At 42.8% G+C, this 144,179-nt stretch overlaps 4 protein-coding genes and 1 long non-coding RNA gene across 5 annotated transcripts; 4 read left to right on the forward strand and 1 right to left on the reverse strand.

Moving 5' to 3' along the window:
- The first annotated feature begins 8,499 nt into the window (after positions 1-8,499).
- Positions 8,500-14,188, forward strand: LOC138795801 (transmembrane 4 L6 family member 1-like). Its single transcript, XM_069975382.1, has 5 exons — positions 8,500-8,845; positions 11,785-11,874; positions 11,962-12,104; positions 13,060-13,246; positions 14,035-14,188. The coding sequence occupies exons 1-5, from the start codon at positions 8,669-8,671 to the stop codon at positions 14,047-14,049; spliced, it is 612 nt and encodes a 203-aa protein (XP_069831483.1). The 5' UTR covers positions 8,500-8,668; the 3' UTR covers positions 14,050-14,188.
- Positions 14,189-16,835: 2,647 nt separating this feature from the next.
- LOC138794937 (uncharacterized) lies at positions 16,836-19,414 on the reverse strand. Its single transcript, XR_011363537.1, has 3 exons — positions 19,315-19,414; positions 19,062-19,214; positions 16,836-16,907 (listed from the first exon to the last, which is right to left on the reverse strand). It is a non-coding gene; the product is annotated as an uncharacterized lncRNA (long non-coding RNA).
- Positions 19,415-24,578: 5,164 nt separating this feature from the next.
- LOC138794938 (transmembrane 4 L6 family member 18-like) lies at positions 24,579-30,751 on the forward strand. Its single transcript, XM_069973875.1, has 5 exons — positions 24,579-24,755; positions 25,833-25,928; positions 26,460-26,602; positions 28,775-28,955; positions 30,668-30,751. Exons 1-5 carry the CDS (start codon positions 24,579-24,581, stop codon positions 30,680-30,682), a joined length of 612 nt encoding a protein of 203 aa, XP_069829976.1. The 3' UTR covers positions 30,683-30,751.
- Positions 30,752-36,609: 5,858 nt separating this feature from the next.
- Positions 36,610-94,003, forward strand: LOC138795802 (ceruloplasmin-like). Its single transcript, XM_069975384.1, has 19 exons — positions 36,610-36,829; positions 40,747-40,991; positions 44,225-44,437; positions 44,523-44,693; positions 46,639-46,893; positions 46,993-47,167; positions 48,604-48,743; positions 49,183-49,329; positions 50,774-50,970; positions 54,005-54,155; positions 63,444-63,656; positions 64,222-64,426; positions 67,060-67,199; positions 70,421-70,549; positions 82,387-82,493; positions 89,641-89,860; positions 90,473-90,612; positions 92,854-93,010; positions 93,831-94,003. The coding sequence occupies exons 1-19, from the start codon at positions 36,660-36,662 to the stop codon at positions 93,902-93,904; spliced, it is 3,249 nt and encodes a 1,082-aa protein (XP_069831485.1). The 5' UTR covers positions 36,610-36,659; the 3' UTR covers positions 93,905-94,003.
- A 6,320-nt stretch (positions 94,004-100,323) lies between these two features.
- LOC138794939 (ceruloplasmin-like) lies at positions 100,324-144,085 on the forward strand. The gene is made up of 19 exons (XM_069973876.1): positions 100,324-100,569; positions 101,870-102,114; positions 106,691-106,903; positions 109,420-109,593; positions 110,536-110,790; positions 112,181-112,346; positions 113,178-113,317; positions 114,163-114,267; positions 124,519-124,742; positions 124,999-125,146; positions 126,557-126,769; positions 129,634-129,838; positions 132,686-132,825; positions 134,956-135,084; positions 135,367-135,473; positions 135,558-135,777; positions 140,409-140,548; positions 141,807-141,963; positions 143,920-144,085. The coding sequence occupies exons 1-19, from the start codon at positions 100,565-100,567 to the stop codon at positions 143,970-143,972; spliced, it is 3,039 nt and encodes a 1,012-aa protein (XP_069829977.1). The 5' UTR covers positions 100,324-100,564; the 3' UTR covers positions 143,973-144,085.
- The last annotated feature ends 94 nt before the right edge of the window (positions 144,086-144,179 follow it).

Raw genomic sequence — 144,179 nt, forward strand, 5'->3', positions numbered from 1 at the left:
GGCAGGAGATGGGCCTCCTAGTCTGACTCTTCTTGACCTAACAGCATCTAATAGTGTCAGTTGTTTGGAACACGAATTACAGCTGACAGAAGTCTCATAACAAATGATAGGCAGGCAGTGGAGTGAGGGAAGATAATAAAAAAACTATACTCACCAGTCCCCGTGCCCCTGGATCGCTCTCTCCCTCAGCCGCTGGAAGTCATTTTCAGTCATTTTTGACTGGGTCCCGTGTCATGTCATGGCCCCAGCTCAATGTCACATAATCGGCTGATGGATTGCCTGCTCAGCCAGTCAATGACTGCAGCAGTGTCCATCCCCAGTCAGTGATTGGCTGAGCGGGCGATCCATCAGCCAAGTATGTGATGTTGCAGCTGAAGGAGCTGTAGGAGGCTGGTGACTACTGGATATCATTAAGGAAGAGCTTCGGGGGCAGAGGGATGGGTAAGTATATTTTCTTTACTATGTTCCTGCACCTCCCTGCCTACCTGAGATTTGTTAGTTTCATGGGACGACTTCTTTCAAGAAACTTAATTGCCATGTTATGCTGTTTACATAGCGTGACTGAAGAGTTACTAGTAGTGAGCCAGCATCGCTGGTCACATACACAGCTCTGTGCAAAGTTACTATAGTAATGTGAAAGGTTTGGTGCTTGTTATATCTGGTGTAAGCAGGGTGGGCCCCAAGAATCTAATTCCCAGGTGGGCTTAAGGTACCCCAGTCTGACACTGGCCAGCTGGTGCTCCCCCTAAAATCCATAGGATAGGGGATATCAAGCTAAAAAAAAATTCTTTTAAATCAACTGGTGTCAGAAAGTTATATAGATTTTTAATTGACTTCTACTAAAAACCCTCAAGCTTTCCGGTACTTATCAGCTGCTGTATGTCCTGCAGGAAGTGGTGTATTCTTTCCAGTCAGACAAGTAAGTTCCTAACATGGACAAAGGTGGCAGCAGATGTCACTGTGTCAGACTGGAAATAATTCACCACTTCCTGCTGAACATACAGCAGCTAATAAGTACTGGAAGACTGGAGATTTTTTTTTTTATAGAAGTAAATTACAAATTTCTGTCACCAGTTTATTTGAAATAAAAAAATTTTGCAGTACCCCTTTAATACTGTGGACTATTTTACTTTTAGGGTAGCTTCACACACCGCATCGCAGCGGATTTACTACTGCAGATCCGCAGCAGATTTGATCTAAATAATTGAACACAGCATCAAATCTGCACCATCAAATATGCTGCAGATCTGCTACAGATCCTGTACGTGTGAACGCACCCTTAAACAACTTGACAACCCCTTTTGTACAGTCAATGCAGTTTCTCCGTTGATTAACTGATCAGGTGATGACCGATTTCCTATAAAAGCCTGGATAATATAGTTTTACATGCCACCCATACTGTATTTACTCTAGAGGTCTTCCAGGTAGGGATCCCCTCCTTCTCTATTCATTTCAGCAGCTTTATGTATAATACTCTTTGGCTGCCCTTTCCACATACAATTAAATCAGATTGTCAGCAGTCTCCTTCATGTTAACAAATCCGCCGTATATAACCGTATACCAGTGGATTCTAAACTGACCAGAAATGCTGGGAACTGTAGTGTATAGAAATGTCTGTGAACCACAAGAGTCCCTCCAAAAAGTTGGGAGGTATGAAGGAAGGGCTGACTGCAAAGCATTATGGGGATGTCATGTGTTTTCAGTCATCATCATCATCACCATAAGCTTTACAGTAATGGAGCACCTTTATCAATCGCAACCAATCACAGATCACCTTTCATATCTTAACAAGGTCTTATAAAATAAAAGCTGAGCTCTGATTGGTTGCTATGTACAAGTTAGACTGTCTAAATCGCGCATGGCAACCAATCACAGTTCAGCTTTTATTTGAGTAATTTTATTGAGTAATTTGAGAAATGAAAGCTGAGCTGTGATTGGTTGCTATGGGCCACATGAAACTATATTATTTTGTGTTCTTAGTGTGGCCTAACCATAGGCTGTTTGCTTGGTCACAAGTGTGTTTAGTGACCTCTGCAGTAAAGCACATTGCCAGTCATTAATGGGTTAATGCTTCAGATGTGTTTACCTGCAGTAACCATGGCAACCATGCACTGTGATGACAAGCGCTTATGTCATAAAGAAGGTTCCATAAAGCAATGCGCCACACCCTGATCAGTGCTATCTTGGATGCGCCAGAGGACCTTGAGCTTGTATACTTTACTGCCCCCTACTCTTGATGTAATTTGGAGGTTCTAGCAGGGGAAAAGGGGTGGTCTGCTTTAGACTACCCCTTCATCAAGTCTCCACCTTCTTGAGAAGTGGACCTGGATCTGTGAAGGAGAAAGGATACAGCCGCCATCGATAAGGTGACAGATATTGCAGCCAGATCTCTCTCACATCCAGTTTATTTATATGGTATTACCCTCTAAGCCCAGGGGAGGGGCAGCTCTCCAGCCATGGCTCCCTCGAGGTTTCCCCCACAGGGGGTTTTCCTCGCCTGAGTGCTGGAGGGTGACTCTTCGTGAGTCGGGGGTCTGCCATTTTCAGAGTCATGTATTTTTAAATAAAATTGGGCCCCTTTGACATCTGATTACAATGTGTTGTGTCTTTATTTTGCGTTCTTTGGATTAATTTATTATGCTTGGCAGTTGGGGATCTATTACATATAGCAGAGTTATAAAGCTGCACAATGAGAGCAAGTAGAATGGAGCAGTAGATAGTAGAACTCCTCCATGTATGTGCATATCTCTAGATTAAAGGAACACTCAACTCTTTAAGAAAAAACATGCATCGCAAGGTACAGGAATGGGTAAGTATACTTTCGTTATTATGTTCCCACACCCCCCTGCCTGCCTGAGATTTATCAGTTTAACGGGACTTCTTTCAAGAAACTTATGTGGCACGTTATACTGTTTGCATAGAGTGACTGACAAGTTACTAGCAGTGGGCCAGCATTACTGGTCACATACACAGCGCTGTGCAAAGTCACTAGCAATGTGAAAGGTTTGGCGCTGGTTATATCTGGTATATGTAGGGTGGGCTCCTAGTATTAAATTCCCTGGTGGGCCCAAGGTACCCCAGTCCGACAATGCTGTGACTGGATAACACCGCCAGACCTGACCAATATCTACCGCCTACCCCCCTTGAAAAGACACCAGATTTACTGGCAAATCTGAATGGGAGGTGGGAGACTAAAAAAAAAAACAGACCACAGGTACCTAGTGGTAAATATGGCCCTGCAGCCACCTCAAGAGAGGTTTACTATGGGGATGTGCTACTGCTCTAAACAGTTCCTGTCACAGATAGAGGGGGCAGTAGAGAGTAAAAAGAGTACCACTTCCTGCAGGACATACAGCAGCTGATACGGACAGGAAGACAATATTTTCAAATAGAAATAATTTACAAATCTGTATAAGTTTCTGGTACCAGTTCATTAGAAAAAAAATATTTTTTTTCTCCGGAGTACCCCTTTAAAGTGCTACTAAAAATGACAGTTACTTTGTATATATCATCAGGCATGTCAAAATTACTGATCGCACCAGACCTCACACTTAAGAGTCATTGTAAATGTGACATACATGCACAGAGGGAGTTCAGGAAGAAGAGTAAGCTGTGTGACTACGTTCATGGTTAGCTGTAACGGAGGTAAGTGCAGCAAAGAAATAGACAAATATAAGCTAACAAAGTTTCAAAAGCTGTGTATTAGCTCACATCGAGCAGGGATTAGTACTGAAGCATCATCCAGTCATACATGGGGATACCACATCATACAAGGTATCACACCTGTGCTTTGTAATTTGATGAGTTGAATCCAGAGAGAACTTTCCCTTCTAAACACGAACACTCCTATCCATACTAGTAATTATACTTCTAAGACTCTTGCGCAAATGACTCAAGATGGAATAACAGTCCCTAAATCACATGCTTACACAATGTGATGTGAACTCATTGAAATGCATTCTGGTTTCATTAACGTCACGACATAAACTGCAGCCAATTAGTATGTCATGTGACAGTATAGATGAGCACGGCTATAATAACACACCGGCCACATGGAAATCTCTTTACTTTCTGCTGAAATAATTAATCAGCAGGTATAGAAACATTGTTTTCCTGGTTCTGCGTGATGACAAGATCAGATGGCCCCAATATTAGTGAGTTTATTTCAGATGTACTCTGTTAATATTATTCTGTTGTGGACCTAAAGCAGAGGAACGAATGTGGGGGAAACCATTTTCCCCTTGTCTTACCTGCAAATATCGTTCTGTTAAACTGATGATTTAAGACCACACCATAGTAAGGGGATAATCTAACATAAAATAACTTAACAGGAGCCGCCGAAGATGGCCAAGTGTTATGCTGGGTTTACAATAAACGATAATTGGCTCGATGGTATGATTAACGATGTCGGAGTAACGATTTTTTTTCATAACGATCCAGCGTTTAGACGGTAGGATATATCGTACGGAAAATCTTTTCCAGTACTTATCAGCTGCTGTATGTCCTGCAGGAAGTGGTGTATTCTTTCCAGTCTGACACAGTGCTCTCTGCCACCATCTCTTTCCATGTCAGGAACTGTCCAGAGCAGGAGAGGTTTTCTATGGATATTTGCTTCTGCTCTGGACAGTGTCCAACAGGCTCTGTTTAAAATATGCGCATGGATAGGTCCCGAACCATGCACTAATAGTGTGTCATTTTGACCTCCATTTAGATAGATACTGCTGACACAGTTTTAAACTTAGAATTCACAATGTTGGAGCCCAATTAACCATGAAGAACACTGTAATGTGAGAATCAGATTGTTAGTGGGTTTGTGTCATATTTAACCCTATGTGCTGAACACAGAAAATCACTTAAGCCATGTTGAAAATTTGTCTTGCGATTGCTATTCAATACAACAAGTCAAGTTTGACAGCAGACATGGAGGTGCAGCACTAAATGAATTAGTTTTCCTATGAACGCTTGTTGGCGATCATCACCCTATAAAATGATCAGCCAACAAATGAACTAAAGTCCCATTATTGTTCAAGCATTCGGCCTGATTGTCTGCTGGTCTTGGGTAATCTTATTTATTAAATGTTTTAACAAGACTAATAAATGTTCTATGCAAGCATAATGATCTGGGGAATGTTTATCAAGGGTTTACAATGGAGTTGTGCCTAAATTTATCTCAAATGTTTAAGTAATTACTTCATTGCTTTCATATGCAACTTGTTTCTTTACAGAACCCAACAAATGCTAAAGTGAGTGCCCTACATGTAAGTATTCCTTTGCCAGTATAATTTACATAATAAAACTCAGTCATTTCCATAAAAGAGCCTTTAGGGTGCGTACACACGTACAGGATCCGCAGCAGATTTGATGCTGTGTTCAGTTATTTAGATGAAATCCGCTGTGGATCCGGTACGTGTGAACGTAGCCTTAGTCTTTATTAGGAGTAGAGATACCTCGAGCATGCTCAAGTCCCTCCGAATCCGAACTTTCGGCATTTGATTAGCGGTGGCTGCTGAAGTTGGATAAAGCCCTAAGGCTATGTGGGAAACATGGATATAGTCATTGGCTGTATCCACGTTTTCCAGACAACCTTAGAGCTTTATCCAAGTTCAGCAGCCACAGCTTATCAAATGCTGATCGTTCGGGTTCGGATGGACTCGAACCCGAATCCGGTTTGCTCATTTCTAATTAGGAGTGAAAAGAAAGGGTTATGTATGCACACCACCACCACAATCATTCTTCACAGAGCTGCTGAAGATTGCTGAGTTTAATGCTGGGTTTACACGGAGCGATAATTCGCCCGATCGTACGATTAACGATTTTGAAGTAACGATTTTTTTTTATAACGATCAGCGTTTAGACTGTACGATATATCGTACAGAAAATTTGTTTTGCGATTGTTTTGCGATCGCTTAAGCCTATCTCACACATAGGGAAAATCAGTGAACGACTGTTTACACGGAACGATCGGCAAATTTTCTGCGAATGACGATTTAAGAACCTGTTAAAAGATCAAAATGAACGATTTTTCGATCAAAACAACAGTTGTTATTTTAAATTAAATCAGCGGTCGCAAGTTAACCCCTTCACGTCAGCAAGCAACATACCAAGTGCAGCAGGAACGTATATGCACGTTCCTGACTGAAGGGGCTGTAGATGTGTGTGGAACCGCTGCAGTGAGAGCGGTCCCGCATACATCAGTGTCTGGGGAGCTGAGGATAATGAAAGGCAGCTGGCTCTCATTAACCCCTTAAACGCTGCGATCTATAGTGATCCCGGCGTTTAAGGGACTTAGTGACAGGAGAAGCTCCTGTCACTGATTGATCAGGACTCCCGCAGCAGGGTCCCGATCGCATGTTCCGATGGGTGGGGGAAAGCCTCTTACCTCCGTCCTGTCGGTTCGGCGATCTGTGAAGTCTGCTCTCAGGCAGGCTCGGCATAGATTGCCGATAACACGGATCTATGCTATACTATGGCACAGCATGGATGAGTATATGCAATCTATTGATTGCATTTTTTAAAGTGAAAAAAAAGTGTACAAAAAATAGTAAAACATTTTTTATAGTGTTAAAAAACCCTTATACTCCCCCCCCCAATAAAAAATTTAAATACCTCCTTGCACATTATAAAAATAGTTAAAAAAAATAAATAAATATATTACATATTGTAGCGTGCAGAATTCTCAGATCTATTAAAATATAACATTACGAACGGCCCCAATGGGAAAAAAAAATGCCAAGATTGCAGATTTTTTAAAATTATATATCAGAAAATTAATAAAAAGCAATCAAAATCTTTCTGTTACACCAATATGATATTAATAAAAACTAGAGATCATGGCACAAAAAAATGACACCACAACCAGCCCTGTAGGTGGAAAAATAGCGCTATGGCTCTTAGAAGGCGGGGAGGGACATTGCATTAATTTGGCCCTGACATCCTGGCACGAATGACCTCTGTCTTGAAGGGATTAGTGAAAAAAGACAGTGTGTGAAAATGGCCTAAGCAAGCACACAAAATAGATATCTGGTTGTTGCAATCAATAGTAAGAATGCTCTACATTCATGATTTCATGATTATGCTTAATATTATAATGTCTCTTTCCACATAAAAAAGAGACCTTCAAATACAAAATAGAATAACTTTAAACTATATAGCGCTAACATATTACACAGTACTTTTTCGGAGTGGGGGGAGGGGGGCAGCTTGCACCATCAGATTTTTACATCCCCAGTATGTGCATGGCATGGCATAACAGGAATAACAGCACAGGAGTGGGGCTTGGTAGAGCTATAAGAGGGAGCATCGGTGGTATATTGGCTTTCATAATTTTACTGCACAGTCATATGCCTAACTTATGGATCTGCCCAGGAAAACCCCTTTAAATCAGTGTAACTGCACCTCAGCTCTCATTCAAGTGAGTAGGAGCTGAGCTGCAGTTACACAACACCACCGCTACACAATGAACAGAGACAAACTCTGTTCACTGTGTAGCTCCAAATGGCTGATTAGCGTAGGTGCCGTTTATTGGCATCCCACCGATCAGTGACTGATAAGCTACCTTGCTGAAAACCCCTAAACAATAAAGGTAGAATATATTTTAAGTAAACTTGAGCTTAAGTATCTGATAAGTACCTTATGGCCATGTTCACACAACGTATATTTCCATAAAAGTATGGCCGTTGTTGCCGATTGCACATAGTATACGCTCCGGCCGGGATCTCTAGCGGCGCGGCAAAAAACTGACATGTCAGTTTTCTGCGGCCGCTATTCATTGAATAGCGGCCGCAGAGAACCCTGTCAGTGCACACAGTGGAGCGAGCGGCTCCGGCCGCACACTCCATTGTGTGCAGTGGGGAGTTCTGATGCGGGCGCAAACTGGTGCGTCCACATCAGAACTCAGTGGCGCTAAAGATTATCCGGACGGTACTGCAGTACCGGCCGGGATGATCTTTAATGAGACCGGCCGTTCCATGACCTGGCCGGGTCATGGAACGACCAGTCTCATACAGCACGTGAATGTGACACTTTAGGAGAACAGCAAGTATTCCTTTTATAGCAGTCAAATTGCTGATCCTTCAAGGTCAATGCCACATACTCTCAGCTAATTTTATCAAAAAAATAAAAAATAATGATCAGCCCTTAAGTCATAGCTGCTTGTAGATCCCGATAAATGCAGAAAACACTTGTGAGCAGATGTATGGTAGGGAGGTCTCCAGAGATATGAAAGCTTGCTCAGCATTTATACAGTACATACACATATTCAATGTAGCAGACAACAGGTAATGGGAGCAAAAGCATAGAGCCTGTCATCTCTTGTAAATGGCAGAGAACATTAGTAAGTATGTAAGCACATTGCATGAGAATGAATAGAAATCTACCTAGGAGAAATGTGATGTCACAGTCTTGGCTTAGGTAGGCTGGACCAAGCTGTAATGCAAATAAGACTATCTTGCACCTCCTTTTCAGTATTTGTTAGTGGTAGGTTCTTAAAAAAAACCCTCCACATACTTAGCTTGTGTAGTAAGCAGTTTCTGCCGGTGTTAATAGGACTCACCCTGGTGACTAAGAGAGTTCTGGGTATTTAAGAGCAAGAACTAAAGGTTCACACTACATTTCTCTGCACCACCACCTGCAAAGGATATAGCAGATCCCCATCAAAGGAACAGCAAAGATGTGTTTTGGCAGATGTGCTAGATGCATTGGCTCTCTTCTTCTTGCTCTGGCAGTGCTCTCAATTGTTGCTAACATCTTGTTATTTTTCCCTAATGGAGAAACCAAATGGGCCAGTGAAAACCACCTGTCTAGATACGTATGGTTTTTTGAAGGTATCGCAGGAGCTGGACTTCTTGTGAGTACTTTTTTTCTTTACTACTGCAAAAGTTGGTTTTACATTCTCATTAGGGTATTAATGGTGCAGATGTATTCACATGGAGTTTTTCCATGGTGCAGCCCTGTAACCTTACAGGTTCCTATGAAAGTGTTAGTATTTTATTAGGTTATTCTTTCAATTATTAATAAAGGGCAAAAAGGAAAATGCATGTGCATGTGCAGTTGTGGGTGCAGAATCTTATTTGTAGTGTGTGAACTCTAATACAGATAGATATGTAATCTGCACTGCCACAACATAGAAATAGACTGTGTACGGATATATTATGTATAATAATATTTATGTAGTCATTTTACAGAAACTAGAATGATAATAAGATAACACATAACTCTATAGAGCACAAGAAAAAAGTTTTATAAAACAAAGAGACGTTTCAAAGCATCTCGCATGAGTTAGGGTGAAATGGTGGATTACCTGGATACAGCTTTGGTGTTTCCCCATAAGAAAAAAGTTATGAGTCAGATGCTTTTTGCAAGGTCACTAGCTAGTTATTTTCCCCTAGGGACCAAAAGGCCTAGAGATCAGCAATGTCACCACCACTGGTGGTAATGCTCTGTTTCCATGGAGTCCCTAACATAAAGGAAACAAGGAACATAGAACTGCTAGTAATGCATTTCCTACAGTCAAGCATAAGGGAAATTGAACACATTATATACTGATCTATAATATCTTGATTCTACTGCTCTATAAGCAGAAGCCCGGCTAAAAGTATCCTGTATTTTAATGACAGGTTTGCAGAGTGATTGCAAGAGATACAAGATTGAAGTTTAGTTCCATGTTAGCTGAAAGAAAAATGTTATTGCACAAAATAACAATCTTGCAGAAAAAATATATTTTAATGTCTAACAAATATGAAAAAAATGATGGTTTCAATTGGCGAACTGTCAATTCTTTTGAGACAACTTACGTTCTGTGCATGGTTTGCAATTACGGATGATGTGCTATGGAAGGGACTACAGTATTCCCAACATTATCATTCATGATGATGCCGGGAGCTCTGAACCAGTTTAAATCTTTGCGCAGCTGTGTCAGTACAGCAGTGTAAAGACTTAAACAGTTTCAAAGTCTGATGCCGGGAGTTCCGAATTCCGGTCTGTAGCACATTGTCCGAGCATGGACCGTAATTGTGTGAAGGACTCCTTAGGTCTATTCTTTAGGAACCATGGCTGCTGAAGAGATCTGAGTAGCCCTCAAAGCTTGCTATTTAACATCATTCCTTTTCTCTTTGTCAACCACTGACATATCTGCAAGGTTGCAGGAGGTAGTCATGTGTGGATATTACTTTATTATTCTTGCTTTGCTAGTATACAACGCATAGCCAGTCAGTTCTGGGGACTAAAGCTGACCATACACCTTCAATATCTGACAGCTGAACAATCGTCCGGCCATCAGTTATGTCTCCTGACCAGCCCCATCCTCCCCATAAACAGTAACATTTTCCACGGCCAAGCATTCCTTTGTTCTCTATGAGGAGGGGTAATCTGCAGCAAGAGAGCTCCGGCTGCAGCTTGTCTCTCCCAAAACAAAGGGGTCGGGTGGCAATTTTCCATCATGTCCGACCCCTTTGTCTACCAAATTATCTGTCAGTGGAGGGTCAGGAGATCCATACACTGTATACTGACATTTTAAGTGTATGGGGACCTTTACACAGGACTCACAATCAGTTTATAGATATGTGTCTTCTCCAGGAAGCTTTTTTCTTTGGTTCGTACAATGCAATGGTTTCATCTAAGAGAACAGTTTAAAGCAGGTACATGTGACTAATATTGTTCCAGTGACTCTGCCCTCCTCTGACATGCCTGTGCACGTTGGTCAGATTGCTAATACCTGTTCTCCAAATAGAACTTTTATTTATTCATCCACAACAAAAAGAAATAACCATCCGTAAGGGCGTAACAATAGAAACATGCAATTGACATGCAAACAAAAACTATAATTCAGTATTGTGCGTCCTTGCGTCACATGCAGTAGATTTCCACTGACATCATGTATATAGCTGTCTCTTCACAATGTGCCTATAGTATTAACCTGGTTCTCCTGTATCTTGGAGCAAAGAGTTCAAAGGTATTCTCTATAGAAACTATTTTACAAGATTTTCATGCAAACAAAAAGCATGCGAGGAGAATAGTGTTTATACGTGTAATACACATTCAATAGACTATTGTCTCCAGGGCCAGTATCAGTGCCTGCCAAAGATAAGTACTTGCCAGGGTACATTACCTTTGTCAAGTGCCTTTTCAATGCACTTGTTCAGTCCCGATAATATGCAGTACACATCATATGTGTACGTCTTGTGAAATAGAAGGCAACGATCAGCCGACATTGCTGCAATATGTTAAAAGACAAACGACTAATATAGCAACGATCTGCTGCCGGCGCTCTGTGGAATAGGAGCGGGGGCAGCAGACCGTTGCTATCTGCAATGGTTTCCCCGTGTAATAGGGGCATAACAGCCTTAAAGGGGTACTTTAATAGATTTGTCTAACCTGTTGATAGCCCCCTATAACACACAGGGCGCTGAGGAGGAAGATATGTGTTATACCTTCCTCCTCGGCACTCGTCCCGCGCTGTTAGTTGGCGTAATCTTTGGCAGGGAGCACTGTTAGGAGCACTGCCACCCCCACATTGTCATCTGGCCCACCCGCCCCATTGATTATCAATGGTGTAAAACTTAGAATTTGAGGCTAAGAGCAGCATAGACAAGTGGGAAAGGTGTCAAACAATCGGTGGGGGATCGGTGAGCCCACCTATATGCTTTTTGTGCATCTTATTATTTTATGAGATCCCAGGAGTCCCTGGGTAGCCCTGGATGTTATATTATTAAATCAAAAAATATAACAGCCATGCACATGAATATTTTACTGACACGTAGATCACATATTATATTATTTTTCTCCTAGATGCTGATTCCAGCGTTTGTGTTCCTTGGGCTGGAAGATGAGGATTGCTGTGGATGTTGTGGCAATAGGAACTGTGGGAGAAGCTGTGCAGTAAGTTATTCTACATTGATAGTGATTGCCAATATTTTATAACCAGGATAAGCTATACCAGAACCTAATAGTTCTTCTTCATTACAGATGCTGGGATCGGTTGTGGCGGCATTAATTGGAATCGTCGGTGCTGGATATTGTCTCATCATTTCAGCCCTGGGCTTAGCAGAAGGACCATATTGTCTTAATAACGGCCAGTGGACCTATCCATTTAGAAATACTAATGCACAGTATGTTTCTTATTCATCAAATTCATATTTATTAAAACATACCTGGTCCCTCTGTCCCCTGACAACTGCCATTGGGGACAGTGGGGAACCCTTTAGACATATGAGCTAGATTGGGAATGTGCTGAAATATTGTTTGTCCACCTTTGTGAACACAAGGTCCATGTTAAGGATAGAGCCAGTTGTAAAGCCGTGTGTGATCTAACTGTTCAATTAAACAAATAGGTTTATATATCGTAAAATACGGTAAAAGAAAAATATGGCCGTAAATTTGAGGCACAAACATGGCCATATTTTCAATATAATAATACTCTGCATTGAAGCCAGCCGGAAATTGTCTGGCAGGGCACACACCATATAGAATAAACGCCGTAATTGATTACAAACATACAAATAATGAGAATGCTCCTTATTTATGACCTGTTTTTGCAAAATACAGCCTTTTTTTCATCTGTACATACATACTAAATAGGTTTAAGAGAATCTGTCAGCTGCAATTCACGTTCCAAACTGCTGACACTGTTACATAATGTTTGGGCCTGAAGACACACAGTACCTTTTATATCTGCACTTCCATAATGTAGAAAAATGCTTTATTCTATAGTAAAAAAAAAATAATAATTAGAAGAGGTTTCCCCCCCCTTCCCATACCTGACCCTGCTTGTGACCTGCTTTCAGGTGTCAATCAAGCAGGAAGGAGGGAGAGAGGAGGCATCCAGCATTGCAGCTTTTGGGAACGCTTCTTTGACTTTTTGTGCCAGAGAATAAAAGCATTTTTCTTCATCCTAAAAGCCAAGCTAAATATATAAAAAGTGCTATGTGTCTCCCTGATCTAACAGCTATGTAACAGTGTCAGCAGTTTGGAATGTGAATTGTATCTGACAGATTCCCTTTAATATTGACTTCTGACTGTTTTTACATTCTTCGCCTAATATAACCTAAACTTTCTGTCTCGCAGGTATTTGGCTGAACATTCTACCTGGTCTCAGTGTACAGAACCAAAAAATGTTGTTGTATGGAATGTCACCCTCTTTTCCATCCTGTTGGGCTTGTCTGGACTCGAAATCATTTTATGTTTAATCCAAGTCATTAATGGATTAATTGGAGGCATATGTGGAGCGTGCTGCTGTCGACAAAAATCCCAGGTAACTAAATCTAAAGGTACATATCTAAAAGTTGTCCATACATATCACCACAGGCATTGTGATCGCGGACAAACATTCTTTTTTTTTTTTTGGTCTTCCTGTTGGAAAAGGGTAAAAGGGTTGAGAAATGTAGAAAAATCTAGTAGAGACTATAACTTTCCACTTTCTACAATGTCGCACAAATGCCCAATACAATATATTGTAACTTAATTAGCAGGAGATGTTCTGCTTAACTTGTAGATTTTAATCAGAAGGAGAACATTAAAAGGTGCCTAAACAGACACATTTAGTTATTCTTATATCTTTTCTACTAGAGATGAGCAAATTTACAATAATAACAAACCGAATCACTTATTAACTCGGCAGTCGGCTTATCAGCCTCCTGCCTTTTAACACACTGCCGCTCTCTGCTTATTGTCAGGAAAAGCTGGTTCTAGTCCTGGGAAACTAGGAGAAGTTACCCAGGACTGGATCCAGCTTTTCCTGGCACCTTTTTCCTGGGAGAAGCAGCAGTGAGTAAAAAGGCAGCAGGCTGATAAGCCGACTGCCGAGTTATTAAGTGATTCGGTTTGTTATTATTGTAAATTCGCTCATCTGTAGTAGAAAAGATATAAGAAAGCCTAAAATGTGTATGTTTAGGTACCTTTTAATGTCTCCTAACTGTAAATTTGTGCATCTCAATTTTCTGAAAACCAGATAAATGTCTTTTTTTTTTTTTTTTTTTAAACTTTGAGGAAGATGAATCATCACAATTACTTTAAATTGTATCTTTTTTTCTTTTTTTGTAGCAATACGCATGCTGATAAAGTTTCCTGGAACACGTGGATATGAAGGACTGCATTGTATTTTTCTATATAACTTGTATATGTGATTGTACAGAATTATGTATTTAATGTCTTTGCTTAATGAGTATGTAATAAATGTGATTTTTTTATACTACAATTGTTTAAAGTGAATGATAATAAACCGAGGATATAGACCTCGGCACTCCCACTTGTCTGAATTATACCATAGGATCGGTGTATCCTTTCCCGTCTTTTTCGACCAATTGCCACCGGAGGTGCTCTCCCAAAGAAAAACAGTCAATAGTGATGTAAATCTTACTCACAAGAAGTCAGCGGAGACACTCAGCGGTATTGGCAAAGTATAAATTTCTTTTATTTCTTCATATGGCAACAAGCATGAGTAGCGGATGGGTGATAGGCAACAGCTGTTTTGCACGTCACAGCGCGCTTCGTCACAGCCCTTACGTCATCACGTCTGACGCGAGACGTAAGGGCTGTGACGAAGCACGCTGTGACGCGCGAAACAGCTGTTGTCTATCACCCATCCGCTACTCATGCTTGTTGCCATATGAAGGAATAAAAGAAATTTATACTTTGCCAATACCGCTGAGTGTCTCTGCTGACTTCTTGTGAGTATGAATGATAATAAAGTTGAGGCACTTTAGACTTTGATCAGCCGAACCCACTGGTTTCAGTGGATTAGGCCATCAATATAAGGTGTATGGGGCTGTCTAGAATGACCACCGACAAATATTGTCGGTGGTGATAGGGGTCTGCCATAATGGAAAGCCACAAGCAACCCCTTTGTTCAGTCAGGGATAAGCCTCAGCAAGAGCACTCTTGCTGCGACTTACCCTACCCATAGAGAATATTACCCTTACCCTACCCATGCCGAACATTCCTGCATAAGGGAAGGACGAGTGGTAAGCAGGTGACAGAACTGACGCCTGATCGACCGTAAGTTATTGAAGGTGTATAGGGGCCCTTAGGGTCAGTTTTTAAATAAAAAAAAATACTGTATAACCCTATTGTAAAGCTGAAACTAAGCTGCTTCATCTTCTCCATTTTTGAGTATTCATGAAATAAAGGTTGTGATATACGCTTCTTTGTATGTGAGCATCGTTTGTCTTTTTCCATAATTCAAAAAAAGACACAAAAAGAAATATATATATTATATACACAATGCCACCAAACCGAACAGTATCGATATACAACATTACAACCTAACAGTATCGACATATCCATTATAATAACCATTCAATCCCCCACCTCCTTTCCTCTCACCCAAATCCCTGTCCACAAAGAAAGAGTAGGGAAAAAAAAGGAAGGAGAAAAAAAGTAAAAACAAACAAGAAATAACCTACCAGATAGGTCCTATTGTATATATTTCTCTTCACTATCACCCTGTGCATAACTCATCCACCTTATATATTATAAGGCGTTTCTAGTATACTTTCTTAAAGGGACTTACTACTTAAATTACAGGATTGTATACAAATAGAAAAACACAATGGGCTTAATTCAAAAAATATATAAAGAATTTTTTATTGTATATAATAGGTACCAATACATATAACAATTTTTATCAATGTAAAATGAAGTTTTAATTAAAAATATGACCCCAGTAAAAAATACATATAAAATCGGTGTCAGCAATGCGGTATTATACCCACAACAATTTTCTAATATGGGAATATAGCTATAAAGTGCATAAAATCATATACTGTTCTAGTATTGCCTCAATATCATTCCGCATGTAAACAAAGAAAGCCAAGTGGCCACTATAGCATTTAGAGCATATTGCACATACCCATATTGTCTGACGCCGCACAAGCCGTTCCTACGTACGTTTCGCTATTGCACGCTTCCTCGGGGAACTGCCCACTTCTAATCTTACCCCCCTTAAATATGCTTCAGTACTAATTGATAGCCCTGCTCCTTCCGGGACTGCGGCGCGCTGGACCGGAAGCGGAGGCCGCGTCACATCCGGTCCGGCAGCTCATCCCGAGTGCGCATGTCCGCAACGAAGAACGTCACGGACATGCGCACATCAGGTACTGAGGCCGACAGGATGCGACGACGGCGTCAGCAACCGCTCCAGTGCGCACGCCCGGGAATGTTAGATCACATGGCTCTATTTCACCAATCATGGATTCGCTTTTTATGATGCTGAGGAACATTATCAAAGAACACTCTCTACATATGCCAGCCCATCTCCTCGCTCTCAAAGTAAAATCCTGTATATATGATTATAACAATTGCCAAAATAGTCATTGCCTTTAGAAAAAATATAATATATATATAAAAATATGCAAAGACGTGAAAAATCGTGAGACATAATTATGTGTACATATAATAATAAAATTATTTGTCTATAATAAAATAATATAAAAATTAGATCATATATAGTGATATAATAGTGAAACATATCAAAAAATCATGATTAGGAGTAGTGAAACATGATTATATCAAAAAATCATGATTAGGAATGATTAATTACGTTCAAGTGCCACACAGAAAAACTAAATACAAAAATACCTAATGTGAAAAGTGATAAAGGATTATATCCCAAAAATTGTAAGAACAACCACGAATTGTGTAATAACTATATTATATATATAAATATGAAATAAAGTACACATATCTATACACCCATAAATCAAAAAATAAGGCAATAAATTATTCATTATATATAAAAGAAAGAAAAATAGCATTTCCCATGTAGAGAGGTGTCTCTCAAAGCATCATAAGCTTCATTCCCCCAACACGAAGGAAGTTCCAAAGATGTCCACCAGATGAAATTTTCTCCAAAGTCTCAGTAATATACCCAAAATAAAAAAACCTAAAATAGTAGGAAAACCTGCAAGAGTAAAATTCTGCAGAAAAAGAAGCACAGAAAGAAAAAGAAGACAGAAGAAAGGATAAAAAACAAAATATTAAAACATGGATTTACAAAAATGAAACAAAACTGCAATTCTCATTCATGCCCATAGGGGCCAGGGTACCTAAAATAGTGATCCAACGACATTCCTTTTGAGCTAAAATCTTCCGCACATTGCCCCCTCTGATTCCAACCTTGACTTTCTCGATCCCTCTCACCAGAAAACTTTTTGGGTCACTGTCATGATAAAGTTTAAAGTGTTTGGGTATTGTTTTTAAGGTTTCTATTTCATCGGTATTTTTTGCCGCCACAATTCCCCTTACATGCTCCCTCACTCTGATCTTTAATTCTCGAGAGGTGAGTCCCACATATATCTTGCCACACCCACACGTGGCGTAATACACCACGTGTGTGCTGCTGCAAGACACATAGTCCCTAATTTTGAATTCCCGTTCTCCATCTGCCGAGGAGAAGGAGTTTGTTCTCAGTATATTGGGGCAGGCTACACAGTTACCACACGGGTAACATCCAGTTCTCACATGTGTCCGTCCAAACGGATTATCTTGTTTTGCCATGTAGTGGCTTTTTACGAGAATATCTTTTAGGTTCTTCCCCCTTCTCGCCGTCATAGCTGGAACCATTGGCAACTTTGCTGCTAGCACTGGGTCTGTACATAAGACCGGCCAGTGCTTTTTAAAAATTCCCCTCATTGTTTCCCATTTACAATTAAATGTAGAGACAAATCTAATTGTACCGTCATTTTTCTTTTTTATCTTTCTACCAGTCTGTAGTAAGTCTTCTCGCTTAGTGTTTTTAGCTCGTCTAAAGCCCCTCTCTATCGTTCGGTTACTGTAGCCCCTTTCCCTGAACCGATCCTTAAGATCCTCTGCCTGGGCTTTAAACTTGTTTTCAGAGGAGCATATCCGTCTCATACGCAGAAACTGACCAGTAGGTACAGCTCTGATGGTGGCTGGAGTGTGTGCAGATGTAGCATGCAACAGAGAGTTTGTCGCCGTAGATTTCCGGAAGACATCGGTCTGCAGCATGCCATCCTCACCGCACTCAATTTGGATGTCCAAAAATTCTATCTTTTTCAGATCACTCTTGTATGTAAGTTTTATATTGACATCATTTGTGTTTAATTCTTCCATGAAGCCCTTTAGCTCGGACTCCGACCCCTGCCAAACAAAAAAGACGTCATCTATATAACGTAACCAACACTGGACATGGGGTGCAGCCTGGGCGCCCCCACACTGAAAAACCCCCCTCTCCCAGAATCCCAGGAAGAGGTTGGCGTATGAAGGCGCACAGGCCGCCCCCATGGCCGTGCCGCGCATTTGTAAATAAAAATTATCTTTAAACACAAAAAAATTATGTGTTAACACAAACCGTAATAATTCCAAAATTAAATGGCAGGTGTCGGAGTCCCAATGGCTCATATCCAGGAAGAATTTCACAGCCCGTAAACCATCATCATGCCGAATACACGTATATAGAGACTCAACATCTGCAGCAACTAAAAGCATATCGGGGTCCACAAAGATCCCGTCAATCCTCGCCAGGGCGTCCGAGGTGTCCTTGATATAAGAAGGTAAAGTACTTACTAATGGTTTTAGATAAAAATCTATAAATCTACAAACCGGATCACATAATCCATCTATGCCGGACACTATCGGACGGCCCGGCGGGTTAACGGGATCCTTGTGGACCTTTGGGAGAAGATAAAAAGTCGGTATCTGTGGGTATACTTGCATTAACCCATCATAGATCTTTTTAGGGATAATCCCTTCTTCTACTGCACGATCTAATATTTTTTGTAATTCTACGGAGAAGGGACCCACAGGGTTATATGATAATTTATTATAAGTATTTTTGTCTCTTAATTGCTTAAAAGCTTCTCGCTCATATTTAATTGTGGGCCACACCACAACGTTCCCCCCCTTGTCTGCCGCTTTAAACACTACATCATCCAATGTCCCCAGGTCTTTCAAAGCATCACGTTGAATTTTATTAAGATTATCCCCCATTATAGATGAGGAGACGTCTTTAAATTCTTTTTCAACTAACTTAGTGAATATTTCCACCTGTGGGCAAAGCGACAAAGGGGGGAACGTTCTGGAGCGAGGTATTATGTCTGGAGGAAACATACCTGATCCCTGTACGGATTGCTCTTGCAAGAGTTCCTCCAGGGTATGTATTGCCTCCATTTCCTCAGTGCTAAGGTTGTTCATGTCTCCCTCTTTTTTAGCATGCAACTTCATTAGCATTAGTTTTCTGGAAAATAACTGTAGGTCCTTTAGTGCTGTAAAGTAATCAAAATGGTTACTAGGTGAGACGGTAAGACCTTTAGATAAAACGTCAAGTTGGACATCAGTAAGGCAATGTGAGGAAAGATTAATTACCTCAAGACCTTGTCTCGATTTTTTCCCATAATGGGCTATATTGGGGGATTTCCTCTTCATACCCCCACCGCGTTCAATTCTAGTGTAGCTCAAATTACGAATATCGTTAGTTGGAGTGTTTTCTCTTGTTATATCCCTCATCCTGGGACGGGTGTCTATTGAGACTCTTGAGGAGACTGAACTTGACCGGGATCTTGATACCGATCTGGATCGTGCCCTTGCATCATTTTGTCGCCACCTATACACTTTATTATTCTGCAAGTCAGATAAGTCTCGCTGGAATTTTTTTGTTTTTATTCCACAAATATCTTTCTCCCATTTTATAAATTCACTGTTCAGTTCCTCATTCATTTTTTCTATGGTATCTTTTGGGAGGGTATTACTTATTTTATTCTGCGCTTCATCAGCCTCTTCCTCTAGCTGTGTCAGGGCCTTGGTATTCAGCTGTATTAACAGCTCCATAAAGCCCCGTGCACACTTGTTGGAGAGGTCCTCCCATTTATTCCTAAATTCTACATCCTCCACTGGGAATGAGGGGAAAACTTGTACCCTTAAGCCTCTAGGGATTAACCCTTTAGATATATATTTCTCAAGAAAAGCTTTATTCCACCAAAGTTTAGTTCTTTTATTTAAAATCTCTTTAAGTTCTCTTATAGATTCTTTCATTGTTTGATCGTCAGATCCTGAACCCATGTTAGGGCCATCTTTAAACACTTCGTCTAGTTGTAATAACCACGACTGATCACGTGACTTATAGTCCATATTAGACGGCAAACCACAAGCTGTGAAAACACAGAAAATAAACAATTACACACACTGGTTTGTGATAGATGTGAAAAAATGATCTTAAAATAAGGGATGTAGTACCTGCCTACACCACTAGATGTCACTCTATCAATTAGAAATTACCCACACATAAAATTGTATACAAATAGAAAAACACAATGGGCTTAATTCAAAAAATATATAAAGAATTTTTTATTGTATATAATAGGTACCAATACATATAACAATTTTTATCAATGTAAAATGAAGTTTTAATTAAAAATATGACCCCAGTAAAAAATACATATAAAATCGGTGTCAGCAATGCGGTATTATACCCACAACAATTTTCTAATATGGGAATATAGCTATAAAGTGCATAAAATCATATACTGTTCTAGTATTGCCTCAATATCATTCCGCATGTAAACAAAGAAAGCCAAGTGGCCACTATAGCATTTAGAGCATATTGCACATACCCATATTGTCTGACGCCGCACAAGCCGTTCCTACGTACGTTTCGCTATTGCACGCTTCCTCGGGGAACTGCCCACTTCTAATCTTACCCCCCTTAAATATGCTTCAGTACTAATTGATAGCCCTGCTCCTTCCGGGACTGCGGCGCAGTCCCGGAAGGAGCAGGGCTATCAATTAGTACTGAAGCATATTTAAGGGGGGTAAGATTAGAAGTGGGCAGTTCCCCGAGGAAGCGTGCAATAGCGAAACGTACGTAGGAACGGCTTGTGCGGCGTCAGACAATATGGGTATGTGCAATATGCTCTAAATGCTATAGTGGCCACTTGGCTTTCTTTGTTTACATGCGGAATGATATTGAGGCAATACTAGAACAGTATATGATTTTATGCACTTTATAGCTATATTCCCATATTAGAAAATTGTTGTGGGTATAATACCGCATTGCTGACACCGATTTTATATGTATTTTTTACTGGGGTCATATTTTTAATTAAAACTTCATTTTACATTGATAAAAATTGTTATATGTATTGGTACCTATTATATACAATAAAAAATTCTTTATATATTTTTTGAATTAAGCCCATTGTGTTTTTCTATTTGTATACAATTTTATGTGTGGGTAATTTCTAATTGATAGAGTGACATCTAGTGGTGTAGGCAGGTACTACATCCCTTATTTTAAGATCATTTTTTCACATCTATCACAAACCAGTGTGTGTAATTAAATTACAGGATCTCTTTTTAATTAAAACAACCTCACCATTTACTCCACAGTAATATATTATTTAAAAATGGACTACCATACTGAAATTGAATTTGTGTGCTATCTACTGCTAAATTTATTGTACAGAGTAAAAAGTCCCCAGAAAGACGTATGTCCCAATATACATGCATTTTAGATACTTATATTGTGCGTATGTGAAGCTAGATGGCGCTTGTGAGCTGCCTGAAGACATGAAAGAAACCCTGACCACACATATGCCTAAGTACTAGAGAAGGAGCACTGCAGAAAGCCAGTGGATCTGGATATGTCCCAGGCTATTTTTTATATAAAACCTTCACTCATTTATCAGCTGAATAAAATCAAGATATTTTGATTACATTTCTGCTTTAAGGGCTACAACTTCATCTGTAAAGTACGGACATGTTTTAAGGGGTACAAGGGACTGCTGATAAGTCTTTGGCTTTACCTAGAAAAGAAACAAGATCGGAAGATTAAACTTTACATTTATTCCACATAATTTTCAATGATGTCAGCACACTTCTTACATCGCTATTCCAAGTTCTGTTAGTCTTGCAAAAAGAAGGATTTCAGTTGTGCCCCAAACCAGTCATCCACAGCAGCCATGGCATCAGAAATGGAATGAAATATTGTGGAATTGTTAAAGTTGGATTATCTGAGTGTATATTGTGGAATAACTGGCTTTTTTAGAATCTGAGCAATACAGAGATTTTGAGTCTTCTCAAGCAGGTGGGACAAATAATTTCTATATATTTGTTTCATTTCTATTGTGTTTAACCTCACAGGTGTGAATTTCTCCGACCCCAGGGAGCTGGCGTTTCAAGGTTGAGGACCAGTGTGCCATTTACTAGAATGTACTGGCATGGAGGGAATCCTTTGTCAGCATAATGGTGGCTGGTGCAGATCACCCTAGCCACCTCTACGTAGATTACTGTCTGAAGTGGGGGCAATTTATCAATGCTTATACCAAAAAGGTTTGAGCAAAATTAATCTTGCACAAGAAAACTGGACTTCATAAATCTCCTCTTTTCTATAGAAGGTTGCAATTATATCCTCTATTTGGTGCCCTCTCTGAGCCCCTCTGCAATATAAGATGACACTATACATCAAATAAACATTTAAGGTCATAAACATTCAGAATTAGGTTTAAAGATCTTTAAGCCATGGTGCCCTATGCATTTTGAAAACCTCTTTAGTAAAAAAAAAAAAAATCTGATATGTTGTCTGTTGCAGTCAGATTTCTGAGCTATATTACAAACTTTAAATAGGGGGCTGTACAACTGCTTACTGAATAAGAGGTGTGGATATTAAAAACAATGCTGGGTGTGAAGGCTTGAATTAGTATGACACTGTATAGATCTATTCAACATAAGGGTACAAACACACACACCGTATACGCAGCAGATACGCAGCAGATCTGCTGCAGATTTGATGGTGCAGATTTGATGCTGTGCTCAGTTATTTAGATCTAATCTGCTGCGTTTATGCCTCATGATTATTAAATGCACCAATACCCTAAATTGACTTATGCTGCGTTTACACGGAACGATTATCGTTCGAATTTGCACGATAACGATCGAATTCGACTGATAATCGTACGTGTAAACGCAGCGAACGATCAAACGACGAGCGAGAAATCCTTCATTTTCATCTTACATGTTCTTAAATCGTCGTTCGCAAAAAATTTGCAGATCGTGCCGTGTAAACAGTTGTTCACTGATTTAACCTATGTGCGAGATAGGCTTAAGCGATCGCAAAACGATTTTTTCGTACGATATATCGCACCGTCTAAACGCTGATCGTTATAAAAAAAAAAAACTTTACTTCAAAATCGTTCATCGTTCCATCGGGCGAATTATCGCTACGTGTAAACCCAGCATAAGCCTGTGTGTTTACTGCAGGTGATACGTAAAATCCAACTTCCCTGATTCTTGTACTCTATGATGGCAGTCATCGGGGGATAGTCAGGCTGCCCTCATGCACAGTAGATTGGTGTCCAATAAGAGCAGAATTGAGAGAATACAGAAACAAAATCTGATTATATGATATACATGGCTAGGTTTATGCCAATATCACACTATAATACAGTGTATTGTAGAATTTTCTGTTCTATTGAGACGGCTATGGAAAACCAATGGCATAATACTTTTCAGGAAAAGAGGGGTGCCTTATAGTAGTTATTGTGCCTACGCACTCACATTTTTGTTAAGGTCCCTTTCACACATTAATATAATATTGTCCATAATTAAGGATTCGTAATTGCAGACAGTATAGTACCTATTGATTTCTATGGACCCTTTTACACACGTCCGTAATTCTGTCCATAGTTGTAGCTTTGGATTACCATACTTCATAGATGACCATTTGTTTGGTGTCATTACTTTTGGGATTGATAATAACTTACAATGTCCCTTGCTTTCTAAAGAACTTGGAGCAAAATACTAAGTTATTGAGATTAAAGGAACTCAATAGAAAAATAGCTACTTTGTGTTGCTGAACATTGGGTATTTTAGAAAAAAAGATGTCTAACAGCTACAAAAAAAAGTGCTATTATCTTTTTTGCTTGTGAAAAAAATGTAACTAAAAACTGTCTGTAAACATAGCCCTACAGTGCTTCTAACAAGGCCCTATTACACCAAGCGATTATCAGCTGATATTGGCCATAACGGCTGATCGGCTGATATTGGCACGATTTTGTGTAATCATTGACTTTCAACAGGCTGAGATGGCAACAATCAGTCTGGCAACAATCTGCTGCAGTCACCCTGTGTAATAGGAGCGGTGGCAGCAGACAGCCGCGGCCTCCTATGGGCTGCCCGGACGATCTGACGATCACCCGGGCATCCCCCCAGCTCTTACCCACTCCTCCTCACTTGCTGTTGGTGCGTGTAATAGTGCCCGCAACGAGCGGGGAACGAGGAGCAAGCGAGCACTAACCTGACAGGTCAGCGCTCGCTTGCTCTCCACATCGCCCTGTGTAATAGGGGTTTTAGGATGTCAATTTTAGAGCCAAAGCCAAAACTGCATAAGTGAACTAGGCTTGTAGCACAGCTGCAATGTGCTCAATCATTCTGAGCATCCAGCCCGGAAGACCTCCTGGAGCACTGCTGTCAGTGAAGAGTCAGCTGTGTTGCCTGCAAGTCAACAATTAAATGTATTGTTAGTTGATAACCCAGCAACCAGACAGTTAAGCAGCAGCTTTTGTCCAAACATTAAACCACTTGCAGATACCATAGTGATTTCATATACAAGCCTGGGCTCTCTCCAGTAGTTCAAGATGTTCCTTAAGAATTGCTCAGAATATTCCATTCTAGCTCTTATTCCTCTGGCTGTATGGAGTATCGTAGTGAATATTCTGCTATACTTCCCAAATGGCGACAACACTTATGCCGCCAACAATCAGCTCACAAATTACGTCTGGTATTTCCAAGGCATCTGTTTTGGGGGCATTATGGTAAGTATTGGATTATATTATGTCTGTACAGGTTTGTTTGATGTACCCTAATTGCTTAGTTTTTACACATTTACACTGAAAGATTATCTGACAGATTATCTGACAAAAATTTGAAGCCAAAGCCAGGAATGGATTTGAAAATAGGAGAAATCTCAGGCTTTCCTTTATGACCTGATCTCTGTTTATAGTCTATTCCTGGCTTTGGCTTCAAATTTTTGGCAGATAATCTGTCAGATAATCTTTCTGTGTAAATGGATCCTAAAGGCCCTATTACACAAAACGATTATTATCAGCCGATAATTGCCTTGTGTAATAGAAGACAACGATCAGCCGACATTAACAATGTGAGCTGATCGTTGCAGTCGTTTGTCTTCCAACATGTTGAAAGAAAAACGGCTAATATAGCAGCGATCTGCTGCCGTCGCTCCATGGAATAAGAGCCGCAGCAGCAGACCGCCGCTATCCTCTATGGGCTGACTAGATGATCTAGCGATCACCAGGGCAGACCCCCCCCCCCCCCCACAGCTCCCTGCACCTCCACCCCCTATACTCACCCACTTGCTGCCGTGTAATAGCGCCAGCAACGAGCGGGAAACAAGGAGCAAGCGAGCAATGACAGCGCTTGTTTGCTCCTTTTCTGTCGCCCTTTGTAATAGGGGATTTAATCAACCCTACTGTATGACCTTATTTCTGAAGTTATACCAGCACAGCATTGTTCTTTTTACCATATCATACCCTTCCTCCTTCTCTGCAGTAATATAATTCTTTACGTTACAAATCATATAGCAAGAAGGCTTTTACTAGGTACATTTGCTGCCTTGGAAAAGAATTGTTCTCAGCAACTAATTAGGGCACCATAGGAAGATGTCACTGTCACTTCAGTTTGACTGAAACTGTTCCGATGCTTTGTGGATGCTATATATGTAGGGTGTATATTATGTGGGGGTTGTGTTTGTATATAGCACTGTGCAAAAGTTTTATGCAGATATGGAAAGATACTGCATGGTCAGAATGCTTGCACTAATAGGTTCTTCTAGGTACTTGTGTCAGTAAGATTCTGGTTCATGCTCCTTACAGATGATTATTTTATCCACTGTCCTCCTCTTGGTGGATTTCTATAAATGCAATTCAAGGTGCTGTGCTGGGAAACGACGGTATCACATACATTGCTCTGTGAGTATAAGACTTGCATAACATTTGTTCTTTGCCTGCCTTGTATTATAACATATAATAATAATAATAATAATAATAATAATAATAATAATAATAATAATATTTAAATCCTATGGTGTTTATGTAAAATATGGGATGCTTTATACTATACTATAACTTAGCTGCAATGGTGGATCCCTGTGATAGTAGTTTTTCTGAATGTTGTTTGTGAATTGTTGCAGCATTACTGTCACTTAAAAGAGAACAACATATCTGTCTTACTTGTCATTGCACAAGACAGGCTCCATAAACTTCAACAGAATCCATCTCTGGCAACGAGGAGAAAGATGGGGAGAGGAGTGCTTAGCTAAGAGCTTCTCCCATCTCGTTCTAACGCTCACTGGGGGATTTAACACACAGACCCCAACTGATATACTATATGTAAAGGTTTTTTAACTGGCAGCACGACTTTCATCTTCCCAATTTTTTTTATTTTTTATTCTGTTACATTGTATTTGCCTATTACATGTCACTTATTTTCTTATATTTCAGAGACTGGGCTCTGCACTGTTTGCTCTGCTGGGTATATTATTTTCTGGATATTCTCTGATTATCTCCTCCTTGGGATTGTCTCAAGGCCCATACTGCAGGACGGACACTGGATGGAGTTACCCATTTGCCAGCACAGGTGGAGGGTACTGGTCATTTTTTATGTAAACATATGGAAAGTAGCAATTGTCATCCTTAAAGGAGAAGTCCGGCCAAAATTAATTTTTGATATGTTGTTACTTATGAAAAGTTATACAAATTTCTAATGTACATTAATTATGGGAAATGCACATATACTGCTATTTCCCTTAATTTAGTAGATCAGGAAGTGTTAGAATTCTCTCTGAAGAAGTGACGTCACGACCCAGGGTGTAATTCCTATGGAGTGTCCAGCAGGGGGCGCTCTCTATATAGAAGTCTATGGGACTTTATTGTTTCTATGGGTTTCTATGTAATGTAATGTAATGTTATGTACAGTGTGCTTTATTGAATGAATACATCTATGGAATACTTTGGGGAGCAAGTGTCCTTGCTCCCCAAAGTATTGCATAAATGTATTAATTCAATACATTCGGATATCACAGTAAGCCCGCCGATCCGCCGCATTTCCGCCGATCCGCCGCATTTCCGCCGCACGCCGATCCGCCGCATTCCTGCCGATCCGGACCATATACATTGAACTACAGCTCCCATCATCTGCTTCTAGTATGAACAGGTGATGGGAGCTGTAGTTGGGTAAGGGATATCACATGCCGCCGGGCGCAGGGGGGAGCCGCTCAGTACACAGCAGCTCTCCCCCCTCCTCCTCCTCCTTCCGTGATAACTTCCGCCTATAGCACTGCTGAGTCCCTGCCTGGCCGCCGCTCTCCGCTCTCATATACCGGCTCCCGGCATCAGCGCGGACACCAGGATGCATCGGGAGCCGGTATGTATGGGGGGAGAGCGGAGAGCGGCGGCCAGGCAGGGAGTCAGCATTGGTATAGGCGGAAGTTATCCCGGAAGGAGGAGGAGGAGGGGGGAGAGCTGCTGTGTACTGAGCGGCTCCCCCCTGCGCCCGGCGGCATGTCATATCCATTACCCAACTACAGCTCCCATCACCTGTTCATACTAGAAGCAGATGATGGGAGCTGTAGTTCAATGTATATGGTCCGGATCGGCGGGAATGCGGCGGATCAGCGTGTGGCGGATCGGCGGGAATGCAGCGGATCGGCGGGCTTACTGTGATATCCGAATGTATTGAATTAATACATTTATGCAATACTTTGGGGAGCAGGGACACTTGCTCCCCAAAGTATTCCATAGATGTATTCATTCAATAAAGCACACTGTACATAACATTGCATTACATTAGATAGAAACCCATAGAAACAATAAAGTCCCATAGACTTCTATATAGAGAGCGCCCCCTGCTGGACACTCCATAGGAATTACACCCTGGGTCGTGACGTCACTTCTTCAGAGAGAATTCTAACACTTCCTGATCTACTAAATTAAGAGAAATAGCAGTATATGTGCATTTCCCATAATTAATGTACATTAGAAAATTGTATAACTTTTCATAAGTAACAACATATCAAAAATTAATTTTGGCCGGACTTCTCCTTTAAGACTACATGCTAACAAACTGGAAAATCCAAAGAATTCCATTGCCACAATCTGTAGCAGCATTGATGAACGTTTGTTGCAGATTATGGCATTACAGCAGTCACTGGGGTACTGTTGCGGACCCCCCCCCCCCCAGTGATTCCTGGTCCAGCATGCAATGTGGGACAAATGTAATTCACGCTGGCATAGTGTGGGCTGCGGCCGGGCATGTTAGCAATACTGTGTAAAAGTCTTACAGCATTGAGACTGTGACTTTGAAATAGAAAACTCTGGTGACAGGTTGATGGATTGTACATTGAATTACAGGGAAACTACCTATAGGTGGCACTAAAGAAACTATTTTATTTTGCTTATTTGCATTCAGATTATATCTGAAAATCCTCAGCTATGTGGACACATCATTCCTCACTTGGCCAATTAAGTAAAATTACCCTGATGCATTCATTTTATAATTTAACCTTTGCATTGAACTAACCCTGTGACCAGAACATTGCACTTTGCCTGCAATCCATTGTAAAAGCACAAGATCATGCCATTGCCAAAATGTATTTCAAATGACAATCTCAGCCCTCTTCTATCTGAGAATCTGCCTTAAATGATAAATTCCCAGGTCTGGACATGTCCCAGCATTTTCTGTACACTGGTTATTGTCTCTGAGCACCAGTTTGTATATTTGCTTCTATGATGTGATACAGTCCTGTGTTTTCTTTCAGGTATCTTGGGGCATCTTCCACATGGTCTCAGTGTATAGAACCCAGTTATGTTGTGGAGTGGAACATCATTTTGTTCTCCATCCTTATTGCCCTCAGTGCCCTTCAAGTGATAATCTGCATATGTAAAGTCGTATATGATGTGGCGGGATTGTTGTGCGTGAAGCACAAGATATTGGCGCTGGTAAATTTACTGTATTTCTAGCACTGCTAGCATATACATTGTGGTAACTGTGTGGTTTATCTGCTATAAATAAAATTAAGGATTGTGGAGGGGAAAAAAAGTTTTAAATCAACTCCAGTCAGAAAGTTAAACAGATCTGTAACTTACTTCTATTTAAAGGGAATCTGTCAGCTCCTGGGCCCTAGCTAAGGTGCTGGCAGTGTGCTGTAGCTGGCAGTCCTCTAGTGAGAATGGTGCCTTTTGGTAATTTTCCATGCAGTGGATTATGCACAATCTCACATCTCTTACTGTACTGAAGAGGCAAAGAGGAGTTGTTTGTGCCACACTCTGGCACACCCCTCCACTCCTTCCTCCTCCCTCTTCTTTATGAATGATCAATGCTGCCCGGCCTCCAGCTCACTCAGTTGTCAGCCAGTGTCTCTGATTGCAGATCAGTCCTCTGTGGGTAGGTTATGTCTGAAAGAAACACACAGATATAGTTGAGTCTCTGAACCCTAATGTGTTGGAGCTGCAGTATAGGGGTAACTCACCTGTTTAGAGACCTACCAGCAGTTTGGTCTCTGGTTCAAATCACCTTATGGACATGAAATAGAGGTCTTTGTTTTTTTCTCATTATTAAATCATTGTTAAGGCTATGTTCACACACTGTATTTTTGTCAGTATTTTGCAACCAAAATCAGGAGTGGATTGAAAACACATAAAGGCTATGTTCAAACACTGTTAAAATTGAGTGGATGGCAGCCACTTAATGGCAAATTATTACTGTTATTTTAAAACAACAGGCGATATTAGCCATTAAATGATGGCCATCAGCTCAATTTCAACAGTGTTTCTATAGCCTTTCTATGTTTACAACCCCCTCCTGGTTTTAATTGCAAAATACTGACCAAAAATACTGTGTGTGAACATAGCCTAAAAAATTATGCAATAATGAGAAAAATTAAAAAATAAAGACCCATCAGGGGATTTGAACCAGAGAGTGTACTACTGGCAGATCACTAGACAAGTGAGTTACCCCTAAACCACAGCTCCAACAGCTTTCAGCTGAGAGATTCAACTATATCTGACTGATCTGCAATCAGAGACACTGGCTGACAGCTGAGTGAGCAGGAGGCCGGGCAGCACTGATTATTCATAAAGAAGAGGGAGGAGGAAGGAGTGGTGAGGCGAGCCAGAGTGCAGCACAAACACATCCTCTTTGCCTAGTAGCAGGAGATGTAAGATTGTGCATAATCCACTGCACGGAAAATTACCAAAAGGTATTATACTCACTAGGGGACTGCCAGCTACAGCACACTGTCAGCACTTCAGGTAGGGCCCGGTAGCTGACATTCCCTTTAAAAAATTTTAAGTCTTCCCATACTTATCAGCTGCTAAGTGGGAAATGGGGTTCCCTTTCCAGTTGGACACTGCTCTCTGCTGCCATCTCGGTCCATTACAAGAGCAGTAGAAAATCCCCATAAAAAAACCTCTCCTGCTCTGGGCAGTTTACTGACATGGACAGAGGTGGCAACAGAGAGCACTGTGTCAGTTTGAAAAGGGAACACCACTTCCTGCAGGACATGCAGCAGCTGATAAGTACTGGAAGAGATTTTTAAATAAAAGTACTAAAACTGACAACAGTTGATTTAAAAAAATTCCACGGAATTACCCCTTTAGGAGGAAAAAAAAATTAAATGTGCAACAATAAAATAATCTTTTTTCTTTTGCAGTCCGATCCCATATGATATAATGGAAAGAAAAATCGTATACATTTTCTTTAGAAGATTTGTATCAGGTGTAATGGGAAGAGAGTTAAAGAACAACTAGACCTTATCCTAGAAAATACTTACTGCCATTGTTCTGCACATGGTGCTATTAGCTCCCTCTAGTGGTTACTTCTGTTTATGATACCTCTCTGTCAGGATGTTTCTCACTGCTACTACAATAAAGAGTCTCCTAAACTTGTTGTGTTATGGCTTAGCCTATAAGTAAAAGAAATTTTGTTAAAATGAAAAAAAAAAGTTTTCATGATTGGTCTTTAAAGGGGTACCCGGGTTAGGAACGAGTTAGCCCTGTTTAGTCCCGACTAGGGTTGGTCCGAACCTGCCGAGGTTCGGGTTCGGACGAACCTGAACTCTCGGCATTCGATTCCCGCTGTCTGCCTGCTCCGTGGAGAGTATGGATACAGCGGGAGGACTGCCTGGAAAACTGGGATACAGCCTATGGCTATGGCTGTATCCCAGTTTTCCAGGCGGTCCTTCCGCTGTATCGACCCTCTCCACTGAGCGGGCAGACAGCGGGAATCATTGCCGAGAGTTCAGGTGCGTACGACCCCGACCCGAACCAGGTTCAGACCAACCCTAGTCCCGACCCATAATCAAAGCTTGTTTGTAATGGGCCATTTGTCTGTATCACTTCCTGACCCCCTGAAGCTGCTGAAAATCCTCCTGGTCCACTCTGAGTCAGTGGTAGTTGGGTACCAGGCAGTTGGCTCTGAGGTGCAGTGCATGTAAAATTGGGATAATTTGCAAAAGTTTAACCCTTATCCTGTGGATCGTACCCATTTAAAGGGGTTGAGTCTGAAGATACAGTGAAACACACTGTTTTGGTATTCCCACAAACCAACAAAAACTAAACACAGTATCAGGCTATGTTCCCACTTTGTATGACACCAGCCGTTGTCTGATAAGATGATCAAGGCCTGTACTGCAGTATCGGCCGGATGATCTTTACTGCCGCTGAATTTGGATGCGGGTGCATCCGCGCGCCCCGCATCAGAAGTCCCCACTGCACACAATGGAGCATGTGGCCGGAGCACCAGTTTGATAAATCTCCCCCTATGTGTATGTGCAGCACTACGTCAGCTACATAGCAATCACAGCCGTTGTTGCAAGTATGCAACAACGGTCGTGATTGCTACGTAGCTTACATATGAAAAATAAAAGTAATCTTTATTAGGAATATAAGTTAGGTAAAACTACGGTAGTGCAGTAGTTATCCTGAAAAACTATCCAAAAGGGGAAAAAAACAGGGAACATCAAAGAGAAAATAACATTGATCCGTATATATATAAGACGTGAAACAACATAGAATGATATACGACATCATGCCTATAGTGAGATCGCTGGTGATACAAGTTTTATCGTGAATGCAACCTTTTATAACTACTTCATGTATGTTTAGGTATCTCAACTTATTGGTTTGATGCAAGCTCAGAAGCTGTGTCAGCCCTCTCTGCATCAGGTGTTTGATGGATCATATGTGCTACAGCAAGCATGAAAAGTAGCAAGTAACCCATTAGATGCCAGTGTGGCATACACAAGAAGAAGTAACATCCCTATTGTGCCCTCATTCCTTCTGGCTTCTTACTGCTCTCCTTGTTCAGCTCAAATACATTTACAGTCTATATGGAATGCTGTCTGCCATCTACTGGTAAAAGCTAGACATTACATGGAAGAGATTCACCTTTCACCAGCTGATGGCAGATAGTATCACATACTGAGACCAGTGGATTTGGAGCGGGATGAAAAGAGCTTGTAACTCCAGCATCCACATTACAGTTGGCAATACAGAACCAGCTAAGTGTATGCGTTTGCTGTGTCATGGACAGGGGTGTTATTAAAATTAAAATACAACTTGGAAAACCCATATCACATACAGGAATCTATATACTGTATTAAAGTAAACAACTATAATATTACATAGTCATATAATGGCCAAATAATGCCACTGTACTCAATATTATAAAAAGAGTCACATTGTAAGTTGGTGTGGTCTATTTATTGGAATACTTGGTTACTCCCTCAATAATGTAATCCACACCTTCTACAGAAGGGAAAAAAAATGATAGAGGAGCATGTATTCCGTCTCAGCCCCAGGATTGACAGGAAGTCCTATCTTTCCATACCTAAGTATCTCCGACAGCCAATCATAAAATGACCCAATTATACATTATTCATTATAGTTATATCGCCCTGATTCGGTTGCTTCGTATGGGGCGGAGGCCAACAGATAAGTGCCATCGCTGGTATACCCCTAAAGTGGACTTCTGGCTCCTTATCTGGTGTTGTTCATATATTGATTCCTTTTGGAAGGACATTATTGGTTTATTCTCAGAAGTCATTGCCAGGAGTATCCCATTGAAACCTCTGGTGTGTCTATTTGGTATCCTCTCCAAAGAAACACGGTCTCACCATGAGATGGTTTTCCTTGAAGAGACGCAGTTCCTTGCAAGGAAAGCCATAGCCCTCTGCTGAATGGACCCCCGCCCCCTGACACTATGGAAAAAGGAAGTTAATTCTATTGTCCCATATGAAAAGGTGGTCTATAAAAATAGGGGCCACCCTCAGATATTTGAAATACCCTTTTTCTGCATATACGGTACAAGGTTATAGGTCGCAGAGAGACTATTTTAGTACAAAGCTGGAAGGCTCATTTTCTGTCTAGAATATTGTAAGTTGCGTGTCAACATTTTGGCACTATTTTGTCAATGCCATGCCCTCTTTTACAGATGCCAGGCTCACTTGACAGACCCAGTGGAAAAATTACTTAAAAGTGTCTAAACCTCATAATAAATGAGTCATGTAATACATTGTTGTAGAGCAGAAAATGTCTGCACTATCCCGGAATCAGAGAACTCAAAGTTCCTGTGTGACATCTGTTAACATTGGATCATTATCAGACATTGCGCCAGGTTGCCCAGGTTATTGTGACAGATGTTGGAACCGTAGAAATGAGGGAAGTATCTTGACGTCGGCAACTCCAAAATGTTATGAGAATAAAAGATTTACAATGTTGTAAAAGTATTGTAACACATTAAAAAATTACATGCTACACTATATGGCTAAAAGCATATGGACATCTGCCCATCACACCTACACAGCTTGTTGGATTTCCCATTCTAAGACCATAAGTGGAGTCGGACCCCTTCTGCGGCTAAAGCATCCTCAGGGGAGCAGATTTTCGAGCTTGTGCTCATTCAGGCAAACAAACAATTGTGATGTCAGACGCTAGTACCCAGGATCTCGCAATTGATGTTACAGTTCATTCAATCAATCTGAATTAAGATCAGGGCTCTGTGAAAGTTCCTCTTGTTCCTCCACATCAGGCACTTCAAACCATATCTTTATGGACCTCTCTTTGTGCACAGGGTCCTCCCGAAACTGTTACCAAATTGGAGAGTGACAATTGCCTAAAATATCTTACAACAAACCCTATATAGCCTGCTAGGGCTGTAATATATCAAACTACACCATGCTCATCTCACTGGGTCCAGCGCTGGTGGTCCACCCAGATGCCTGTGTTTTCTTCCCCTGATGACATGCTCTCCCTGCTCTGCTGATGATGTTCTGAAGCTCTGCAGCCTCAGTGATCGGCCCCAGTGATTGGCCTCAGTGATCGGCCCCAGTGATTAGCCTCAGTGATCGGCCCCAGTGATTGGCCTCAGTGATCGGCCCCAGTGATTAGCCTCAGTGATCGGCCCCAGTGATTGGCCTCAGTGATCGGCCCCAGTGATTAGCCTCAGTGATCGGCCCCAGTGATTGGCCTCAGTGATCGGCCCCAGTGATTAGCCTCAGTGATCGGCCCCAGTGATTGGCCTCAGTGATCGGCCCCAGTGATTGGTCTCAGTCATTATCCCCAAAGATTGGTCTCAGTCATTATCCCCAGAGATTGGTCTCAGTCATTATCCCCAGTGATTGGTCTCAGTCATTATCCCCAGTGATTGGCCTCAGTTATTAACCTCAGTGATTAACCTCAGTGATTGGCCTCAGTGATCGGCCTCAGTAATAGGTTCCAGTGATTGGCCTCAGTGATTGGTCTCAGTAAATTGGCCTCAGTTATACATCCCAGTGATTGGTCTAAGTAATCGGTCTCAGTGATCGACCTCAGTAATACATCCTAGTGATTGGTCTCAGTAATCGGTCTCAGTGATCGGCCTCAGTAATCGGCCTCAGTGATTGGTCTCAGTGATTGGCTTCAGTATCGGTCTCAGCGATTGGTCCCAGCAATTAGCCTCAGCGATTAGCCTCAGTGATTGGTTTTAGTAATCGGTTTTAGTGTATGAATGCATTGTGTTGGCAATGTCAACAGAGCAGGGAGAGATATACTCTTCAAATTGATGATAAAAGCTTTGGCCTTCTCCTCTTTTGTCACTTTCTTTTTTTCCTCTGTGTTTTGTCAACTGGATTGACTGAAAGTAGTTTTTCTGGCCTCTAATCTTCTGTCTCGGCAGACATTCCTGTCATTTGTTAATTATTCCTTTTGGTATTGGCAGATACAGGAATTTCCTTTGCACAACATTAGAATGATTAACACGTTCAACCTCTTGGTCAGGTTAGATTTGTTTATAATATGTTTTATCTAATAAAACTTTTTTTTTTTTACATTTTTGCAGTAGATTTTATCTTTATATTATTGAAAATCATTAGAGATGAGCGAACCAGGTTCGGGTTCGAGATGATCCAAACCCAAACGTTCAGCATTTGATAAGCGGGGGCTGCTGAACTTGGATAAAGCTCTAAGGTTGTCTGGAAAACATGGATACAGCCAATGACTATATCCATGTTTTCCACATAGCCTTAGGGCTTTATCCAAGTTCAGCAGCCACCGCTAATCAAATGCCGAAAGTTCGGATCGACTCAAGCATGCTCGAGGTTCGCTCATCTCTAAAAATCATTAATATTTATTCATTGTTTCCTTGGCAATTATCATTAACTTCTAATAAACCTCCTCCCCCTAAAAAAAAAAAAAAAAAGGAATAAATACACAAATTCCCAACGTAAAAGAAAAGAAAGCTAACAAGAAAAGAAAAAGGCGTTTATAGGGAAATTAACCCCCAAACAGCAACGAAAGAGGCTCCCAAATCACAGACCCTGGACCTGGCAATAGTATAAACGTGCAGTATTCCCCCTGGGGCACAAAGTGCCCTTGTAAACACATAGGTAATTGCATGAAAAGAAAAGTGTAAAAGTGCTAAGCTAGACAGGTACATCCAAGCAAATGAGCAGGTAATGAAAAAGAATCCAGGCAGCGTATATCATACACCTGTAATAAATATTGTAAAGATATCCTTCATATAGTAAATGTGCCTCCTAAATGCCTTTATATTGAAAATGTGCCCTTATATAGTTCAAGTGACATATTTACTGTCCTTATATATTGAAAGTGTCTCAGTTAGTACCCGCTCAGTGCCCTTATGTATCAAATGTGCCCCTTCAGTTCTATTATACAGTTAAGGTGCCCTTAAAAGAAAAATAAATACTCACCTAAACCTGTTTCCACAACAAACAAGGCAGCTCAGACAGAAGTAATCTTCTTGTGACATCATTGCCCCAACATGGAGCAGGCAGCGTGGTGACATCACTGCATTGTGCCACCACATTGAGTCTTGCAAACTGCAGGCCTTAACTACTGCTCCGCTGTGTATTGCATCACAGGGAACCAATGGCTCCATGCTTCACCACAGAATTCAACTCTATTGCCCCCTGTTAAAAGGGGTGCATGAGGAAGTTACAAACCACAAAACCGCCCTGTTTGTATACACCTGCACGCACACATGATATCACTGACATTGTTTCTGAAGTTTTGCCCTCTGATCTTACTGGAATATCTGTTTAACTTGGAAACAAACAGAATTTGGTTACGAAATTTTTGCAGTACAAATTGGTCACAGACTGCAGGGATCGGGGACACGCTGCATGTCACACAGACTGACCTCTTCTAATGTGTCCCAGGATAATGAATCTGTTAGCAATATGCCTGATCGACATCTTGGTTTGGGCAAGTGTGGAGGGGAAGGAGAGAACATACTATATAGCAATTAAAGAAGTAGAATGGGACTATGCCCCCAAAGGGGTGAATATCATTTCTGGAAAATCAATTGCTGATGATGAGTAAGTCGCTTCTATTAGACGTGTATTGTATTTAATGCATTGTAGCCACTTTACAAAGATAAGAAATTGACTAATGTAATAGAATTGTCAGAATCATGTGATATTAACCTACAGAACAGAATTTGGTTTTATGTTAATTAATTGTAATCATTAGGACATTGAAAGTTCTTTTATAGTTTATTTTTCATCCCCTCATATTCCTCAGGAAAGATTTATTATGTGTTAGTTTACATCCAGAAGTTGACATGCTTTAAAAACCAATAGGAACAGGACCTGTAAAGAACAGTACTCCAGAGAAAATAATTTTTTTCAAATCAACTGGTGTCAGAAAGTTAAACAGATTTATAAAATGTGTCTATTTAAAAATCTCAATTCTTTCAGTACTTTTCAACTGCTGTATGTCCTGCAGGAAGTGGTGTATTCTATGCAGACAGGGTGCTCTCTGCTGCCACCTCTGTCCATGACAGAAACTATCCAGAGACATGAGGCAAAATAAGTTTATTGCTCAGGGTGGCAGCTTTGTAGAGTCTCTGAAGGGGGCAGTTTCTATGAAGTGGCCATAAATTATACTGTCTACTACACACCACGGAATTCATTGACCCCCAGGACCTGCAAATGATAGCTGGACACAGAATTAGAATGCAACACAGTCAGGACTGCAAACTTCAGGTATTGTTAAATGCTTCACACATCACTACACTACAACTGATCACTACCCATTTAAATGGAGCACAAGGTATAATGGTAGTATGACCATAAATAATATCACCGTGAGTAGTCACCAGTGTCGGACTGGGCCACCGGTAGGCCCCAGCCCCAGCCCCACATGCAGGTGCCACACTGACTGACGCGCGGCTGGGCCCCCCAACAGACACAGTGTTGCCCCTTTAACAATGCTGTCACCTGACTGGTGTCAGAGGTACTCCCTGTGCCGGAAGTACCAGCCCCGACGCACACTGAGCTTGGTGGTGTATGTGCTGCCGAGGATGGGAAGGGACAGAGCCATGGGAGCCTAGCAGCAGCCAGCGAAGAAGACAGCCGCGGCGGGGGAGCATGTTGTAAGGTGAGTTATAGATGCCGGGGGGGGGGGCATCTATAAGGGGGAATATATACGGGGGGACATTTATAAGGGGGAATATATATGGGGGGACATTTATAAGGGGGAGCCATCTATAAGGGGGAATATACAGGGGGTACATCTATAAGGGGGAATATATGGGAGGGCTTCTATAAGGGGGAGCCATTTATAAGGGGGAATATACGGGGGGCATCTATAAGAGGGAAACCATCTATAAGGGGGAATATACAGGGGGCATCTATAAGGGGGAATATACAGGGGGCATCTATAAGGGGGAGCCATCTATAAGGGGGAATATACAATGGGGTCTATAAGGAGAAATATACAGGGGACATCTATATGGAGGAATATGCAGGGGCTCTCTATAAAGGGGAATGTACAGGGGGCATCTATAAGGGGGATAATATAGGGGCTATCTATAAGGGGGATAATACAGGGGGGCATCTATAAGGGGGATAATACAGAGGGGCCATCTATAAGGGGGAATAGACAGGGGGGCCATCTATAAGGGGATAATACAGGCTGGACATCTATAAGGGGGATTATACAGGGGGCATCTATAAGGGGATAATACAGGGGGGAAACCTATAAGGGGGAATATGCAGGGGGCATCTATAAGGGGGATAATACAGGGGGCATCTGTAAGGGTGAATACACAGAGGGGCCATCTATAAGGGGAATAATACAGGGGGACATTTATAAGGGGAATAATACAGGGGGACATCTATAAGGGGGAATACACACAGGAGCCATCTATAAGGGAGATAATACAGGGGAACATTTATAAGGGGGATAATATAGGGGGACATCTATAAGGGGGAATACACACAGGAGCCATCTATAAGGGAGATAATACAGGGGAACATTTATAAGGGGGATAATATAGGGGGACATCTATAAGGGGGTGGGGGGCACCATTTCAAGTCTTGCCTCAGGCAGCCCTGAGAGCAGGAGAGATTTTCTATGGGGATTTGCTACTGCTCTTTACAGTTCTTGACATAGACAGGGGTGGCAGCAGAGTCAGACTGGAAAGAACACACCACTTCTGGCAGGACATAATACTGATAAGTATTGGAAGACTTGACATTTTCAAATAGCAGTAAATTACAAATCTGTACAACTTTCTGACACCAGTTGCTTTAAAACTTTTTTCTACAGAGTACCCCTTTAAGTCTTTGGGGGAGACTTATCAAAGGGTGTAAAATTTAGACTGGTGCAAACTACCCACAGCAACCAATCACAGCTCAGCTTTCCTTTCAGCACTGCCTAAAGCTGAGCTGTGATTGGTTGCTGTGGGTAGTTTGCACCAGTCTAAATTTTACACCCTTTGATAAATTTTCCCCTTTGGGTGTAAACACAGCTTTCTCCTCACCTTTTGCTGGTACTTATATAAATGATATACATACAAAAGATTGCTTTGCACAATACTTTAGACTAGATTCCAGCTTCTCCATATTTGCAGAAGGGTATAGCTGTCTCATTTGTTTTACTTTTGGAGAACAGTTTTGCTGTCTAAGATAATGCCCCTTCTGTATCCAAGTGATGTTTTGAAACCGTCTTTTGTGGGCGCTGGTGCAGTAAGGGCGGGTTCAGAAACGGTGACTTCCCTCCCTCCCTCACTGCACCTGCACCACTGAAGCAGATGACAATGCCTGCTTGGCTTTTTTATTGGCCCGTGGCTACATCAAAAGGGGACATGCATTTCAGTGGTGGACCTAAGTGGGGGCAAAATGGCCGATATGCCCACCGCCATAACATTCTTTTTGTTACCCAATGGTGCCAAGATGGGGACCTGCCCACAGCTGCTGCTGCCCCTGGCACAGTTGGGATGTCAATATCCCCGTCCCCGGGATAATACTATTGTCTATCTCACGACATGGCAGTGTTCCCCTTTGCCCTTGGGGATGCTCAGTGTCCCCACTGCTGCCTTTATCTCCCTGCTGCAGGGGGTTCTGTCGATGTTCTCTCCCAGCTCGAGGACATTTTCCCTGACATACTTGTTCTCCACCCAGTCCAGTGGGACCTTCTCGAATGTCCCCCAAGTGGCGGCGAGTTCAAACAAGTGCACAGCACCATATTTAAACAGCCGCTGCTGTCTCTCCCCCGCCGGGACTCCACTCCTCACATCCCCCAGCTGGTACTCCATCCCCAGCGGAGTACCAACAGGGCGATGTGAGAAATGGAGTCCCAGTGGCGTGCAAACATGGAGCTGGGTGCAAGCTTGTCTAAATTCGAGGACACCTGGTTGACCTACGAGCAGGTCCCGCTGGGTGAGGTGGGGAGCGGACACACTGGGGGAGGTGTCCCCTAACTTGGGGAAAGTAGTGACAGAGCCCCATGCAGTGGTTAAATAGAGGCAGTGGGGAGATAGAGGCAGTAGCCGTGGCACTGAGCATCTCCCAGGGCAGAGGGGAACACTACCCTGCCGACAGACAATAATATTATGCCAGGGATGGGAATACTGGCTTCACAACTGTGCCAGGGGCAGCCGCAGCTGATGGGCACACAGTTGCCCTGGTCACACAGTGTAGGTTTCAGTGCCCTCTCCAGCAGCCGCCGCACAACTCTGGGAGTTCTAGTGGGTCGTGACGTCACCATTATATCAAGGAAGTGAAGACTTGATGCAATAGTACAGTAAGTGCAGCGAAAAAAGCAGTTCCCATTATAAGTGTATATTGGGGATTTGTATTAATTTTGGGAGGTAATACAATACTTTAATGTAGGGGATAATGAACAATATTAAAAACGATGAATATCATTAAGTTATGTTATACCTGTGTATAGCTAAATATTCTGTTCAGGGTATGGTTGTAAATTGTGCATTCTTCTTTATATTCAGACATGCCAGCACCTTTCTACAACCTGGCCCCAACAGAATAGGCAGAGTCTACAAAAAAGCCATTTACTTAGAATATGCAAATGAGTTTTACACGGATGAAATCAAGAAGCCGGACTGGCTGGGATTTTTGGGCCCCATTATGACAGCTGAAGTTGGTGACACAATGACAATTCATCTCAAAAACTTTGCATCCAGAACTTACTCTTTACATCCACATGGAGTGGAATACACCAAGGCGAATGAAGGTAAAATACTGTGACAACAACACAAAGTAACAATGATAACACTCTTTAATGATAAATATCACTATGAAGAACAACAAACAGTAAAACAGTAAGTCACACTAACATGTCAGTTTTCTGCGGCCCCTATTCACTGAATAGCGGCCGCAGAAAACCTGTCAGTGCACACAATGGAGCGTGCAGCTCAGGCCGCATGCTCCATTGTGTGCAGCAGCGAATTGGGATGCAGGCGTGCATGAATGCACCCACATCCCAATTCAGCAGCAGTGTAGATCTTCTCTGACACTGGCCATTCCGTAACCCGGCCGGGTCACGGAACGGTCGATGTCTTACACTGTCGGAACATGGCCTAACATTGTATCCACTAATTAACTTAAAGGGGTAGTCCAGCGGGGGGCATTTTTTTCCTGGGACTGGGGAGGAGGTGGCTGAGGGAAACGACGTCCACTCACCTCCCCGATTCCAGCGGCAGGTCCCGCATCGCGGTGCTCCGGTCCCCGGTTCCCGGCCGCTTCCTGGTGTGAGACGTGACGTCTCAGGTCTGCTCAGCCAGTCAGTGATGGAGGCGGGATCCTTTTCAAGTCCGCTCAGATCCCGCCACTGTCACTGACTGGCTGAGCTGACCTGAGACATATCGTCTCGGGCCCGCGTCAGACACCAGGAAGCAGCCGGGGACCGGAGCGCCGCAAAGCGGGACCCGCCGCTTGAACCGGGGTGGTGAGTGAACGTAGTTTCCCTCAGCCACCTCCTCCCCGTTCCCAGGAAAATAATGCCCCCCCCCCCCGCTGGAGTACTCCTTTAAGGCTATGTTCCCACTTCATACAGATGAGCACAAACAACGGCCGTTGTTGTAAAACCATGTCCGGAATTAATGTTCATGATCATTAATTCGTAAGCAGCCTAAGGCTATGTACCCACTATGTGCTAACAACTAGCATTCTTTAATGAACCGACATTGTTGTAAGACTACAGCCGGAATTAATAATCATGAACATTAGTTCCGGCGGTTGTTTTACAAAAACGATAGCTGTTTGCGCTCATCTGTATGTTGTGTGAACACAGCCTAACGGTGTCCAACCATTAATAAAACAGGACAGAAGGCTACAAATAATTATATTAACAAAAAGTACTGTACTCACCTTTCCATAGTTTAGGATGTCACGTCTGCCTCAAAAGCTCACTTTGATGGCATACACAATATTTTTATGCAACTAATATACAGTAGTGCTTAAACTTTAGAAAACATTTTTTATATTTCTACATACGTTTGACCTGTGTATCATAAGGCAAACGCTGGTGATATTAGAAGCATAGTCCAGAATGCGTGCCGCAGGGGAGAAATCCTGCAGATAGTAGTGAGGAGATATAATAAAGATGAATGAAACTTCTGGGTTGCTGGTTGAGGGAAACATAAGTAGGTTGGTGAAGGAGTTTAAATTCAAGACAGGTTACCAGTGTACTGAGCAACAGACAGCAGAGGTGTTGGTATGGACTTTATCCTGGCTGCTGTGGTCATTAGGGATGGAAGCAGTGCTTGTTTAGTGGAAGTTATTGCTCACAGTTTCAGTAGTCGAGGTGAGAAATGGTTAGAGCCTGGACTGGTGGTTTAGCAGTAGTAGAAAGGAGACGACGGCACTCCAGCAGTCAGTGGTGCTCAAGGTGGAGTAAACCAGCAATATGTAGAGAAAGGCCCGGCACTCACCAAATCATTTTCTTCCTTTATTTTAGTGCAAATGCATCAGTATTACATCAGTACGCGTTGCGGCCCAGCATGGCCTACATCAGCTTTGGCCGAAGCTGATGAAGGCCATGCTAGGCCGAAACGTGTACTGGTGTAATGCTGATGCATTTGCACTAAAATAAATTAAGAAAACGATTTGGTGAGTGCCGGGCCTTTCTCTGCATAGTGGCTTAGCAGTGTCAGTGGTAAAGTAGAGACAGATATGAGAGAAGTTTTTTTGCGAATATTACAGGTTTTCCGATTGTGAGAAAAACAAAAAGTGTTGAACCTCAAGGCTAGAAAGAATGATGGTATAACAGATGGAGATGAAGACATCTGGTTTAGGTAAAGAAGATCATTGGTAAAACAGAAGGAGCTCAATTTTTTGAAGGTTAAGTTTGGAAAACATAGAAGGCAGGGCAGCAGAGAGAGCCAACAAGCACACATCTATATACAGAAAAAAAAGACAAAATTGGTCAGCTCTCCTAGAACACTGTTCACACTAGGCAGGAGCACGTTGCCATGGCTGAAATTGCAAGCACACAAAAACACAGAAAAATGCAACAGCTCACCGCAACAGAAAGGTACAGACCCACCATAGACATGAAAATAGTTAAAAGCAGCCCCCCCAACTGCTAAAAAAAACTCCCACAAAAATAAGGAGTCTCTTGGTTACTATTTGCAAACAGTGTAAACTGCCCCACCACGATAAGGTGGCTTCATGCTCGGGGCAGACCCTACACTATACTATGGCCTCTCCATGGTGTGTAATACGCCTATGCTCTGGGCATGCAAGATCCGTCTAATAACTGCAAAAATCATTACACCACCTGGGTGGGACAGGTGGAGTGCACGACTAAGTAGAGGCAGCCACTCCCCCAACTTTAACACAGAAAAAAAAAAGACAAAATTGGTCAGCTCTCCTAGAAAACCGTTCACACTAGGCAGGAGCACCTTGCTATGGCTGAAATTGCAAACACACAAAAACACAGAAAAATGCAACAGCTCACCGCAACAGCAAGATACAGACCCACCATAGACATGAAAATAGTTAAAAGCAACCCCCCACCACCACCACCACCAACTGCTAAAAAAAACTCCAACAAAAATAATGAGTCTCTTGGTTACTATTTGCAAACAGTGTAAACTTCCCCACCATGATAAGGTGGACTCATATCGAGGCAGACCCTACACTGTACTATGGCCTCTCCATGGTGTGTAATACGCCTATGCTCTGGGCATTCAAGATTCGTCTAATACTTGCAAAAATATCTCATCTATACACATCTATATATTTCAGGAAATTATAATGTCCACTTGAACCCACTTATCCTATACAGCTTGAACCAGCCTGGCAATGCCTCTAACCTTATCTAGTAGTATAACACTACCAATAAAATATGCAAAATGTAAACACACAGTATAATTGTATTAGATTTACACAATAGTAAAGTATGACTGAAATTATGTTGCAATATAGGTTGATGCCAGTAACTACTGTATATTTTATACTCAGGAGCATTATATCCAGATAATAACTCTGAAGCACAGAAAAAAGGTGCTGCTGTAAACCCCGATGAGTCGTACACTTACAAATGGGACGTTGTTGAAGATCAGGGTCCATCTGCCAAAGATGAAGACTGCGTGACCAGGGTTTATCACTCTCACATTGATGGTCCAAGAGATGTCTACTCAGGACTTGTTGGGCCTTTAATTATCTGTAAAAAAGGTGGGGAAAGGAGTAAGTGATAGAAGAACTTTTACATATTCCTATCTCCACTAATCATTTAAGATTATTAACCATTTATTCACAGATAAAATAGAAGAAATAGAGAAGAAACAGTATGAGGAGTTTATCTTAATGTTCTCGGTGATAGATGAAAATCTTAGCTGGTATCTGGATGAAAATATCATTGCCTATTGCACTCATCCCGGTTCTGTTGATAAAGAAGACGAAGACTTCCAAGAAAGCAATAAAATGCATTGTAAGTCTTTGATACCCTATGTATATCCTGATATTATCATTAAGGCTATGTTCACACTTGCATTGCAGCTTTCATTTATGACTGAATCCATAACGCTGGCAGATACAACTGGCTCACAACTGTCCCCATTGAGTTATAATTGCGTCTGTAGGGTAATGGAGTGGTGTTATTCCTTTTGAGGGCCTCTGCAATGGAGGGTATTCTTGCAATAGTTTCTAAGAAGCCATTAAAAAACTAAAGTCCTACATGTAGGAAAAGTCTTGTAACATGTATGGTGTCTTTCCAACAGACTTGTAATGAATGAGTTTTTCAACAAGAATGCATTGCAGAACCAAAGGACAGATATCATGAACACACAATCATTACATGTCTGTTTCTCTAAGACAACGAGACAAAAAAAATAAAATAAGTTGAAAGGTAGTAATAAAACAATGCAAAAAGTCCAAATTGCTACTATTTTGTATATATAGCTAACCTCTGGCACTTCCAGAGCGAATGAGTAGAAAGTAACACTTTGAGTGCAGAGTCAAACCACATACTGTACAAGGTCTGCTTGTAGTCTTATAACCCCGGGGATGGATTGGCCTGTACAGGAGCTGTATACACAGCTAAATGGTAGGATGTGATGGTCAAAAGTATTTGCACAATTGATTAATTATTTATTTTAGATACATATGGAAATGTAATAATGAATTAGTTGCAATTGTGGAAATAGCTCTTAGAGATGACCTGTCAACATCCCTGACCTGTCGGTTTAAGCAAATACATGCAATGCCCATTAAATAACAATTTTAGAACATATTTTCTTATAGCTCTGTGATGGGCTGTTCCTCTGTTATTCTTACTACAAGTGTATGACTCAATAACCAACTGGGTGTTACCAGTTGGGGGGGTGTCCCTATCCGGGAGCCTATCTATTGAAACCTGACAGTACCAGACAGCTAAGACACATATAGTAACCAGGTTTTGTTATTCAGTCATACATTCCTAGTAAGAACAGAGGATCATAAAGCTATGAGGAAAGATGTTCTAGAATTATTATGTCATAGGTAATACATGGAGTGGAGATCAATAGAGACCTGTGCACTAAGAAGAACAAGGTGGAATGGTGAGTACTAACCTACCAGACAACTTTTCTACATACAGTACATAAAGAAAAAAGTTAATTACAGTATTAGCTACTAGTCCATTTGGGTAGTGTAACGCCTGGAGTAGTGGATCCACTGGGCCGTCACTAGCGATAGTACTAACCTCACCAGGGAGCGGAGTCTAAGGGGCCGCTGGTTTTCACCAGAGCCCGCCGCAAGGCGGGATGGACTTGCTGCGGCAGGCGACCCCCAGGTCGCTACCCCTGGCTTGGTTGCTAGTGACGGCAGGCGAGGCGTGGCAGGAGCAGTAGGCAGGAGATAGTGCAGGCAGAGGATAGTAGACGTGCTCGCAGGTGGCGGACAGGACTCAGGAACAATGGGAAGGCAGCGGGCAAGGACTAGGGACAAGGACTGAAGACAGGAACAAGGGACAAGGACTAAGGTCAGGAACAACAGGGAGCTGGGCCAAACGCTATGGGAAGCATATAGAGGCTCCAACACCTGTAGTGGGGCAGGGTTGGAATTTATAGGGAGTGATAGTGTGCATACACCAATTAGGAGCGCACTGCCCCTTTAAATCTGAGACAGCCGGCGCGCGCGCGCCCTAGGAGGCGGAGGAGAGGTGAGGCGCCCCCAGGGGCCGAACTAGCAGCAGCGCCGGGTCCCTGCACAAAGACCCCGGCGGCTGCATGGGGCAGGAGGAGGTCGCGGCGGCCCGGAACACGGGACGCCGCCGCGGCCGTGACAGGTAGTTTTGGCTCCATTATTTCATTATCAAAGACAAGGCTTTGTGATCACTACATAGAGAGTTGTGGTTTTCTCTGTCCACCTCTAACTGATATCTTTCTGTGTTACAGCTATCAATGGATACATGTACGGAAACCTCCCAGGTCTCTCCATGTGTGAGAACACAAAGGTCAAGTGGTATATGTTTGGCATGGGGAATGAAGTAGATATTCATTCAGCATACTTCCATGGCCAGGTGTTAACACATCAGCGTTATCGTGTGGATACTATTAGTCTTTTCCCAGCAACAATGATCCAGGGTACAATGGAAACACAAAACCGTGGAAAATGGCTCCTCAGCTGTCAAGTCAATGACCATTTAGAAGGTGGATTACCAGCAATGTCCAAACCACTGTTTATTTGACTTAGTTGTGTAGTAATAACTGTTTAGCTTGTCTCTATAACCAGTAATATCTTGTTTATAGGAGGCATGCAGGCCATATATGAAGTGAAGAGCTGCCCAAATAAAGAGCCCAAGAGTCCATGTAAGGTCTGCTCAACCAAAAGACATTATTATATTGCTGCTGAAGAAATAATCTGGAACTACGGCCCAACAGAAGTCGATCAGTTCACTGGAAAAAAATTAGATAATCCCGAAAGGTAAAAAGAATCTTATTGCTATAGAGCTGGGGGAGAATGATGGCTAAAAGGGCATGTACATGAGTGTTAGATGTCAGAGAAGTGCCAACAAGCCACTCCATAATTATATATAGGACTAGGCACAAAAACGTAATCTTTGCCCAAGGTGAAAGAAATATTTGTTATAAAAAAAATGGGAAACCAAACTTAAACTAGTCATAATGTTGGATAATCCATGCCTGGATTGTATATGATCCTAATAAAACATGTATTTTATATATGTAAGATATAAATACAAAATATATTTGATATAATCATATACATAAGATATCTATCTATCTATATAAACCAAAAAATGTAGACGGCACTATGCAGCAATAGCTCCGGTGGGTGCACAGCCCCATAGGAGTTACACTCAGACTCCTGCTGAATTCCAAACAACGTAGCGATGAGGCGGCACTCCAGATATAGTGAATAAAGCAAGTGGATTTATTCACCCATTATGTGCAGTACAACGTTTCAGTTCCTCAACAAAACCTTTTTCAAGCAACACATACGTATATCACTGAGCAGCAGGCACATTGCCATTTTTATAGGAAGCCAATGGAGTGTAATATTATCATATTAGTGTCTAAATAATAGCTCATTACATCCAAATAATAGTATCTTTGTGTCATATGATATTGCCAAAGAGTTTTTCTATTGACCTCCATAAAAAAAAAAAAAAAAAAAAAGAAAACAATCCAAACGGTCGACTACAAAAATTAGGTTGACTACGTTTTTGTGTCCGTTAAAAAAAAAACAGATCCATTTAGATTTATAATGGAAGTCAATGGAAAAACTGATCAAAACGGATGCACACAAATGCATCAGGTTTTTTTTGCTCAAGAACGGATTGCATAAACGCAATGTGAACCCAACCTACCTGCTTATACTGTATATTGAAGTAGACAGTGGGCATCTAACAGTGTCATATTCAGAGCTTAGACCTATCACAGCAATATGTAGGTGTAGACTAAGGTAAGGATGGATGAAGAGGCCCTTTAAGTGGTGGAGGTGAGGTACAATTGCCCCTTTTCTCAAGAAATAATTCAGTTGTGGTAATGCTGTGTCCGTCACATACAACCAGCAAAAGACAACCAAACCAGCTTAACCAGTGCACAATGGGTTCCACCTTCATCTACTAAATCATAAAAACAATAAAATACTTATTTAGAGGTGGGAGATCTTTTATTGAATGTGTCAGTGCTGATCATGTCTGCATTAGCTGATCTGTAAAAACCTCAAAAGCAAACATGTTTCCTGTATTACTATTCTAGAAACCATAGACCATGTCCATGATAGTAGATGAAAACTGAAGGATAAGGATGAGCCCACTACTAGCCTCTTTGAACCAACTGTGTTCACAGCATTATTATATTGTCCATTAAAATAAAACATGGCTTTCTACTTTATAGTGAATCAGCAACATTCTTTGAGCAAAGTGAAAACAGAATTGGAGGCTCATATAAGAAAGTAGTTTATGTAGAATACACAGACGCAACTTTTACCAAGAAGAAGGAAAGATCCAAGGAAGAAGAACATCTTGGACTTCTAGGTAGTTAATTCTAAATCAATAATTTTACTAGACTATGTGTAGTAGAATACTTATTATTATACATCAGTAGTAAATAACTCTGTAATAATAAATATTATTGTTAAGGGGTTTTCTGGGCTAAATTGTTTGAGGGCCAGTCTTTAGGATAGGCCATTATTCATCAGGGTGCCATCCATCACCCCAGCTGTTTATTAATCACACTACACAGTGAATGGGCTCAGAAGCAATTAGCTCCCTTCACTGCCTAGTGGCCAGTCCTGGGTACTGCAGCTCAACTTCCTTTCACTTCAATAAAAGCTCAAGAGGTGATGAGGCATTTACACCATCTCTTTGGGTTCAATAGCAATGGTGTGACATACAACAGACATGCCACTGATTTGTAATAATGTATTTAATTCTATATGATTACCTCTGATCACTTCTATGTCTTGTATAATAGGGCCAGTCATTTTGGCACAAGTAGGAGATATCATCAAGGTGACATTTAAAAACAATGCAGGTCGCCCATACAGCATCCAAGCACATGGGGTAAGCTACACAAAAGACATGGAGGGTGCTGTCTACAAGACCGGTGACAACACTGAAGGTAAAAATTAAACTTACGGGTCATGTCAAAATTTCTGTTCTGTCAGCTATACCCAAAGATTTTATTTAAAAGTTTAATGTGGTATTAGTTTTATTAAAGGGGTTATCCAGTGCTACAAAAACATGGCCACTTGTCACTTTAAGAGACAACACGACTCTTGTCTCCAGTTCAGGTGCAGTTTGCAATTAAGCTCCATTCACTTCAATGGAACTGAACAGCAAAACCCCGCCCAAGCTGGCGACAAGAGCGGGGCTGTCTCTGGAAGAAAGTGGCCATGTTTTTGTAGCGCTGGATAACCCCTTCAAGGTCTTTGCTATAACATATCTTGCAGTTTATGAAATAATTTGCGCCTGCCCAAATATCCTAGACAGGGACAACATGTTTCAGAATGCAAGTAGCTCCCCCCCCCATCACCCCTAGCAAACAGGTCATTTTGTTGGGAAAAGTAAGAGCCAGCAAGGCATTTTCCCTGTAGTATTACATGGCAGCCGATTAGCTGTAATACAGTAATGACACAAGTCCAGCAGAATAGGGATGGCTCTCATAATGTAGTTCTGCCATCTAGCTCATAGAGAGGGGTCCTAAGCTAGGGACCCCTCAGTGATGGCCAAACGCCCTGATAAGGCATATGGGAAAAGTTTGTATTTATAAGACGACCCCTTTAAGATAAAATGATCAATCTTTTTCAGCTTGGTAAAAATACTCAAAGGGGGGCTTCTATGATTGCTGCGCCACTGAAATACATGAGAGAGAAGGCGCAAATTCGCCCCTTCTCCCTGGTGTATGCCAGCCGTATCCCTGCTCACCCGATGGCCAGACAGAGGGGGCGTGGCAAGGTGGGTAGGAGGTGTGGCCAGACTAGCAGGCGTAAATCATGTGTAGATTTCTGCGCCCACTGTACAGCAGCAGTAGCAGGTGGGGTCAGGCAGGCACGCGCCTCCTGGTGAATCTGGTGGGGCAATAGGGGGCAGGGCTTAATTTGAGAATGAGTAAGCCAGCCCAGTAAGTGTTGTCTGCATTGGATCCCCGAAAATGAACATACATTCCCCTATATTATTTCCCATATATTCTGCAATAGAAAAGCCCTGCTATGTCTGAGATGAGTGAAGTGCTTACTATGTCCACTGAAATATCTTGTAGCTGTAATTACTGGGGCCAAACTCATTCCTCCTTTTCCCCATACAGAAGCTGATTATTCAGGGAAAAGTGCCGATAGTCAACCAAATAAAATAAACCAGCGTTGTGATTAGGGCCACAAGATGATAAGCGAAACGTAATTTTTTATATACTGACAGCTGTTCCTCTTTGATGTATACGTACAGCATACATTCTTATCTTGGGTTCCTACGGTACCATCTATTAATTGAAAGTAAATAGAAGTCAAAGCACATGACTTGTATTTTCGGCAATTAATAACATTAATAAAACATTAATCCAAATACAGAGTCCCCTGCTTCTCATGTGGCCCCTGGAGACACATTCACATATGAGTGGGATGTACCACAGAGTGTGGGTTCAACTAAGCACGATCTAAACTGCTTACCATGGCTGTACTACTCCTCGGTGGATGTAATCAGAGACACAAATTCTGGATTGGTCGGTCCTTTACTAGTGTGTAAGACTTTAATTAACGACAAACAGGTTAGTAGTGTTTTTACTTGTTTTTGTTATATTATGTATCATATTTTTATAGAGCAATTACCTCTGTATGTATATATATATATATATATATATATATATATGCATAATTTTTCCTCTAAAATAATGAATAATGTATTTGTCAGGTTACATGCCTAAAATCGTGTTTTAAATAAAGACAATCCCTTGCAAAATGAGACATATGGAAAACAATTGTTTTTATGAGGAAACCCTCTTAAAGGGCAGAAAAAAAAATTCCCAGTTTGGGTGTGGTTTTGCATCTCAATTTTATTAAAGGGGTTGTCCGGCGATAAAAAATTATTCACAGAATAACACACATTACATACAAAGTTATACAACTTTGTAATGTATGTTATGTCTGTGAATGGCCCCCTTCCCCGTGTTTCCCCCCCCCCCCCCCACGCTAGACCCGGAAGTGTGGTGCATTATACTCACCGCATCTCGTGTCGTCCACGGTCTCCGATCCTCAGCAGTGACGTCTTCAGAGCGACGCTGCAGAGGGCGGCCGGCACTCGGGAAGATCCGCCGGCCTCCCGAAGAAGACGTCACTGCTGAGGATCGGAGACCGTGGTCGGCACGTGACAGGTAATGTATAGCGCACCACACTTCCGGGTACACGGGTGGGGGTGGTGGGACACGGGGAAGGGGGCCATTCACAGAAATAACATACATTACAAAGTTGTATAACTTTGTAATGTGTGTTATTCTGTGAATAATTTTTTATCGCCGGACAACCCCTTTAAAGTAAATGGAGCTGAACTGCAATACCACACACAACCTGGGCAGAGATGTGCTGCTGTTTTTGCAAGAAAATAGCTGTGCTCTTTTGTAATCTATCCCTTTAAAGGCTATTTAAAGGGGCTTTACCTTGGATATGACCATATCGGGTGAGTTAAGTTCTAGTGAATCAGAATAGGGCTTGATCATGGATCTCAACCAGCATGGTCATATCTAAGCTTACCTGATGGCAGGGTTGACTGCACACTGATTGGGAGAAGCTACCTAATAACAGGTACACTGGCAAACAATGGAAACCTCTCTGTCAGGAGTGTGACTTTGCATTCCTTGGTCTGTGCTGGGCGATCGAGGAAGCGCTGAGTTTGTCTGTTTTTTGCACTGTATGGGTTGTCTGAATTGTGTCTTACTTTCCAGCCACACCCGCCTTGCTTGTCAGACTTTGGCAGTGCAGGGGTTACTGCACTGCTAGGTCTGTCCAGCTGAACTTGGTGCTGGGATCAGGGCTGATCCAATCAGCTGCTGGACCTAAGCTCTGATCCTGGTTAAAAAGAAGCCAGTTGCTCAGTTCCCTGCTGGCTATTAGAGTAATCTACTCCCAGCTCCCCTTATCCCTGTCCTGCGTACCCTGTCCTATCTACCCGCAGTTGTTACTCTGTTACCTGATCTCCTGCCTGTTACCAACTATCTGCTATCTTCCTGATTTTGTACTTCGCTGCCCGTGTATTGCTGACTTGGCTCGTTTGACTCTGCTCTATTGTGTTTGTATGTCTGTCTGTGTTTTGTGTTTCACTTACATCAGTATAGGGATCGGCACCGTGGTTTTCTCGCGACCGCTTAGGGTCGTTTGCGGCAAGTAGGTAGGGTCATAGGGTGGGTCTAGCTTCAGGGCTCACTGTCTCGTACTGTTTCTGCCTACCAAGTCTGACACTCTCTCTTTCAGAGAGGCACCTACCCAACTGCTGTCAGGTGGATCCTGGTGCTAGAATACTGCTTCTCCTGCTTTCAGACATAATCATAGGATTTCCTTTCCACTTAGGAGGCGCTGACTGTATCCTGTATTTTTGCAGCTCCCCCTACTGGTTGTTGCAAGTATCCTAAGTTTATCATTTGCTGTCTGAGAGGAAGCAGACATTTTGGTGCTCTCTATGGCTAAGTTCACACAACGTCAAAAAAAGAGACGTCCATTATTGCTGCGATTTAATTGACTTAATAGCAATGCATTGATGGAATAATGGACGTCCTATGCACACAGTGTATTAAATAATGGACATTGTCTGCACGGACGTCAAAATAATGATCATGTCAATTATTTTAAGTCTTTTGCAAACAGCGGATGTTATTTTTTAGTTGTTCACATTTTTTTTTTTTACCATCCTTTCACTATTTTTACTATTAAATTCAATGGAGTTTGCAATTAAAGACACACCTAAAGGCCAATTAGTCCACCTAATGGTGCGTTTACACAGGCAGATTTATCTGACCAATTCTGGAAGCCAAAGCCAGGAATGGACTTCAAAAGACAGGGAATCTCAGTCTTTCCTTTATGACCTGCACCCTGTTTATAGTTTGTTCCTGGCTTTGGCTTCAGAAATCTGTCAGATAAATCTCTCTGTGTAAACGCACCATAAACTACTAGACTAATGTACTTACAGCTGTCAATGACAGGCGGCAAAACAGTGAAATGATGTTGGAGAGGAAAAAACATTGAATGAACATAGCCTATATGTGAACTACTGTGCCTGAATTCCAACTCCCTATGAACCAGGACCGTATTTACCACTAGGCACCCGTGTTCCGGTCCCTAGGGCAGCACCTTGCAGGGGGGCAGCACCAGGGAGCAGGGGGAAAGAAAAAACGATTTTTTTTGTTTTTATTTTTTTAGTTTCCCTCCTCCCATTCAGATTTGCCAGTAAATCTGGTGTTTTTGCCAGGGGGGGTGGGGGTATGGTGGTATTGGTCAGGTCTGGTATCGGCAATAGGTGCGTGAAGATGGGGCGTCTGCAGGTTTAGTGCCTAGGGCAGCAGCAGCTGTTAATACAGCCCTGCTATGAACGTGTTACAAAATTATAACAGGTGTCATCTTATGTTATGAACTTATAATAATAACTCGCAGTACACCTGTCTGTCCCTTTCAATAGAGGGGCCCATTCTCAGTTTTAGTATTTGGCCTAGTATTTTCTGGGAATCTCCCAGTACATTAATATTCAGTAAAATATTTGAAACTATGTATACTCAGGAGGTGTTAAGATATTCTAAAGATGTGCTCATGTGGTTGCAGAGAGGAGTCGCTCACAACTACTTCATGATGCCTTATGTATTTGATGAAAATAAGAGCTGGTATCTAGAAGAAAACATTGAACGTTTCACAAGGAGCCCCCGCACTGTCAACCAGGAAGATCCAGATTTTCAGGAATCCAATATGATGCACTGTGAGTGTTTGCTAAGTTCTAGCATTTGGTGTGTAAGTAAAATCCTTTGTGGTAAGACCTGAACTTTTATGTGGATGTTTTCAGGCCCAACAAGTTTTTAAGTGCTTTTTTCTATCCATATTTTTTTTTAAGCTGGGACTTCTATCCATATTAGAAACACGAAGAGGCATCTCTGTCTAGTCAAAGCAGCCTAATGCTTTGTTCACACACAGTATTTTTGCTCAGTATTTTGCTCAGTATTTTTCAACCAAAACCCGGAGTGGATTGGAAACACAGATAGGCTATGTTCCCTTGATAAATTTCCCACTAAGTCTTTAAAGAGACTCTGTCAGTAGATTAATGTTGTCCTATTTAAGGATAGCCTAACCTAGTGACAGAGAAGCTGGACAGAATAATGTATCACTTACATTGTTCCGTGCAGCTGATTTGGCAATCTCCTTCTAATTAATGAGGACCGCTCACTGGTCCTCTCCACTATATGTGTGTGTGCTCATTACTCCTCGATATTCATGAACACCAGCTCCATTTGCCCACTGGCCACTGATTGGCAGTTGTCTAGCTATACTGTGCATATAAATTGTATATAGGCAGACAGCTGTCAATCAACAGCCGGAGGGCAGAGGGAATGGCGCAGCACAAAGCCCATACTCCTGCATATCAGAAGAACAACTGATGAGAATGATGTAAGTAACACACAATTCTGTTTAGCATTTCTGTCACTAGTTTATTCTGTCCTCATTTAAGTCAGCATAAACCTACTGACAGATTCCCTTTAAGGGTGCCTTCACACCTACCGGATCCGCAGCAGGTCTCACTTCTGCGGATTCATAGCGAGAACCGCTGCGGATCCGGTACCATTCACCCCTATGATAGCACATAGCGCTGTGAATATGTGCTTTAACCCCCCGCTGTCCGCAGCCCCGCCGCCGCATCAGCCAATCCCCGGCCGCATCGGCCCATCCCCGGCCGCATCAGCCCATCCCCGGCCACATCCTGCAGCCCGCCGCCGCCCGCATCCCCCCATCCCCGGCCGCATCCCACATCCCCCCATCCCCGGCCTCATCCTGCAGCCCGCCGCCGAGAGCATACAGTACCTGCTCGGCGGCGCAGCTGCAGTGAGGCCCCCGGCTCTGGTTCCACTCAGCTGATCTGAGCGGGACCGGAGCCGGCAGCCTCACTGCAGCCGCGCCGCCGAGCAGGTACTGTATGCTCTCGGCGGCGAGCTGCAGGATGCGGCCAGGGATGGGAGGATGGGGGGATGCGGGCTGCTGGATAATAATAATAATAATAATAATAATAATAATAATAATAATAATAATAACAATAATAATATTTATTTGTATAGCGCCAACAGATTCCGCAGAGCTTATTTAAATATATAAATACATTACAGCTTATATATTAAGTTATACAATGAATAAATTAAAATACCAAATTAGTGACCTGCTCTCAAGAGCTTACAGACTAGGATGACTGGGAGTAACACGAGAGGCAACAAGTGCTTTATTGGTCAATGTTCCAGTCATTGTACATGGAATCTCTAAGTGCCTATAGGTGACTGGTCAAGCCAGTCACAAGCCATTTTCTAAGCTCAGATAACAAGGACAGTGTAACTAGCACCGAAGAAGTTATAGAGAGGATGGAGAGGGGATAGCAAAGGGAGGCGAGATTACGAAATGTTATAAGCACGCCTGAAGAGATGGGTCTTCAGGGCACGCTTAAAACTGGGGATGTTGGAAATAAGTCTGAGGTCTTTGGGTAGGGAGTTCCAGAGAACTGGTGCAGCCCGAGAGAAGTCTTGGAGGCAGGAGTGAGAAGTTCTGATTAAAGAAAAGGTTAGTGTAAGGTCATTAGCAGAAAGCAGAGCACGGGAAGGATGGTAGGTGGAGATTAGGGAGGAGATATATAGAGGGGCAGAGTTGTGGAGAGCTTTATGGGTGAGGGTGAGGAGTTTGAAGTGGATTCTGGATTTAATGGGTAACCAGTGCAGTGACTGGCACAGAGGGGAAACGTCGGTATAGCGGCTGGAGAGGAAGATGAGCCTGGATGCTGCATGCAGGATGGACTGGAGAGGGGAGAGCTTAGAGAGAGGAAGACCGATTAGTAGGGAGTTACAGTAGTCAAGACGGGAATGGATCAGGGGGACAGTCAGAGTCTGAGCGGTATCAGTGGTGAGAAATGGACGGATTCTGGAGATGTTTTTGAGATGAAGATGACAGGAGCGTGTAAGAGCTTGGATATAGGGAGTAAAGGATAGATCAGAGTCTAGCATAACCCCCAGACATCGAGCTTGATGCACAGGAGTGATGCTAGTACCACAGACTGAGAGTGAGATGTCGGGTTTAGGTTTGTTAGAGGGAGGAAATACAAGAAGTTCAGTTTTAGAGAGATTAAGTTTGAGGAACAGAGAGGTCATAGTGTTAGAGAGAGCAGATAGGCAGTCATTTGTATTTTGCAGGAAGGCAGGAGTGATGTTACGGGAGGAGGTATATAGCTGGGTGTCATCAGCATAAAGATGGTATTGCAGGCCAAACCTGCTGATGGTCTGTCCGATGGGGGCTGTGTAGAGGGAGAAGAGGAGAGGACCCTGGACTGATCCCTGGGGAACCCCAACAGAGAGAGGTAAGGGAGAAGAAGTAGAGCCCGAGAAGGATACATTGAAAGAGCGGTCGGAGAGGTAGGAAGAGAACCAAGAGAGAACAGAGTCCTTAAGACCAAGAGAGCTGAGCATGGAGAGGAGAAGCTGGTGGTCCACGGTGTCAAACGCTGCTGAGAGATCCAAGAGAATCAGCAAGGAGTAGTTTCCTTGTGACTTGGCCTTCAGGAGGTCGTTTGACACCTTGGGGAAAGCCATAAGCGAAATTTGGGGGGGGGCAGGGGGGGCAGTGGCTCCTGGGCCCACACTGGCGGGGGCCCACTGAGGTCTCAAAGGCTTAATGCTGTCTGCAAAAGCTATTTCTTTTGCAGACAGCCTGCAGAGCGATGAGGAAGGACCTGTGGTGACGTCATAAGGGGGCGGGGCTGAGAACTGGAGAGGATTCTTGTGGATGAAGGACCTGTGGTGATGTCATGAGGGGGCGGGGCTGAGAAGATGCTGGTGCATGAAGGACATGTGATCATTGTCCTCTTATATCTCCTCCTGTAATGTGATAGATAGATAGATAGATAGATAGATAGATAGATAGATAGATAGATAGATAGATAGATAGATAGGAGATAGATAGAAGATAGATAGATAGATAGATAGATAGATAGATAGATAGATAGATAGATAGGAGAGAGATAGATAGATAGATAGATTCAGGAGAAAGCCGCACATCCAAGGTGGTATGGAGCGGGTGCTGGAAGGAGAAAGTCCCCTGGCTAGGGGATCACCATGTACACGTCCAGATAATCCTCAGCACACCAGCATAGGTGGTAAAACAAGTGATTTTAATCCATAAAGTACAGAGATACAAAAAGATGCGACGTTTCGACCTCCTCACGAGGTCATTATCAAGCATAGTGGGAGTGTCCAAGTGATGTCATTTTATAGCCAACAGCTTTGCATAATTAGTGGCGTCATAGATACATTTACATATGAAAACAAAATATCAAATACAATATAACACGCAATATGGTAAAGTGCATGAGTGGAATAACTGGACCTAATACAATACGGTCACAGAGATGGTGTATATCTGTGTAATCAAGGTGAAAAAGAAAGTGCAAAGTGCATAAACTTGATAATAAAAAGTTCATGTAGTAACTTAAGGGGTTAAGAGGAGGTCTGGGGCACTCACCGCAGCTGTAACGGCATGTAAGAGGAGACCACGAGGAGCAAAAATAATGGAGAGCGGTGTCTTGGCATAGCGTGAGGCAGGTGGCACTGCGCACGCGCCGACAGAGGAACCGCCCCCCGGTATGATGATGCGTTGTAGGGGAGTGTGTGGCAGCCGCGTCATGGGTCAGCGTGACGCAAAGTGGACTGCGCATGCGCTGGCTTCAGAGCGGCCCACAGTGCAGGGGTATGTGAATGAAAAGTTTGTATAACATCACTATGGCAACTGGGAATAGCCATACAAGTACGTAGTAGGAGAGTCCATAGGAAAGGAAAGACGGGCACCGGAGCAGAGAGAGACGGGGTCCCACGTTGGTACACGGACTCGAGCTCCAACCTGGACTTGTAAGAACCTGATGTCGCTCATGCCGTCGCCCCCGTTCGCTACATCCCTGTAGCAGACCGGAACGCAACCATAGTAGTCGCCCTTTACTCCACAGCTCCAAGTAGTGATGCCCATTGGTAAGAGAGGGTATGCCAAATTAAATGCTCCTGTGTGTCAATATGTGGTATATTGAATGAGTGACCCCATAGCCTCCAAATCTAAGAATAAAGATAACAAAAAATTAGTATATATAAGTTATACATATGTACACATATACACCATTCGGAAATCACAATGAGGGGGAGAAAGAGGATCAAACCATACTAACCACACATTTTAGGATGTGTGGTTAGTATGGTTTGATCCTCTTTCTCCCCCTCATTGTGATTTCCGAATGGTGTATATGTGTACATATGTATAACTTATATATACTAATTTTTTGTTATCTTTATTCTTAGATTTGGAGGCTATGGGGTCACTCATTCAATATACCACATATTGACACACAGGAGCATTTAATTTGGCATACCCTCTCTTACCAATGGGCATCACTACTTGGAGCTGTGGAGTAAAGGGCGACTACTATGGTTGCGTTCCGGTCTGCTACAGGGATGTAGCGAACGGGGGCGACGGCATGAGCGACATCAGGTTCTTACAAGTCCAGGTTGGAGCTCGAGTCCGTGTACCAACGTGGGACCCCGTCTCTCTCTGCTCCGGTGCCCGTCTTTCCTTTCCTATGGACTCTCCTACTACGTACTTGTATGGCTATTCCCAGTTGCCATAGTGATGTTATACAAACTTTTCATTCACATACCCCTGCACTGTGGGCCGCTCTGAAGCCAGCGCATGCGCAGTCCACTTTGCGTCACGCTGACCCATGACGCGGCTGCCACACACTCCCCTACAACGCATCATCATACCGGGGGGCGGTTCCTCTGTCGGCGCGTGCGCAGTGCCACCTGCCTCACGCTATGCCAAGACACCGCTCTCCATTATTTTTGCTCCTCGTGGTCTCCTCTTACATGCCGTTACAGCTGCGGTGAGTGCCCCAGACCTCCTCTTAACCCCTTAAGTTACTACATGAACTTTTTATTATCAAGTTTATGCACTTTGCACTTTCTTTTTCACCTTGATTACACAGATATACACCATCTCTGTGACCGTATTGTATTAGGTCCAGTTATTCCACTCATGCACTTTACCATATTGCGTGTTATATTGTATTTGATATTTTGTTTTCATATGTAAATGTATCTATGACGCCACTAATTATGCAAAGCTGTTGGCTATAAAATGACATCACTTGGACACTCCCACTATGCTTGATAATGACCTCGTGAGGAGGTCGAAACGTCGCATCTTTTTGTATCTCTGTACTTTATGGATTAAAATCACTTGTTTTACCACCTATGCTGGTGTGCTGAGGATTATCTGGACGTGTAGATAGATAGATAGATAGATAGGAGATAGATAGATAGATAGATAGATAGATAGATAGATAGATAGATAGGAAATGGATATCTAGCAGCTCATCACATATCTTGGATTGTACATGTATGATCACAACCAGCTCACCCCTTTGAGGCTATGTTCACACTGCGTATGTTTCTGCACGTAGTTTTGAGGTTGATGCGTTCGCTTGAAAGTATACGATATTCGCCCGCACAATGCACACTACGTATGAGCTTACGGCCGGATCGTATGCAGCGCTGTGAAAAATGAACAAGACCATTGTTTGAGGACGGAAATGTAGAAACTCACGGCCGTGGACTTCCATGCGGTCCCGTACGAAGTACTTATTTCAGCCAAATTGAACTTGATTTTTCGATCCAAAAGTTTCTGTGAGTTTTACTGGGCTGGGTGAAGATTTCCAAGTAAATGACCTGTTTCAGATCGCTTTGAATCAAGCTAGGGAAGCATAACTGTACTACGGGCGTATGTTCGCAGTGCGTACGCATCCGGCCGCATGTCGATTTTTCCCACGCCCGTAGTTTCAGCCGCACATGTACGCCGGCGTACGAAATGCAGCCGGACTCATACGCAGTGTGAACATAGCCTTAATGTCTAAAAACTTATTACCTATACCGTTATTATTTTTAGGCAAAGATAATCTGGTTAAAAGGGTTCTCCAGAATTAAGAAAAAAAAACATAGTTCTTCCAAAACAGCGCCACCCCTGCTCTTAGGTTGTGTGTGGTATCACAGCTTGGCACTATTCACTTCAGTCGAATACCACACACAAACTGAGGACAAGAGTGGTGCTTTCTGTGGAAAAAGGCAGCTATATTTTTCTAATCTTAAGCACAATTTTTTTGTGGTTCTATATGTGAAATGTACAGAAGCTTCTTACACTGCTCTTTATCCTTATCCACTATGAGTAATGTAGAAGAATATTCCCTTTATTATTCAGAAAGCCTTGTCACCTGCTGAGGTTCCCTATGGGTAAGGTTGGTTGGGGGCCCACTCAGACTCACTCGCCCCCCCTAGGCTGAACCTCTAGCTACGCCCCTGGTGAGAGCAGTTTCAGTGGAGTGAAGGGATCGAAAGCCAGACTGTAGAGGGTCAAGAAGAGAGTTATCAGAGAGATAGCGAGTAAGGCGAGAGTAGACAAGACGTTCCAGGAGCTTACAGATGAAGGGGAGATTAGAAACAGGCTGATAGTTGGCTGCACAGGATGGGTCTAAAGAAGGTTTTTTCAGTAGCGGGGTAATTACAGAGTGCTTGAATGAGGAGGGAAAGATACAAGAGGAGAGGGAGAGGTTGAATATTTTGGTGAGGTGAGTAGTGACAGCAGGAGAGAGGGACTGGAGGAGGTGGGAGGGAATAGGGTCACTAGGGCAGGTAGTAGGACGAGAGGAGGAGAGGAGCTTGGCAACTTCTTCCTCTGTCACTGGATCAAAAGCAGAGAGTGAAGAGAAGGTGGGAGAGGGGATGGGATCTATGGGGCTTTGGGGCTGGGAGGTGATGTCAGAACGGATGGTGTCAATTTTGGATTTGAAGTAGGAGGCCAAATCTTCAGTGCAGAGGTCAGTGATGGGTGACTGGGCTTTGGGCTTGAGAAGAAAATTAAAGGTGTCAAAAAGGCGTTTTGGATTTTTTGACAGTGAAGAGATGAGGGAGGTGAAATAAGATTGTTTGGCAAGGTGAAGGGCAGAGTAATAAGATTTGAGGGTGAATTTGTAATGAATGATATCTGCGGAGGTTCTCGATTTCCTCCACAGACGTTCAGCCGTCCTAGAGCACCGCCGAAGAAAGCGAGTTTCCGGGGTGTGCCAGGGCTGCTGGCATCTGTGGCGGGGTGTGCGTAGAGTAGGAGGGGCTACAGAGTCTAGGGTAGTTTTCAGGGTGTTGTGGTAGTGTTGTGCGGCCGTGTTTGGGCAGGTGAGGGATGAGATTGGGGACAGTGAGGATTGTAGGGAGTCAATGAGTTGTTGATGCGGCCGGGGATGGGAGGATGGGGGGGATGCGGCGGGGGATGGGGCTGGTGGATGCGGGATGCGGGATGCGGGCTGCTGGATGCGGCCGGGATGGGCTGATGCGGCCGGGGATGGGGAATGCGGCGGGGCTGCGGCCAGCGGGGGGTTAAAGCAAATATTCACAGCTGCGAGTATGTGCTATCATAGGGGTGAATTGATACTGGATACGCAGCTGATCTCGCTGCAAATCCGCAGAAGTGAGTTCTGCTGCGGATCCCGTAGGTGTGAAGGCACCCTAAAGCGACTTTGTACCCACAATCTAACCCCCCCAAGCCGCTTGTACCTTTGGATAGCTGCTTTTAATCCAAGATCTGTGCTGGGGTCGGTTTGGCAGGTAATGCAGTTATTGTCCTAAAAAACTACTTTTAAACTTGCAGCCTGCGCCAAACGGGAGTATCTGTGCCCTAACTTTGCACCACCCCTCCATCCCTCCTCCCCACCCTCTTCATCATTAGGAATGCTCCAGGCAGATTGCCTCCTATTCCCCACCTATGTCAGCCCGACAAATGGGCTGGATCGTTAAGCACCTGTGCAGTGTTCAGCATGTAGAAAATGTTCCAGTGGCATTCCTAATGATGAAGAGGGTGGGGAGGAGGGACGGAGGGGTGGTGCAAAGTAAGGGCACAGATACTCCCGTTTGGCACGGGCTGCAATTTTAAAAGTATTTTTTTAGGACAATAACTGCATCACCTGCCGAACGGACCGCAGGACAGAGCTTGGATTAAAAGCAGCTATCCGAAGGTACAAGTGGTTTTGGGGGGTCAGATTGTGGGTACAGATTCGCTTTAAAGGGTTTGTCCTACCAGTTACATTTGTCTCCTGTCCACAGTATAAGGCTATGTTCACACAACACAAGAGACCGGCCGTTCCGTGACCCGCCCGAACGGCTGGTGCTGCAGTACCGGCCTGATGATCTTTAGCGCCGCAGAGTTCTGATGCGGGTGCATCCATGCGCACCCGCATCAGAACTCCCCCACAGCACATTATGGAGCGTCCGGCCTGAGTCGCTCGCTCCATAGTGTGCACTGACAGGGTTTCCTGCAGTCGCTCTTCAATAAATAGCGGCCGCAGAAAACTGACATGTCAATTTTCTACGGTGCCGTTAGGGATTCCGGCTGGAGTGTATACTATGTGTCTACACTCTGGACGGGATTCCCTCAGAAGGCAGCTCTAAGTGAGTTCCGTGGGGATCACGGCCGTTGTAACAAAGGCTGTGATTCCCACAGAACTTACGTTGTGTGAACATAGCCTAAGGGTTAAAAACCCAGGGTTAAGGGTTACGTTTTTGAGAACTTAGCAGCTGAGGTGGCCGCCTTTCAGCCAAATGCATTTGTTGTGGTCTAGCAGTAGACACACTTTTTGGGCTGTTGTGGGGTAGATTACATTTCATTCAATTTATTTATTTTGTTATATAACCATTGTATAATTTTTTGCTGCAACATGGTAGTTTGGCAGAAGGTACTTAGTAATCCCACACACATCATTTTCCCATTTTCAGCCTATTGGAATACATAGAGGGCAGCACCAGTAGATTATGCCCATATGTACTCTTCATTTCTTTCTTTGTGCTTTATAAATTTTACTATTCAAAAACAAATATTTCTCCAACAAAAACATCTATTGTCTTCTTATACTAATGGTGTTCTATATATTTTTCCCTATAAACAGCAATTAATGGATACATGTATGGAAACCAGCCTGGGCTAGATATGTGTAAAGGAGACTCAGTCCGTTGGCATATGCTGGGATTAGGCAATGAAGTTGACATGCATGGAATACACTTTACAGGAAATACCATTCAGATCCATGAAACCACAAGGGATGTAGCAAGCTTATTTCCACACATCTCATACGGAGTAATAATGACCCCTGACAATGAAGGTAAGTTACAGAAAATAATTTTACAAGTAAAAGCTGGCATTAATTTAAAGAGGTTTTCCGAGTTATCTTGATATACCTTTAATAAACTTCTCTTGCCATATACTGAATATGTGTCTTCGGATTCTTTAGCCATTTCTGTCACTTTCCCTCATTTTCTGTATCAGTCATGTGTTGCAGTGACGTCACTGACCCAGGCCAGTGGTGACATCACCAAGCCAGCCAACATATAGCTATTTACGTGCCTTGTAAGTTTTCAGAGACTTCCAAACAGCTCTCTAAATACTGGCCAATTAACCCCCCTCTTGCATAATCAATATGTAAAAAAATAAAAAAATAAATAAAAATAAATAAATAAATAAATATAAAAAAAAAAATATATATATATATATATATATATATATATATATATATATATATATATATATATATACATCTCAGTATAATATACTGATAGAAGAAACAATGTTATTCCCTTCCTGCCTGGCTTTTCCCATCATCCAGCTATCCAGCTCCAGCTTCACAATCACCTTTCAAGAAATACACTTATATATTTTTGTCTTCTCAGGTGTTTTTGATGTTGAATGTATGACCACCGACCATTACAAGGGAGGAATGAGGCAGCATTACAGGGTTAAATCTTGTAGTTCGCAGTTACCCCGACTAGAGTTGTTCCAGACACACACATATTTCATTGCAGCAGAAGAGGTTGAATGGGACTATTCTCCAAACCGGACCTGGGAACATGAACGGCATGAGATCCACGAGGAGAGGTAATTGTTTACTGCCACATACTATTTTTTTAATTCAATTTTTGTTAAAAATTTTTAATTAAATTTATACATGAACAAGACATGCAGAACAAACATTTTGCCTATCCCACCCACTGGCTAAAGGAACCAACAAAAACGGTAAGGTGAGACCGACATAGTCCATTAGTGTGATCTAACCATCTTTCCCAAAATTTTACATATTTTGTGTGGTGCAATTAAGTGAAGACAGAGTCTTGGTTGAATCGAATAGTGGTTTACACTTGTGACTGGTACAGAACAGTCTTTTGGATAGCTTGACTTGAATACAGAGAGGACCAGGGTGCTACCAAGAGGACCTGTCTGTTAAAGGGGAACTACAGATAAGAAAAACTTGTTTTCTATTAAAAGTACATTAAAAGTTATATAGATGTGTCTATACAATGTATTACTGTATCTGTGCTGTTCTGCCACACTGGTAGCTGATAGAAATCTAGGAAGTGAAGAAAAATGGCCTCTGTGCCAATTCACATTGTCTCCTGCTCCTTCTGCTAACCCTCCTCAGGAGACAAATCTTCCATGCCATGTTTGCTGATCATGCAGATAGGGGGCAGGCCGTGATATCACAAGAGGCTTGGCTAAATAACCCAATCCCCTGACTGATTCACCATCTCTGACCGGCCAGACGCAGGTGCAGCACTAATTTTACTGATTCTAATGGGTGGGGGCTGTGATGATCACATGAGGGAAAACATTGCATTCTGGGAAATACCAAACCAGGAAGAACAGAAACACAAAACAGAGCAAACCCCCCCCCCCCCAAACAAATGGATTTTTGGTAGTTTAAAAACTGGGATAGACAGGTAAGTAATGCGTTATTCTTCTGCAAAAGTTTCATTTTTTTTAACCTCTACCTGGAGTTCCCCTTAAAGTACAGAACTCTATCGGAGGACTGTGTAGACTTTACTGAGAAGAAGGTACCCAAAGTCACAGATTTTCAATGCTGCTCCTTGCCGGAAGAGATTGCAGAGTGCCAGATCCAGGAACACGGGCCTTGGGCTTGAGGAACATCAGTGGGCAACTTAGCTATTTGCTGCTTTTGTAACCACTGGGGACAATACTTTGAGACCCTAGGATTTCCTGAGACAAACTAGATCAATCGCTCCAGACATGGATATGTGCATTCCCCTACGCTGGTGGTGACCCCTGCTTAAGGCTGAAGCCCCTATTACACGTGGAAGCAGCAAGCGAGTGAGTCCGCGGCAGCCGCGGGGCGGTGCGGGGGGGCTGCCCGGGTGATTGATAAATCGTCTGGGCAGCCCAAAGAAGATAGCGGCTGTCTGCTGCCGCCGCTCCTATCGTTCAGAGCTACGGCAGCAGATCGTTGCTATCTAAGTTGTTTGTCTTTCAACATGTTGAAGGACAAAAGACTGCACCAATCAGCCAACATTGTTCATGTCAGCTGATCGTTGCTTTCCATTACACGGGACGAATATCGGCTGAATACGACCGTGTAATAGGGCCTTTAGGCGGCCATATTAATTATGTGAAAGCTTTTAGGAAGAATAGTTTCTGCCAGGATCAGGCACCTGGCCACAAGGACCAGGCCCTGAGGCAACTCTCTAGATCAGCAGTACTGGTCCTGTTTAGGATACACTTACTAGACTAAAGCAGACTAGACTTAACTGAACACCATAACCTATATATAGGCTAAATCTGGGCTAATACCCTATTGGTGGGGAAACACTGAGGTACTTAGCACTAGGTCCCATTGGTTGAGAACTTGCTAGAGCTCACCAGGGGTAGATTCAGTTGTGAACAAGGCGCGAGAAGCACTGAAACGCGTAAACTTTTATTATTACTGTCCTATGTGAAGATTTTCTAATAAAGTATGGAATTTTAATGGTACATGCCGACCTGGTACTGGACTCTTTTCTCTGGTATATATATATATATATATATATATATCCTATTATATGCCACTGTTGGGAGGCTAAAAAAATACACCTTAGGATCGCAGATCTCTAGACCTTTATTTTAGTTCTTTGTAGGGATTTTAATCTTACACATGACTATTATGCCAGAGATTTATAAAAATATTTTTTTACTGTCAGTACTTAATAAAAATATGTATTGAGAGACTGCAGGCCGAGATCCTGAAAACTGTGCTAAAAAAAACTGTATAGCTTTGTTATACTGTACAACCTGTATTTTATGAAATTGTAGTATCATGTTTAAAGGGGTACTTCAGAGAAGTATTCTTTCCAGTCCAACACAGTGCTCTCTGCTGCCACCCTTGTCCATGTCAGGAACTGTCTAGAGTAGTAGCAAATCCACTTCTGCTGTGGACAGTTCCTGACTTTGATAGAGGTTGCAGTAGGGAGCATTAGTAGGGAGCAGAGTGGATTGGAAAAAAAAAACACCACTTCCTGCACGACATAAAGCACCTAATATGTACTGGAAGATTTGAGTTAAACAGAGATAATCTACAAATCTGTATAATTTTCTGTTAATGCTTTTCATTCATGGCTGCAAAGTATTACCCCATTACTGCCTCCCCCTTACATCATCTAGAGTAGAGTTATATTTGACATTGATTTGTTAGTTAATGTGCACTAAAACATTATATATCACCCAGTTCCTATTTTCCTTCAAAGTCCAGGAGATGTCTTTCTAAATAAAACCCGAAAATCCATTGGTTCAAAATATAAAAAAGCTGTGTACCGAGAATATACGGACAAATCCTTTACAGTACAAAAGGAAAGAATAGGAAACCAGGAGCATTTGGGTATTCTAGGTAAGCAGAATGCCTTTGGATTTTATCTAAATATTTTTTCTTGTATATTTTGCTGGTATGTGTTGGGAAACCTACGGTAGGCCTATTATTTTAATAGACTGAACATAGTCTACTAAGCACTCCCCTGAAATGAATGGTACAGAATTTCTAGAATAGGATGATGACAGGGTAAGCATTGGACATACAGCTTGCAGCCAACAAGATGCTGGGACAGGACACCAATGCCCGGCACAATGAAGTAACATCATCATGCCTATGGGTGCAGTGCCTCCAGGTGCACAGGCTGTGTAAAGGTCTGTAGGCTGATCTCTGATCAGAAGCAAAACCCTATGATTAACTTTTCATTAGTATAATATAGGTCCCCTCCAAAATAAGAAAGTGCTTCAGTATATGGGATTGTGCAAAGGCACTTTGAATGACTGGGAAGGCCTTGCATGCACATTCTAAACCTTTTTTAATATGGAGACATTGGGGGAGATTTATCAAACATGGTGTAAAGTGAAACAGACTTAGTTGCCCCTAGCACCCAATCAGACTCCACCTTTCATTCCTCACAGACTTTTTGGAAAATGAAAAGTGGAATCTGATTGGTTGCTAGGGGCAACTGAGCCAGTTTCACTTTACACCATTTTTGATTAGAATCTAATTAAAAAAAGACTACAACAAATAACCACCATACCATACGATATAAGGATTTAAAGGGGTATTCCCCCCCCAAAATTTTTTGCATTAATACGTTGCCCACCCGTAGCTTTCCATCTTTCCAATATAAAGTTATTACGGATTCTGCACAGTTTTGCTGTTATCTAGAAGCACTCACCCCCACCGTTTGCATAGAATCATCAGCTCTCAGTCCACTCCAACACGCTCCCTGCTCCTGGCCCTCACCCTCCGAGACGGCATCACGCGTCCTCCCTCTCTTCAATGGGCTGGCTTCTAACCCTGCCTATTGAAGTGAGGGAGTACACTGACAGCTGCTGCTGTCTCCCGACTGCCTCCCCCCAGGTCACCTGTGTGCCCCCTTGCCCCTGAACACACCTGTGCCCCCCCCCCCCCCCCCCGCAGCTCACCTCGGCACCCCCTGCCCCCCCTCCGGGACTCACCGGCACCACAACCCCCGTTCTCACCCGCGGCACGACCACCCCCGTTCTCACCCGCAGCACCTCGGCCCAAAACCCCCCCGTCTCACCCGTGGCACAGCTGGCAGCGGCGGTACCAACACCCCTGGACCCCACACAGCTCAGTACAGCACCCCCCACCGCCGGCTACTTTGCTTGGTTGCCGGGATGCGGGGGGGTGCTATGGGGCGCTCACTAATCGTCCGATCCCCCCCCTCCTCCTATACCAAGTACATCCCCCCCCCTTCCGATACCGAATACATCAGCCCCTCATCAGATCTGCAGCACAGAACGCTGTGAGCTCCTGCTGTGATGGAAGCTGAGACGGCCCGGTGCTGCAGATCTGATGAGGGGGTGATGTATTCGGTATCGGAAGGGGGGGGTGATGTACTTGGTATAGGAGGAGGGGGGGGGATCGGACGATTAGTGAGCGCCCCATAGCACCAACCCCCCCCACCCCGCATCCCGGCAACCAAGCAAAGTAGCCGGCGGCGGGGGGTGCTGTACTGAGCTGTGTGGGGTCCGGGGGTGTCGGTACCGCCGCTGCCAGCTGTGCCACGGGTGAGACGGGGGGGGGGGGGGGCGAGGTGCTGCGGGTGGGAACGGGGGTGGTGGTGTCTCCCCCCCCAAGCCTTCACCTCCTCTCCCACCCCCCCCCTTCAGATCTCTCTCCCCCCCTTCACCTCCTCTCCCCCCTCTTTACATCTCCCCCCCCCTTCACATCTCTCCCCCCCCTTCACATCTCTCTCCCCCCCTTCACATCTCTCTCCCCCCTTCACATCTCTCTCCCCCCTTCACATCTCTCTCCCCCCCTTCACATCTCTCTCTCCCCCTTCACATCTCTCTCCCCCCTTCACATCTCTCCCCCCCTTCACATCTTTCTCTCCCCCTTCACATCTCTCCCCCCTTCACATCTCTCCCCCCTTCACATCTCTCCCCCCTTCATATCTCTCCCCCCTTCACATCTCTCTCTCCCCCCTTCACATCTCTCCCCCCCTTCACATCTCTCTCCCCCCCTTCACATCTCTCCCCCACCTTCACCTCCCCCATAACCTCCTCTCTCCTCCATCTTCACCTCCTCTCTCCTTCCTCCTCCATATAGATATATAGGGTCATTGTACTTCGCAACTCAACCCACGGCACCCAACCCCCCCACGCACGGCTCACCAGCTGACCTGCGGCCCCCCTCACTCAAATAATTTAACTCTGCTAAGCAACACTCTCAACTCTGCTATGCAACGCACACAACTCTGCTATGCAACGCAAACAACTCTGCTATGCAACGCACACAACTCTGCTATGCAACGCACACAACTCTGCTATGCAACGCACACAACTCTGCTATGCAACGCACACAACTCTACTATGCAACGCACACAACACTGCTATGCAACGCACACAACACTGCTATGCAACGCACACAACACTGCTATGCAACGCACTCAACACTGCTATGCAACGCACTCAACTCTGCTATGCTACGCTCTCAACTCTGTTATATCTTGTTGATATCAGCTCTGCTACATCAGGGACCAATCAGACGTAAGCATTGCATGATGGGAGATGTAGTTTTCTGGCTGGAGCCATGTTGGATATAGTCCGGCTTTCTAAAAAAACTTATAACTCAGGAACGAAAGCAGCTAGAAAGACGGGAGACGGCTCAAAATTCTCAGGGGGACTTGGTGAGTAAGACTAGCTAGGTTTGGGAGCATTTTATTTTTTTAGCTCTTGGGGGGAATACCCCTTTAAACACACAAAAACACAGAAAAATGCAGCAGCTCACTGCAATGGCAAGATGCTGACCCAATACAGATATCAAAATCACTAAAAGCAGCCCCCTCAACTGCTAAAAAAAATCTCCATAAAAATAATGAGGCTCTTGGTTACCATTTGCAAATAGTGTAAACCATCCCACTACGATAAGGTGGCCTCATGCTGGGGATGGGCCTACACTGTGCTTTAGCCTCCCCCTGGCATATAATAAGCCTATGCTCTGGGCATGCAGGACCCAACTGTTACCGGCAAAAGTAATAACCACCTTTTTTATATAAATATTTAGTCTAATAGCAACAAAAATCTATACATTGATGCTTTATTTGACAGGTCCACTAATAACAGCAAATGTCGGTGATAAAATTAAGATCATATTTAAAAACAAGGCAAGTAGACCATATTCAATTTATGCACAGGGCGTTAAACTGGAAAATAATGAAGTAAAGGCAACAGAACCAGGTAAGTTTACTTTTCACAAGATGTATATATTTTTTTTGGCGATAAATACAGTATGTCAAAACAGCTTTACAAAGTGTAGGTCTCATTTTTGTCAGGGCAAAAGTACCTGTACCTGTCATCAAAGACCAATTTTAGACTAGGGTCTTTGTACAGGACAGTTGAAAGTCCCATAGACTGTCCTTGTGGATAGAGGGAGAAGTGAAATCAGTTAGTGTGCTTCCCCTTGCTTGATTTAACAAACAATGGGGGTCTGAACACTCCGACTAATAAAAACTTTTGACATGTTTCCAGGACATGTCAAAAGTTTTATTTTATTTTTTTAATCACAGTGCCCATTAGATTATTAGGGTGCCTTCCTTTTTCATTTCATTTTATTTTCTTTCCACTGCGAGTATGTAACCTGGCCCCTTTAACCCTTTCACTCAATGGCTCAATGACCAGGTTGTTTTAGGACATCAACTTATGGGATCATAATGATCCCATAAGCTGATGTCCCTATGTCTGCCTCCTCTCTAATCTTATAGAAAAGAGAAGTGTGGACAGCGCTCCATAGTGTAAAGTCTGATGGCAAATGTGTAAAGGAAAGGCGAGAAATTGGAGACTCTCACCTGTGAAGGTTGTGCATATGGAAGGCACAACACTCAGTAAAGCATGTATGTGGACCGCAGCCACTCCCAGAGACCAAACCGGTAAGCAAATGATCAAATCCTCCACTCCAAAAACTCTGGGTAGGTACAGGCGCAGGTCCAAGATAGGCAAGATAAAAATGGATGGAACTGTAAAAAATATTTATTAAAACAATGACACAACGCGTTTCGAAGTCGTGCTGACCTCTTTCTCAAGTGTCCTGTACAAAGTGTGTTCTAAGGTCTATAAAAAGGGATTGCACATGCTCAGAAGGAGCTGTGATTCAGGTGGTCTCTAATTACAGATACAAGAAACGCCCATCAGTAGGTGGAACATTGTAACTCTTGGTGAGCATATACACAAAGCAATGCCAACAAAATTGTATATGTACACACATATATACGTGGAGACATAGAATATACATAAAATACGTGAAAAATACATAATCTAATAAGTATACATATTTATCGATTTTTTATCTATTATAATATTAAAACATTAAAAATAAAAAATAAAACTGTATGGAATGGGAAAAAAATATAGCCTATCTAGTATTTTCAATGGTTTCATTCAATCCTTGTGGGGATAGAGTGGATAGTTTAAATATCCAATAGGATTCGCGATTGATCAATTGTCGGTATCTCCTCGGATGATTTTCAGGGATCTGTTCTAATATGATTAATGTTATATCTGTCGGGTCACTTTTATGATAAATAGAAAAGTGTTTAGATACACTATGCAGGAGGAATGCGTTTTTTATATTGGATCTATGTTTATTCATGCGTGACCGCACTGTCTGAACAGTGCGGCCCACATATTGCAAACCACAACTGCATTCAAGCAAATATATAACAAATTGGGTAGCACAAGTAAGTAAGTTGCGTATTGTGAATGATTCGCTAGTAATATTAGATTTGAAAGTATATATTGGATTCGGTGACATCCATTCACAGCAGAGACAACGATTATGTCTACATCGCATTGATCCTTTGTCATCTGTATTAAGTTGTGTGGAGTCATCAACTGATGTTTTGCGTAGTCTACTCGGGGCCATATGACCCCTTAAAGTTTTTGTTCTTCGAAAAATAATATTAGGTTTTTTTGGTATTATGGATTTGAGTATTGGGTCATTACACAAAATAGACCAATTTTTTTGTAGATGTTCTTTAATTATTGATGCTCCACAGTTGTATTCTGTTACAAAGGCATAACTAAAAGGGTTATTGTCCATAAATTTATTCTTATGTTTATTTCTGTTTTTTTCTTGCATATTATCTAAGATGTCCTTTTGTGTAATATTCTTATTTTTATTGTATGCTTTTTTTAAGATTTTTTCTGGGTAGCCTTTATTTACAAATCTGTTTTTTAATATATTTGCCTGCTGTATATAATCTTCTTTGTTACTGCAATTTTTCCTTATGCGTTGGTACTGTCCAAATGGCACGTTTTTTAGCCATTGAGGTAAGTGGCAGCTGGTAAAGTCCAGGAAACTATTCACATCGACACTTTTAAAGTGAGTTTTTGTAATAATTCTATCTTCACTCTTCATTAGGGTTAGATCCAAAAAATCTATATTCTCCGTGCTGAAGTTTAATGTAAATTTAATTCCCCAGTCATTGCAATTCAGTTCATTTACAAATGCCTGTGCATCTTTTTCTGTTCCCGTCCATATGAAGAACAGGTCGTCGATGAAACGACGATAATAAGTAACAAAATTGATGAAATACTGGGACTGTGCAATGACACTCGCCTCAAATCGCCCCATAAATAAGTTGGCAAAACTAGGGGCGAAGCGAGTGCCCATCGCACAGCCCTTTACTTGTTGATATATATGCTCTTCGAAAGAAAAGATATTGTGATTTAAAATAAATTCCATACCGTCATAAATAAATTGTGTTTGCACCCTTTCCAATTCAGTGTCCGATTCTAAATAATACAAAACCGCAGTGAGCCCCAAATTAATATCAATATTGGAGTATAGTGAGGTGACATCTAAAGTGATAAAAGAAAAATCGGGTGATGAAAAAGATTGTAGTTCATAAATTAACTGTGATGAATCCTTTAAAAAAGATGGTAATTCACATACATATTTCTGTAAATAAAGATCTATATAGTGAGATAAATTAGATGTTAGGGACCCTATACCCGAAATAATAGGACGTCCAGGTGGGTTGCTCAAACTTTTGTGAATTTTGGGTAAATAATAAAAATACGCTAAATTAACATCAGACACCAACAAAAATTGTTTTTCTTTTTTGTTTAAGATACAAGATTCGATGGCACCATTAATCATCTCCATATAAAGCCTTTTATGTTCCACGGAGGGGTCAGAATGTAATCGTTCATAGTAAGATATATCCGAGAGTATTCTATATGCTTCTTTTAGGTAGTCACTTCTATCTAATATTACTGTCCCCCCCCCTTTATCCGCGGAGCGGATAACCAGACTAGAGTCTTTGCTTAGGAGTTTTAAAGCACAACGCTCACCCTTCGTTAAGTTATCTGAAATATCTTTAGTGGTGATTTCTTTCTCAATGTTCCTAAGATCGTTTTGCATCATGGATGAGAATGTTTCTAGATGGTGGCCTTTGCTTTGTAATGGATAAAAATTAGTCTTATTTTTTACATCAACATGTTTAAAATTGTTGTTATCCTCCATGTCATTGACTCCTGTTCGTTCACCTTCATTCTTTTCTTTAATCAAAAAATGACGCTTAAGCGTTAGCTTTCTAACATATTCATTAATATCAAGAAAAATATTAAAACTGTTGGGGTATGAGACAGGGCAGAAAGAGAGTCCCTTACTAAGCAATTTATTTTCATTGAAGTTTAGTGTATGGCTAGATAAATTAAAAATACGTACAGTTGGTTCCTTCGGAGTAGAACTTGGTATATTTTTAACCTGGGTTATTTTCCTCTTTTGTTGCTTCGCTCCTTTCCCTCCTCTGCAGCCTCTAGATAAGTTTTTCTTTTTTCTCCTCCTCTTCCTATGCTTGTTTTCCCTTGTTGTATTTGTGTCGATGTGTGATCTTTCTGAATCTTTTGGAAATAGCGTGTTATCGCTTGGGTTTTCGGACTCCGTGTCCGTGATATCTGAGTCACTGGATCCACTGATGTGGAACGGGAGTCTAAAAAAGACCCTACCATTGAGGTGTCGGTGTTGTATCCACCCACTGCTCCCAAAGTAGATCCAGAGGGTGTATCAATAATGGAACTATCATATATGCATGAATTATCATATATTGACAAGTTGCTTAATGTGATGACCCCCAGATCTTTCTCCTGGTCGGTGTCCATATCTGAAATATTAATAGGCTTGTGTGTTTCATTTACAACACTCCCGGTATTGGTCACTATATATGCTGTTTCATATGAATGTGTTTCAGCAGGTGTAGCATCCATATCTAAAATAGTGATGGGCTTATGTATTTCATTAACAACGCTCCCAGTATTGGTCGATATATGTGCTGTTTCATGTAAATGTGTTGTTTCATATAAATGTGTTCCAGCTGGTGTTACATCCCTATTCACATTATCACAAATATCGATGCGTTTTGGCGTACTATCATCTAACTGGACACAGATGGATCTCTTGTCCTCAATATGGTTATTTGTGTTAGAAAACCTTGAGGTATTGTGTGTTATAGCCGGACTAGCCAAGCCAGATGGTGCCTCACCAGTTGTGAGAGGTGCATTAGTTCCAAGTTTTTTCTCAGGGTTTGGTTCATAGAAGTTATTATTGTTTCTATTTGAGTTTGTAAAAGTTCGGATTTTATTATTGTTATTATTGTTGTGGTTGTTATATGAATGTTTGTCTTTATATTTAATATTAGGAGTATACGACGATGTCTTTTCATTTAGATTCTTAGGATATCTATGATTGCTATTGTGTTGAGTGGATTCATCATTAGGATTTCCCTGGACTTCTTTATTGTATTGGGATTTTTTTGGCCATTTTCTAATCTGATTAGTGGTATAGTCTTCTTTATCCCGACCAAATTTGGATACCTTACGATTGATGATATCCAGCTCTAGAGAATTTAGTCTATCTATGGTGGATCTATCTAGTCTTCTATATTCAGAAAACTTTTGATATTTACAGAGATCACCCATCACTACTTTGGCATCAATTAAAGCTTGGTTTGCTACTTTAGACCGTTTGGAGATAAGTCTATTCATCATTTCCACAGAAAAACTCTCCATAAGTAACTCCCATTCCTTTGTGAATATCTCATCTTCCTTAAATGAGGATTCAAAAGGTAATCTTAAACCTCTTGGAGCAATCTGCTCCTTAATGTAAAGATGCAAAAACATTATGTCAATAGTTTGTGTTATTTCTATTTTACATAAATCCTCAAGTCTTAGGAATAAATCAGTCATAGTTTTCATATCATCCTGTGGGATGTGTTCACTCGGGATGTACTTATCTGTATCTTTTATCGCAGTTGACAAAACCTGAGAGATCAATTGGTCTCTGGTTTCGTTCCTGTTTCGGTAGAAGTCCATTGTTTCTTATATGTCCGAATCCCAACTGGTGGATAAAGGAGAGGCAGAACTTCAACACTGGACACACAGATCCTTGGGTGCGGCTTGTTCCAAAATGAAGGGGTCAGGCGATGAATCTCCAGCCCTTTCTCGAGAAACCTCCAGGTTCACGATACTATAGAAAAGAGAAGTGTGGACAGCGCTCCATAGTGTAAAGTCTGATGGCAAATGTGTAAAGGAAAGGCGAGAAATTGGAGACTCTCACCTGTGAAGGTTGTGCATATGGAAGGCACAACACTCAGTAAAGCATGTATGTGGACCGCAGCCACTCCCAGAGACCAAACCGGTAAGCAAATGATCAAATCCTCCACTCCAAAAACTCTGGGTAGGTACAGGCGCAGGTCCAAGATAGGCAAGATAAAAATGGATGGAACTGTAAAAAATATTTATTAAAACAATGACACAACGCGTTTCGAAGTCGTGCTGACCTCTTTCTCAAGTGTCCTGTACAAAGTGTGTTCTAAGGTCTATAAAAAGGGATTGCACATGCTCAGAAGGAGCTGTGATACCGACAATTGATCAATCGCGAATCCTATTGGATATTTAAACTATCCACTCTATCCCCACAAGGATTGAATGAAACCATTGAAAATACTAGATAGGCTATATTTTTTTCCCATTCCATACAGTTTTATTTTTTATTTTTAATGTTTTAATATTATAATAGATAAAAAATCGATAAATATGTATACTTATTAGATTATGTATTTTTCACATATTTTATGTATATTCTATGTCTCCACGTATATATGTGTGTACATATACAATTTTGTTGGCATTGCTTTGTGTATATGCTCACCAAGAGTTACAATGTTCCACCTACTGATGGGCGTTTCTTGTATCTGTAATTAGAGACCACCTGAATCACAGCTCCTTCTGAGCATGTGCAATCCCTTTTTATAGACCTTAGAACACACTTTGTACAGGACACTTGAGAAAGAGGTCAGCACGACTTCGAAACGCGTTGTGTCATTGTTTTAATAAATATTTTTTACAGTTCCATCCATTTTTATCTTGCCTATCTTGGACCTGCGCCTGTACCTACCCAGAGTTTTTGGAGTGGAGGATTTGATCATTTGCTTACCGGTTTGGTCTCTGGGAGTGGCTGCGGTCCACATACATGCTTTACTGAGTGTTGTGCCTTCCATATGCACAACCTTCACAGGTGAGAGTCTCCAATTTCTCGCCTTTCCTTTACACATTTGCCATCAGACTTTACACTATGGAGCGCTGTCCACACTTCTCTTTTCTATAGTATCGTGAACCTGGAGGTTTCTCGAGAAAGGGCTGGAGATTCATCGCCTGACCCCTTCATTTTGGAACAAGCCGCACCCAAGGATCTGTGTGTCCAGTGTTGAAGTTCTGCCTCTCCTTTATCCACCAGTTGGGATTCGGACATATAAGAAACAATGGACTTCTACCGAAACAGGAACGAAACCAGAGACCAATTGATCTCTCAGGTTTTGTCAACTGCGATAAAAGATACAGATAAGTACATCCCGAGTGAACACATCCCACAGGATGATATGAAAACTATGACTGATTTATTCCTAAGACTTGAGGATTTATGTAAAATAGAAATAACACAAACTATTGACATAATGTTTTTGCATCTTTACATTAAGGAGCAGATTGCTCCAAGAGGTTTAAGATTACCTTTTGAATCCTCATTTAAGGAAGATGAGATATTCACAAAGGAATGGGAGTTACTTATGGAGAGTTTTTCTGTGGAAATGATGAATAGACTTATCTCCAAACGGTCTAAAGTAGCAAACCAAGCTTTAATTGATGCCAAAGTAGTGATGGGTGATCTCTGTAAATATCAAAAGTTTTCTGAATATAGAAGACTAGATAGATCCACCATAGATAGACTAAATTCTCTAGAGCTGGATATCATCAATCGTAAGGTATCCAAATTTGGTCGGGATAAAGAAGACTATACCACTAATCAGATTAGAAAATGGCCAAAAAAATCCCAATACAATAAAGAAGTCCAGGGAAATCCTAATGATGAATCCACTCAACACAATAGCAATCATAGATATCCTAAGAATCTAAATGAAAAGACATCGTCGTATACTCCTAATATTAAATATAAAGACAAACATTCATATAACAACCACAACAATAATAACAATAATAAAATCCGAACTTTTACAAACTCAAATAGAAACAATAATAACTTCTATGAACCAAACCCTGAGAAAAAACTTGGAACTAATGCACCTCTCACAACTGGTGAGGCACCATCTGGCTTGGCTAGTCCGGCTATAACACACAATACCTCAAGGTTTTCTAACACAAATAACCATATTGAGGACAAGAGATCCATCTGTGTCCAGTTAGATGATAGTACGCCAAAACGCATCGATATTTGTGATAATGTGAATAGGGATGTAACACCAGCTGGAACACATTTATATGAAACAACACATTTACATGAAACAGCACATATATCGACCAATACTGGGAGCGTTGTTAATGAAATACATAAGCCCATCACTATTTTAGATATGGATGCTACACCTGCTGAAACACATTCATATGAAACAGCATATATAGTGACCAATACCGGGAGTGTTGTAAATGAAACACACAAGCCTATTAATATTTCAGATATGGACACCGACCAGGAGAAAGATCTGGGGGTCATCACATTAAGCAACTTGTCAATATATGATAATTCATGCATATATGATAGTTCCATTATTGATACACCCTCTGGATCTACTTTGGGAGCAGTGGGTGGATACAACACCGACACCTCAATGGTAGGGTCTTTTTTAGACTCCCGTTCCACATCAGTGGATCCAGTGACTCAGATATCACGGACACGGAGTCCGAAAACCCAAGCGATAACACGCTATTTCCAAAAGATTCAGAAAGATCACACATCGACACAAATACAACAAGGGAAAACAAGCATAGGAAGAGGAGGAGAAAAAAGAAAAACTTATCTAGAGGCTGCAGAGGAGGGAAAGGAGCGAAGCAACAAAAGAGGAAAATAACCCAGGTTAAAAATATACCAAGTTCTACTCCGAAGGAACCAACTGTACGTATTTTTAATTTATCTAGCCATACACTAAACTTCAATGAAAATAAATTGCTTAGTAAGGGACTCTCTTTCTGCCCTGTCTCATACCCCAACAGTTTTAATATTTTTCTTGATATTAATGAATATGTTAGAAAGCTAACGCTTAAGCGTCATTTTTTGATTAAAGAAAAGAATGAAGGTGAACGAACAGGAGTCAATGACATGGAGGATAACAACAATTTTAAACATGTTGATGTAAAAAATAAGACTAATTTTTATCCATTACAAAGCAAAGGCCACCATCTAGAAACATTCTCATCCATGATGCAAAACGATCTTAGGAACATTGAGAAAGAAATCACCACTAAAGATATTTCAGATAACTTAACGAAGGGTGAGCGTTGTGCTTTAAAACTCCTAAGCAAAGACTCTAGTCTGGTTATCCGCTCCGCGGATAAAGGGGGGGGGACAGTAATATTAGATAGAAGTGACTACCTAAAAGAAGCATATAGAATACTCTCGGATATATCTTACTATGAACGATTACATTCTGACCCCTTCGTGGAACATAAAAGGCTTTATATGGAGATGATTAATGGTGCCATCGAATCTTGTATCTTAAACAAAAAAGAAAAACAATTTTTGTTGGTGTCTGATGTTAATTTAGCGTATTTTTATTATTTACCCAAAATTCACAAAAGTTTGAGCAACCCACCTGGACGTCCTATTATTTCGGGTATAGGGTCCCTAACATCTAATTTATCTCACTATATAGATCTTTATTTACAGAAATATGTATGTGAATTACCATCTTTTTTAAAGGATTCATCACAGTTAATTTATGAACTACAATCTTTTTCATCACCCGATTTTTCTTTTATCACTTTAGATGTCACCTCACTATACTCCAATATTGATATTAATTTGGGGCTCACTGCGGTTTTGTATTATTTAGAATCGGACACTGAATTGGAAAGGGTGCAAACACAATTTATTTATGACGGTATGGAATTTATTTTAAATCACAATATCTTTTCTTTCGAAGAGCATATATATCAACAAGTAAAGGGCTGTGTGATGGGCACTCGCTTCGCCCCTAGTTTTGCCAACTTATTTATGGGGCGATTTGAGGCGAGTGTCATTGCACAGTCCCAGTATTTCATCAATTTTGTTACTTATTATCGTCGTTTCATCGACGACCTGTTCTTCATATGGACGGGAACAGAAAAAGATGCACAGGCATTTGTAAATGAACTGAATTGCAATGACTGGGGAATTAAATTTACATTAAACTTCAGCACGGAGAATATAGATTTTTTGGATCTAACCCTAATGAAGAGTGAAGATAGAATTATTACAAAAACTCACTTTAAAAGTGTCGATGTGAATAGTTTCCTGGACTTTACCAGCTGCCACTTACCTCAATGGCTAAAAAACGTGCCATTTGGACAGTACCAACGCATAAGGAAAAATTGCAGTAACAAAGAAGATTATATACAGCAGGCAAATATATTAAAAAACAGATTTGTAAATAAAGGCTACCCAGAAAAAATCTTAAAAAAAGCATACAATAAAAATAAGAATATTACACAAAAGGACATCTTAGATAATATGCAAGAAAAAAACAGAAATAAACATAAGAATAAATTTATGGACAATAACCCTTTTAGTTATGCCTTTGTAACAGAATACAACTGTGGAGCATCAATAATTAAAGAACATCTACAAAAAAATTGGTCTATTTTGTGTAATGACCCAATACTCAAATCCATAATACCAAAAAAACCTAATATTATTTTTCGAAGAACAAAAACTTTAAGGGGTCATATGGCCCCGAGTAGACTACGCAAAACATCAGTTGATGACTCCACACAACTTAATACAGATGACAAAGGATCAATGCGATGTAGACATAATCGTTGTCTCTGCTGTGAATGGATGTCACCGAATCCAATATATACTTTCAAATCTAATATTACTAGCGAATCATTCACAATACGCAACTTACTTACTTGTGCTACCCAATTTGTTATATATTTGCTTGAATGCAGTTGTGGTTTGCAATATGTGGGCCGCACTGTTCAGACAGTGCGGTCACGCATGAATAAACATAGATCCAATATAAAAAACGCATTCCTCCTGCATAGTGTATCTAAACACTTTTCTATTTATCATAAAAGTGACCCGACAGATATAACATTAATCATATTAGAACAGATCCCTGAAAATCATCCGAGGAGATACCGACAATTGATCAATCGCGAATCCTATTGGATATTTAAACTATCCACTCTATCCCCACAAGGATTGAATGAAACCATTGAAAATACTAGATAGGCTATATTTTTTTCCCATTCCATACAGTTTTATTTTTTATTTTTAATGTTTTAATATTATAATAGATAAAAAATCGATAAATATGTATACTTATTAGATTATGTATTTTTCACGTATTTTATGTATATTCTATGTCTCCACGTATATATGTGTGTACATATACAATTTTGTTGGCATTGCTTTGTGTATATGCTCACCAAGAGTTACAATGTTCCACCTACTGATGGGCGTTTCTTGTATCTGTAATTAGAGACCACCTGAATCACAGCTCCTTCTGAGCATGTGCAATCCCTTTTTATAGACCTTAGAACACACTTTGTACAGGACACTTGAGAAAGAGGTCAGCACGACTTCGAAACGCGTTGTGTCATTGTTTTAATAAATATTTTTTACAGTTCCATCCATTTTTATCTTGCCTATCTTGGACCTGCGCCTGTACCTACCCAGAGTTTTTGGAGTGGAGGATTTGATCATTTCCTCTCTAATCTTGTGACAGCGGCAGGGGAGAGAGGGGAGGGGGCAGAGCTCACAAGCGCGCGCCCCGCGCCCAGCCTTCTATCCCTCCCCCGCCGGCCTCCATAGCTCTGTTTCCATGGAGCTATGCGCAGAGCCCTGATGGACACTGCGCAGAGCCCTTATGGACAGCGGACAGAGAATTCTACCTCTGTAGAGGGAGAACTCTCTGTCAGAAGCCTTATAGATGCTGCGGTCGTGCTGATCGCAGTATCTATGGGGTTAACTTTCAGCACCGGAGTGCGGCTCCGGTGCTCAGGGTTGCGGTGGGTCTCCGGCTATCACTGATAGCTGCGACCCGCTGTGGATGACACAGGCGTCTGCGTCTGTGTCAACCTGGATCGTAAATTAACGGCGCTGCAGCATCAGGCATAGGCTGCAGCAACGGTAATTTACAGTGCGGCGGCAGGAGAGGGTTTATGTCTTTTTAAGTCCCTGCTGCCCGCAGCCTGCAGCATATATTACCTGCTCGGCGCTGCGGCTGCATATGTGGCTCTTGTCGGTCCCGCTCAGCCAATCAGTGCATGACACCCTTAGGGTAGCTTCATACACACCTTATTGCAGCAGATTTTATGCTGCGGATCCGCAGCTGATTTGATCTAGATAACTGAACACAGCAACAAATCTGCACCATCAAATCTGCTGCAGATGTGTGTACGTGTGTATATGTGAATGCACCCTTAAAGATACTAATTAAAAAGTAAAATAAATATTTAATGACTTTATATACAGCACGTGTTTAATGTGTGATATTTGACAGAAATTTTTCTGTTTCATATAGGAAATATAGAAACATATGTATGGAAAGTTCCTGAAAGATCTGGACCTAAAAAACAGAAAGATGTTTGTTTGACCTGGGCTTACTACTCAACAGTTGATCAAATTAAGGTAAAGTCTTGCATTAATTTTACAATATTTTAGAGAACCCACAAACATTCAGTTCGGCCATAACTAGAGATGAGCGAACCGGGTTCGGGTTCGGATCGACCCGAACCCCAATGTTCGGTTCGGTCGATCCGAACCCCAATGTTCGGTATTTGATTAGCTGGGGCTGCTGAACTTGGATAAAGCTCTAAGGTTGTCTAGAAAACATGGATACAGCCAATGACTATATCCATGTTTTCCACATAGCCTTAGGGCTTTATCCAACTTCAGCAGCCACTGCTAATCAAATGCCGAAAGTTCGGGTTCGGATCGACTCGAGCATGCTCCAGGTTCACTCATCTCTAGCCATAACCTCTTTAGTGAATAAAAAGTACAAAGTCTACATGAAATAACTGAAGCGCCTTAGCTGCCCTGTATCCTTGCCAGCCCCACCATCAGGCTTATTGTGGTGGCCGTCAAGTAATACCATTCCTAATCACCTAAATATTTTTTGCTAATTCAACCCCTCAAGGACAGAGCCCAAAATGGCCTTAAGGATCAGTTAAATTTTCAATATAGTGTTTTCGTATTTTCCTCCTCATCTTCTAAGAGCTATAACTCTTTTATTTTTCCATGTATGACGGAACCCCCAAAATATCATTTATGGCGTGAAATTGGGGGAAAAAATACAATTCTGCAAATTGTGGGGGGTTTCCGTGTTTACGTAATGCCCTTTAATGTAAAACTGACACTTTATCTTTATTCTATAGGTCAGTCTGAATACAGCCATATGCATTTTATATAGCTTTTCTTATGTTTACTATTTTCATTAACAGTAAAAGTTTTTCTTGCAAATAGGCATATTTAAAATAGCCCTATTGTGACTCTTATAATGCTTCTATTTTTTCACGTACAGGGCTTTATGGGGTGTCATTTTATGCACCATGATCTCTAGTTTTTATTAATACCATATTTGTTTATCTTAGACATAATTGATCAATTTTTATTTATTTAACTTTAAATAAAATGTAATAAAATTAATCCATCCTGACGTTTTTTAACCGTTTTTTTTTTTATTAGAACGGACGATTATGCACGCTACGGTATATTATATGTTTATTTATTTATTTTTATGTGTTTTATTGATAAAATGGGAAAGGGGGTGATTTAAACTTTTATTGGGGGAGGGGCTATGGTGTGTTTTTTAACACTTTTTTATTTTATTTTTTCACTTTTTTTCGTCCCCTTAGGGGACTTTAATATTTTTACAATGGATTGTTAAAACACAGATCATTGCTATGCCATAACATAGCATTGATCATTGTAATCTGTGATCATTGCATAGAGCCTGCCTGTGCATCAGTGATCACCGATCTATGATCGGAATGATCGGAACCTCCGGCAGTCAGATACTACGATCGGAACCCCGATCGGAACCTGGAGTCCCGATCGGTCAGTGACAGGAGCACATCTCCTGTCACTGATGTAAGTGCCGTGTCGCAGCACTGCAAGGGTTTAAGGCAGCAATCACGGCGGCCCGTCATTAACAGTGAGGACCTGGCTGCATATAGCAGCCGGTCCCCATGTGCTTTGAAGTGAGCAGGTACGGCATGGGTCCCTAAGTGACAGGATTCCATGATGTACCCATGCGGCATGAGTACTTAAGGGCAGGGGCGTAGCTAAAGGCTGATGGGCCCTGGTGCAAAATGTTAGCTTGGGGCCCCCCCATCTCATCCGATCAGGCAAAGTCCTATCTAACGTTATATCCAATTACTCTAATGTGCCACCATGTTCTAATGCCCTGTCACTGCCTCCACCTCATGTACTGCACTACTGCCCCCTATAATTAATGGACTGTACTGTGTCATTGTCTAATCATTGTATTCCAATCGTTGACTCTACAGCTGAAAAACTACAATTCTCATCATGACTGCCAGTTGGAAACGATGGGGGTTGTAGTGCTGCAACCTGAAGAGCCACATGCTGCAAAACTACAACTCCCATTATAAACTGTCAGCAGGGCATGATGAAGTTTGAACTTCTGCAACCTGGAGAAGTCACCTGATATCACCTGCAGTCCTATGTAACACCACAGATAGCAGTGATATCCCTCTGAGTACAGATAATGTAGTAGTCATCTGCAGTCCTATGTAACACCACAGATAACGCAGTGATATCTCTGAGTACAGATCATGTAGTAGATGTCCCCTGCAGTCCTATGTAACAGCACAGATAACACAGTGATATCTCTGAGTACCGATAATGTAGATGCAGCACAAGCTGGAGCTCAACGCGGTAAAGATACGGCCATAGGACACAGCTTAGGCCGCCAACGCAGATGTCTGGAGGAGGGGGCGCTGGTACTTGCTGTCATCTGATTAGGTAAGAGGCCCAATCAGATGACAGCATGTGCCAGCGGGCAGAGCGGGACAGATTAGCGCAGTGCTTCCCAACCTTTTCCACCTCGGGGCGCCCCTACTAAATGATGTTCTACAAAATAAGAAAACCGTCATACAGTTACTCACAGGTGACTTCTTCTTTGATCTGAGGCGTCACTTTCCCTTTTCCTCTCCATCCGGCCCAGTCCTCCATGATGATTCCTTCCAGATACGTTTCATCCTCTTAGAACCTGCGAGACAAACAATTTAGGCTCCGCACATTTCTAGCAACTTCCTTCCCTTCCTCCCTCCTGTAGGCTCCCAAAGTAACTGCACTGTTTGGTGTAATGTGCAGTAAAGTGAGTAGGAATGTGGGATGCCCCCTGTATGTAGGATTCCCTGCTGTGCCCCCATGAGCTTATAATGCCCCCAGAGGTGCCCCCCATGAACTAATAATGCCCCCAGAGGTGCCCCCATACAATAATAATGCCCCCAGAGGTGCCCTCATGAGCTAATTATGCCCCCAGAGGTGCCCCCATGAACAAATAATGGCCCCAGAGGTGCCCTCATGAGCTAATAATGCCCCCAGAGGTGCCCCCATGGACTAATAATGCCCCCAGAGGTGCCCCCATCAACTAATAATGCCCCCAGAGGTGCCCCCATGAGCTAATAATGCCCCCAGAGGTGCCCCCATTAGCTAATAATGCCCCCAGAGGTGGCCCCTATGAGCTAAAAATGCCCCCAGAGGTGCCCCCATGAACTAATAATGCCCCCAGAGGTGCCCCCATACAATAATGATGCCCCCAGAGGTGCCCACATGAGCTAATAGTGCCCCCAGAGGTGCCCCCATATACTAATAATGCCCCCAGAGGTGCCCCCATATACTAATAATGCCCCCAGAGGTGCCCCCAAGAACTAATAATGCCCCCAGAGGTGCCCCATACAATAATAATGCCCCCAGAGGTGCCCCCATATACTAATAATGCCCCCAGAGGTGCCCCCATACAATAATAATGCCCCCAGAGGTGCCCCCATATACTAATAATGCCCCCAGAGGTGCCCCCATATACTAATAATGCCCCCAGAGGTGCCCCCAAGAACTAATAATGCCCCCAGAGGTGCCCCCATACAATAATAATGCCCCCAGAGGTGCCCCCAAGAACTAATAATGCCCCCAGAGGTGCCCCCATACAATAATAATGCCCCCAGAGGTGGCCCCCATATACTAATAATGCCCCCAGAGGTGCCCCCATATACTAATAATGCCCCCAGAGGTGCCCCCATATACTAATAATGCCCCCAGAGGTGGCCCCCATATACTAATAATGCCCCCAGAGGTGCCCCCATATACTAATAATGCCCCCAGAGGTGCCCCTAAAAAAACAAACATCCTACTCACCTAATCGGCGCTGTGTAGCTGCAGGCAGCAGCTCTTCCTCCTCTTCGGGCCGCAGGGACGGGACTTCCGGCAGACGTGATGACGTCACATCCTCACGCCTGCCGGAGAGGTCACGGCCCGGCCTCCCATAGGCTGCTGGTATGAAGTGCCGGCAGCCTATGGGAGAGAATACAGGAGGAGGACGCTGACAGGTCCTTCTCCTGTATTCTGATCGCTTTAATGTTCTGCCTGCTCACTGTGCGGGCGGAACATCAAAGCGATCTGTGCATCCCGAGAAGCTGCGCGGCCGCAGCTTCTCGGGATGCTTAAAGTGACACTGTCACAAGTGGCAAGGGGGGGCCGTGCGGGCCCCCCTAGCGTAGGGGCCTGGTCGCCATGGCGACCCCGGCGACCCCTATAGCTACGCCACTGCTTAAGGGTGTTAAATAAGGTACTTATGCTTTTCTGATTCTATTTTCTGTACATTATTAAAAAGGCATTTTTCATGTCCTTTTAATATCTCTATTCTTTTTATTATGTTTGTTAGTGACATAGCAGAAGGTTTGGTTGGTAAGATTTGTCTGTTTGGTGATGACACAAAAGTGCCCAATAGGGTTGATATTCCTGGAGGTGTCAGTAATATAGAAAATGATTTAGCTATGTGGTCCATGTGACTAGATATGTGACTAGTCTGGATATGTGGACAATGGAAACTGCAGTTCAATGTTTCCAAATGTAAAATAATGCACTTGGGGATGAGAAATCCTATATCCAAGCTACATATCGGCAGTTCTTTGCTGGCAAAGACTTCAGAAGAGAAGGATTTAGGGCAGGGGTGGGGAACCTTTTTCTTGTCGAGAGCCATTTATAAAATCATTTAAGGGCCATACACTACACGCCCGCCACACTCATTGTTGTACTGTGTGCCACAGTTACATAATTGTGCCCCTAGATGCCCATTGTAGGTAACACCTTGTGATGCCCCTGGTAACTGATGTAAACCCCCAGTGATGCCCCAGTAGCCATAGTTAACCCCCGGTGATGCCCCTGGTAGCTGTTGTTAACCCCCAAGTAGTTCCCCTGGTAGAAAGTTAACCCCCCACAGATGCCCCTGGTACCTGTAGTTAATCCCCCATTGATGCCTCTGGTAGCCTAGTTAACCCCAGTAAGGTTCTTGGTAGCTAATGCTAACCAAAAAAGGGGTTTGTGGAGCCTCAGTTACGAGTCTCAAAAAACGGGAATAGCCAGATATCCCTCTCTCCAGAAAAGGAAGCCTATTGCCAAGGGGTGCCTCCTAGTGGGGAGAACTCCAAACCACCCTGATACGTAGTCCCTCAGGTCCTTGCTCTGTTGCGAGCATTGGGACCTAATTTGGGAAACACCAGGGTGGCCCGTATAAGTCAAAGTCTTACTCTGTTGCGAGTATAACGAGTATAACGTTTTTTTTCACTGTTCTCCTTTAGTTCAGTGATGGGTGTGTTTTGTTGGTCTATTTTTTATTGCAACTGATAGCCAGAATCCTGCTCCGCACTGACGAGGGGCAAATACCACGAAACGGCTGTCTGTGGATGGATGCCTAGCCTTGGTAACCCTTGTCTAGAGTTAGACTTTGACTTATAGGGGCCACCCTGGTGTTTCCCTATTTAGGTTCCAATGCTCGCAACAGAGCGAGGACCTGAGGGACTACGTATCAGGGTGGTTTGATGTTCTACCTAGTAGGAGGCACCCCTTGGCAACAGACTTCCTTCTCTAGAGAGAGGGATATCTGGCTATTCCCGTGTTTTAAGACTCGCAACTGAGGCTCCATGGATCCCTTTTTTGCATATTCAAATTTTGTAGGGGGCAATCAGTGGAGACTTTTAAATGAGTACTCCATTGTTTTTTTTCACTGTTCTTCTTGAGTTCAGTGATTGGTGTGTTTTATTGGTCAATTTTTCATTGCCGTGTTTTAAGACTCGCAACTGAGGCTCCGCGGACCATATTCAAATTTTGCATATTCAAATTTTGTAGGGGGCAATCAGTGGAGACTCTTAAATGAGTTTTTTTCACTGTTCTTCTTAAGTTCAGTGATTAGTGTGTTTAGCTAATGCTAACCCCCAGTGGCCCCTCTGGTAGCTGTAGTTAACACCCCCCAGTGATGCCCCTGGCACCCGTAGTTAACCGCTCAGTGATGCCTCTGGTAGTCTAGTTAACCCCAGGGATGCCCTTGGTAGTCCTAGTTACCCCCAGTGATGCCTCTGGTAGACCTAGTTACCCCCAGTGATGTCCCTGGTAGTCCTAGTTAATCCCCAGTGATGCCTCTGCTAGACTAGTTACCCCCAGTGATGCCTCTGGTAGTCCTAATTAAACCCCAGTGATGCCTCTGGTAGACGTTGTTACCTCCAGTGATGTCCCTGGTCATCTCAGTTAAGCCCCAGTGATGTCCCTGGTAGTCTTAGGTAACCCCCAGTGATGCCTCTGCTAGTCCTAGCTAGTTACCCTCAGTGATGCCTCTCGTAGTCCTAGTTAGTATCCCTCAGTGATGCCTCTGGTAGTTCTAGGTAACCCCCAGTGGTGTCCCTGATAGTCCTAGGTAACTCCCAGTGATTTCCCTAGTAGTCCTAGGTAACCCCCTGTGATGTCCCTGGTAGTCCTAGGTAACCCCCAGTGATACCTCTGGTAGTCTGTACCAAAAAATAAACATCCCACTCACCTTACCTCTGCTCCCTCACTGCCCATGTCCTCTTCTCCCTACTTTAGTCTGTTTTCCTGCACACAATGAAATGACGTAAGTAATCACATGTGGCCGCCACTCTGGTAGGGCGGAGCTAACACAGACAGCATTCTCCTGTGTCTGGCAGCCCCCACATTAAATGGTGTACTGTTTGCTCTACCCTCTGGACACCGGAGGGCCATGTTTTTGTATTGCTGGATAACCCCTTTAAGTGAGGCCTCCTGTAGAGTAGTGAGGCCAGGGCTGGAAGCAGTGGCCAAAGGAACAAAACTCTAGAGAATTGACATGTTAAATTGGTAGCAGCTGCATGTAAGATGAACCTTTTCTAACACCTGTACCTCCCAGTAGGGCAGATGGTGGTTTCCCTCCTCTAGGTTGGTGACCATATCATTCTTAGCCCTGTCTATTACCCTCAGGCTGCCAACCTGCTCATCTAACATGTCTACAGTTATCAGCAGAATAAAGTTATTCTTTCATATGGTGAAAACATTCATGTAAATGCAGCAGCTATTTCATTGATCATAAATTTCCCCAGTATGTCGGCTTCAGGTGTTTGCAGTTATTCATCTGATCTCTAATTTCTAAGTTACCTTAGAACAGAAGAACAATAGAAAGAAAGGGTCATTATTACCATGATTCATTTATATAGACGGATGTGCAGTGTACCGTGCATTGTTTTCAGCTCATTGTGTTCTCTCTTAGGACACATACAGTGGATTAGTTGGGCCTCTTGTGATTTGCAAGAAACCATTATTACCATTCAGTGTACACACAGAGAAAATTTTGAGATTTGCTCTTCTTTTTATGGTGTTTGATGAAAATGAATCCTGGTATCTAGAAGAAAATATTAAAAAATACTCACTGCATCCAGAGGAAGTAAAGAGAGATGATGAAGAGTTTATTGAAAGCAACAAGATGCATGGTACGTGACTTTTACAATAAACTGTCGTCAGTGCCAATCTATATAACATTTACATAATGTTATGTTATTCTATATTCAAACCATTCCTCTTTTGTGTTTTCCATCAGATTCAATTCAGGTTTTAAACTGCTGGCACTGTTAGATAGCTGTTAGGGCAAGGAGACACACAATGCCTTTCATATAACTCTCTGTGCTTTTATAAAGTATAAATTATTCTCTGGTGGAAAGTGTCAAAGAAACTTTCCCAAGCCCCTGAGGGCTGTAATGTCCCCTCCCCCCCTCCCATACCCGACTCTGCATGGGACTCAAGCAGGGATAAGAATGGGAGGAGAGGCAAAGAAGAAGGAGGCATTCATACTTGCAAATATTCAGAAGCTTGGAAATGCCTCTTTGACACTTTGCACATTTCTACAGTATGGAAGCACAGACAGATATATGATACTATATGTTTCCTTACCTTAACAGCTATCTAACAGTGTCAGCAGTTTGGGACATGAATTGCATCTGACATATTCTCTTTAAAATATTTCACTTATTTCAATTACACCTTTAAATGATGCTTTGTTGAAGCCTTTTTCGTCCTTTGCCCAAAATTGATCTCTTGTATTTTAGGTATCAATGGGAAACTGTACGCCAATTTACATGGCCTTACTATGCATGTTGGTGACCGCATAAATTGGCACCTCATAGGCCTTGGAAATGAAGTGGATTTGCACACAGTGCATTTTCATGCGCACAGCTTTGAATATATGGTAATATTTTTAATGCACATATTTTATGTAAAATAGATGTTTGCTAAAATGGTATGAACTATATCAATTGAAAACAAGTCAAAGAGTGATCTTCAGCCAGAGGAAGACTTGAGCAGCTGAAGGATGTCAAAAAGGGGTCAAAAGTAATTCTCTTCCTAGATTTGTGAATGGAGCACAAAACTTTCCTTTCCTCTGAGAGATCCTTTTTGTCTCAGATTGACAAATCTGGGTCTAGGCCTTTAATGAACCTGGCTTAATGCAGTCAACTGCTCAGGATAGATAGAAAATGGAAAATAAAAAAATAAAAAAATACAAAACACACACACACATTGTTTCTTGTTACATTTTATGGTAACAAGACTGGCTTTATCTGCAACATTGTATGTTCTTTTCAATGTTGGGAGGGTTGTTCTGAGGTCAAGTTGTCAATGAACTCACTGTGATTAACCCTCCCAGCATTACAAAGAAGCTATAATGTTGTAGATAAAGCCAGTCAGGGACTTGTTTACATCAGCTGTCTCAGAAGGGAGGGGGGAGGGGGAGACAGAGAGAAAGGCTTACACACAGATTTTTGGTTCTTAAGCAGAAAGCAGCAGCAGCTCAAAACTGGGGAAAAGAGACTAAATAGATAATAAAAAGTATAGAAAGAGTTGTTAGTCTCACCTTGGGCAGCAAGTTATGTTTGAATGGAATACCCCTTTGAAGGGTTAAATGAGGGGTCATTTTTTAATGACATATTCCGTTTAAAGCTCCAGAACTCTGACAACTGTGATCTGTATGAACATGTATAGCACTGCTCTCCTACTTTAGAGCCAGACTTTTTTTAGCCCACTGAGATTCCAGGCCATGACCACAACCATAAAAATGAAAACATAGAAAGAGATGCTTTAACCCCTTAGCGACCCATGACGTATCTGATACTTCATGGTGCCGCGGGGGGTGTTCAGAGAGGGGTCCCGCCAGGACCCCGCTCTGAACGGCGCCGCTCCCAGCTGATATGTACAGCCAGGGACCGCCTCTATTAGCCGGAGTCGGTCCCGTTACCGCGCCGGCTAATTAAGCCTCTAAATGCAGCTGTCAAACCTGACAGCTTCACTTAGATGCTGTGCTCTCCCTGTCCCTGGTGTCTAGTGGGACAGATCTCCCCCCCACGATGCGATCGCAGGGGGGAGATCAATGACGCTGATCCCGACTCGGCAATACATTGCTATGGCCTGCAGCAGGCCATAGCAATGGATTACCGATCTGATGGATCATTGCTGTGTATATACACAGCATTGATCTCTATGAGAGATCAGTGCTGTGTGTATACAAGTCCCCCAGGGGGACTTCTAGTTACAGTAAAAAAAAAAAAGTAAAAATGTTTTTTTATTAAAGAAAAATCCCCTCCCCTAATAAAAGTCCAAATCACCCCCCTTTTCCCATTTTATAAATATAAATAAATAAACAAATAAACAAACATATTTGGTATCTCCGCGCGCATAATTGCCTGAATTATTAATGAATCACATTCCTGATCTCGCACGGTAAACGGCGTAAGCGCCAAAAAATTCAAAGTGCAAAACTGCGCATTTTTGGTCGCATCAAATCCGGAAAAAATGTAATAAAAAGCTATCAAAAGTCGCATATGTGCAATCAAGGTACCGATAGAAAGTACATGTCATGGCGCAAAGAATGGCACCTCACACAGCCCCATAGACCAAAGGATAAAAGCGTTATAAGCCTGGGAATGGAGTGATTTTAAGGAACATATATTTGTTAACAATGGTTTGAAGCCATCAGATAATATAAAAGTTATACATGTTATATATCTTTGTAATCGTAACGACTTGAGGAACATGCATAACAAGTCAGTTTTACCCTAGGGCAAAGGGCGTAAATGCAAAACTCCCCGAAATCAAAACAAATTCATTTTTTATTTCAATTTGACAGCGCAAATGATTTTTTTCCGATTTCGCAGCATATTTTATGGAAAAATAATGCCTGTCATTGCAAAGTACAATTGGTTTTGCAAAAAATAAGGGCTCATATGGGTCTCTATGTGAAAAAATGCAAGTGCTATGGACTTTTAAACATAAAGGGGAAAAAGCAAAAGTGCAAAAATGAAAATTGGCTTTGACCTTAAGGGGTTAAACATAATGGACGATTATAAAGTCAACTATAGTATTTTAAAAGCTGATACCATTTTATGTTTAAAAGAATATATTACCAATAATCCTGGCACATCTCCTCTGACCTTAGATGGGAGACGTTTATAAATCAGATGTATTTGATCTTTTCCCTGGAACGGTTCAAACTGTTGATATGACTGCAAAGAATCCAGGAACATGGCTGCTTCATTGTCATGTGGCTGACCATATCCATGCGGGAATGGAGACTCTGTACACAGTATTAGAAAGTAAGTGATTTTCATGTTGGTTGTATATGCTCAGCTTGGTCACCTGTGCTAAAGCTTCCAAGAGTTAGGATGAAAACACTGAACAGGTAAAAAGACACAGTGATCAGCCCATGTACACAGTACCTTAAAGTGTGGAAAGTAGGGAGATCGTATGTGGTGCATGGGGACAGTTACTGTAACAGACTAGCTGGGAGTCATATATACGGATAACTTTGATGATGAAGATGTTGTCACATGGTAGAGTGAGGTTACTAACTTGGTAGTGGTCCCCTGAGGTCTGTATATTCTTGTATACTGTACCCAGGGGGAGGCTGCCCAACACAATTGCTGTGTGCAGCAGCTTCTCTACAGCAATTGTGTCAGGCAGTCTTCCCCTGGGTACAGTATACAAGAATATGCAGTCTCCAGAGTACTCCTTTAATGTAGATATTATGGTTCCATATTGATCAAATCTGTAATATGACATCAATAGTCTGCTATAGACACAGTTCTGTGTAGAGGAAGCATTGAGCTTAACATTGATTGCCTACATATCCATAATACAAACCCACAGTAAGGATTAGTGCACATGTTAAGGCAATGTGCACGAGACGTAAACAAAATATATTAAAATCAATAATAAATTGTATTTGGTTTAATGTTAGTATTATTGCAATACAATCTGAACATTGGATATGATGGTAGATTTCCTTGTAGAGCCATAACTTAGTTACAAAGGCTCAGCAACCATCAAATTTGTTTGAGCATGTATAAAACCAATGTGCATAATATATATATTTTTGATGCCTTTTTTATGCATTATTCTTATATTTTTACACAGAAGAAACTTTTATCGATAAACTTACAAAACATATTCCTGGGCTTTCTAAGCTTGTAAAAGAAGATACTGCATGAGCAAGTTTAAAGGATAAATACATGATCATTCCATCAAACATTTGTAGCAGTAAAGAATGTATTGAAAAAAAAAAAATAAACAGTACTCTTTATTCTGTATCCTTTGCATCAGAGTACTTTTTTTTTGCTTTTGTGTCGTGTGATTCCATGAATGGTGACAATTTTTGCCATCTCCACAATAACAAAGAAAGTTTTATATATCATATCATATCATTTATAAGAATGACCCAAAGACAATTGACATAAAGAGGTATTCTGGAAATAGGCCTTTTTAATATATGCCCAGGGATAGGTGGTTTGAAAATACAGTTGTTTGAAAGTACAGTTACCTCCCCGGCTTCTGTCCTGCTGTTAAACTGCTTCAGGGACCTGGTGTTGTGACGTTGCAGACTCACCCAGCCAATCACCACAGCGGTGCCCCGCCTCAGTCGCTGATTGCAAATGATAGCTGGACACAGACGTAGAATACAAGGAAGTTTTCCGGTATTTGGTATATGCTTCAGACAGAAAAATTGATCACTACCCCTTTAAATGGAGCACCAGGTGTAATGGTAGGATGACCATGAATAAGATCACCATGAGTAGTCACAATGCACTGACTCTTGTATGTCTCAGGTGCTTTTATTCTTGGAGAAGTAATAAAGATTGTAGACTTGTTCAGACACTTGTGGAATTGGAAACTTTAAAACTTTTGCTGTCTTGTCCTCACCAAGGATGGGGGGTAGTGCTTGACCAGTGTGATTTATGGTGGAGCTGTATCTTGTATGCACTTATTATTATAAGCTGCAGGTTTTCTGGATACACTTTACTTAATTATGATGGGTGGGATGGATTCGCTTTAGCAGGCAACCCTCAGCTCGCTACCTCTGGCTTGGCTTGCTAGCAGTAGCGGTGAGGTGCAGCTGGTGACATGTAGGCAGGACAGCATGCAGGTACACAGCAGGAATCTTAGACAGGAGTCACGGACAGAAACCAGGAGTCTCGACCTATAATTAAAGGCAGAAATCATGGGCAGGAATACTGGGAGTGCATTGCTAGGGTAGCATAAGCAGAGGCTCCGATGGTGTGGTCAGGTCAGAAATGTATAGAGATTTGCTTGGTGCATACAGCAAATTAAGGACAAGCTGCCCTTTTAAATTTCACTTTGCTGACAAAAGCATCCTAGGAGGCAAAGATGGGTGCTGGAAACGGAAGGCGCAAGCAGGAACATGGAGCATCCACATTTGCAGGAGAGCTAAGGGAGCTTGGAACATGGGATGCCACTGCAGCCATGACCAGTATTAGCATTAATCCACAACTACCCAAGATCACTTTTTTAGGACTGGTGATGTACCTGACATACAGTATAGTATACCAGTGGTCTACACAGAAGAATGTAGAAGAATTACAGAACACAACCGGAAATTACTATATATACACCACAGGTTCAAAAAGACAATTGGTCACAGAAAGCTGCTAACAGCAGTGGAAGGATAAAGTAACTAGTATACTCAGGGTTAATCCCTACTCCCTCACAGCAGATACCATGGCCAGTACCAACATATAAAGTGTACCTGTCATTAGACATGTCAAAAGGACCCGCTGCCATTGCAAGTAAAAATTAGAACTTTATTGTGCCAGTTGCATATTGAGGCTATGTTCACACTGCGTATATGTCCGGCCGCGCCATATTTTCGCGGCCGGACATATACGCGGTAAACTCCGGCCGGGGATTTACGCTACTTGCGGCCGGCTACGTACGGAGCGCGAACTTACGCCCGTAGTCTACTTACGCTTCCCGAGCGCCCTACGTAGCGATCTGACAGCGGTCTTTTGCTTGGAAATTTTCGCCTAGCCCCAGACACCCCACAGAACCTTTTGGATCGGCACAAAAAGCTAGCAAAATGAAGAAATCACCACTACGTACGGGACCGCATGTTACGCTACGGGCGTAAGTTACAGCATTTTCGTCCTCAAACAATGGTCTGGTTCATTTTTTACGGCGCCGCGTACGATCTGGGCGTTAGTTCGTACGTAGTGTGAACTGTGCAGCCGTACATATTATACATTCCATTGTACGCAAACTACGTAAGTCTCCGGCCGCTTATTCACGGAACGCGTTACGAGCTGAAACGTTGCACTTTGAATATGCGAACTGGCACAATAAAGTTCTAATTTTTACTTGAAGTTGATGCGGTCTTCTACCTTCCTTCTCCATACCGATTGAGGTGAAGAGCCGAACCTCGTGAGGACTGTGCATCAGACAAGTGTCACCACTGATCCACCCTTGTACTAGATGTAATTCTAACATAAGGTATAATTTTCTGAATATACAGAACTTATAACATAGAGACGACTACCTGCCCTGCGGGTAAGCACTTTACTTTACCTTGAAAGCTTGTTTACTTTTGACCAGCCAATAAGGTGCTGTCTTGCAATTTCTGCTTCATAAACTACTGAACAAGGGCAACATACCAAGACAAGCAGTCATTTATAAAGGTGTACACTGACCTGTCAACTCTATCCAGGCAGAATGAAGTTCTTAGGAACTTGTCTGCTCTGTCTCTGGTATACTGGAAATGTTAAGGGCATAACCAGGACATATTACATTGGAATTAAAGAAGTAAATTGGGATTATGCTCCCAGCGGCAACAACATCATTTCTGGAAAACCCATAGCTGATGATAAGTAAGTATCTTGTATAGGAATCTGATACATTGTCATACATAATGAAGCAAGAGAGTCTTTTTAGCTGTTAGAGCAACATTGGCAGTATGCAGAGTAAAATGAGTGTTGGTGTGTCCTATGCTGGTGGATTTGCTGAAGCACAAGAAGTCTTGAGTCTTTCCTAACCTGTAAGTGCATTATCACATTTATTTTGTGAATTTATATACACATTTACATACACTTTTTTTCATGTATAGATTCAATATTCAACAAAAGGAAATAAACATGTGTTTTTCATCTTGCTCTTATCTGAAATCCCCCCATGTCCACTAGACTGATTTATAGAGGATACACTCAATAAATCCAGAGCAAATAAGGCGGCCACAGCTTTATCCACAGCTTTGCACAAAAGCACAGTCCTTTATAAATTCCCTCATAGCAGTGGCATAGCTAACATAGTGGCAGGGAAGGTAGCTACTACGGGACTGTGCAGGAGGAAGGCCCCAGGGATGCACAGGGAAGATAAGAGCTGTCCTCTGTCCTTCTGCTTAACCCTTTATGTACTACAGTGTGTAAGTGACTCACTTACTGCTGCAACACAAAAAAAAGGTTAAAAAGCACAAGACAAGGAGATCTTCACTGCTCTGATAATCCCTGACCTCTGTTCTCCAGCTGCTGCAATCAGGTAGGAAAATTTTATCACATTTAGAGATCTCCCTGTCTTTTTAACATTTTTTTTTGTGTTGTAGCATGTAAGTGAACATTGGGTCACTTACACATTGCAGTACATAAGGCATTTAGTAGAAGGTAGTCTGCTCCTGCACCTATGTATTTAACCATAAGGCATCCTAATGGGCCACATTATATACATGCGTAGTGGAAGGGGGGGGCACGTACAGTTTTTTGATATTGATACCTACAGCAGAGTGTGTAGAAATGTATGTATAGCGCACACAGATTCCACAGCACTTAACATTGTTTTTTGCCAATTATTGCTCCCTGTCCCCATTAAGGCTCACAATCTAAATTCACTTAACTGTATGTTTTGGGTGTGGGGGGAAACCGGAGTACCCGGAGGAAACCCACGCAAGCACGGAGAGAACATACAAACTCTTTGCAGATGTTGCCCTTGGTGGGATTTGAACCCAGGACCCCAGCGCTGCAAGGCTACACTGCTTACCACTGAGCCACCATGCTGCCTAAATGAGCATTTACAAAGGTCCCACCTGAGGCGTGAGCCAGGGAGAAGGCGCAGATTTGCCCCTACTCCCTGTCGTACGCCTGCTGTATCCCCCACTCACCCGATAAGAGTGTGAGGGGGGTCTCAGGGGGTGCAGCTGAGGAGGCTTGGCCTCCTCCCGCGCCTCATTTACCATGATTTACACCTGCTTGCAGGCATAAATCATCATTGAAATGTAGGTTCGGGTGCCCCGCTGGCCGGATTCACCGAGAGGCATTCAAATCCAGCCAGGATAGAGGGTGTGGGGCCGGTACAACGGTCTTGATAAATCCCCCCTTAGGTTACAAACCCACTTGCCGGATCTGCAGCGAGTCTCCTTGCTGCGTTTTTGCAGGGAGACTCGCTGCAGATCCCAGCCCTATACTTTCAATAGCAGAGAAACTCGCAGCAGGGATGTACATCCCTGCTGCGATTTTGTCTGCAGCCCGCCCCATTAACCCCCCGGCCGCCGGACATTATACATTACCCGGTCCCCGTTCCTGCTTGCTTCGGGGCTCCCGGTGTCTTCACGGCCCGCCCGGCCAATCAGTGCGCTGCGGTGGGGCAGCGCACTGATTGGCCGGGCGGAACGTGCCGGGAGCCGCTGAAGCAAGCAGGAGCCGGGATCAGGTAATGTATATCCTGCCCGCCCCCCTGCAGCCCCGATCGCCCCCAGCCCCGCAGCCCCCGGCCGCACGATCGCCCCCAGCCCCGCAACCCCCGGCCGCACGATCGCCCCCAGCCCCGCAGCCCCCGGCCGCACGATCACCCCCAGCCCCGCAGCCCCCGGCCGCACGATCGCCCCCAGCCCCTGGCCGCACGATCGCCTGCAGCCCCGCAGCCCCCGGCCGCACGATCGCCTGCAGCCCCGCAGCCCCCGGCCGCACGATCGCCCCCAGCCCCGCAGCCCCCGGCCGCACGATCACCCCCAGCCCCGCAGCCCCCGGCCGCACGATCGCCCCCAGCCCCTGGCCGCACGATCGCCTGCAGCCCCGCAGCCCCCGGCCGCACGATCGCCTGCAGCCCCGCAGCCCCCGGCCGCATGATCGCCCGCAGCCCCCGGCTGCATGATCGCCCGCTGGGGGCGATCGTGCGGTCGGGGGCTGCAGGGCTGCAGGCGATCGTGCGGTCGGGGGCTGCGGGGCTGCAGGCGATCGTGCGGCCGGGGGCTGCGGGGCTGGGGGCGATCGTGCAGCCGGGGGCTGCGGGGCTGGGGGCGATCGTGCGGCCGGGGGCTGCGGGCGATCGTGCGGCCGGGGGCTGGGGGCGATCATGCGGTCGGGGGCTGCAGGGCTGGGGGCGGTCGTGCGGCCGGGGGCTGGGGACGATCATGCGGTCGGGGGCTGCAGGGCTGGGGGCGATCGTGCGGCCGGGGGCTGGGGGTGATATACATTACCTGATCCCGGCTCCTGCTTGCTTCAGCGGCTCCCGGCACGTTCCGCCTGGCCAATCAGTGCGCTGCCCCGCCGCAGCGCACTGATTGGCCGGGCAGGCCGTGAAGACACCGGGAGCCCCGAAGCAAGCAGGAACGGGGACCGGGTAATGTATAATGTCCGGCGGCCGGGGGGTTAATGGGGCGGGCTGCAGACAAAATTGCAGCAGGGATGTACATCCCTGCTGTGAGTTTCTCTGCTATTGAAAGTATAGGGCCAGGATCTGCAGCGAGTCTCCCTGCAAAAACGCAGCAAGGAGACTCGCTGCAGATCCGGCAAGTGGGTTTGTAACCTTAGTGTTCTCCACTAGCATTAGAAGTCCACTGCTTACTCCCTAATGGGTTGAGGTGTTTTGCATTTCTGGGTATAACCTCCAAGTAGTACAGGGCCATAATACAGTCCCCATACATTTATGAGGGTAGGCAGATGCATGCTATGGGTCCTGAGCAGGGGCGTAGCTACAGGCTGATGGGCCCTGGTGCAAAATTTTACACACACGCAGCGCACAGACACGCAGAGCACAGGCAGACACACAGACAGCGCACACAGAGCACAGACGCACACACAGAGCACAGACACACACACACACACACACAGAGCACAGACACACACACACACACACACAGAGCACAGGGTCACACACACAGAGCACACACACACAGAGCACAGGGTCACACACACACACAGAGCACAGACACACACACAGAGCACACACACACACAGCACAGACACACACACACACACACACATACAAAGCACAGACACACACACAGAGCACAGGCACACACACAGAGCACACACACACAGCACAGACACACACACACACACACAGAGCACCAACACACACAGAGCACAGACACACACACAGAGCACAGACACACACACACACACAGAGCACAGACACACACACAGAGCACAGACCCACAGAGCACAGACACACACACAAACACACACAGAGCACAGACACACAGAGCACAGACACACACACACACACACACACAGAACACAGATACACACACAGAGCACAGACACAGACCAACACAGAGCACAGACAGTTACTTATTATGAGGAAACTTCACTTTGCCAGCAGCTCCTGGCCTCCCTCCTCCTCCCTCCTGGTGCCAGACCATGCTCTCCCGCCCCTCCCCCTCCTCCACATGGACAGCAGAGAGGAGCAGGAAACAGGTGATGGGGAGGATTCAGGACCCCACACTGCAGCGTTAGGCTGCCTGCAGAATCACAGGAGGCAGAGAGGCAGGAAGTGGCAAGGGAGCCCAGCGGGCCCCCTGTAGCTAGGGGCCCGTTCGCCATGGCGACCGTGGCGACCCCTGTAGCTACGCTACTGGTCCTGAGGCCCCTTTTATGATGTAAGTTAGTCTATCCATTCATTTATTTACAGTGGTAACAATAATACTTCAACTGTTAAAAGACAGAGGGGGAGATTTATCAAACTGGTGTAAAGTAGAATTGGTCCAGTTGCCCCCGGCAACCAATCAGATTCCACCTTTCATTTTCCATAGAGCCTGCGAGGAATGAAAGGTGGAATCTGATTGGTTGCTAGGGGCGACTGAGCCAGTTTCACTTTACACCATGTTTGATAAATCTCCCCCAGAATGTTTTAAAAAATCCAGAAAATCACATTGTTAAATAATGGATTTGCAATTAATTGTATGAAACAAGTATTTGATACAATAGAAAAACAGAGCCTAACATTTGGCACAGAAACCTTTCTTCAATTACAGAGGTCAGATGTTTCCTGTAGTTGTTGACCAAGTTTTAACACACAGCAGCAGGGATTTTGTCTCCTCCACTTAGATTTCCTCCAGATCTTTCAGATTTCGGGCTGTTACTGGGCAACATTGAATATCAGCTCTCTCCAAAGATTTTCTATTGGGTTCATGTATGGTGACTGGCCAGGCCACTCTAGGACCCGGAAATGCTTCTTACAGAGCCACTCCTTAGTTCCCTGGCTGTGTGTTTCGGGTAATTGTCATGTTGGAAGACCAACCCAACCCACCAAGGAGGTTGTTGACCAAAATCTCATGATACATGGCCCCATCCATCCTTCCTCCATTTAATATGGTGTAGTCACCCTTTCCCCTTTGCAGAAAAGCACCCCAGACCATGGAAAGCTGCATCTTGTTTTTTTTTCCCATTATCTAATAATTGTGCAACACTTGTCGCCTTCTCACCAAGCTGTTTGCCAATTGTCCTGTAGCCCATCCAAGCCTTGTGCAGGTCTAAAAAGAGTTTTTCTGGTGTCCTTAGATAGCAATTTGGTCCCTGCCATAGTGGAGAGGTTGGAGTGTGATTGATTGAGTGTGAGGACAGGTGTTTTTAATACAGATAACAAGTTTAAACAAGTGCAATTAATACAGGTGATGAGTGCAGAGTAGGAGAAGCTTCATAAAAAAGAACTAACAGGCTTGTGAGAGCCAGAGCTCTTGCTGGTTGGTAGATAATGAAATACTTATTTCATGCAATAAAATGCTAATTAATTATTTAAAAAAAAATCAACCAATGTGATTTTATGGAATTTCTCTGGAATCTCTGTAAGATGTAGATATGTAGTCCTTGAATATGACAATGCCCATTGAAAAAGTTGGCAACACTTTTTGCAATTCCCATTCCTTCATGCTTTAAAAATGTGATCTTCTGTCTATCTAGATATGCCAGCATTTACTTACAACCTGGTGCCACCCGAATAGGCCGTGTCTATAAGAAAGCTATTTACTTTCAATACACCAATGCCTCGTACAAAGAAGAAATCAAGAAACCAGACTGGCTGGGATTCTTAGGCCCAATCATGACAGCTGAAGTTGGTGACACATTCGAGATTTGTCTAAAAAATTTTGCATCCCAACCTTACTCTATACATCCACATGGAGTAGAATACACTAAGTCAAATGAAGGTGAACTTTTTCTTTTTTGTGACCTGTTTAAATAAATTCAAGCAAAATTTAGAAAATAAACATAATATTAAAAAGAAATCTAGAACTAAAAGGAGAAGTACGGAGATTGTAAAAAAAAATTAGCTGACATAATAAATAGAGATGAGTGAACCTCGAGCATGCTCGAGTCCATCCGAGCCTGATTGTTTGGCATTTGATTAGCGGTGGCTGCTGAAGTTGGATAAAGCCCTAAGGCTATGTTGAAAACATGGATATAGTCATTGGCTGTATTCATGTTTTCCAGACAACCTTAGAGCTTTATCAAACTTCAGCAACCATCGCTAATCAAATACCGAACGATCGGGTTCGGATGGACTCGAGCATGCTCGAGGTTCACTCATCTCTAATAATAAACAATCAATACAATCACTATCCCTCTGTCTTTGCAGTGCTAGGATTCTCACCTGGCTCATGGATCTCCTGCTGCTGCAATGTCACAACCCTGTTGATGGATGGCCTGCTCAGCCAGTAGTGGATTATAACAGGGGCGTTCCGGGCGGCAGCCCGGGGCCCTGAGCTCCTGGGGGGCCCATGACCACCCAAAAAGACATACTTTCAGTGGTGTACGGTCTCCTGGCTACACTTCTGCCATGATTTTCAAAAAATCACACTTTTTTTATGGCAATTTTGCACAAATCAGGACATCATGACATTATCTATCCTGTACTATGAACGCCAGGCTAATGCTGCCATAGTTACAGTGGGGTGGGGGGGCCCAGGCTTGGTGAACAGGGGTGGGGGGGGTCCCAGGCTTGGTGAACAGCCCCGGGCCTATGGTAAAGTTAATCCGCCCCTGTGCTCAGCCAATCAGTGACTGGGGCAGGATGCCGCCTCAGTCACTGATTGGCTAAGCGTGCAATCCATCAGCCGAGTTGTGACATCATTTGAACTCAGGGGAAAAAGCCATCCGGCGAGGGCCCCAAAGCTTCAGTAGTGTTTGTTTATTATGTCCCTTTTTAAAATCGCTGGACTTCTCCTTTAAATACTTTCAGATTTATCATTGGGGGATGTTTATTTGTAGGGACAAATAATACATTTGTGCATTTATCTATATAAATACTTGACATTTACCTTATATACTGAGCTGATGGAGCAGCTGTTATACTAAAGCAGCATATAACATCGGGCATCCATAAAAATCAAATAGTGCCCATTTATTATAATAGGCAATCACAACTTCCGATAAGGTACAAAATATTCATTAAATTAAGAAGTCAAACAGGATTCTTATGGAATTACTGCAGGTTGTCAGATTATAGTTTTATATCTGACAGATATTTCATTGTTGGCTATATTTATTCATACCTGGACTATAAGTTTGCAGATACTGCTGCAATTGCTGTTAAAGAACTAATCCTAATGTATTCTATACCTCTCTCTCCACAGTCCACATATACACCTGAGCCACATTGGGGTTCCCCAGTGTTCATAGTAAATATGCTCTATTCCTGACCCTGACATCTATGTACAACCTGTGCCTATAATTCCTGACCCCATTTCTTCCTGACCCCTTTGTGCCGATTCTCCTGTGCCTAATTTGGATTGCTGCCACTCGCCATGACTCTGTTGTTGGTTTCTGACTAGACCGATTTGCCAGCTGTCCATAACCTACAACCGGATTGCTACTTGCTTTGCCTACTTCGGTGCCTTGTACCAGTGTCTTCTTGTCCGAAGGGGCAGCCAACACCTGCTCGACCTGTTCTTGGAAGGACACCTGGTATCCTCTAGCACCACAAGTCCAGCTTCCGCATCCAGTAGTGGGATAATTGAATCAAACCTACTTAGTAGACTCCGCACCTGAGCATGACCTTAAGCCACACCGATTGGCTAGCACAGTGCATCCACATGCATTGCTTTGTTACAAAATCTCCATTTCCTTCAGTTGGTTACGTTAGTTACAAGTTTATTTCACCTACAATTAGCATCAGCTGTGTTTGAGCAGACATGTATATTTTTGGAGGCTTGCTACTAGATGTATAATGGCCTTTCTGGGCTTAGCTTAGTTCAGCTGTAAGCCAGGCCCTCATAGGTAACATCACCCCTCCATCTCTCATCTTTAGTTATACAGTCATTCTTGTCTACGCTTCATTAAACCTAATGTCACATTGCCACAGAATACAAGAATAGGGTCAAGATCTTTTCTTTTGTGCTTTTATTATAAATTTATTGTCAGCATAATTATGCCAGTGGAAATTTTTGCAGCACACCAGCATCAGGCCCCCTGGCATTAAAACCATTGCATACTATGCGTCCTGGAGGTGCAGATATAGATGAAAATATGGGGCACAGGGATGAAATACAGGAGGGTAACCCTTACTACGCCTCATTCTTTGAGTATTCTCCCTGTCTATGTAGAGATTTTTTTTTTCTTAGCAGGGAAGTGGGAAATATTTGGGCAAAATTACTGTCTGTGACATTATATCCACCTTGACTCTAATAACCATCTGGGGCAATATTAGTCACAACTTCTGTCTGGGGTACTAAGTTTGGTAATATTAGCATCTGGAACACTAAGTAGCACACTACTGCCACCTGGAGAATTACTATATGAGGAGCACCACTACTTTGTGGGGTAAGTAATAGTGTCTAGGTCATAATGTGCAGTACTAATTGTCTCCAGCACACGACAATCTGTGCTAAAATGTATGGCCAGCACATATGAGTAAGAGCTGAAAAACATATTAATAAAGCTTCAGAATTCACTCTTAAAGGGAACCAGTTACCGCAAATTAGCATTCTTTTTTTACAACTGTAATTTTTATTAAAGGATTTTGATATTTTTAACAAAAGCAAAGAAATACACCGAAACAAAAAAACATATACAGTGGCAGATATGAACATGGTGGACATGGATCAGCTAAATTGAAAAAAACATAACAGCAAAGAAGTAAACACATCTCTGGCGGGTCATCTTTATGAACCATGACCACAACGGCAGAAGAAAAGTATAAATCAGCAACTGCCAACTAAACACAGGATCAATACAGCAGTCCGCTATGAAAAATATTACACCAACAATACAAACAAATATAACAAAAGACAGGGAAGAGACAAAAGGAAGGGAATAAAGGAGACAAAATTCTAGGGTTGTCCACCAGCACAAGTAAGGGAGGCATTGTAAGAATCCTATGGAGACCATACGGACTCAAACATTTCCATCCTATTATTTAGAGAGGCCGTCAATCATTCTAAAGATTGCAGTTCTTGGATCCTAGCTATAAGACAGCTCAGAGAAGGGGGGGGGGATCTGTTTACAACCCCTGGCAACCAGAGACTTAGTGGCAGTCAAAATAATCAGCAACAATTTAGCTTGTTTCTTCCTTAAGGTTTTAGGAAAAAGATTAAGCAAGCACACTGCGGTTTCTTTCGGGACCGTAGTGACCAGACTGCAGACCTCCCTCCAGAACTGCCGAATAAGGGGACATTCCCAGAAAATGTGAAAGAGAGATCCCACAGCACTTGAACACCTCCAGCACAAGGGGGAAATGGCACCATTAAACTTATTGAGCAGTTCAGGCGTATGATACCAAAGCATCATTAATTTATAATGTGATTCATTGTAAGTAGTACATATGAAAGACTTTTCTGCCCTCTCCTAGATCACACTCCAGCATTCCGGCAGAGACACTCCCACTGAGACATATAGGTATGTCTAGCCTGGGATCCATCCACAGGTCAATTAAGGATACAGTTAATGTCTGATATTAGGCCAGAGGTCGAGGTGCTACACCTCACCAATAGCTCAAAGGCCGAAGGCTTAAAAACTGTGAGAGATCCCAAGCGAGACATGATAAGGATGGTAGGTCCGATCTGTCCATGAGCTTATTAAACGGAAGAAGAGTACGAGTAAGTGGGTCTACAATATCCGCAAATTGGGAAAGTGTTTTTGTTACCCTTATCCAAACAATTTGAGACTGCAGGGCCGGCTGAAAATCAGGAAAGAGAAGAAAAGAGTGAAGAGGAGAAGCTTTAGACATAAGCCCGAATTTGGCAAAACAGGACATACATGTAGAGTAAAGTGGATGGGTCCTAGTAGGCTAAGGCAATTTAGCATTGTACACGAAAAGAAAACTGGCCTAATAAAGCTTGCTGTAGATGTTCTCAGCATTTATTGTGAGCATTTCCCACTTCCTCCTACTGCCTGAAAATGTACTTATATTCTTTCTCTCATTGTATGGAAGTCACTGCGTTATTTAGGCACTGGGGTAGCATTTATCTCTGAAGAAGTCACAGTCCCTGGACTGTAATCACACCTCTCTGGGATCTGGACAGACCTCTCAAAGATGCGCAGGCTCCTAGATTGTCAATCACACCCAGAAAAATGTGATAACTTAGGAGATAGACCCCCTCCCCCATGCCTAGTAAAGATTTGCATATGGTCGGTTCCATTTACGTAAATGCTGTGTAAGCCCCTGAACACAAGTCAATCTTTATTCAGCTAACATTGCTGAATTAACTGCATATTGTTTTGGCAACATAAAAAATAGTCAGTCTTCTACAGTGCACTAATATTAAAGCAATAACATCTCATTTACAGGAGCCTTATATCCAGATAATACTTTTTGGGAAGACAAGAAAGATGATTCGGTTTATCCTGGTGAGTCGTATACTTACAAATGGGATGTTGTCCCAGACCAAGGTCCATCTAAAGATGACGATGGCTGTGTTATCAGACTCTATCACTCACATGTGGATTCTACAGCAGATGTTTACTCTGGACTGGTTGGACCCTTAATTATTTGCAGAACAGGTAGGACTGGATATCCCTCTTAGGCTAGGTTCACACTGTGTTATTCCATTTGTTTCACTGTTTTGGTTTCAGTGTATTTCAATTTTATTGTACAGACAAACATGGTCAAACACATTTTTGTGTACGTTAGAAAAAAAACAGATCCATTTCAATTTCAATTCAGTTTTTTTTTTAACTATGTAAGACAATGGGGAGACAGATTCTGTAGTATGGTGTATAGCAGCATACATTTTTGATCAATGTACAAATATATGAAAGGATAGTACAGAGATCTTTGTAGTGATCTTTTTACTTTTAGGCCTGTAACCATGAAAAAAGGAAAGAAGGTTTCACCCCCAGCACAGATGCAGATTATTTACTGTACGAGTGGTAAGACTGGAACTCTCTGCCACATGATGTTGTCATGGCTGATTCATTAAATAAGTTCAATGGAGGCCTGGATGCTTTCCTTGAAAAATATAATATTACAAGTTATGGGCACTAGATTTCCTGTGATAGGATGTTGATCCAGGGATTTATTCTGATCCCATTGGAGCGAGCAAGGAATTTTCTCCCTGTGGTGGGGCAATTGTCTTCTGCGTCATAAGGGTTTTTGCCTTCCTCTAGATCACACAGTAGGGTTTCTCTAGGTTGAACGTGACTCTTGTCTTATTTCAACCTTATTAACTATGTAAGTTTTAAAGAACCACAAATAAACAGTGCAGCAGGTCAAAAACACATTATTCCTACTTGCCTTTAAAATTGTAAGATGTCCAGCATTGCCATCAGCTGAATCCTGCTCAACACTGATCAGGGACAAATATATGTCAAAACAGCTGTCTGTGGAAGAATACCTTGCTTGGGTATTTCCCAGGTCATTTCATACTTGAGTGTGGCTTGTTGGAAGGTGATTTCTCTGACTTGAGACCCCCCTTGGCTTGGTTGTATCTTCCCGGTGGTAGGTCTGGCTAGCTCACTGACATTGAGAAACACACGCGAAGGTGCCAGTATTTTTGCATATCATATTTGAGAACTGGCAGAAACCAGTAGGACCAAGGTATGCCCCTTTACTGTTAGAAGAAGTCTAGCCAAGAAACCATACTTTTGACATAGAGACAAGACCAAACAACTCAACTATGCATGAAAACATAGGAACTATGGAGTGGTGCAATAATTAGGGTCTGCAGGTAACAATGAAGCATGACGGAGGGTCTTTGCAGGCTTGAATGTGTATTTCAGCAAGTAGAGTTAGGGATCTGGTCAAGAACTATAGTGTCTTCTATGCTGAGAAATATAGACAGATATTTATTATGCAACGTCATCAGGGAGGTGTCTTATTGGCTCCAAATCTATTCTGTATCAGGGCAACCACCCCAAACATCCAACCAATGCCATTAAGAACTAGCTTCAGGGTAAAGAAGAACAAGGGTCCAGTAATCTACGGAGACTACCAACCAAATTAAATTATTAACACTTATACTGTTTAACCCTTTCCCGAGCCTATCTATCTATATATGTGTATCACCATGATCTGACCCCATTGGGATCTGTACTTTTTGTCAGTACCACATTTCTTTTTTTCATGTGATGTGACCAAAATTCCGCTATTTTAGATTTTTCTATTTTTTGGAGTCTACGTTGTTGATGGTGTAGGATCAGGAATATTATAATTTAACACATTTGTGTCCATTTTTTTATTTGGATAAAGGGGAGTGAGGGAGTGATTAGAATTTTTTATTGGCTTTTTTTTAATTAGAATTTTTTTTTTTAGCACTGTCCCCCCAGAACATAATATAGGCAATCATTCAATTGCTGACTTACATCAGTGCAATGCACGTGCTATGTTATATTGGCGCTTTGCTGGTAACGTCTGCCACACCATATCATCACATCGGCCCAGAGGCTCAGGCTGCTGTGAATCGTGGCACCCCACGATTACATTGTTATTGATCGTGGTGTCTAAAAGTTAAATGACCACTATTGGAGTGATTTCTGATCTATAGCCCATGTCATACTGCCTCACCTGACATAAGTGTTATGCCATAACTGGGTCAGGAAGGGGTTAACTTTGCAGGAATTTTTTTCTGTCCCTGTCTAAAACTTTTGCCTACTGTACTGTAGACTATGGTAATTCTACCTCCAGATTTTAGAGTTGCAACTTTAAAGGCCCTATTTCTCGGGCCGACTGCTCCTCGTTCCCCGCTCGCTGCCACAGTTACTCCACGTGGCATCCACGTGATCATCCGGGCAGCCCATAGAGGATAGTGGCGGTCTGCTGCCGCCGCTCCTATTTCACAGAGCGACCGCAGCAGTTCGCTGCTATCACAGTCTTTTGTTTTTCAACATGTTTGAAACACAAACGACTGCAACGATCAGCCAACATGAACGATGTTGGCTGATCTTTGCCTTCTATTCCACCGGACAATTATAGGCCGGTAATCGTTCCGTGGAATAGGGCCTTAAGGCTTCTTTCAAGTATAATTTTCATTATCTAGATCGATAAAATCTTGAACAAACATTTAATTTTTTTCCTACAGGCTTCCTGCAGAATAAGGAGAAGAATAAAGGATACAAGGAATTCATTGCCATGTTTTCTGTGGTGGATGAAAACTTAAGTTGGTATCTGGATGAAAATATTCAAACTTTCTGCAATGATTCTGATGCTGTTGACAAAGCAGATAGAGATTTCATAGAAAGCAATAAAATGCATTGTAAGTTTATTACTAGATAAGCACATATGAGGTTGTTAAAAAATAAGAATATGACTAGGTATTTGGATGTTGGGATGTATACATTATTATATTACTATAAATAAAACAGATAGCTATATAGGTGAATGAGCTAAACAAAGGCTATGTTCATACACAGTAAAATAATACCAAAATACAGACATAATTTTGAGGTAAAGATACTGCTGTATTTTCAATATAATAATGCGCTCCATTAAAATCAATGGCAAATTGTCCGGCAGTGCACACCCTATAAAATAATGGTCTTAAAGGAGGAGTCCAGCAAAAGAAAAAATGATCCTGCAAGCGGTGGGAAACATAATAAACAAGCTCTATTTACCTCTCCTCACGCCCCCCCCAAGCGTTGCATCACAGGCTCTCGGACCACTGCAGGAGCTCATTTTCCTCCGAGTTCCAATGTCATTGTGACTCAGGGGAAAATACTCAACCTGGCTGTCCCAGTGACTAACTGGCTGAATCGGATCGTGACGTAGCTAGAGAAGGAGATCCAGGAGCCCAGCGGAGTCCCTGAGTGGTATAGCAGTGCTACAAAGGCACAGGGACGGGTATGTTTTTTACAAAACATTATATTATTTTTCTTATGTATGATGACCATTGAGGTCTGTTGGATTATTTTGTGTTTATTCTTTTAATAAAACTATATTTACCCCCCCCCCCCCAAAACAAACAAACAAACAAAAAAAAAAAAACATAATATTATTTTCCCTCAAAATCAGACCATGTTTTGCTTTTATTTCAATGTGTGTGAACACAGCCTTAAATTTGGTACACCAACATACAGAATTCTTATGTTTTTCAACATAGAGATGAATGAGACTAAATTAATATGCTTAGCACAATCTAAAGAATTTCTTATGTAATATACTGGAACAGTAGTAATACTAATGTCTTGCTGTTTTACAGCTATCAATGGATACATGTATGGAAACCTCCCAGGCCTCTCTATGTGTGACAACTCACAAGTCCAGTGGTATCTGTTCAGTACAGGCAATGAAGTAGATATTCATTCAGCGAATTTCCATGGTCATGTGTTAACACATCAGCGATATCGTGTGGATACTGTCAATGTTTTTGCTGCATCAATGGTCCAAGCCTCAATGTCACCTAATAACCCGGGGCAGTGGCTCTTAAGCTGTCAAGTGAATGACCATTTTGAAGGTAGATCTTTTCAGATACAACATTTATTTATATGAAAGGATTAAGAAATAAGTAAACTCAAAATTCAGGTCTTTCCGGCACATTCTTTCAAGGAAAAATGAAAGTTCTTGAATGAAAGATGTAACATTGTGGTGACTAGTTATTTTCCTAACCTGACAAAACAGTGGCTAGGGGAGGGGGCTTTTACTTTTGACTTATTCACATATTCTTCTTATTTTTCAGACGGAGGCAGTCTCCTGTAGTCATACTGATCACTGTATGTTGGTTCCTAAGGCACAGAGAGATTGGGGCTGATTTACTAACGTGTTCCCAGCAGCAAATTGTCAGGTTTTTGTCCATTTTCCCAGTTGGTTTGGTGTTCCAACATATTTACTAAAGGTGTGCAACACAGTTTTTCCAAATACCAAACAAATGCGTCATTTTTGTCCCAAAACTCGCCAAGTGGACATGTTATGGGTGTGTTCAACAGACTTATTAAAGCAAATGTACCACCAGGTACACCGCTCGGTGTTTTTCACATGAACAGACTGGTGCAGTGATGCCGCTGCCACGGTCCTTTTTTTTTATCTGTTGCTCTATTCCCTATGTCAGAATATTATTGAGCACTGGCCAGGCATGAAGCACTGGGGGTGGGTCCCAGTGTGACAAAACTCCCTCCCCTTTGTGACGCAGCTCCATTAAAATCAATGGAGCCGCATCACAGAGGGGAGGGGAGATCATCACACTGGGGGCCGGCAGGCCCACCCCCAGTGCTTCACTATTGGAGTTCGTCAATAGACGGTCACTGTGCACAGGAACCAGGTGGTGGTTCATATAAAAAACAAAATAGCAATATACCTAGTGGTACATTCGCTTTAAACAAACTTATTTTTGACAGGTTTCTACACTAAAAGCCAGCCACTTCTAGTGTGGCGGGATGGTCAGGTTTTTTATTTTGTCGTGTGAAAAACTAACAGAACTACTAAGGCCATGTGCCACATTAATGAAATTGATGCGAAAAAAACCAACACGCACTGACAGCCTAAAATTGAAGGATTGTTAGTAAATCAGCCCTATTATGTGCATCTGTCTCCTCTGGACTTTAAAGGTGACCATATACATTTGATTTCTGCTAGCCAAATATCTGAGAGTGAACCCCTCTGGCAGCAGCTTATGTCTTGTAAGAACAAAGGAAACTATTTATCTGGTCCTTACAGTACATCTGCTGACAAATGGGGTGCTTGCAGAGTTGGATGGCTCTTGGATATGGTTACCTTAACAGAACATTTAATCTCATTTACAGGCCATGTAAATATTTTATGATATCTTACCTCCCATACAGTATTGGTTGAGATAAATCACACAAAGTGCACAAGGTTAGTGATCTATAAATGAATATATTCTTTTACAGGTGGAATGCAGGCAATTTATGAAGTAAAAACCTGTGCAAACAAAACGGATTGCAACACAAAGTCATATGTAAGACAGTATTATATTGCTGCTGAGGAGGTCATCTGGAATTATGCACCAACATCGATAAACCAGTTTACTGGAATAAAGCTGGATGATCCTAAGAGGTTTGTATCTCTGGTAAAAGGGGGCAGGTTGTTCCAATATAATATCAGTAGTGAATGTTAGTAAAGTAAGTTACAATGTTAGGGTACAAACCCACACACCGTATACACAGCAGATACGCAACAAATACGCAGCAAATACGCAGCAGATTTGTTGGTACAGATTTGATGCTGTGTTCAGTTATTTAGATATAATCTGCTGCGTTTTTGCTGCGTATTTGCTGCGTATCGCAGCAGTAAATACGCTGCTTATACGGTGTGTGGGTTTATACCCTTAGGCTATGTTCATACAACGATTTTCAACTGCCGTTATTTGATACTCAAAATAACGGCCGTTATTTAACACACTTTGGCAGCCGTCATGGCAATTCTGGCCGTCAGTACATTGTTTAAGTTTAGGTTGAATGATAGTTGCCTTCAACACTCTTTTGGGTGTAGCTATTTTTAAAGACGTGAAAGGACGGCCAAAAAAAAAATTGTTTGTGAACAATTTTGTCCAGAACATAAATTTTTCCATAGACTTCAATGGAAATCATTGAAGACTGAAAATACCTCTACTGTACTCTTACCGATTTGTCCAATGCATTCCATAACTATACATTTAACAGATGTCTTATTTCATTTTTCATATTAGCACGTACCATTCACTGCTATTGCAAAACATACATACTGTATTATTTTTCTGTCATTTCAAGTTCAATAAAAAGTCAAAAGTCATAGGGGCAAAAGAACATATTTCTGACATGGAAATATTACGTAAAATGTTAGTGTATATATCTTGGTAGGTGAAATATTTTGTGAGCAGGTTGTTATATTGCTTGCCTTCTTTTATAGCGAATCAGCAAAATATTTTACACAAAATAAAAACAGAATTGGAGGACGTTATAAGAAAGCAATTTATGTACAATACACAGATGCAAATTTTACAAAGAAGAAAGAAAGATCCAAAGAAGAAGAACATCTTGGACTCCTGGGTAATCCTTTACATCCTATAAGGCTTGCCCATACATTTATACATGGGTTCACTTTGTATATACAAAGCATTGCATAATAAGCACAGGGACTAAAGGAATAGTATGTCTACTTGACAAGACTGCCAAACTAGTGTATGGAGTCTTACAAGCCATGCAGCTCTCCCTGGGAAAAAAGTAGCCAGCTTCCTGCTCTGTACTGATAAGGGGCAAGAACACCAACACAGCTGTCTATAGATGAATAACGCTCTGTTCTGGTTAAGATTCTGGACTGACATATAATCCCCAATGATAAGCAGGTAGAATTGAAAACCCAGCACAGTTCCCTCCCCTGTGACTATTATCCTGCGTGGTGAGCAAGTGGAGTGTGAACAGCTGCCAAATCAATTAGGACAAACATCGGCTGATCATGGAGGTGCTCAGTCTCTTGAAACAGTAAATGTCATCACATAGATTGAAGAATCGGACAGCACTCACCAATACGTGCAAGGTCATTTATTGTACATACAATCACCAATCAGGATAGGAGACATAAGCTGAAAAACAGCTTTTTGAGTACAGAAGGAAACTCTTTTGCTTAATAAAACCTATTACAGAGTTTCTTAAAATCACTTGATATTTATTGATTTCTAAAGAGTGACATTTAAATAACAGTTGCGCTTTAATTCCCTGTCCCCAATTCACACTCTAATCAAGTTTATAAAATAAATGAGTATTATTTATCCCTTATTTCCAGTAAATTATATTGAACTTATACATCAACATTATTTGCAAATTTTCCCTAAAACAACAAATGTGTAGGCCTTGTGTCATTGTTGAATATTTAATAAGTTTGTCTCTTTTACTAGGTCCAATAATTTCAGCAGAGGTTGGTGATACCATTAGGGTGACTTTTAGGAACAATGCGAGCCGCCCATACAGCATCCACGCCCATGGAGTGAGCTACCTAAAAGGTATGAAAGAGGCAGTGTGCAAATCAAGCCATAACTCTAAAAGTTTGTGCAGATATTTTTACTTATTTTTTTTTTATACAATAAAAGCATGTTTAAATGATCTTCTGGAGAATGCGACTGAACTGAGCATGAGTGAGCAAACCTAGTGGATGCCTGATGGGCCATAACAGGTTATCGAATAAAGCAGCGCATGGGGGTATTAGTGAGTCTATATCTCTCAAATGATAAATTTTAAGAAATACTTGTACATTTGAAATATGTTTTATTTAGCATAATGCATCAGTATAGACCTAGATTCTCTCCTTGCCCTATGACGGCACCACTGGAGAGGTCCACTTCTTTCTCCCATTTGGATAGGAAACAGGATCCCTGGCTCATAAAAGAAGTAAACGCCCCTCCAACAACAGTTTCTGTTTCCTGTTCACCTCTTTCAGAATCACATAGAGGAAGGACGGGACCGTGGTGAGTGCTCTGCTGTGGTGTGTTCTCCTCTTTTTTTTTTCTTTTTCTTTTTTTTCCTTTTTATTAGAGAATTCAACATACAAACATTAAAAACCAATCGATCCATGTCTAGATACAACCGCTATTTTGCTGCGTCTTTAGCTATATGTCTTCTTTAGCATTCCACCTCATAGCAACACAAAAGAGAGTTAGTTCCTTTCTCCTCCCGGAGGGTACGTATCCATGGACGCCATCCATTTATTACATCTCTGTAACCCCTACCATCTACTAGTTTCAACCTAAAACTACAAGTCCCAGCTGGTCTCCTCCACCGAGTAGGGGGCCGCAGGAGAACAGAAACTGTCCCCACCTACTCGGGTATCCCACTCGCCCCCCAGGCCCCTGCCTCCGCCGGACCGAGAAGGAATGCAATCGCCAGCGTCAAAAATCAATGTAAACCATCATTTTACTAATGTCCAGCCTGGTACATGCTTCTTTCACAATGCATACCAATGAACCCCTTCTGGGAGCTCAGCCCTCCACGGTACCGAGCCACCAGTGGAGCCTTTCCCAAACACTCCAACATCACAGCCCACATATATTATGTAGGCCTGTGGTGTTACTCTGGGGCAGGCTGTCTGGACCCAACAAAGGAACCCTTCATTGCTCCATCTCGCCCGCTCCAGCTTATTATCTCACATTAACTCATCCACCAGCGGACCTCCAACCTAAATAATAATAAATAAAATAATTTTTTAAAAAACACACAGTGTAATAACCCTTCTCCTCTTCCTCCAGCCAAGACCGGCGCCCGGGCCTCACAACATAGGGCCCGAGTTATGAGACACAGGTCCAGACCCCCTCTGGGTTCTCCTTTACTACTGCTGCAGCTTGTGGTCTGCTGCTGCCTGCTTATGTCGTGCGGTGCGCTCTGCAGTATCTTCTGGCCCTCCATAACCACTGTATCCTTGTGGTCAATATGGAGTCCCAAAGAACTGAGACTACTGAGGTCACTCAATCAGGTGCTCCTGCGGTATAGAGGAGTAAGAGGGGATCTCCCCACATATAGTTTCTTCGCTTGTTACTGATAGGAGTTTTCCTGTCTTTATAGGAAGAGGCTTTTACGAAAGTGTGTACTAAGGCTAAAGACTATCCCATTTGCAAGAAGAGGCTTAGTAGGTCCTACAATAAGGCCTTATGCAGCAGATGCATGAATAGAGTCAGAGAGGGTCAGGGTCCATCTTTTATGAGGAATATGAGGGACATGGTTAGAGATGAGGCCAGGGTAATTGTTGGTTTCCCTTTTTTTTTGTCATCCCCTAGTAGCAGCATTTTAAAAATAATTTTCAATGTCTTCTGCAGGCCTTACTGCCTTCTCAATCTTCCAGGGAGACTACTACAATTGCTACTGTAGAGAATCTGGGTCTTAGCAGGCCTCTTCCAACGACATCCGTGGAGGAGAAGGAAGAACAGTTATTAGGTTTAGAGGAACCAAGGGAACTTGTTACCTCTGCATCAGATAACTCTGATGTAGAGATGAGCGAACCTGGAGCATGCTCGAGGCGCTCCGAACCCAAACTTTCGGCATTTGATTAGCGGTGGCTGCTGAACTTGGATAAAGCCCTAAGGCTATGTGGAAAACATGGATATAGTCATTGGCTGTATCCATGTTTTCCAGACAACCTTAGAGCTTTATCCAAGTTCAGCAGCCCCAGCTAATCAAATACCGAACGTTCGGGTTCGGATCGACTCGAACCCGAACCCGGTTCGCTAATCTCTACTCTGATGGTGAATCTGCCAGACCTCTGCTTGCTGCCGACTTTGTGGATTCTCTGGTTAAGGCGGTGAGACAAATAATGGATATTGAAGATGTTCCTGAGCCTAAGACTATCAAGGACCTTATGTTTGAGGGTCTAGCTCCTAAAAAGCATCCAGTCTTCCCCATGCATCAGAGTATAAAATCTCTCATCAATTGTGAATGGGCTAATCCGGACAATTTTTTTGTGCCCTGAGCTGTAAGTTAGAGTTTTCTAAGCACACTACCCTTCAGGTTACTTCAGAATTGTTTACTTATTATTTTTTCTTTTTTTGTCTATTTGTTGCGCTTTTATTCACAGTATAAAGGAAAGTACCCCTTTAGTCAGGGGAATTCTGGGTTTCAGGATAGTGCCCCTAATGGTGGGCACCATTCAAATGGTGGTGGATCCCCCAGTAGCTATCTCGAGAAAGAATTCTCTACCTTTTGAGAATTCAGCATCCCTTAAGGACCCTATGGATAGAAAAGCTGAGGTGTATCTCAGGAAGAATTGGGGGGCTTCCACTTCAGCCTTTAAGCCACTTATAGCAGCAACATCGGTGACTAGGTCCTTAGGGGTATGGATGTCTCAACTGAAAGAACACCTTAAGGCTGGTACGACTAGTGAAGATTTCCTTCCCTCTTTTCAGAGTGTTGACAATGCTGTGTCATTTATTTCAGAAGATTCCGCAGAAGACTCAAACCTTTCTGCACATTCTACGGCCTTTTTCAACAACTATAAAACCATTTGGTTGGAAGGAGTGGAACAGGAATGTGGCTTCTATAGCCAAGCCGTGTGTGTGCGGTAACATGTGAGGAAATGAATGTTCTTGTTTGTGTCATCTCTCTGTAACATTCTAGAGAAAGCTTCAGATAAGTAGAAGGGCTTTCCCTTCATACTACAGCAGCCCAACCGCAGGTTTAGGGGCAGAGGTAGTAAGCCCCAGAGGGGGGGGGATTAAGTGGGTAGGAAAGACAGGGTGCCCCCTAAAAAGTCCACAGGACTCCTCTTTTCTGGGGCAGGTAATACCAAGGAACCTTCGCAATAATGCCAGGTCCCTGTGAGAGGTTGATTGTCCCATTATGTGTCAGAACGGATCAAGATTTCCCGCAGGAATTTTGACGTAATAAAGCATGGTTTGAAAAATTATTTTTTTTGTCCTCCCCAGGGGAAAGACTTGTTATTACTAACCTCCCCTCAGATCCAGAGAAGCATGTGGCCCTTATCTTGGAAGTGGAGGCCTTATTGGCGAAGAGTGTTTTGGTTCTGGTCCCAGAAGATCTGAGGGGAGAAGGCTTCTACTCCAATGGTTCCTTTAGAACTATTATCAACCTGAAGCCTCCTAACCGAGTTCTCTCCTACAAGAGATTCAGGATGGAATCTATGTCATCTGCCATCCTGAATCTCTTAAAGGACTGCTACTCGGCCACTCAAGATCTGAGGGATACATATTACCATGTCCCTATCCATCCAGATCATCAAAGGTTTTTGAGGGTGGCAGTTAGGATGGGGGACTCAATCCAGCATTTCTAGTCAGTGATTCCATCCCTTCTCTTCAGAGTCATAATCAACTAGTGGAAGGGATCTTTTCTAAATTACGTTGGGAGGTCAAAGAAGAGAAGTCTAATAAGGTTACTTCTCAGTGTTGCCAATTTTGGGGAGTATGCCTTAACTCTCAGGTTCAGAAATCCTTACTACCGGATAATAAGACGTCCAAGTTAAAGTCAGGGATCTTATTGATAATCCTAGTACCTCCTTTAGGGGGCCATGTCTATCCTGGGTTTATTAACCTCATGTACCCTGGCAGTCCTTTGGGCGCAGTATCATTCTAGCCGGATAGGATGGTTCTTCCTCTGTCTCCACAAACTGTAAGATCACTCTACTGGTGGACAAAAAGAGACCATCTAAGCAGGGTCTTTCTTGTGCCCCACAGTATATCCTTACCATCACTATAGATGCCAGCCCTTGGGGGTGGGGGGCTCAGTCACACTCTCTGATTTTCCAGGGCCTCTGGGGTCCGGAAGAAGCCAGAGATTTTTAGAATGTAATGAAACTAATATTTTTGTCCTCATCACAGGCCCTTTCTGTCATCAGTGGGAGAAGCATCAAAATCCTTACAATGGCTCAGCAGTAGCGTATGTCAATCGACAAGGGGGCACAAGGTCTTGAGATCTTATAAGGGTAGCATACTTTATTTTCTGATTGGCAGAGCCTCACCTTCTCTCCCTCTCTGCTCTGATCCTCAAGAGGGTAGACAACTCCAAGGCGGATTTTCTAAGCCAACATCAGCTCAACCAGGGGGAATGCAAACAATGTCAGGAGGTGTTCCATCAGATTTGCAGCCTCTGGGGGACCCGGTGAAAGACCTCTTTGCCTCCCGGACAAACAGGAAGGTCCACAGGTTCTATTCCCTTTGCCCTGCAGACAGACCCTAGCCCTAGACATCCTAGCTCAGCCTTGGAATATGGGCCTCCTCTATGCCTTCCCCCAGTCAGACTCCTACCGAGTGTAATAAAGAAGATCAGGCAAGACAAAGCCCATGTTATCCTAGTGGCATCCTTCTGGCCAAGAAGGGTGTTGTTTTCTTTGCTCAGGATGATATCAGTGACACACCCGTGGGTTCTTCCAGACAGACCAGATCTTTTTAGCCAGAGTCCAGATCTGCATTCGAGGGAGGAGGGATTACACCTGACTGTATGGCACTTGAGCAGCAATTGTTGATAGATAGGAGGTTATCAGCTAGTGTTATCTCCACTTTATTGGCTAGTCAAAAGAGGGTCACATTTTCCATATACCTTAGGACCTGGAAGACCCATTAATGTCTTAGCCCCACCAGAAAACATTCTAATGTGGGATTTTTTTGCAAGAAGGGCCCAAGAAACACCTCATGCTTAGTACTATCATGAACCAGGTCCCTGCCCTTCTTGCATTGTACGACTGTAAATAGCAGATCACCCCTGGGTTGAGGGATTTGTCAGGGCCTCTGGTAGGATTTTCCCTAGATTAAAATCCAGACTTCCTCCTTGGAATTTAAATTTAGTTTTAGCCAGTTTAATCCAGGCCCCATTTGAGTCCCTTCCAGATTGCCACGACAAGTTCCTGTCATGGAAGCTGGCCTTTTTACTAGCCATTACATCAGCTACAAGGGTTGTAGAGATAAGAGCCTTTTCAATCCTGCCTTATGTGTTTGCCAGAGAAGACAGGATAGTACTCTTTCCTGACCCAGCCTTTCAGCCCAAGGGGGTCTCAGATTTTCCTAGATTACAGGAGGTGATTCTTCCATCCTTCTGTGAAAACCCTACTAATCTAGAGGCTAGCTCACACAGTTTGAATGTCAGACAGCCATTATAAACTTTTTGGAAGTTACTGAGGGGTGGAGATTGTGTAAAAATCTGTTGATTTCCTTCCAGGGGAAGAATAAAGGAAAAGCTGCTTAATCCAAGACTATAGCCAGATGGGTTAAACAAGCTATATGGAAGTGCTATAAAGTCAATGGCAAACAAGTTCCAGTAGGGTTCGTGGCCCATTCTACTATGGCAGTAACCACGTCATGGGCAGAGAGGGCCTCAGTCTCCATTGAATTTGTAGAACTGCTACCTAGAGTACCCTGCATAATTTCCATCAATATAGATTACAGTTTTCCTCTACTGAGGATTTAACTTTTGGCAGAAGAGTCTGGCAGGCTATAGTCTCCTTCAGGTGGTGGCATATTGCTAGCCTAATCTCCAGGGGTGCACTCATAGGGCGGGCAGAGAAAACCTAAATTACTAACTGGTAATTTATTTACTTTGGGCCCGTGATGGCACCAAGCCTATAACTCCTGCTTAGATTGTTAATTTATAGAATCTAGATTAAGTTTTTGTACTTTTTGGGGAAAAAAGTCTCAAAATTACTTTAAAAACAAAAAGGGTGTTAAAGGGGCATTTCTTTTATGATCCTGGGATCCTGGACCTCTCCAGGGGTGCCGTCATGGACTCAATAAAAAGGAATTACCGGTTAGTAATTTAGGTTTTTCTTCATGACACCACCCCTTTAATCAGCAGAGTCAGTATGGCTGGTGGAGAGGCCTAAAAAAGGTCTCCAGCTGCCATAGTAACTGATCGGCACTCCACGTTATTTCACTTCCTGCTTTCCATGACAGCAAGGCAACAGTAATAAGTGTATTGGCTGTGATTAAGTGGTGTAAACCTCATGTAAACTTGAGGCTCTTAGAACACATATTTGATCAAATAGTGAATCTTAAACATGGATGGATGGGGTCTAGCACTGTATTTTCCTCTCTCTTGCTTTAAAGCCTACAACTTTTTTGTTGAGCGCAGAATCCTCATTAAAACTACCTTAGAAGAGGCAGATTGGCTTAAATGTATTGTCATCTGGCTTATTCAGCTCAGCATCGTGGTGTCCTGCTCTCAGCGATGTGGTGTCCTGCAGTGATGCTGAGCTAAGTCAACTCTGCATCTTTGTCTTCCACTGTGATCACAGACAGCTCCAAATAGTTGTCCACAAGCCTTAGAGGTGTCAGCGAGTTGGAGACACAGACGCTGGCTGAGAAAACTCATCACCCAAAGTGCACTCCTGAGGTCCCGGCTAGGGATGGTCCGAACCCGCCGGGGTTCGGGTTCAGATGAACCCGAACACTCGGCATCGGATTCCCGCTTTCTGCCCGCTCCGTGCAGCGGGCGGATACAGCGGGAGGACCGCCTGGAAAACTGGGATACAGCCTATGGCTATGGCTGTATCCCAGTTTTCAAAGCGGTCCTCCCGCTGGATCCACCCGCTGCACGGAGCGGGCAGACAGCGAGAATCCTTAACGAGGGTTCGGGTTCGTACGAACCCGAACCGAACTCGGTTCGTACCATCCCTAGTCCCAGCCACTGAGTGATGTAAGCAGCACGGCTCAAAGAGTGGAGAGCAGAAATCGGTGGTCGGTAACCTTGGCATTGCAGTAAACATCAGAAATAGAGTACAGGGCACACTAGTCAAAACAATTAGGGGTATTCCACACAAGAGCTACGAAATTAAATGCTCCCAAACCTAACTGGTCTTACTCACCAAGTGATTTGGGCTGTCTCCCATCTTTCTAGCTGCCCACTGTTCCTGAGTTACAATTTTTTCTAAAAGCCAGTCTATATCCAAGATAACACAAGCCAGGAAAGTACATTTCCCAGCATGCATTGCACCTCAGAGCCAACTGTCAAGTATCCGCCTCATCTTATAGTATCTGCCCATCGCTGGCTCAGAGACAAAGAAAGAGTTGAAACAACTGTGTTGTTCATTTGCAAAATTGCTTACGTTTACATTATCGAAGTTAAAAAAAAAAAATTAAAAGGTGAAAAAACCCTGTTAGGCTATGTTCACACATAATATTTCTGTCAGTCTTTTGGTCAGTATTTTTTCAACCAAAATCAGGAGTGGAGCTGACAGGGTAAAATTATAATGGTCTGATTTGCACAGTTTTGAGTTTTCAACCCACTTCTGGCTTTGGTTGAGAAAAGAATGACCAAGAGACTGAGGGAGATACTATGTGTGAACATTGCCATAGGCTATGTTCACATGACGTCTTTTTTGGCCATTTTGTAGCAGTTTTTCTGGACAGCCTTGATCACGGACAACTTGCAAGACATGTGAATAAGGCCTAAATGTTCTATTCTTTTAGGCTGTGTTTACACTTGCCATTTTTGGTGTGTTTTTAATGCAGTTTTGCATTTATTTATTTATTTATTTTTTGGTTGCAAAAAGCATAATTGCAGCCTGCAAATAATGTCTGTTATTGTGAAGCAATGGCTGTTATTAATGTTCATGTTCATCAATAACAGCAGTTGCTTTGCTACAATGGCCGTTATTTGCATTTTTTCTTACATTTACATTGTGGGATAATAGCTCAATAGTGCTATTGTGGGCAGGATTTTGGCAAAACTGTGGCAAAAAATCCTATAGAGCTCAGAGATATGTACCCATGTTCACAAATCACTATACTAAAAGAACAAATGACGTATAGGGTAAGTAAAAAGAAAATACATATTGAAAAAACTTTCAATTAGTAAAATATTTCCAAAGAAATAGATCACAGACTAAGAAATTTGGGTAGGGGCTCCTGTACAGTGTCCATATTAGGACATAGTCAGAAGTCAAAGTCAAAAATCATTTTTAAACAAGTGTGACACCTGACCCTGAGTATTGACAACTAACTTCTGATAGCGGACTTCTGATTACTGACTCCTGACAAATGACTTCTGACTATTGACAACTGACTACTTATACCTGACTTCTGATAAAATGTTGTGTGATATCTGATCTCTGAAATGTCAGTAGTTAAAGTAGAAGCCCAGTGAAAATTTTTATTAAAGTATTGTATTGTCCCCCAAAAGTTATACAAGTTACCAATATACACTTATTGAAATGCTTATAAGGTGCTTTTCCCTGCACTTACTACTGCATCAAGGCTTCACTTCCTGGATAACATGGTGATGTCACTTCCTGGATAACATGGTGATGTCACGCATAGACTCCCAGAGCTGTGCGGGCTGTGGCTGCTGGAGAGGATGATGGCAGGGAGACACTGAGGGACACAGGGCACTGGAGGGACACTGAGCATCCATCTGCCATCCTCCTCTCCAGCAGCCACAGCCTGCACAGCTCTGGGAGTCGGGTCGTGACATCACCATGTTATCCAGGAAGTGATACGTACTGTATACGTCCCCCTCTATAGTACATACTGCTTGTGTTGAGTGGGTGGGGGCGGAGCATAACAAGTCTGGCTCTGGTTAGCTGATGCTTAGCCATCCAGTGTCAGGGATCTGGTCAGCTGACTTAATGGGGGTAGTGTGGCGTTTAACATTTATTCACTAAATAACATACATCACAAAGTGATACAACTTTGTAATGTGTGTTATTTAAAGTGACTCTGTACCCACAATCTGTCCCCCCAAACCACTTGTACCTTCGGATAGCTGCTTTTAATCCTAGATCTGTCCAGGGGTCCGTTCGGCAGGTGATGCAGTTATTGTTTTAAAAACGACTTTTAATCCTACAGCGCTGTGTCTAACGGCCGGGGTTTACATTAGTATATGCATTAGGCTGGCACCACCTCTCCGTCCTTCCTCCCCACCCTCCTCATGATTAGGAATGCTCCAGGCAGATTGCTTCCTATTCCCCCCCTGTGGCAGCCCTGCACATGGGCTGGATCGTTAATACACCTGTGCAAAGCTCAAACAGCAGTAAATGTTCCTGGATCATTCCTAATGCTGAGGAGGGCGGGGAGGAGGGAAGGAGATGTTGTGCCAACCTAATGCATATACAAATGTAAGCCCCGGGCGTTAGACACAGCGCTGTAGGATTAAAAGTTGTTTTTAGGACAATAACTGCACCACCTGCCGATCGGACCCCAGGACAGATCTTGGATTAAAAGCAGCTATCTGAAGGTACAAGCAGTTTGGGGGGGGGGGGTCAGATTGTGGGTACAGAGTCGCTTTAAGTGAATGGCCCCCTTCCCCGTGTTCCCCCCACCCGTGGAAGTGTGGTGCATTATACTTACTCAGTCGCGGCTGAGCAGCTGATGACGCCCGGCCTCCCAAAGATGACGTCGTCGACCCAAGATGGCGACCGGGGTGGACAGCAATTAAGTAAGTATAATGCACCACACTTCTGGGGTGGGGGGAACTTGGGGAAGGGGGCCATTCACTTAAATAACACACATTACGAAGTTGTATAACTTTGTAATGTGTGTTATTTAGTGAATAAATGTGAAACGCCACACTACCCCTTTAAACTAGGGTTTATTTTTGCAATAGGGCTTATATTTCAAGCCTGTAAAGTGAAACTATGTCTTATTTTTGTAGTAGGCCTTATTTTCTGAGAAACACGGTATATACAGTACATTAGCAAAATAGTCAATGGTTGGTTTTCTGCATAACATTATTATCAGCTTGATACATATTCAATTTGTGTACCTTGATATATTAACTCCTATAAAATAATAATTATCTTGAATAATAATTTATTTTAAATCTTTAAGCAAACCTTACAACAAGAGAGCCAGATGAGTCTCAGGCATCCCCCGTAGAGCCAGGAGACACATTCACATATGAATGGCAAGTACTATACAGTGTGGAACCAACCTCTCAAGACCCAAACTGCTTACCATGGCTGTACCACTCAACGGTTGATGCTGTCCGAGATACTTATTCTGGGCTTGTTGGTCCTTTGCTAGTATGTATTAGCTTGAATAACAAAACAGAGGTACGTTTTACCATTTGTATTTAGACCTCTTATTAAGCCATGTTTATGCGTCCATGATAATGGGTATGGTTTTACAAATCTTGACTAACGCTATGCGTCTCATTGGCAGGAGCATTAAGGAACTTACTTAAAAATAATACTTAAAATCAGACAAAAATGTTCTCATCTATTATCTCCTTTACTATTATTTTCAGTGGTAACAATAAAGCAACCTCATACATGATTTGCATCATAGTCTTTCTTTTGCTTTTTTCAGCCAATTGTTGACCATAACTTCTTTATATTGGCAAATGTATTTGATGAGAATAAGAGCTGGTATCTAGATGAGAATATTAAGCGATTTACAGACAATTCAAGTGTGGACAAGGAAGATCCGGATTTTCAGGAGTCAAATATGATGCATTGTAAGTAATCCTTACTAGTATGTGAGTTTATCTTAAATTGATTCTAAAATATTTGGAGCATTTACTGCACCTGGACATGAGGTAGTTTTGGTGCTGGCCAAATAGGGCATATATCCAAAGGAGCCAAAGTCTTAGAACTTTGCTGCAGGGTATCCATAGAGTAGTCACCAGTTGGCAGATGGATGCTGTAGCGACAACAGGTATTGGCAAAGTGACTGGCCCAGAATTTGGTCACAGCACGGGAGTGTGGTCAAACAGGATTAAGAGTCTGTAAACAGGAACATAAGTAGTACCCCAAGTTCTAGGCAATATAAATAAAGGGCAAGGCAGGAGCCTAGTATCCTTCTCCTACATGTTCTGCATCTACTCTATGTGTTCTGCATTTTGCAGTCATGTGTTTTAAAGATACTTTCATAGTGATATTTACTATATCAAAAGAAATCCACAATGATGCTAAATGAACAAACCTTATAAGTAGTATTGGGAAGCCTGAAAGGTCAATTCAGTACAAAGAAATAGGAAGTCCACCAATCCTATAGTAGACAACAGAGGCAGGAGAATGGAAATCCTATGGCTGGTAGCAGAGACAGAACAACTCTGTTAACCTCAAATTGTGTAAGCATCTATTGCTTGCCTGTGTTATGGTCCTATTACACCAACAAATTATCTGACAGATTTTTGAAAAGAGGAGAAATCTCAGTCTTTCCTTTATTACCTGTTCTCTGTTTATAGTCCATTCCTGGCTTTGGCTCAAAAAAATCTGTCAGATAATCTGTTGGTGTAATAGGGTCCTTACTTTGTAGCGTCTCCTGACCCAGGTGTTGTGGCTCCACCATGTGCCTCATAGCAGAAACTTTACAGGTGTAAGAGTCTAGGACAAATCTAGTACCAGTCCCATACATTTGACCAATTGCAGCCAACCCTGTCAATTTTAGCAACATTGGGGGACAGTCTAATGTATATGATGATACTCCAGCAGTCTCTTAATATTTGCAATGGGAAACAGAAGGCTCTAACATACTGCATTTTGACCTGTTTAATCAGTTGTTCCTCCAGACAATAGGCATTGTCTACCCACCTATTGAACTAAATATGTAACTTTAGGCTACAGTTATATCATAAAGATAGCTTGTCAGTGCCATAAAGCTACTGGACTTGAGGAATTAGCTGTTGGTGAAATGGAAAATCCTTTTCTCTGTTGATTGTTTTAATGGGCGTCCATCACTAGATCCTGAGAAGTGGTGCCAGGTGGGCCTTAAATGGGTTTTCTGGGAAGCAGAAGATGGTTGCAGCCATGGAGCAGGATTTATCCATCTTTTGCTTCTTGGACAACCCTCTTAGGGCTTGTACCTTCTAAGCCCTTGGCGTTGCAAAGCTATTTATTACTCATAAAGTTTTGTTTTATTACAGCAATTAATGGATACATGTATGGGAATCAGCCCGGGCTAGAGATGTGTCAAAGAGACTCAGTCATGTGGCATATGATGGCAATAGGCAATGAAGTTGACATGCATGGAATACACTTTACAGGAAATACCATTCAGATACGTGAAACCACAAGGGATGTAGCAAGCTTATTTCCACACATCTCATACGCAGTAAGGATGATCCCTGACAATATAGGTAGGTTACAGAGATTAATTATTAAGCTAGCATTGAAATAAAAAGATAGTGATTCAAATATATGAATTAAATTTAATCAAATGTATATCATAAAAAGTGCAACAGGATACAAAGAAAAACTAAAAAAAAAAAAAAAAAAAAAATAGCCTTAAAGTCTACCTGTCCTTATAACTTTCCACAGGAGATGTGATATAAAACATGTTAGAAATCTACATTATGAATTTTTTTTTAGTGATCATGCTTTAAAACAAAGCTATACTTACTTAAAATCAAAATCCAGTCTCCTGAAAGCAGTTTTTTAGGTCTTGTGCCATTTGACTAAGAAAGACCACACGCAGCAAGTCCCAGCCAGTACACAGCGTCACAGCTCAGTGCTTCCCTCAATCACATGATTGCCTTCTCTGTGAGCGTGCACATTGTGGTGTCCCACCACAGGTGTTGCAATTGGTTACACCCTTCATAAAAGCCTGTACTTATTGTGAGTCAGTGGTGATGAAAGTAGTGATAAAAATTCGCCACTAGGTGTCGTTACTACAGATGTATGTACACAGATGATGCACGGCTGAAGTATGGAAAGGGTTATTGTTTATTTGTATGTCACATGGATCTGTGAACCTATGGGAATGTCTTCTTCTTCTATCCTATCATCTCTCACTTTACTTCTTTTAATGCACTCTTCACCCACTCACCGCGCACCTTAGATATGCTGGGGAAGGAAGTCACAAAGGTGACAGGAAGTGTAGTTCAAGAAGCAGTGTGGAGGTCAACAGCACCAATAGACCCAGTAGTGCCTTAGTATAGGATGCGCGCTGGTAAACCCACAATCCCTCCAGTGGGTAAAGGCAATGTAGAATAGAGGAAGTCCAACAGCATCCACTGGAAATCTTTAATGTTTTATTGTGCAGAACAGCTTACATGAAATGCGATGTTTCGACCCTGTCCAGGGTCATACTTGACAAAGACCCTGGACTGGGTCGAAACATCGTATTTCATGTAAGCTGTTCTGCACAATAAAACATTGAAGATTTCCTGTGGATGCTGTTGGACTTCCTCTATTCTAGGAAGTGTAGTTCAGTCTTAGTCAGGTTCCTGCATGAGTACAAAGCAAGACAAGACACAGCTAACAGTTTCTTCTCAGTTTACTCTACTCAACAATATGCAGTGCTAAGCTTCTACAGAAGAGGACAAGTCAGAGAGAACCTCAACCCATGCCATGGACTAGGAGAGCACAGTGCACTGTACCCTTCACTGTATCCCTATCACAGATCTGGTTGCTTGTATTATCAAGTGTATTAACAAGTGCTTGAAACGTATACTGTCAAGGCAAAGTTGTATTACCTGCTGCACACAAGTATTTTCCTAGTAAAACGAGAATTATTTATATTAAAGAGACTCTGTGATTCTTCAGCCCACACCAACACCATCTACACCACATCCTTGGGACATTTCCCCTTTCTGTGGGTGGCAGTCAACACTCCACTCCAGACCACCATGATTATAACATCCCAAGGGACCCTGCAGCAACCCGGCAGGTCACTGTGCAGAGGGGAACAGGGTACAACCGGTCCTTTACACTAAAAGCAGATGTACCACCATACCTGTGTGCCCATTCGGCACTGGCGTCACTGTGGTTAGCCGGGGCAGCTTGTTGGGAGTAGTAGTTACTTAAAGCAGGTTTAGCCCAGTTAGTCAATGGCCAGGTATTATGTCACGGTTATGGCACGAAGGGAGCTGACTAACTGACGGGCACCTGTCCAAGCGGGACCCCGTTACACCACACGATTCTTCGTTGTCCTTAGTCGAGGCACCAATAACCAGGGTTCAGAAACAACGGTAGTTTTACGTTTATTGACTCGGTGGTTACTAATAGCAACAGTCTCTCTCTCTGGACGCAGCCAGGATTGAAATAAACCTAAATATAACTGATGGTAGTAGATGATGCCGCAATAGGCCGTGGTGTAGTAGCGTTACTTTGAGTGAGAGACAATTAAATGATGGGCGTAGTAGTCACGGGAGTATGATGCTGGGTAAACAGGCTGAATAGGATACTTGCTGTTAACAATGACGAAGCGGCTGTGACTGGAAACGATACCCAGATCTTAGATAAATATGAGAATTGAAGAGTCAGGATGATCTGGACTAGACAGGAATACTTCAGACCAACAATAGATAGGATACGGCAGGGTTGTGGCGTCTTTTCTTGAGGAGACGCAGGGAAACACGTCCTTCCCCCTTGAAGGTAGAGGGAAGTCTCTAGAAAAAGGGGCATGACCAACTGATCCCAGCCAGAGCTCAACAGCTGTTATGGTTACTATGGCAGCCGGGGAGGTCATGTGATACCAGGCCAGTTGCATCATCACACTACTAACCAACAAATAAACCAATATGTATGAGAAATATGAGTAATACCAAACTTGAACGCTGGGGGATGACATAACACTAACAGTTTGTAGTGGCCATTATTCCTTTCAGAACAGGTACAGTCAGAATATAAGCTCCGGCGCTCCTCGACTAACAATGCAGGACCAGCAAAAAGTCTTTTAGGAACAGCAAAAAGTTTTTTAGGAATTGCAGTCATTTTGGCACTTAAACGCGACAGTTTTATGCAAAAAAAAAAAAGGGGGGTAAAAAAAAGACATGTGAACATAGTCTAAGGCTGCTCCTACATAGGGCTGTACACTGTAGTTGCAGTTAAAGAAGTGGTATCTAGTAGTGGCATCTCTTCTTTTTATTATTATTATTTTAAATCAACATGATCTACACCTGGTTTTGTCTTCAAAGTTGCAGTGAAAAGAACTAGTAAACAGTCACGTACACCACTACCACCCAAATACTCCATAGACAACTGTATTATTTCCCCACAGGTGTTTTTAATGTGGAATGTATGACGGCAGACCACTACACAGGTGGAATGAGGCAGCGCTACACAGTTGAGGCCTGTGACCTGAAAAATTCAACATTCAAGCCTGCCCGTAACATTACATATTACATTGCAGCTGAAGAAGTGGAATGGGACTATTGTCCCGATCGCACCTGGGAGCGTTTGTGGAATGCAAACCACACTAACAAGTAAGTTATTTTAAGGGTGGATTCACACCTAACAGAATCACAGCAGATTTCAGAGAGTTTGCAGCGAAATCCGCTAAGATTACCCTCCTATCAGATTTAATAGGATTACATACTCGCAACAAAATTGATATCCCGCTACCAGTATGTAAGCGGCAGTCCCGTTTACCCCCCGTGGCCCAGTGCATACATTATTTGATCCGTGCTCCGGTTTGTTCTGTGGCTCCCGACGCCTGGATGTTCCACTCAGCCAATCAGTGCGCTGTTTCACCGCAGTGCACTGATAGGCTTAGCGGGATGTCCAGATCATGGGAGCCACAGAACAAGCTAAAGCTGGACGGGTATACTGGACCAGGCCGGGGTGGGGGGTTGGGGGGTTAAGGGGGCTGCTTTCATACTGGTAGTGGAATGAAAGTTCCGCTGCAAGTATGTAATCCTCTTGAAACTGACAGGAGGGGAATCACCAGTGTATTTTTTAAGACAAGAACGCCCGTTGTTGGCGATTAAAACAATGTCTGTTCTAACTATTATATATATATGCACTGCATTAAAATCTATGGGGAACAACGACCATTGTTCACACATGATATTGAGCAACAGCTGTTGTTCAATACGGCCGCAGAAATAATTAACATGTCAATTATTTCCAACCGCTTGAGTGCGAACAAAAGCCATTGTTCCTGCTTCGTTCACACAATGTATGGCCGTTCTGACGGCTGTACATTGCATAGACTTCAATGGTTAATCGGAGTGCATAAAATGATGATCCTGCAACCAATAATACCATATCAACAAACCATAACATGTCAAACAGCGTCTGTTGTTTATACATAGTGTGAACATAACACAAATATGCAAATTAGCCTTGTGATCTTGCATAATGAAGTATAGATAAGAAAGCAACAAATGCAACATCTACTCTTATTTTCTTTTTTGGCCACGTTTCTACATGTCAATTAAAAAATGTGGCTGAAGCCACGGCCTTGTGTGTTTACCAGTCACCATGTGATGTGGGAGATAATTCCAGAAACATTGGCAGCAGATGGCGTAGTTTTGGCTGCATATGTTTAGTGGTATGCGGAAAAGCGGCCTGAGGCCTTACAGTTTTGTTGCCTTTGTTTATTGATTATGCGCTGCTGCTACTGGCCTTGTGTGTAGCTACTTCTGGGTTCTGTGGCGTCCGTTTGGTGAAAGAGGCAGGACACACGCTACAGCTGCTGAATGGCTCAGCGCACCTGCTACTTCACATCTCAGGACCTGGAACCCACAGAGACAGCACACTGGGGACTGGAGCAGCCGAGTACGGGCAACAACGCAAGATCCCCTCCTCGGACATTTCACAAAAAGGGGTCCTGGCCAGACAACCCCTTTAACAGGTGGGACATTGACCTGTCCATGGGATCAGAGGTGTCTACCTACATCAGTGTGTTAGGGGCGGGTTTACAGATATTTACAAGCCCATAGTTACCTACATTTGAAAATTTTTTCCAGGGACACTTTAGTTTCAAAAGGGGTGTGGCTTATTGTGGGTGTGGTCTCGGTTGGGTGTGGCCTATCATGGGTGTGGGTTCAAAATTTCCAGTTAGAATTTACAGTCAAAACAACACAAAAGGAGCATTACACACGCCATTATTAGGTCCCCAGTATATTACTTAGCACTCTACTGACTGACTGACTGTACATACTGTTAGTTTGTACCCATATGATGCAGCTGCACCCCATATCATCATAATACTACCCCTTTCATCCTACTGCTCCTCCATCATCACAGTACTACCCCCTTCATCCTCCTGTCCCTTAATCATCATACTACTACCCCCTTTCATCCTCCTGCCCCTCCATCATCATAGTACTACCCCTATAATCCTCCTTCCCCTCCATCATACTACTACCTCCTTCATCCTCCTGCCCTTCCATCATCATAGTACTACCCCTCTAATCCTCCTTCCCCCTCCATCATTATACTACTACCCCCTTCATCCTCCTGCCCCTCCATCATCATATTACTACCCCTTCTTCATCCTTCTTTCCCCTCCATCATACTACTACCCCCTTCATCCTCCTGCCCTTTCATCATCATAGTACTACCCCATTCATACTCCTGCCCTTCCATCATCTTACTACTACCCCCTTCATCCTCCTGCCCCTCCATCATCATATTACTACCCCTTTATCATCCTCCTTGCTCCTCCATCATCATACGACTACCCCCTTCATCCTCCTGCCCTTCCATCATCATAGTACTACCCCTCTAATCCTCCGTCCCTCTCCATAATCATACTACTACCCACTTCATCCTCCTGCCCCTTTATCATCCTCCTTCCTCCTCCATCATCATACTACTACAACCCTTCATCCTCCTGCCCTTCCATCATCATAGTAGTACTCCTCTCATCCTCCTGCCCCCCCATCATCATACTCCTTCCCCCTTCATCCTCCTTCTGTCCATCATCATACCAGTACCCCCTTCAGCATCCTCTTGTTCCTTTCATCTGTATGTAAAACAAAAAAAGCTATACTTACCTCAATAGTATGGTTCCTCTAGTACCCTAGGCACTTCTCTCCCTGCTCTGCATGAGTGACATCGCTCGCGCTGGAAGGGGGTGGGGCTTACCGTAGCACGGGCGGGGCTTCCCGGGACATGGTTTTGCCGGGGATGTCTTCTCAGGATTGGGACAGTCCCGGTAAAACCGGGACTGTTGGTAACTATGCTAGCCTGTGCTTAATATTCAAGATAGTCCCGGCAAATTTGTGGCGGTTGTCAGCTATGTGTTCCTGAGATATGTGGGTTTAAAGTAAAACAATTCAGGAAATCATCAAATGGGTGTGAACATATTTTTTTTTCTTCAGCCCTGCAGATATATTCTTAAACAGAACTGACAAAACCATTGGTTCAAAGTATAAGAAGGTTGTGTACCGACAATATACTAATGAGACATTTAAATTTAGAATGGAAAAGACTAAACACTGGGAACATTTGGGACTTCTGGGTAATATATTTTTTTTTATATAAATAGTGAGTGAAAGTGATAACGAAGGAGAGAAAATGATCGCAGAAAACATTTGTTAGCTTACTTTTTTACTAATACAAATACCATAAATATAAATATATATACAGTGGTACCTTGGTTTAGGAGTAACTTGGTTTAACAGAGTTTTGGTTTAAGAGCTCACAGTCTTTCAAAATTGTGACTTGGTTTAAGAGCATTGCTTTGGTTTAAGAGCTCCCTGTACTGGGTGGGAGGGGCATGGTCTGCTTAGCGGGGTCTACAGCACTGTACTCTGACCCAGGAAATCTCCCCCACTTTCCAAATCATGGCAGATCCACTTCAGGCTGGGGCTTGCCTCAGGGGACAGAATGGTGTAGGTAATCTCTTCATAGCTGTAACCCCTCTCTCCCCGGACAGAGAGTGCTGCATGTATGTGCCCACATCTGCCCTGCTTATTCCTCCATGCTCCCTGCAGTCTCTGTCCACCCTTGTGTTTCCCATCCTCTCCATTACTGTACAGTAATGCAAAAGAACACTCCAGAGATCATCATTACAGGTCTCAACGTAGTGAACTAGCCAGACCTTGCCTCCGGGAAGGAACAACCAAGCCAAGGAATGTCTCCAAAAGGAAACCACCAAAGCAAGGTATCCATCCACAGACAGCTGTTTCGGGGTATTTGCCCCTCATTAGTGTGGAGTAGGTTTCTGGCTAGTGGGAGCAATGCTAGTAAGTGCATGCAAAAAGGGATGATGGTTGACTTCAGGGAGATCAACCAAAAAACACCACAGAGACCCATCACAGGTCTCGACGTGAGTGTATTCTAGGACATTGCCCCCTGGGAAATCAAATATGCAAAAGAACACTCCAGAGATCACCATTACAGGTCTCAACGTAGTGAACTAGCCAGACCTTCCCTCCGGGAAGGAACAACCAAGCCAAGGAATGTCTCCAAAAGGAAACCACCAAAGCAAGGTATCCATCCACAGACAGCTGTTTCCCAGGGGGCAATGTTCTAGAATACACTCACGTCGAGACCTGTGATGGGTCTCTGTGGTGTTTTTTGGTTGATCTCCCTGAGGTCAACCATCATCCCTTTTTGCATGCACTTACTAGCATTGCTCCCACTAGCCAGAAACCTACTCCACACTGATGAGGGGCAAATACCCCGAAACAGCTGTCTGTGGATAGATACCTTGCTTTGGTGGTTTCCTTTTGGAGACATTCCTTGGCTTGGTTGTTCCTTCCTGGAGGGAAGGTCTGGCTAGTTCACTACATTGAGACCTGTAATGGTGATCTCTGGAGTGTTCTTTTGCATATTTGATTTCCCAGGGGGCAATGTCCTAGAATACACTCACGTTGAGACCTGTGATGGGTCTCTGTGGTGTTTTTTGGTTGATCTCCCAGAGGTCAACCATCATTCCTTTTTTCATGCACTTACTAGCATTGCTCCCACTAGCCAGAAACCTACTCCACACTGATGAGGGGCACATACCCCGAAACAGCTGTCTGTGGATGGATACCTTGCTTTGATGGTTTCCTTTTGGAGACATTCCTTGGCTTGGTTGTTCCTTCCCGGGGGGAAGGTCTGGCTAGTTCACTATGTTGAGACCTGTAATTGTGATCTCTGGAGTGTTCTTTTGCATATTTGATTTCCCAGGGGGCAATGTCCTAGAATACACTCACGTCGAGACCTGTGATGGGTCTCTGTGGTGTTTTTTGGTTGATCTCCCTGAGGTCAACCATCATCCCTTTTTACTGTACAGTAACTTATAATATCACATATTCTGCTGTTTCTGAATGCTTGTTTTATTAGTTTTACATGTTATTCAGAATATTAAATTATTATTTTTGGGGTGTGGAACCAATTGTCTGCATTTCAATGATTTCTTATTGGAAAATTTGCTTTGGTTTAGGAGTGGATTTGGATTTCCGGAACAAATTATGCTCGTAATCCAAGGCACCACTCTGTATGTATATATATATATTAGGGATGATCTATGGACAGGGGGTACACCTCTGTCAGATCGTCTGATCCCTGTTATATAATCTGGCATGAAAATATTTTAATTTACATTGATTAAAAAATGTATTTATTCCCATTAATGTGCACATTGCCCTTTATATCCCAGGTCCTGTCTTAACAGCAAATGTTGATGAGAGAATATACATTGTATTTAAAAACAATGCAAGCAGGCCATACTCTATATATGCACATGGTGTTAAACCGCAAGATAATGATATAAAACCTACCAAACCAGGTAAGAACGTCCTTTAAGGTTATGGAGAATACATCATTGGTAAAGTCATATTTTCTCAGTTCATATCTGTGTTGGAAACTCTGTTCGGGGCCTCTGTCTCTGGCAGATCTGCTACACAACTTACACTAATGGACCCAATGGACCTCAGTAGGGTCTTTTGAGTTTCCCACTCGTTTTCATCAGTTCTTTGGATTTGTCCAGTTATTTAAATAGGTTACAGGTGTGAACCTAGCCTTATTTGCCGAACTTTTACTCATCCACTATGTATTTAAATTGTCACAGGGCAGGTACAAACATATGTCTGGGATGTCCTGGAACGCTCTGGGCCCAGTAGAAAAGACAAATACTGCCTGACTTGGCCTTACTACTCCAACGTTGATCAAGTGAAGGTAAGTTGTTTTGTAAAATGTTTTAGTTTTTTCTTGGCTACAATATAATGGAAATAATACAGACATCCTTGTACTCTTTCTTAGGACACATACAGTGGATTGATTGGCGCTCTTGTTGTCTGCCAGAGAGGATATTTTCCCCAAGGCATGATTCAGGATCAAGTTGTGCGCTTTGTTCTCTTTTTCTCAGTGTTCAATGAAAATGAATCCTGGTATCTAGATGAAAATATCCAAACATATTGCCTAACGCCAGAGAAAGTGAACAAAACTGATCAAGACTTCATTGAAAGCAACAAGATGCACAGTAATGTCTACATCATGAATATATATAAAAAAAATTCTATTACATGTCAACGGAAATTTTCTATTGACCCATCTGTAAATAATAGTTGTGTGATAATATTCTGGTGTCAGAACCTGATGATTATACATAGAATAGGTGCTGCAGACATTCCTTATAAAAAATTTTAATAAAGTCAAGTGGTTTATGAAGGAGAACTGCAAATGAGAAATCCAGTGCGGTTAGGGGGTGCGGGAACATAATAAAAGTCTATAATTACCCATCCTAGTTTCTCCCAGGTTCTGGTGTCATCACAACCAAGTAGGAAGTGCCCACCCAGCCGGTCAGTGACTGAAGCAGTGCCCTGTGTCAGTCACTAACTGGCTGAGCAAGCATTTCTGAGCTGGGTTTGACATGGCAGGAGCTTCAGAAGGGCTGTGGAAGTCTGTGAACCGTGATGCAGCACTGCGGGGACATGGAGATTGGTAAGTATAGATTCTTTATTATGTGCCCCCACACCCCTGCCATTATAGGATTTTTCATTTTCGCAAAAGTTATCCTTTAAGTAATTTTCTTTATTTGTTCAGTACTGTGATTGTCAATCAAAAAAAAAAATATATAAAATAAAAGCTTTACCGTGTCACTGTTGTTTAGAAAAACTTTAGACATGTCATAGAGACAAACGTTTTGATTGGTCTGGGCCTGAGTATTTAGACCCGTACAGTGAGAACGAGCAGGGGGAGGACTCCACTGGTCTGCTCCCCGATCTGTGTCAGTGAACCACTCAGGCTCCATAGACTTCCATTAGGATCCTGACTCATCACATGATGCAGAGCCAGGAGAGAATCGTGCTTAGTGTGGTCTTCACCCGACTTGTTCTCATGATTTTTACAGGTCTGAATACTCAGACCTGGACCAATTAAAACTTTTTGAAGTCAAAAGCTTTTCCAAACGGCAGGCGCATGCTCACATCCTCCTCTGCTGTGACTCCTCTTCTCTGTCCTGTCATTATACGCCGGATCTCACGCACTTTCATGCATTCCCTATGGAAGCGTGTGACTTCCAGCGTTAAATTACAAGGCAGAGAAGAGGAGTCACTACAGAAGCTGAAGTAAGCGGTTTTGAACGGCGCCACGTGACACTGGTCAGCTGTGGTAAGTATACAACATGCCAGCGGCTACCGGGGGAGCAATAAAAATTTTATTCTTCCATCTATAGGGGCATTTTATTTTATGGCTTGTCTTGTGTGGTAACAACTGTACTTTGTAATGTCACCCATTTATAAAAATATTGATATTTTCTTGTAAAGCGCCAACAAATTCTGCAGTGTTTTTTTTTTTTTTTTTACACATAGGGGTCACATTTACACATTGCAGGATTGAATAATTAAAATAAATAAAAGTACAAAAGGAGTGAGAGGCCTGCTGGCAAGGTTTACAGATTAGGAGGACTGGGGGTGACACAAGAGCTTCTCCCGCAAATTCCAAGTGTGCCTTGGCTTTACCTATTTCTGTGGGAGGACTGGGGGTGACACAAGAGCTTACAGACTAGGAGGACTGGGGGTGACACAAGAGCTTATAGACTAGGACTGGGGGTGACACAAGAAGCAGTAATTGCTTTATTTTCAGATGGTCCAAACATTGTATTTAGAATCGGAAAGTGCTCTGAGAGTACGGGAACAGAGTGCATAGTGTCATCTGAGATATAGACTAAAAGAGTGCATGTACTGCATTGATCCATCGCCTTGGCAATTGATTGCCCCGGGGCTTCACAGGGGTCATGGGCTTCTCTAAAGACGGATCGTCTCTCGGTGGTATTGCTGCAGGGAGTCGATCTGGAACACTACACCACTAATGATACATAGTCAGGCCACTCAAATGCCATGTATACAGAGGTACTGTTGATGGCACTAGGACAAGCATGTCCACCCTGTGTTGTCAACCAGTTAATGAACACCGTGATGGGTTGCTTTGGAAAAGCCGGACAGTTTTGCTGTTAGATATTTTTATAATTTTTTTTTTTCATTTTGCAGTGTGTGAACCTAGTTTTACAATGACAGGTTCTACAGACTATGTAGATCAGGGGTACTCAACAACTCTTAGTGAAGGTCCACTTACCGGGGTCTATAGTCAGGTGAAGGTCCGAGCTGAACATCAGTAGGAAACGTGTTTTGTTACTTTTCACAAACGTTCAACTATTTACATACAGAATTACTGCTTATTAGCGGGAAAACTGGCATTTTTTCTCTCTCACCAGCACTTTGATATAAGGTACAAAGGGGGTGACTGCCCTAGTAGTATATAGCCCCCCTGTTGCTCCCCCAGTAGTGTATAGCCCCCCTGTGTGCTCTCCCCCAGTGGTGTATAGCCCCCTGTTGCTCCCCCAGTGGTATATAGCCCCCTGTGCGCTCTCCCCCAGTAGTGTATAGCCCCCTGTTGCTCCCCCAGTAGTATATAGCCCCCCTGTTCACTCTCCCCCTGTAGTATATAGCCCCCTGTGAGCTCCTCCCCAGTAGTATATAGCCCCCTGTGCTCTCCCCCTGTAGTATATAGCCCCCTGTGAGCTCCCCCCAGTAGTATTTAGCCCCCCTGTGAGCTCCCCCCAGTAGTAAATAGCCCCCCTGTGAGCTCCCCCCAGTAGTATATAGCCCCCCCTGTGAGCTCCCCCCAGTAGTATATAGCCCCCGTGAACTCCCCCTGTAGTATATAGCCCCCCCGTGTGCTCCCCCAGTAGTATATAGCCCCACTGTGCTCTCCCCCTGTAGTATATAGCCCTCTGTGAGTTTCCCCCCAGTAGTATATAGCCCCCCTGTGCTCTCCCCCTGTAGTATATAGCCCCCTGTGCTATCCCCCTGTAGTATATAGCCCCCTGTGCTCTCCCCCTGTAGTATATAGCCCCTTTTGAGCTCCCCCCAGTAGTATATAGCCCCCCTGTGCTCTCCCCCTGTAGTATATAGCCCCCTGTGCTATCCCCCTGTAGTATATAGCCCCCTGTGCTCTCCCCCTGTAGTATATAGCCCCTTTTGAGCTCCCCCCCAGTAGTATATAGCCCCCCTGTGCTCTCCCCCTGTAGTATATAGCCCTCTGTGAGTTCCCTCCAGTAGTATATAGCCCCCCCTGTGCTCTCCCCCTGTAGTATATAGCCCCCTGTGAGCTCCCCCCAGTAGTATATAGCCCGCTGTGCTCTCCCCCTGTAGTATATAGCCCCTTGTGAGCTCCCCCCTAGTAGTATATAGCCCCCCTGTGAGGTCCCCCCAGTAGTATATATAGGCACCCTGTGCTCTCCCCCTTTAGTGTATAGTCCCCTGTGATCTCCCCCCAGTAGTATATAGCCCCCTGTGCTCTCCCCCTGTAGTATATAGCCCCCCGTGAGGTCCCCCCAGTAGTATATAGGCCCCCTGTGAGGTCCCCCCAGTAGTATATAGCCCCCCTGTGATCTCCCCCCAGTAGTATATAGCCCCCTGTGAGCTCCCCCCAGTAGTATATAGCCCCCTGTGCTCTCCCCCTGTAGTATATAGTCCCCCTCTGTGCGCTCTCCCCTTATAGATGGCCCCCAGACACAAAAAAAAAAACAACAACCCACAACTCACCTAGCACCTCGTTCCCCGCTGCGGCTGTCCTCTTCTCCTGTCGGTCCGGCCCCCGGCTGATACGCGCTCTCTGGGGATGTCCCGGGGATTCCCCAGCAGAGCGCGCATCAGTGACCTCAGTGTGCGCCGCCGTCCTGTACTTCCAGTAGAGCAGGCTGACGGCGTACACTGAGGTCTGTGGTGCGATCTCTGCTGGGGAATTCCCGGGACGTCCCCAGAGAGCGCGTATCAGCCGGGGGCCGGACCGGCACTGCCCCCAGCCCCACAGGCGTACTGACATCTAAGGACAGTACGACTATGGGGCGGGAGGCAGTGCGGTGGGGAGCGGGACCTCCTAACCGTCCCGGGACGGACGGTATTCGGGGCGGTCAGGAGGTCTGACCAGGGGTCCGGACAGCTGGCCTCCACGGTCCGGGTTCGGACCGCGGTCCGCCAGTTGAGGACCCCTGATGTAGATGCTACAGATTAAGGGTCAGTTCACATGTACAGACTCGCAGCGTAAATCTCACTGTGAGTCTGTCAGGTCCTGGCAGTTCACTGTCACTACATGCTCGCAGCGGTCTGATGCCGGACCCTTAACCCCTTCAGCTGCCGCCCGGCTCCCGCTCTGTATACATTACCTGTCCTCGCTGCACGGGGTCCCGGCGTACTGCTCTCGGCTGGGCAACACACTGATTGGCCGGGCGGGAGAGCAGTACGCTGGGACCCTGTGCAGCGAGTAGAGGTAATGTATACAGAGCGGGAGTCGGGTGGCAGCAGAAGGGGTTAAGGGGCCAGCGTAATTACATACAAGCAGCAGTCGTTCAGACCGCTGCGAGTATGTAGTGACAGTGAACTGCCAGGACCTGACAGACTCGCAGTGAGATTTATGCTGCGAGTCTGTACGTGTGAACTGACCCTAAAGCTTACTTCTTTCAGTAAGTATTAAGGTCTTGTTTTGTTTTTTTTTCCTTACAAGAAGAATGTAGGTACTGAATTGACTGAAAATATAGAGATTTATGGGAATCTGTTAAAATAACATGCGGAGTTATGCTGAGATTAATGTGGAGCATGGTTTGTATTTCAGGTATCAATGGGCTAATGTATGGCACTTTACAAGGCCTTAAAATGTACATTGAAGACAAAATAAATTGGCATATCATTGTGCTAGGGAGTGAAGTGGATATTCACACTGTACATTTCCATGGACACAGCTTCATGTATAAGGTAATATTTTTTTTTGTTTTTATTATACTTTATTCTTTATGTGTTAAGCTTGTGATGGTTAGTGGTCCAGATATAATTATTGATGAATATAGACCACAAATCTCTTCAGCTTTGTAAATAAAAATTTCACAATTTTCTTTTAAAATTCCGACAGGTTTTGGACCAGACATTCCTTATGGTGCGTTTACACAGAGAGATTTATCTGACAGATTTTTTGAAGCCAAAGCCATGAACAGACTATAAACAGGGAACAAGTAATTAAGGAAAGACTGATATTTCTCCTCTTTTCAGATCCATTCCTGGCTTTGGCTTAAAAAATCTGTCAGATAAATCTCTGTGTAAAGGCACCATTAGTCAATGGCTCTTTGCTGTCTTGTACTTCAATACGATATATTATATATGCGTTAATAACACACGATGCTGTATTCAGCGTTCTGCATGTGGACGCCGTTGGCCCGCCGGTTTTAAATATGGAAGCAATGTTCTTTATAGATGGTGGAAGCATGAGTAGTACACAAAATGTATCAGTTTTGACCTCATTCATATAGCCTACAAATTTTAAAGGAGTATTAGTGGGAATATTTTTTGCAATTTAGCTTAGGCTGTTGACAAGTAGAAGAAAATGTATGCTTACCCTCCTTGCTCCTCTGCCGCTGCCATTCTCATGGAACCCAAGTCCTGTTGCACAGCACTTCTGGTGTCGGGTTGGCATATGGAGTTGCCTGCTTGACTAATCAATGGCCGCCGCAGTGTCACTAATCGACTGATCCTACAGATCATGTGCCCACCCCATCTCCAAATGGTCTTCACAGCAGGACCTGGCTTATTCAGAATAGTAATGTTGGGGAGTAAAGAAGGTACTGCAGGTATATGTTTTAATTCTCTTTCAGATTAGACATGAGAGATATGGAATGCTTTGCAAATGCTTGGCAGTGGCAAAAAATGCTTCCCTTTGACGTTTGGCCCCTTCGTTTCCCTATAGTTTTGATAGTTCTTTGACTATGTTCCCGATTGGGACTTCTTTGAGCATTAGGTATTTTTGATTCCCTCTTTCCCACTGAGCTTACACAAATCTTACACCAGAGTTTGGATTTTCCCTGGACACACGTGTAACCTCAGTAGGAGACACAGCAAAGTAGATCTGATACAGCTGCATCCTGTCCTCTCTCCCCCTGCGCCAAACCAGGAACAAAGCAGTGGTGCCATACTGAATATTAAGCAGGTGGGACAACCCCTTTGATTATTTTGTATATTGCAGAGAGGTGTGGTTTATCAAACAGACGTATTTGAAACTTTCCCTGGAACATCTCAAACTGTTGCCATGGAAGCAAAGAACCCCGGGACATGGCTCGTGCATTGTCATGTGGATGACCATATGGTGGCAGGAATGGATGCTGTGTACAAAGTAGAGAAAAGTAAGTAAAAATACGTTGAATCATACATACATAGTAATTTAAAGACCAAAAAACTGCCTACAACTGGCCATATTTTTTTTCAGTGGATTATCATTGGATATATTCCACATCACTTTACAATTCTGAAGGAAAAAACATAAATATCAGACATTACACCATTACACACAAAGTTACGGCCCTGCTCGCACAAGCTTTCAAAGACTGTATTGAATCCAGTGGCTGAACAGTTCCTCTCCCTTACATGGTTGAATATTATGGCTGTAATTATTACAACCATACAATTTAGTGCCACTGCCTTTTTTCATTAATTTACTTGCAAAAATATAGCTGTCATTTGGGATGTATTTTGGGCAGTAAACAGCACAAAGTACGTTCCAACAGAAAATAGCTTTCTAGCTAGAGCCAGTACTTTCCAATATGAACTATTCCACAGCTCCAAAACTGAAATACTGAGGTCCTCCTTAAAAAAAACCCAAAAAACATGGGATCTGCAATTAAAAGATGGAAATAAAATATAATCTAGTCCATCCTTACCATTACAGTGGATAAAAACTGATCATTTTAATAGTGGGTTAGGAACTGATTTGCTTCAAGCAAAGTTGTGGGGAATCCATGACGATCCCATAGCAAAATCTGCTAGAGAATCTGTGGATTAATTTCCCTTCTATACAAAGTAAATCCACAGCAAAATCAAGAATATTTCAGCAACAAAATGAGCATGCTGCAGATTTAGTAACCCCTAGCATGCTGGGATCTTCATGTGGAAATCTACTGGGACATGTGAATGAGGTTAAGATACCCCACATAGGCAGCACTGTGCAGCATTTGGTTAAGGCATCCAGACCATAGATGCACCTGTGTAAAAACCTCTAGATGATTATTGGCCTCATTCGTCTCAACCAATATTGCTAATGCTGCGTTTACATGGAACGATTATCGTTCGAATTTGCAAGATAACGATCAAATTCGATTATCGTACGTGTAAACACAGTGAACAATCAAGCGACGAGCGAGAAATCGTTCATTTTGATTTTTGAACATGTTTGAACATGCGATCGCAAAACGATTTTTCCGTACAATATATCGTTCCGTCTAAAAGCTGATAGTCATTAAAAAAATATTGTTACTTCGAAATGGTTAATCGTACGATCGGGCCGATTATCGCTAGGTGTAAACCCAGCATTATACGGGTGTATCTGCCCCTGCTGATTACAAAGAAAGGCCTGTTCCTTACACTGTCTGTATGCAGTGTTGTTATGGTTAATGAACTCTTTCCCTGATCCCAAACTGTTACAGGATGTTTAGTTAGGGGAGTAGAAGAAAGTATAGAGGAGAGAGGATTGTGCCAGATTCCCTCCCTGTGAAAGTTTATGTGGAGTCCAGGACAGCCTGGCGGCAGAGCCGCTGAGACTTTGTAGAGTTGAAAATGGGATTTACCCAGGGTACCAGGCGAAATATCCAGAGTAAGTGCACTGGTGGAGCCCATGCGCCCTGAGACTACAGCCAATGCTATTGCAGCTACAATGTTATTATTATTATTCCAGAGCACATGTGATAAGAGTTTCACATACAAAATGTAACAAAGCAATTACAAATATATGAAGTAAGTGACAAACTGGTACTGGAAAGAGAACCCTGTGTGCAAAGGCTTACAATCTACAGGGTGTAATCTGCAAAATATTGATGCTTATATATACATATTCTCTTCACCATCATGGCTGCCTCAATGTAGAAATCAAAGCGTGACCAAATTCACATCTTCTGATCTATGGAACTTGTAAAGAAATCTGTTGTGAATCTTTAAGTAAGGTGAATGCTTTGAAATGTTTCATACACAAGCTCTAACAGAGAGCCCAGATGGAAAAAGAGAATAGATGTATGTATAGATGTATGACGATAAATAGCATTCTGCACTGAAATGCTGCCCCACAGAAGTAATGTATTTGTCTTCTACAGAAAAGCCCAAAAAAGACAGAAAAGGTTTTGCGCATGCAAAGAACGGAAACTGATGAGCAGAAGAGGAAATATCACAAAACTGATTTATGCGTCCACAAGATAATAAATAATACATGTAAATGATGTGGACCAATAGATATTGTGCTTCCTTAAAGATAAGTAATAAAACTGTATGCACAAACTTGTCATCTTCATGAGACGTTATGCCCACTGTATCACTGAATCTAATAGCTATACTTTGTTATTTAGAGTCTGTCCTG

Source organism: Dendropsophus ebraccatus, chromosome 6, assembly GCF_027789765.1.
Source record: "Dendropsophus ebraccatus isolate aDenEbr1 chromosome 6, aDenEbr1.pat, whole genome shotgun sequence".
Classification (NCBI taxonomy): Eukaryota; Metazoa; Chordata; class Amphibia; order Anura; family Hylidae; genus Dendropsophus; species Dendropsophus ebraccatus.

What these genes read in the sequence shown, in the direction of transcription:
- LOC138795801 (XM_069975382.1), top strand. Translation starts at nt 8,669, where the DNA reads ATGTGTTTTGGCAGATGTGCTAGATGCATTGGCTCTCTTCTTCTTGCT. An exon ending in TCGCAGGAGCTGGACTTCTT is followed by an intron (nt 8,846 to 11,784) that starts GTGAGTACTTTT and finishes TTTTTCTCCTAG; the next exon opens with ATGCTGATTCCAGCGTTTGT. An exon ending in ACTGTGGGAGAAGCTGTGCA is followed by an intron (nt 11,875 to 11,961) that starts GTAAGTTATTCT and finishes TCTTCATTACAG; the next exon opens with ATGCTGGGATCGGTTGTGGC.
- LOC138794938 (XM_069973875.1), top strand. Translation starts at nt 24,579, where the DNA reads ATGTTCCTTAAGAATTGCTCAGAATATTCCATTCTAGCTCTTATTCCT. An exon ending in TCTGTTTTGGGGGCATTATG is followed by an intron (nt 24,756 to 25,832) that starts GTAAGTATTGGA and finishes TGCTCCTTACAG; the next exon opens with ATGATTATTTTATCCACTGT. An exon ending in TTTGCCAGCACAGGTGGAGG is followed by an intron (nt 26,603 to 28,774) that starts GTACTGGTCATT and finishes GTTTTCTTTCAG; the next exon opens with GTATCTTGGGGCATCTTCCA.
- LOC138795802 (XM_069975384.1), top strand. Translation starts at nt 36,660, where the DNA reads ATGTGTCCCAGGATAATGAATCTGTTAGCAATATGCCTGATCGACATC. An exon ending in AGAAAGCAATAAAATGCATT is followed by an intron (nt 44,694 to 46,638) that starts GTAAGTCTTTGA and finishes TCTGTGTTACAG; the next exon opens with CTATCAATGGATACATGTAC. An exon ending in GACCGGTGACAACACTGAAG is followed by an intron (nt 49,330 to 50,773) that starts GTAAAAATTAAA and finishes ATCCAAATACAG; the next exon opens with AGTCCCCTGCTTCTCATGTG.
- LOC138794939 (XM_069973876.1), top strand. An exon ending in AAGCTGGATGATCCTAAGAG is followed by an intron (nt 112,347 to 113,177) that starts GTTTGTATCTCT and finishes CTTCTTTTATAG; the next exon opens with CGAATCAGCAAAATATTTTA. An exon ending in GGAACATTTGGGACTTCTGG is followed by an intron (nt 132,826 to 134,955) that starts GTAATATATTTT and finishes TTTATATCCCAG; the next exon opens with GTCCTGTCTTAACAGCAAAT.